The following is a 121,896-nucleotide window of genomic DNA, read 5'->3' on the forward strand; positions in this document are numbered from 1 at the left end:
GGGTCCATTAGAGGGTAAGTATTTTTTTTTCTTCTTTTTTTTTTTGGTTTTACTGTTTATTTTTTGGCCAAATGTATATTAAGCATTAATTGGATCAAGATGCATACATCTTAGCTTGTAGCAAGTTAATTAAGCTAACAACCTCCTCGTCTATCTGCTGGTTTATAATTCTCCACGCCCCCTACCCAGAACCTTGCAGTTGCAGGTCAAGTCGCTGCCCAGAACCTGCAACCTCGATCTCCTCCGACCTCGATCACTGCCCAGAACGGCCTGGGATGCCTCCTGCCTCCGTCTGGCAAGCCTCGAGCCGCCTTCGCCGCCTGAAACGTCGCAGGAGGGTCGACGTCCGCACTTTAGCGAAGTGCGGACATCCGCTTCAGAACCCGCATGTGTATATATATAAAGTTAAGCTAACAACCCCTTCGTCTATCAGCTGGTTTATAATTCTCCACTTTGCTCAAAGTTAGAACTTGGAAATGAAATAGGATAACTACCGTTGCATTTAGAAATGAATTGATATATATCTTTTATTCTTTTTGTAAATATTTTTTACCGAAAACTAGAATAATTTCAATGAACAAAAAAGTTTGTTCAGGTATGTTACTCTCGATGCATTAAATATCACTGACTATTCTATAATTATAATGACTATGACATTTTAGGGTCCATTAGAGGGTAAGTGTTTTTTTTTTCTTCTTCTTTTTTTTGGCCAAATGTATATAAAGCATTAATTGGATCAAGATGCATACATCTTAGCTTGTAGCAAGTTAATTAAGCTAACAACCTCCTCGTCTATCTGCTGGTTTATAATTCTCCATGCCCCCCCCCCCCCCCCCACACACACACACGTTACTGTGTATATTAATTTTAGGGCTAAATACTGTTTACCACCCTGTGGTATGGACCTCACATTAATTCAGTCCCTCGACTTTCAATTTCATCAAAAACACCCCTGCACTATCATTTTCTCGTCCAATAGGTCCCTCCGACTCAATTCCGTTAATTTCAGACGTTAAATGCTGACGTGGCATTTCCAACTCATCAAAAGTGGGGCCCACACGGATGTGAAATTCCCAAAATGTCCCTGAGTCTATCACAGCCCCAAATCCTATTAAGATTGATAACAAGCCTATGAGGTTACATTACTGACAAAACCGATAATGGTTTGGGTAAAAGACTAGGACCAATACAAGATAAAAATTGCAGAAACACGAAATCCAGAAACTTTAGAAGCTTTAGAAGCTCTGAAACCCAGAAACTTTAGAAGCTCTCAAACCAACATAGTCATCACATGATACCGAAACCCAGAACAACCAACATAGTCATCACATCATACTAAAACCCGAAACCTAGAAACTTTAGAAGCTATGAAACAAAACCCAGAAACCCTTTTTCCCCAATTTTGAAATTTTGAAACCCTAATTTCAAACCTTAAACCCGAAACCCAAAACTCTTTAATCCATAAAACCTAAAGATTTGACCACCGTAATGCAAAATCCTAAACCCAAACTCACCGTAATGTGGGATTTCATCTCCATCCTTCGTTTTTCTGGGTATCCAAACATCAAGCACATTGTCGGCCATGTCGAAACCTTCTCCAGCTTTTCAATCGACCTTCTGCTTGTCGATTTTGTGGGCCTTTCAATCGGTTCAGCCTTCTCCTTCTTCACGCATTCGATTTTTTAGGTTTTCAGTTTTTTTCTTTCTGAATCTGGGACTGTATTACGGTTTGTATCGCCTAAACGTAATGGGGAGGATTAATGTGGATCTAGATCCGCGATCTGAGTTAGAATAGGGCAGGGACATTTTGGGAATTTCACATCCGTGTGGGCCCCACTTTTGATGAGTTGGAACTCCACGTCAGCAACTTAACGTCTGAAATTGACGAAATTGAATCGGATGGACCTATTGGACGAGAAAATGATGGTGCGGGGGTGTTTTTGATGAAATTGAAAGTCGAGGAACTGAATTGATGTGAGGTCCATACCACAGGGTGGTAAACAGTATTTAGCCCTTAATTTTATTGACTATTTGTGTCTCTACAAAGAGCTAGGGTTCTTGGCTTAAACTACCACCCCATCTAGTAACCAAAGATGGATCTTCAACAACGATATATGATCGAAGTGGTACCAAATCAAAACCTAGCTATCTCTGCTATCACTCAATCATCACGTAAATCTCGACTTTTTACTAGGTAGACTACGTATATCATTTTTCGTCCTATGTATTTATGCACCACTACTTAGCTTGCGATCGATCAGTACTTCCCAACATTTAATCCCGTCCCCATCTTCCTTTTAATTTCTCTAGTTTCTATCATGAAGGAGAGTTTACTATGTACGTTGTTCATCGATCTTCTGTTGGCGTGAGTCATACTTACCTTATTTATGTAGATATTCTGTAATATTATGTGATCTGTATTATTCTGTAATATATGTAGTATTATTAGATTTACTACTTGCCTTAGGAGTAGTACTTGTCTTATTAGGCACAATTGTAGTTTGTATATAATTCTTCTTGTAAGGTGAATGAAATATCAAAAAAGTAATTCAGCCAAAATTGTCTCTTGTTTCTTGTTATATTTTGACTTGGTATCAGAGCAGAGATCCGATCCTGGACTCTGACTCATTGTCCTTTGATCCTTGACTCTTGTTCTTTGTGCTTGGATTTGTTCGTTGCCCTTTGATCCTTTCATCACCGTTGCCTTCTTATATTTCCAAGTACTTTGTTGTTTTTCCTTCCGCTGCATATTCACCATGGTGAAAGCTCCTTCTTCCCCCGTGTTCTCCTCAAGTCTGACTTGTAACTACTGCAAGAATCCAGGCCACATCAAAACAAACTGTTACAGGTTGGTTGGTTTTCCAGCAGGCTACTTTGATAGGCCACGACCTCAGGACAACAAACCTAAGGGAAAGGCTGCTGGTCGTCTTGGTCAAGACCAAGATTACTATGCGGTGACAAAATCAGATCACACCAACTTGGCTGGTAAGGATACCGCATCCTTAAGTTGCGGTGGTAATGGTAAGATTGGAGTTGCTTTAAAAATTTCTGGCTTTACTGGTGGCAATACTTGGATAATTGATTCTGGAGCATCTGACCATATGACCTATGATCGTAGTTTCTTTCTTTTTCTCAATCCACCCTCTATTTCCTCTGTTGTCAATGCCAATGGTGATTCTTTTCCTGTTTTAGGAATAGGGTCTGTTCGTCTCACCCCTTCTTTGACACTACATGATGTTCTTTATGTCCCTGATCTCTCTCATCATCTTATATCTGTGCCTCAGCTTAATACTCAATCTAGGTGTTCTGTAACATTTTTTCCTTTGTATGTGATTTTTCAGGACCTCCTCACCAGGGAAATAATCGGCAGGGGTTATCTGAGGGGTCGACTATTCCATCTGGATTGCATGTTTGCCGGAATGAAGCCGGAGAAGGCAGCCCAAGCAGCTTTGATTTCGACTGGGGTTACTAATCAAGTTGAAGAATTATGGCTATGGCATCGGAGATTGGGACATCCTTCCTTTAGTGTCATGAAGAAATCTATCCCATCCTTGTTTCTGGGCATTGATGAGTCTAAGTTGCATTGTGAGTCATGTGTCTTAGCTAAAAGTCATCGTACTAGTTATCCTTTGAGTACTACTAGGAGTTCTTTTCCTTTTGAGCTTATTCATTCTGATGTCTGGGGACCTTCCCGTGAGTCAACCTTGTCTGGCAAACATTGGTTTGTTTTGTTTATTGATGATTATACCCGTCTTACTTGGGTCGCTTTGTTGAAACACAAATATGAAGTCTTCTCTGCTTTCCAAGAATTTTTTGCTCTTGTTCAAAATCAATTTGGAGCCAATATTAAAGTCTTTCGTTCTGATAATGGGGGGGAGTTTGTCAATTCTCAGTTTCACCAATTCTTTCATTCTCATGGGATTATTCATCAAACTACTTGCCCTCAAACCCCTGAACAAAATGGGGTGTCAGAAAGAAAGAATCGTCATGTTCTTGACATAGCTCGGTCTCTTCTATTTAGTGCTCATATGCCTAAGTATCTTTGGGGAGATGCAATTCTTACTGCTTGTCATCTCATCAATAGGCTACCTTCCTCTGTTCTCAATGGTCAAACCCCCTATGCTGCCCTTTCAAATCATGTGTCTGTCCCTTCGTTTTCTAATCTCCCTGCTCGTGTCTTTGGGTGTGTTGTGTTTGTCCATGTTCCTAAGAATCAACGGTCCAAACTCGATGTCAGGGCATTAAAGTGTGTATTTGTGGGCTATGGTGTTCATCAGAAGGGCTACAAGTGTTTTCATCCTCCTACACAGAAAGTTTTTGTTACCATGGATGTCACCTTTTATGAGGATGCATGTTATTTTTCTCCCATCAATCCTTCACTTCAGGGGGAGAAACACACTTTTTTGGAAGAGAAGTCTTGTGGGATTAAAATTCAGCCAATTGAAGCCAATGACACTCCTGCAGAAACAGAAAAGGCAATTACTGAATCATCTACCATTCATCATGCAACTGCCGAACAGAGCGTTGCAAGTTCCGAACCAAAAAATACAATTGTCGAATCGTCTACCCTTCAAGAAGAAGCTCCTAATCACTCAGTTTCTCCCTCTCCATCAGTGGTCTCCCCTGTTCAATCTTCATCTGAGAATGCCAGCGAACACGACGTCCAAAATTTAGCAGTTCAAGAAGGCCAAGCTCCTCCACCCCTCTTAGATACAGATAACCCTTGTCAACCAATCCCTGAGGAGCGTCCCAATCTTGAGGTTAGTGGTGTTTCTTCTAACTCTGATAATTGTGATAGTGTGTATGTTTTGCCTCCTAGGTCCACCCGTGGTAAACCACCTCGTCAATATGAGCCAAGTTTAGATGTTAAGTCTAAGTATGCCATAGCTAACTTTGTATCCACCCACCGGTTATCCAAATCCCATGCTTCTTTTGTGAATCAAATATCCTCTGTATGTGTTCCCAGTAAAGTGCAAGATGCTCTCAAGGATCCCAAATGGTCTCAAGCGATGAATGAAGAGATGGAGGCATTGGAGAAGAATAATACTTGGGAGTTGGTGTCACCTCCACAAGGAAAGAGAGTTGTTGGATGTAGATGGGTGTTTACTATCAAACACAATGCAGATGGTTCAGTGAACAGGTATAAGGCGAGACTTGTTGCAAAGGGATATACTCAAACATATGGCGTGGATTATGAGGAGACCTTTGCTCCAGTAGCAAAGATTAATATTGTTCGAGTGTTGATGTCTCTAGCAGCTAATCTAGATTGGCCTTTGCAACAGTTTGATGTAAAGAATGTCTTTCTTCATGGAGAGCTATCTGAAGAAGTCTATATGGATCTACCACCAGGATATGAGGCAAGCACAAGAGGTAGATTTGTGTGTAAGTTAAATAAGTCCTTGTATGGACTCAAACAATCACCACGAGCATGGTTTGGAAGATTCTCTCAAGCTATGCGTCGGTTTGGGTACAAGCAGAGCAACTCTGACCATACATTGTTTCTGAAACGCAGTGAAGGTAAATTAACTGCCTTGATTATTTATGTTGATGATATGATAATTACTGGTGATAATTCAGAGGAGGTTGAAAGATTAAAAGATCTGCTTGCATCAGAGTTTGAGATGAAAGATCTTGGTTCTCTTAAATATTTTTTGGGGATTGAGGTCGCCAGGGGGAGTTCAGGAATTTTCTTGTGCCAGAGAAAATATGTGCTTGATTTGTTGACAGAGACAGGAATGCTAGGGTGTAGACCTGCTGATACACTCCTATTGAGCAAAATCATAAACTGGCTGAGTACCCTAATCAAACTCTTACAGAGAAAGCTCGCTATCAAAGATTAGTTGGCAGATTAATTTATCTCTCACATACTCGGCCAGACATTGCATATGCAGTTAGTGTTGTGAGTCAATTCATGCATAATCCAAGTGAAACTCATATGGAAGCTGTGATCCGTATTCTGAGGTATTTAAAGTCTGCGCCTGGAAAAGGCTTGATGTTTTCAAAGCATAATCATCTGGATGTTAGTGGTTATACAGATGCAGATTGGGCAGGTTGTGTTATAGATAGAAAATCCACTTCTGGTTACTTCACTTTTGTAGGTGGTAATCTTGTTACTTGGAGAAGTAAGAAACAAAAGGTTGTGGCAAGGTCAAGTGCTGAAGCAGAGTATAGAGGTATGGCTCATGGAGTTTGTGAATTACTTTGGTTGAGAAATTTACTTCGTGATTTGGGATTTAAACCCAAACGAGCCATGGATTTGTATTGTGATAATAAGGCAGCGGTGGATATTGCTCACAACCCAGTTCAACATGACAGAACTAAGCATGTTGAGGTTGACAGACATTTCATTAAAGAGAAGCTTGATGCTAAGCTTATCTCTTTTCCGTTTGTCCACTCAGAAGAACAGTTAGCTGATGTTCTCACGAAAGCAGTATCGAGCAAGGCATTTCATGACTCACTTGGCAAGTTGGGCATTCGTGATCTGTATGCGCCAACTTGAGGGGGAGTGTTGGCGTGAGTCATACTTACCTTATTTATGTAGATATTCTGTAATATTATGTGATCTGTATTATTCTGTAATATGTGTAGTATTATTAGATTTACTACTTGCCTTAGGAGTAGTACTTGTCTTATTAGGCACAATTGTAGTTTGTATATAATTCCTTCTTGTAAGGTGAATGAAATATCAAAAAAGTAATTCAGCCAAAATTGTCTCTTGTTTCTTGTTATATTTTGACTTCTTCAGCATCTTAGGTTGTTGGAGATCGAGTTTGATTAGTAGATTTATTATTTTACCTACAGTACAGTTTGTCTTACAAAGACATGCAAGACTTATACAACTAGCAAGTTGTTAATTACTCTGATAAGTTAATTTTACATTTTTGATAATTAAATAAATATTGCAACTCTGAAATAAAATATTCCAAGTTTTAGGTATCTTGGATTGTAGCTAGTATGGCTAACTGATCCCCCCTCTCGTATCAGCTGGTTTATAATTCTCCACGCCCCACAGTAGCTGAAAGCATATGAACTAGCGTCTCTGCAAAGAGCTACGTCTCTCCAGTCCATGCCAATAGCCCAATACACCTCTCACCTCTGCAAAAGATCGATGCTACTACAACCGCAGCAACTCGAACCCCATATAGTACCAAACCAACCCCGGCCAAAGGAGCATGGTGAATTGAAGGGTTTTTTTGCCTACATATTTCAGGTATTTCAAGGTGAATTAGTACCCAAAATATGGGATAAGCCGGAATATATTAACGCATATATGGTAGAAGCTTGGGGTTGGGGTAAAACTCAACTACATACTAACTACTACATCGCCGGCCGGGATGTACGTGGCTTCGACTTCAACCCCATACAATTGAAGATGGAACTTCAGTCATTATAATTGTTGTTAGAACCGTCCATTTATTTGATTCAATTAGATAATTAAACGATTTCCGATTCGATTGATTTTTTACAGAGATGATCTTTAAATGCTAATTTAATATATGGACTGTTGGATTATAAATTTATTACGTACAAGTGAGTTAATCGATAATAAGGCTGAATATGCTTGCTCACCCAGGGGTGAACCTAAAAATTGTTCACATGGTTCGTTCGTTATACCAACCACCGAAGATCCCAAGTTTTTTTTTTTTTTTTTTTTTTTTATATTATGGGAATTTTCTTAGGTATCCGGGTGTTTGCCATACACCCATTTTGTTAAATATTTTGGACCATTGAATTAGTAATATATCCAATGGTCCAAAATATTTAAAATTTAGTAACCTGTTTAGTCCTTAGCCAATTACTATCAAGGTACCCTAGATGACCCCGACATTGAATTAACTTCTCTCTTCGTTTGTTTGCTTGTTTTTTTTTTTTTTTTTTGAAATAAAATTTGGAAAAAATACTGTATTTCTTAATGATCTGCCACTAAAGCTAAGCATAACAATTTTTTTAAGAACTAAGCACCATATAGTAGAAGGAATAGAACCAAAGAGTCATAATAAATCATAGTAAGACATTGTTCATTGATGACAATTTTTCCTATTTGATGCGAAAACCTCTTGCATCTTAGTGTGCATAACTTTTCACATGTTATTCTTGAAATATATGAAAGTGACTAATAGACAAGTGCACTGACTTAGCTATATCTTATTTTCTTCTTCTTAAACTGCCCCATAGCCATCAAGAGGAAACTACAAACGCTGATGTATGATAAGAGTTACTCTATTCAGGTTCTTTAACTCGCCACTTAAGTCCAATAAATTAAAAATTACCGGGCAATCAGCAATACTCCTGAGTCCTGACCATGGTAATTGCAGACCCTACTTTTTGATGGTCCTCCCTTGAAGCTCTTATGATACAAAGCCTTGTAATCTTATTGACATACTTGACTGCCAATTACATCATGGAACGCAATGTGAGAGTCATTTTAACCTTGAAATTAAAGAGAAAATTCCTATACAACAAATAAGAAAATGTCATTAGAATATATTACTTACCTTGGAACGATCCAAGTGAAGAAGCCAGACCACACTCCCCAATTAAAGTTCACAGGAATGCTGTCTTTGATGGCTTTTGTAACATTATACGTGGTAATGATAACAGGATCTTTCTTTGCAAGTTGTTTATTCGGATCCAAGATGACCTCCAATGTCATACACCTATTTTTAAAATTTAAATCCCACAATGATCCTTTACCTGCTCACAACACATTATTTGGTTTCTCAAGTATAAAAATGAACATTCAGGAGCCAAAGTATGATATGTGGCTACTCTAAACTGGGTTTGTAAATCCCAGATGTAAAAAACTAGTTATGAACCCGAAACATGCTTCGAAGCAATACAGTCGATGACACAGCACATATCAGACATGAATGATGACTGTGTTATTGACCAACACAGAATATCAATGCGAGAGAGATTGTGTTATGCCAGTTATGGTTTTCAGCCCTATATACATATAGAGGGTCGGGTCGGGTTATCATCAATCCAGCACCTTACTAAAAAATTTGCAAAGCCCATTTCGTTGGCCTGATAAGTGAATTAAGTATGGCCATATTTGCGATGGCCCAATTTGTTAACCAAATAACCAGTATTCCTATAAGGTAAATAGTCAAAAAGAAATAACTCTGCGTTTTTAATGATTTTACAGATATGTTAGCAATCCCAGATGGTTAGCATTCGCAACCATAACCTAACCTAGTAACCTACGAGGCTACGATAAGATTTTGATGAAGAAAGAGAACCAGAAGTTACGAATTTTTCATTCCACAAAGCCAGAAAAATGACCGGAGCTATGAATTTGTTGATCTCACAAAACCAACATGAGAAACATCACTAAACCAACGTTTAATTCATAATGCTGAATTTACTACAGGTAAAGTGGCTCCAGTAGAAGTAAAAGCAAGTTAAATTCAACTTCCACCAGGAATGACCATCTCCAATCTTGGGGTCTAAATAATTTCGAGATCAGTTTTTTGTGCCCCAATAATCTCTGTTGGTTTAAACCGAAAAGAAGATTCACTAACGTGAAACTAGGAATGGTCATAATCTTGGACATCCATAAAAGCATATAAACATGGTAGAAGAGAAATCAACGAAGAGTACAATATCAGAAAACTAGAACTTGAATTATCAAAAGCAAGTTATTACAAGCAATCAAGTCTCGCCCGGACAGACACATTAACACACCAAAGCCATCAAAACACTGCAAAGACTTTTACAGTTACAACCCGGACGACAAGTAGTGAAGGAAAGGTTTTACTCATCCATGTCGAGGTCCTCATCCATTTCCTCGATCTTCATCTTCTTAACTGCCTGATGAGCATCATCAGTCGGCCTTGGTCCATTCGGAAGTTGTATCAACACATCTGACTTCTGACCGGTGACGGCATTAACAAGCCCTCCATTCTTCTCAACCCGGTAAACCAACTCATTTCCCTTAGGTCCTGCATCTATGTACACAGTTGAGTTCTCATCTATCTCTTCTCTAATCAGCATTCTTGATAGCTCTGTCACCACTCTCTTCTCAAGCCATCTTCTTATAGGTCGAGCACCATAAACCTGAAAATGATAAAAGGTTTAGTATTTCAATGTAGATGCAAAGTAACGTAAATATGGACTCGCGAATTACAGTTCCGAATGAAGCACTAACCGGATCATAACTCTCGTCCAGAATATAATCTAATGCTTTATCAGTCACCCCCAAAGCAACACCCCTCTCAGCAAGCCGGACAGCAACGTCCTTCATTTGTAACCTAGCCACCTTCATCAGTTGGTCACGTGAAAGAGGATCGAAAACAACTACCTCATCTAGCCGATTTAGCAATTCAGGCCTAAAGTGTGTTCTCACCTGTTCCAGTAAAATGTCAGATTAACTCTGCATTAGAAAAAGAAAAGAGAATCTCTAAATATTGTAAACACTTGATCTCGGACCAATACCTCTTGCATAACTCGATCATGAGCAACTTGCATTGAACACTTGCCCAACAAACCAGTTAGGAGATGTTCCGCCCCAAGGTTTGAAGTCATAATGATCACTGTATTCCTAAAATCAACTGTACGACCTTGACCATCAGTTAACCTCCCATCATCTAAAACTTGCAGGAGAGTATTGAAAACTGCAGGGTGTGCTTTCTCCACTTCATCAAACAGTATAACACTATAAGGCCTCCGCCTCACTGCCTCTGTGAGTTGTCCACCTTCTTCATGACCAACATATCTGTAGATTTACAACAGCAGTCAGATTCTACTATACTGATCTAAGAAAATGTAAGAATGATTGCCAAAAAAATTTGCAAGAATGATTAGATAAGCCAGATAAACAAAACTTACCCAGGAGGAGCACCAATCAGACGTGCAACAGAATGTTGCTCCATATACTCAGACATATCAATTCGAACAATTAGATTTTCGTCATCAAAAAGTTGTTCAGCAAGAGCCTTTGCAAGCTCAGTTTTACCAACACCAGTTGGACCCAAGAAAAGGAATGATCCAGTTGGTTGTTGTGGTCTGCCTAACCCAGCTCTTGATCTCAATACGGCTTCTGCAACAGCATCAACTGCCTGGTTTTGGCCCACTACTCTCTTATGCAATCTCTCACCAAGTCCAATTAACCTCTCTTTGTCATCCTGGCCGAGCCTTGTTACTGGTATGCCGGTCCAACGGCTTACAACCTCTGCAATATGTTCTGGTCCAACAGTCTCAGTCAACATCAAGTTCTCTTCTGTGCTTCCTTCAAGCTGGGCAATAGCGGACTCCACTTCCTGAATAGCCCCATAACGCAAATCAGCCGCCCTGGCTAGATCATATCTTCTTTCAGCCTCTGTCAAAGCAAATAAGAGCTCTTCACGCTTTTGCTTAAGCCTTCGAATCTCATCAATCCTTTCCTTCTCTTTTCTATACTTCATCATCAAGGGCTGAAGCTTGTCTCTTAAGTCATCAAGCTCCCTCCGAACCTAACATTATAGAACCAATATAAGAACAATAGAACTACAAAATCAACAAGTATTTCCATCAACACATGCTAGATTCAAACGCTTACCTCTACAAGACGAGCTTTGCTAGCTTTATCCTTTTCTTTTTCAAGCGCATGAAGCTCAACTTCCAGCTGCATCCTCTTTCTCTCAAGGTTGTCAATTTCTTCTGGTTGACTGTCAAGCTGGACTCTCACATTTGCACAAGCTTCATCAACTAGATCAATTGCCTTGTCAGGGAGATGGCGCCCTATAAATTAAGAAGAAAGAAGTAAGTACCAAGAACAGCACTACAAGATCATATTAAACAACTATTTTCACTATATCAGCTAGCTGCAAATTATACCTGTGATGTATCGACTCGATAGTTGTGCAGCGACAACTAAAGCTCTATCCAAAATTCTAACACCATGATGCCCTTCATATCTCTCCTTCAAGCCTCGAAGGATGCTAACAGTGTCTGGAACACTAGGTTCCGCCACATAGACTTGTTGAAACCTTCGCTCAAATGCAGCATCTTTCTCCACATATTTCCTGTACTCTTCAAGAGTCGTTGCCCCAATGCACCGGAGTTGACCTCTAGCGAGCATCGGCTTGAAAAGGTTGGCGGCATCCATAGACCCCTCTGTTCTACCAGCACCAAGAACAAGGTGGATTTCATCGATAAACAGAATCACCTTCCCTTCGGCCTCTTCTACTTCTTTCAAGACAGCCTTCAACCTCTCCTCAAATTCTCCTCTATACTTCGCACCAGCTACTAGAGCACCCATGTCCAATGTGATAAGCCTCACATCTGCCAGATTACTAGGGACATCCCCTCTTACTATCCTCTGAGCCAAACCTTCAACTACTGCTGTTTTCCCAACTCCTGGCTCTCCAATTAGCACCGGGTTATTCTTCGTTCTCCTTGAGAGAATCCGAACCACCCTCCTTATCTCCTCATCTCTACCAATCACTGGGTCAAGCTTCCCGGCCTGCTCAACAAGGTCTCTCCCATAAGTATTCAAAGCTTGGAAATTCGTGTCCCCAGAGGCACTCTCCACCTTCTTCCCCTCTTTACCACGAAGCTTTTGAACTTCCGATTTCACCTTCGCTGTAGCAATGCCAGCTTCTTTCAGCAAGTCCCCAATCTGCGAATCCTCCAGTAGGCCAAGAATCAGCTGATCAACAGCCAAATGTGTATCCCCTCGATCTTTCTGCGCCGACTGCGCTCTCCGAATTGCCTTAATGAGAGTAGTGCTGGCCGGTACTTGATCCGGGGGAGGGGACTGAGACGGGAGCTTCTTCAATGCCTGATTGAAAACTCTCTCCACCGACTTCGGACCCTCTTCACTGCCACTAGCATTGGCAATCGCCTGTCGAAAAATGCCGGCAGGGTCCGAAACCAATGCGGTTGCAAGATGGAGCGGCGTGAGCTGCACATGGCCAGCATCCGATGCCAGTCCATGAGCCCCAGCCAGAGACTCATTTGTCTTGTGAGTAAATTTGTCAGGATTCATTCCCTTCTACCTTTCTATACCTGATCAAAATCAAGCAAAGCGCAATCAAAATTTGCCGAAATCTCAAAGCAACATGCATTTACAAGTCAATCAACTTTCCGGCATATTCATGCAACAGTTCATAAACCACAAGTTCACAAAACAGCAAAACCCGAAAATTCAAGCTTCTCTTCTAGTTCTACTTTCTAATCACATCAAAAAGGAAAGCAATCAAACGAGATAGAGGAGAGATTGGAGTGTACCTTGTAAGCTGAAGAAGACGATCGGAGTTGTTTGGAATTGGATTTTCTTCTTTTGGTTTTGCGAAAACAGAGATTTTGAGTCGTTTCTGATTCTTCTGAATTGGAGAGTGGGGAGTGTGGGAAGGTTATAAGGAGACACGTCTGGCCGACACGTCAGCGTCTCGAAAGTGCTAGAGGAAGCAGGAAGCTCCGGGATTTTTCCGTCTTTTTCGTTCCCATGCTTTTCCTTATCTTTAGGGTTTTTTTCGTAATTTCGATGGGTTGCTTTTGCGGCCCATTGGATGGGCATAATTACTTTCAGGTCTTTTCGATTTGACTGGAAGCTACTGGATCATCCGTTTCGAACTCGAAGCAAAGTCCATTCTTATCCGAACATTCTAGAAGATTAGCGTATTTTATGAAGAGAAACTTATGCCACTAGAGTGACTAGACCAACTAAGGTCCTGTTTGGGATTGTTTCGCTTTTAAAAAAATCAGCTTTTGCTTAAAATTTTAGATTTTATTGTGTTTGGTAAATAAATAAAAAGCAGCTTTAATAACAATAGATTTTAGAAACAGTCCAGAGGTTGCTTTTAGAAGTTGACGTAGATCAAAACACGCTCTGAAATTATTTTATGTACTGACAGCACTTTTAAAAATATTATTTACCAAACGCAAAACTGTTTTAATTCACAGTTGATTATTTTCACAACACAGCAATAACAGTTTTTTTTTCAAAGTCACAGCAATCCCAAACTAGCCCTAAGTAATGGTTGAGATGTAGTTTCATCACTTGCATGGTGAGTTCGTTCATGTCATGTCACACTAGATCAAAAATCCATAACTAAGCGGGAAAATTATGTGTAAACTACGGTCATCAATCGAAAAACTGGAAAACAAAAACCATGAAAACCCTGAATAGTTGGTTATACATATATCGGTAAAATTTACAGCTGCTATCCATGTGAAGCTTTCTGCACCGGGTACCATTACAGTTTGTGAAATGCTGCAGTTTTTCTTTGAGAGAATGACGGGAGAAGAATACAACTTTCTTATGAACCAAATTTACTATCAGGTATCCACATTTCAAGGGGCAAACCAGATGACAAGATGCCGTGTTCACATCCTTTCCCATATAACAAACATATATGAACAAGTAATACGAAAGACTGCATAAATGAATTGTAATGCCACAGCGGACACGGAACATCTCGAAAATGGATATCGTGACCACCTAGAAGATCTGGTATATTTAGATTTGTCTCCATTTCATTGCCAGGATGAAGGCAGGCAGGAACTGCAGGGTAGGGTGGCCAAGTTTTCTGCAAAATATTGTGAGATATTAGTAACTTTGGACATATAACTAGATTGAATATCTAATAGTTTGAACTAGTGCTATATAAACAGCTACAGTAGGGGGAAAATTTTTTGAAACAGTAAAGAGTACCTATAGAGTGAGCAATGACTATCATTTCCCATCTCAAATTACAGAACCAAACTAAAAAACACTGAAAATATATTACTGAAAGAATACTCACACAAACTCATCCAAATGAAGTATACTACTCCTCATCACTGTCGTAAACTACTGCCATTCTACGATGTGTTGTAGTCTTCCTAGGAGGAGAGTCTTCGTCTGACTCAATTTCCTTGCGCTTGAGACCATGTCCAGAGCCCTTAACTTTTTGCTTAGGCCCCTAGAAATATATCAAAGAGAATAGGATTAAAAATACAAGTATCTTATGATAGTTGTTAACTGAGAAGGCAACTATCAACATATTAGCAAGCTACAAAATGGTGAAAATTTAAGTTGCAACTATATCCTCAACAAGAACCAAATCGCTTACTGGACTCTGGCCAAAGGACAAAAATGCACTAGATGCTGATAATTGTAAAAATTCCAAACACTAATAGTAATCTCAATCATCCTAGTAAACCATTCTTTTTCTTTGAATTCACATACCAGAAAACAAAAACAGACTCAATAGAAATCAATGTAAAATGTGATTGAACTTCACGAGCGACAAATATGAACCAATAGCATAGTCCTAGGATAAAAATCATGCTTCTACAGTAACAGAGAAGATATTGTGCACATATTTTAGAGCAAGTACATTCAATAGAAAACTGAATTCTACTTGTTCTCATGACTGACTGTTACGTTTCAGGAGAGAGAGAGCTATGTAATGTAAAGAACAAATTCCTAATCAGAAGCCAAAATTATGGACTGTCAAAGATCAAACTTCAAGTTGCCATATAACTTGAGATAACAAACACCCAGAAACACCTTCTAGATCTGTATCTTATGGTACTGATATAACAGATCCGTATGCTCATATTTATATAATAAGAAAAGTACTTTAATTCAAAAGAAAAGAACCATACCTCAGCCTCCTCCTCTGATGCCTCATTTACTTCTGCCTCTTCTTCATAATCATCTTCTTCCTCGTCTTCATATTCCGGCTCTGGATCTATGGCCCTCTTACGTGGAGGAGACCTCTCATCTTCTTCCCCATCGGTTTCATATTCAGACTCACCTCTCTCACTATCAGATAGATCCAGCTGTTGCCGAGCAGATCTACCAGTTGGAAAGGATGACTTGCGAGGGAATTCTTTAGGTCTCTGTGCCTAAATTCCCAATGGATAAAAGCTTCAGAATAGATATATTACAAGAAAAAAGATATAAAGATCTAGTAGTTTTAGGACCTTCTTAGCATTCATAATGCGTTTCTCTGCTCGAGCTTCTTCCTCCTCAATATGGCGGCGTGAACGACGAGACTCATGATAATCTTCTTCATCATCCTGAACAAAGTGAACACATAAGAGACCTAATTCAGGTCCAAACAGATAGGTTTATAAGCAAAAAAAAAAAAATCGAGTACATGTGATAGGACTAAAAACAAAATTTGCGTTCTTCATGTCATAAAATGAAAAGTTACAGTCTAATCATGGTGAAGGAACTGAAAACCTTGAAGATGAACTATAAAAATACCATACCTCATCTAGAGCCTCCTCCAAGAAACCAGGTGAAAGTTGGCGCCTCCTGTCAACAGTGGGTGTATATTTTCGATTCACCTTCTCCCTCTTCCGGTTAAGAAGTAAATTAGCTCTGATTGTTTGACTTTCAGCCTACACCACCAAACAAAATATTAACATAAATGCTGCACAACTAAATACCAAACACATACAACTAGGCAACACATTACCCTTTCTTTCTCCTCCTTTTCTCTCTCAGGATCGATGTCAGTAACACAGTTCTTAACCTTGTACACTTTTTTATGTCGAGAATCAACCAGAGCAGTCAATAGTCTATGAGAATTTGAGGCCAAGGAAGACGGCATAAACCTCATCTTCTTCATAACCTTTCCTTGTGATTGGAGGATTCCCTGAAAGTACAATGTAATGAGTACTCAGGAACAAGTTCTCTGTAAAGACCAAGTTTTTCTACAACAAAATATAACAACTTCTTGGCAGACAGTTCAAGAATTTCTTCAACCTTTTTGCAGCTTTTCCAGATTTATGATGGAATCTGAGTTCATCAAAAATATATTGATGAATAACGCACAAAAATATTTGGACTTTTACCTTTTCATGCCTGAGAAATAGGTGTGCTTGATCATGTTGTGCCTCTTGCACTGATATATCTAAAACTTCATTTCCAATTAATAATTGCAAACTGCCATCAGACCATCTCACAAAGCGTGCATTACTCTCACACTACAAATACAGGAAATAATCAAACAATAAGGACATGATGTATGACAAATAATAAACATGAAATTTATAAAACATCTGGCACGCTATGTGATAAGAACTTTTTCTGTGAAGAAAGGAGAAACTTTATTATTGGAAAAAAAAAAAAAAAAAGTAAGAAGTAAAAAGGTGGATAAGGAATCCACAGACAAACAGAAAGCCCCGGAAAATCTTAGAGATGAACAAGAAGAAACCCTAAACACACAGGCCAAACAAGCCTCATGAGTCTCTAGCTAACGAATTCAGCAAAATAGAAGAAAGGAAGAGTCCCTAAAGTCAGTAGTGACCCTGCTGCACATAGGGCAGGCCAAAACTCACAGTGATGAAGAATTGACTTTTGACTTTTGCTTCAAGCTGAAAAGAGGAATTTTGAAGACCCAACCAACATTTTGCAAATTGAAAGAAACAAGAAGTTCACCTTGCAAATGGAAAAAAAGAACAAAAGACAGCCAATAACTTGCATAGACTGAAATTCAAACTACATATGTGAAACCATGCGTTGTGACATATGCAATTAAGTGAGCAGAAAATCTATCATATGCATACATGAATAATGTATTCAGAAAGTGCATGTATAGCAGGTTAGACTAATCACTTACAGATAATCTGCCGTCAGAAGTTCTAACTTTCCTCCAGCGCACAATATTGTTTTCCAAACGTATACGTTTCTTAGATCCAGATTCATCTGTCACAAACGTGTCCTCCTCCACATATGTCTTTGGATCAAACTGTTTGCGGTCAATGCCCATGATATTTGAAACTTTGATCATGTTCATCTACAGAAGGATACATTTTAATCACACAATGTTCCACCAAGTCAAGAAACTAAAATGTTCAAGACTAAAACGTTAGCCGAGTCTCATAGGACCAAAATAGTGCCTTATCCCCACGTCAATTGACGCATTCTAGATGCCATTTTCATTTAACGTATGCAAATTAGACTATTATTTAAATTCAAAACAGACTTGGCTTTGTTATTATTAATATTAACGTGATAAGCAATCTTAAACTACACCACCATCAAGATACATAGTCTAACATAAAAGAGATAACATCCATTTAATGTGCTTAAAAGCTGAAATTATTTAAAAGTGATTGCACCATTTATAATCAAAATTCAAACCTTTTCAGGATGAGCAGGAGGTGGACGCAATGGAATCTCTAGCTCCAATGGGGGGCCAACAGGTCTCTCTCTAGGTTTAACCTCCATATTTTCCTCTTCTGACTCATATCTAGGTTCTTCATCCTGCATTTCATCCTCTATTCTTGGACTCTTGTCATAGCTCCCTTCCTCTTCCATAGGGGATCTCTGATGCAGCAAAAACCTCATATCATTAACTGCAAAATTAAAGTTCAAAGCTTTGTGACTTTCATACTCACATTTGAATCATGCTCCATGTCATTCCGATGAGCGTAACGTGTTCGATCCTCTTCTTCTTCTTCTTCTTCAGAGTCATCACCAAATACATCAAGTACAGCGGAATGTGCGTTACGAGTCTGGTCTTTCTCCTCTGCAGGCGATCTACTGTTAACAATTAAAACTCCCCATCAGTCAAACTAACTAGCTGCTTGCTCTAAACAAGTGTACATACAAGAAGCCTACAGTAATTTCTTATTTCAGGATATAAGAATAACAGAATGAATTATGAAAAAAGCTATGCATAACAGCAATAAGACATGGAAAAAGAAATAGTGTCGGTTCAGAGATGTTTCTTCAAATGCACTAAACACCCGTGTGTGTGTGTGAGAGAGAGAGAGAGAGAGAGATTTAGTGATTTACCTTGGACTTCTAGCCTGATTAACCTCATAGTCTTCATTGTCTGGGTAATGGTTTTCCTCAGACCTCTCGGATCCACTTTCAATCGCATTTCGTCTCCGGCTTGTTAACTCTTCTTTCTCATCAGTGTCTGTATTTCCTTCACTTTCTTCTCTTTGGATTTCCACTTCTTGGGATTCCCTTTCACCCTCACTTTCTCCTGGATCAGGATCAGCTTCACGTGGCTCCCCTTCACTCTCTGCTTCCACCTCTCCCTGGCCCTCCACTTCCCCTTCACCCTCAGGCTCCAGCCCTCCTCCTTCGTCCTGAAAACCAAACCATCATCCACACATACATAAGCAAACAACATAGCTGCTTATATTCGACTTTTAACAAGCAAATCACATAGCTCCTCCTTCATCCCAAAAACTCATAATCATCACCTCATATAATATCGATACTCACACACAAATCTAATCACATATTTCATCTCTAAAATCAAACTTTTCCAGACATGATGCATATTATTTCACGAGTAACGACGACTGATCGTTTTAACAGAATCAGAAATTGCTCGGAATCTTATCAAACACTAAATCATATCGAAGTTTCTGTACATAATCTACATTTGCATCTATAAACCCTAAAAGCAACAGTAAACAATCCCGAGCAACAATTCTTCTGCATTCAAACAAAACTCTTAACCTCGCTCAAGCTAAGGTTAGCAGGAGACGAGTCTAGAATCAAAACCTAAGCATGGGAGAATACGAAATTGGGGTTAGAGAATCGTACCGAGGCGTAGTGGGGCTGGGGATTGGACTCGTGCTCGGAGTCGACCTCTTCTTCTTCTTCGGATTGTTCGCCGAAGAGGTTTTGCATCATCTGGTGCCTCTTCTCTTCCCCCATCTCGGAGCTCTCTCGACTTGGCCGCCGGATCTGGCTGAGGCTCTGAAACCTGGTGATTTTGTTCGTCCTGCTTTGTCTGCGTTTAACTTTGATTTCTTATTTCTTTAGGTCTTTCTTTTCTGTGGCCGATAATAATGTTTTTATTAGTAGGGATTTTTTTTTTTTTTTTAAATAACAATGGTAAATTTTTCCCATAAATCCAACTTTCTTCTACTTTTTGACTAAAATCATAAGTAGTCACTCTCAACTTTAATCCTTTCAACAATTGAGTCATTAAATTTTCAAGCTTATCATAACTCACTCTAACTACTTTTAAGCCTTTCGGCATTTTGGTCACTTGATCAAACTTTCCGTGAATGTCGGGTTTATATTAAGTAATAAAAAATTCATCACCGAATTGACATATTAGCAAACTTATGACTCTTAACGCCAAATTCTAAACTCTTAACGGGTTATTAACTTTTATTTACAATATATTTGTCATCGAGCCCCAAAGTTTCCAAGAGATGGAAAATGTTATATTTCTTTTTTATCTCAATTTCAAAAATCAAGAAAAGAAAAAAAATAACAAAATATATGAGAAATGATCTTTTGCCGATGAATATTTCGTCTACGAAAATTGCCCCCTCAATAATTTTATTTTTATTGCGTAATTAAGTGTTCATTGGTTTGGGATTCATTGGCATGGCAACTCTACTTGGTGATTTTATGCAACGGTTGTTCATGGTGCTTCAGAGGGTGTGGGCTCTATGGCTGATATTTTTGCTGCTTGGATGGGTTGCTAGTGTTGGTGGTTTGGTTGCCCCATTTTTATTGGGGATGGTGTTTACTTGTGGAAACTTGTTGTAATACGGTGGCGATTTGTCATGGCAAGGCACTAGTGATAACCGCTTGACGTGACATGGTGCTAAATAGGGTTTTGGTTTCGGTGGTGACTTGTTGTAATAGGGTCTTGGTGGGGACTTGCCGTGGCAGGGCACTAGTGGTAACCACTTGATATGACATGGTGTTAGTATTTGCCGTGAGATTTGACTCTGTGTACGTAATCACCTCGCAAAAGCGAAACATGGTCATTTCAATAGGTACCAAGCCATTGCCAATTTAAAAGCTTAACGACAATGGAAAGTAAAAATATTAGTCGAGAGCATCAGAGCTGTCTCAACAATTTTAACAGAACTTAAAATATTGTACAATATTTTATTATTCACGAAAATATGCTATTCTTGTAGTAATTTCACATCATGTATATTTTCAAAATGGTAAGCACTTCCGGTTTGAGCTAAAAATGTTTCTATACATACATGTTGAAACTTGAGAGTATTTTATTTTTTTCGATGGAGAAAAGAAAACAGCAAAGAGTTAAATACTAGCTCCCCTAATACAATCTAATCCCGAATTATGTAAGTATAAGGCTTGAGCAGCAGAAAGAGGTAGAGATTGGTTCTAATGCTCGTAAGCAATTGCATCGGAAATTTGCTTATTGCCAAATACATCGAAATGATTGAGCCTATGCAATTATGACATTGTTTCTTCCAATATTTTTAGCCGAAGCTAGAATAGGGTATCCCCTAGATTCTTTGAAAACAAAACCTGAATGATCATGTAGAACTAAACCATCAATATTAATTTTAATATAATTTTCAGAAAGGGGGAATCAATTTGAACAATTATCCTTACTTCTTTTTTTCTCGTAGGATGAATTTATTTTTACGATTGTAATTATAGGACATTGAAGCGGAAGTAAATATAATTTTAGTAGGAGAGTCTTTAGTGTCTCGAAAAATTAGATTATTTATTGCAAACCAAACATTATAATTAAGAAGAAGAATTTGTTCTAACATCTCATGTTTATCTTTTTTTTTTGGTTACAACATCTCATGTTTATCTTTTGACTATGAATCAACTATATTGTTTAACCAGGTAATATAAGAATAAAGAATTAGTCCAATCAGATAAGTCGAAGAGAGAAACTTGAGAGTTGAGATGGAGGGAATTCTGTTTGGTTTAGATTTTGAAAAGTTCGAATAAAAAAAGTAAAATCGTAACAAAAATAAGATTTTATTTTTAAAAAAGCCACGTGGCGGAATTTAATTGGTCAAACACCTACCTCTTTCAACAACTCTCTCACAAACCCACGGTACCAAACCGACGGCCGAGACGCCATCCAAAAAGCCACCCCCAGCTTCGGATCCAAACCACCCCAGCTTCGGCACTCGAACCCCAGCCTCGGTCCGAGCCTCAGATTTGTTTCTCTGTTCGTTGAAAATTTCGCACTATTTCGATCACTTTCTTTTCTCTCTCTGCTATCTGAGCTCAAACCCAAACCCCATTCTCTCTCTCTCTCTCTCTCTCTCTCTCTCTCTCCGATTCGAACCCCCACCGCTCCGGTCGGCGACGGACTCCGAAGATCAGTTCCGACCTTCAACGGCGGCCGCGCGGCGTCACTGTGAGTTTGCACTTCCCTTTTGAAAACCCTAATTTTGTATCCAAACACGACACCGTTTCTGATGCAAAATGCAAATCTGCGCTTAAGGTTTGGGACTTTATAGCTGGGCAGCTCCGTCGGAGCTTGTAGAGCTGTAATTGTGGTTGCTCTGGTTTCGATCTTATGTGTTTAAGCTGTAAATGCGGCTTATATGGATGAGAAAAGGAAAGGAATTTAGAGCTGATAGTGTTGAACACTAGGTTAGGGTATTCTATTTGGTAGGGATTAGTTAGTTTAGTGTGGTTTGATTCTTAAATTCGGATGAATTGAATGCTCAAAAATTTCTTTCTTTTTTCGATTTTTCGGTAGCCAATTGGAGCAAATGGTTATTATGTCAGATTTGGGATATTTGGTTTCTTCCAGTTTGATTTAGTATGGAGGCATTGGTTGCTTCCTCTTGGCTTTTGTTCGGGTGCGGCAGCACTCAAGAGTGCAGCGAACCTGTCCACTGTGTATTCCTATTTTGCTTCTATGACAATTACGGATGATTTGTAATACTAAAGTAACTTCTAAGTTATAAATAGTAGCCGAAATTTTATGTCTACAAACATAATGTTGGTTAAACGGATAGGGTAATGCTGGCTATATATCTCGAGTGTGTTATGTCTGGAGAGGACTCATCATATTTTCGTTCATTTTTGTCTTGCTCTGAGGTCGTTGCACAACCTTTTTGTAGTGGCAAGATTAGGTACAGAGATATGGTACCTTCGTGGTACATGTGTATGTATTCTGTTCATTGGTTGTGGTTTCTGGTGCACTACGTTTGTATTGTTTGGGTGAACCCTCAGTATCTGATGGTTCGCTGGGTTTGTAAATAAGTCTTCCATTATTAAATACTGTTTTTATACAAAAAACAAAATGGTCTTTTAGACGGGAAAGAATGACAAACCATCCAGATTTGAAACTGGGAGGGATGGCATTCATACTGTTATATCAAATTTGATAAAACTAAATACTCTTGTATCAAATTAATCTCTTCAGTGAGAGTATCCAAATTATGCGAAAGAAGTTTTTCACTTGGTTCTTTCATTTAATAAAATATAATTCTAGCCGGGCTGTGGTTTGTTTTATAGTTGTGTCTGAAACCACCTCTTATCTTAGGATATCTAATGTCAACCTGATAATCCTTTTATGTAAAGAACCCCTCTATGTTGATAATAGATCCTATTGTGCATGTGTAACGATAATTTAGTTGGATTTAGAGGTGCTATTATATGCCACAAGTATTTATTAAAGACAGCTATGTCATCTGGCTTTGTTGGTTTCCTCTCTACAAGAAAAGCTTTTAGAAAGTATCTCTTGGTATCAACAGAAAATATGTGGTAACAGGGATCACCATTATGGGTGTATTTGATAGCTGTCATTTTGCTTTTTATGTATGACCTACTTGGGATATGCCTAATGTGCTTACATGGTTGTAATCAGGCTAATTTATTTGAACTCAGAACATGGCAGTTGGAGTGACTCTAAAATATACTGGAACAAGGTCTGAATGTGATTCCTTTTTATAGAATTTTATATGCTGTGTGGTCTCCTGGAATGACGAGAATACTGAAGCTCTGAACCCTCCATATTTTTGTCAGGTAGTTTTTCCTCAAAAGAACTTTAGCTGCTGCAATTTTGTGGCTGGATTATCTATGCCTGGAAACGAAGTTGGAGACAGGGTCCACAATTTCTTTGGCCAAGAGAACTTGTCACAGGGTCAGCGTCATCCGCAGGCCACTGACGGGAACTGGCCTGGTCTAAGTAACAATTTGTGGGTTGGGAACCAGAGACAAGTTGGATCTCCTGTTAACTCAAGTTTAAAGAGTTACAATATACAACCAGGTATTAATAACTTTCACTCTAGGCCCCTTTTTTTTTTTTTTTTTTTTTTTTGAGGTGGGAGGGGTGGGGTTTCTATCCTTTCGTCTGTATTACAGAAGTATTTTTTATCCCTTTCAAAAAAAAAAAAGGATTTTTTATTATGTTGTTCGAGGTGCCATTATTTGTTTCTAAACATCTCTATTCCTATATTAGTAGCAGATTCTGAGAGAGGGCATGGGAGTCCGTCTTTGCATGTGCCTCATGGTTTGAATTTTATGCAATCAAATTTGAGGCCGGAGTTTGGCAGAGTTCAGTATCAAAGTCAGCAGCCAACTGCAAATGGCTATATGCATGGGCATCAGATGTTCCAGACAAGGCAGAATGAAGCTAACTTTTTGGGAGTGGATACAGAGTCTGATAAGCAAAATTTAACATCTAGAGGCTTGTCTACACCTGAATCACGAGGAAGTGGTCCTGAACATGCTAAAAAGAATTCAGCGAGATTGGAAACTTCAGAATCTCCTGTTGGTTTTGATTTTTTTGGTGGTCAACAGCAAATGAGTGGTCAGCATCTCAGCATGATGCAGTCTTCGCCAAGGCAACAGCAACCACGTATTAGTGACATGCAGCTACAAAGACAGGCAATGTTCACACAAATGCAAGAATTTCAAAGGCAGCAACAACTTCAACAACTAGAAAGGCAACAGCTGGTTTTGGCAAATCAAGCTTCCTCCATTGCAAAACAGGCTGCTGGTAACCACTCACCAACCCTGATGAATGGTGTCACAATCAACGAGGCATCCAACAATCAATGGCCACCTAATGTTGTGGCAGGCAACACAAACTGGCTGCAGCGTGGTGCTTCCCCTGTTATGCAGGGGGGATCTAGTGGACATGTATTGTCCCATGAACAAGCCCAGGCACTGCGCTTGATGGGCTTTGTCCCTCAACAGGCTGATCAATCTCTATATGGTGTTCCAATTTCTAGCTCAAGTGGAACACCAGGTTCATATCCTCATTTTCAAATGGATAAACCGGCAATGCAGCAGATATCGGTCAGTCGTAATTCATTTCCAGGTAATCAGTATGCTGCATTTTCAGGTCCAGTTAGCATGCAAGAGGGATCTCTGGCTTCTAGACAGGATTTTCAAGGGAAAAGTATGGTTGGGCCTACTGCTGCTCAAAGTTTGAGCAGTGGGTTCAATTTGGAAACATTGCATCGAGTAAATCCCCAACAAAGAAATGAACCCATGGAGGAATTCCAAGGGAGGCAAGAACTAGTTGGATTGTTAGAACCATCACCAGAGAAAGCATTTGGGCAGGTTGCACCCTCACAGGGTGTGGCTACCCTAGATCCAACTGAAGAAAAGATTTTGTTTGGTTCAGATGATAATCTTTGGGATGCCTTTGGGAGGAGCGCCAATGTGGGAATGGGAGGTTCTAGTATGCTGGATGGTGCAGATATTTTTGGTGGACTTTCTTCTGTACAAAGTGGAACATGGAGTGCTCTTATGCAGTCTGCTGTTGCAGAAACTTCTAGTGTTGATGGAGGGATACAGGAAGAGTGGTGTGGTCCTAGTTTTCGAAATCCAGAACCTCCAGTTGGGACTCAGCAGCCCTCAAGTGTCGGTGATACTAACAAACAACAATCTGGTTGGGCTGGTAACAACTTGCATTCATTGTCTGACTTGAATTCTAGACCCTCCTCACACTTTGCTGATGCCAATAGGCCCAGTATCAGTGGTAGTTTTTCTAGTATTCAGGGATTTCAGCAATCAGGATCTAAAACTGTGCATGAAAGAGGAGACGTTTTTCAGACTGATTCTTCTCACAGGTTTATTTCACAGAGTCCTGAACAAGGAAGTAAATGGTTGGATCACAACCCTCCACCACAGCCACCCGCAGACGGTAGTCATGACAACTATGGAACCATTAGTCATTTGTCAGGTAGAGAGATAAATGCAAATAGCATTTCAGGTTCTTGGAACCGTCAAGAAAGAAGTTCTTCGCATAATAATGATAACCAGCCAAACAATATGTCAAATGGGTGGAATTTTACTGAATCTGTGTCAACAGATGGGGGTAATAATCTGAAAAATCATGGGAATCAAATCTTATCAAGATCTGCTGAAGGTGGTGATCTGAAGAGAGGCATGCATGAGGAAATAAGCTGTGCTGCTGGTATGTGGAAGACTGATTCTGCTCCAAACTCAAATGTTGAAGTGGCACATCCAAAATATGCAAGCCCGCAAATCAGTAGAGAGGGTTCAAGTATAAACAACGCTCCTAAATCAAATTCCAGCGCTGGAAGAGCCTACCAAGAAGGCCAGCAACATCTTGCAAACAGTCACGATTTCTGGACACCTGTTGATTCTTTAGTGAACTCTAAAGGAGGAGAGGCTCTGGGAAAAAATCAGCATCATCTGGACAAGAACCACCTGATTTTGGAGTCATCCGGGAACAATTGCTTAGACAAAGGAGTAGTTGAAATGCATGATATGGAGAACAACAATACAAAAGAGAATTCTAGTGATACTTTTTACCATAATGCATATCACCATGCTTCCACTGGGAGTATGAATGAAAATGTCGTCTCAGATGCTGGTGATTCACGTACTTTACCTGGAAGCAAACAACACTCATCTGGCAATGCTGGTCGCAAGCCCTCTGCAACTCGCAAGTTTCAGTATCATCCGATGGGGGATGTTGGTGTTAAAGTGGAACCTTCATCTGGAAGAAAACACGTGACACATTCACAAGCTATGACCCAGCAGGTCTCTCGAGGATTCAAAAGTCATGAACAAGGGAGTTTTGGGCAGTCAAAATTTATGGGTCACACTGATAGAAGTTCTATGGAAATTGAAAAGGTGATTACAGGTTTTTTGAATTTTCAAGAATGGTGCCAAAGTTTAACTTCAGTTTAATTTTCTTAATTCATTTTTCAATTGTTGTTTTATGTCTTCTTATTTGTCTTTTATTGTTCCTTTCCAACTCTTGATTTAATGTATTTTGACATTTTCTTCCCATTTGTTGCATTTACTTGGTTGTCAGTTTAACATAAGAGGTTCGGATGAGCCACCTTCAAAAAGCATGCTTCCAGGTTATGCCCCAAGTACGTCTACTCCCTTTGACAGATCTACTGGTAATAATAACACCTCAAAAAAGGCTGCACAACCATCAAGGTAATTGAATACTAGAATCTTGCTACCTGCTCATATTTTATCTTTGGTATTAGATCAAACTTTTGCACTTAATATGTTAGGTTGTGTTGTTATCATTTTTCTTCTTTATGTTCATGAAAATGCTGGGTATCTGGAATTATATATCCTATAATTCTTCCGCAGCGTTTTTTTCCATTTTTAAACTCTGTAGTGACTAGTTCTGAAGTTTCGGTTCTTTTTAGAGTTGTCTTTACCTGATAGAGCCCAATTTCCAGGTCTATTTTTATGGCATGGTTTTCATTCTGGAATTTGCCATGTCTTTTTATGTACTTCTATATACGAGTTGATTGTAGATCATCTGTGTATCACCTTGTGCTTTCATTCTCTTCAATAGATTGTTTTGACTTTTCAATCCATTGCAGTCAACATATGCTTGAGCTTCTTCACAAGGTGGACCAACCAAGGGAGCATGGTAATGCTACTCACTTCAGCCCTTCTGATCACAACACGTCATCTGAGATGCCTGAAGTGGAAACTTCTGATGGATCTGTAGGTCACATTCAAAGAAATCAATCATCTGTCTCTCAAGGTTTTGGTTTACAGCTGGCTCCTCCATCTCAACGGATTCCACTTGCAGACCATGCCCTGTCTTCTCAGAGTTCCTCACAAGCAGTTCTGGGTTCAGGTCGTGTCCATTCTGAGATGGGAGAAAAAGGTCATACGTGGTTGGCCTCAACAGCATCTGTTCAGTCCTTGCCATCCTCTCATGAAGCATCTCAAGGGGAATTAAGAAATAGTCTCCCTGGTAGCTCAGGGCAAACAGGGAATAAGGCCCTGGCCCCACAATACCATATTCATGGAGGTTTATCTGCATCTTCCGAATATGGTTTTCCTCATTCAAGAAGTCAACGAGAAAATCAGCACATGACTGCTGCAAGTGGCCAAGTAACTGCAAGCCAGTCTGTTAATATACCTTTTGATAGGCTTGCATTTCGTCCGCAACAGTTGGGTGAATCTTTTGAGAGAGCTCAAACTAGTCAATCTCCTCTGACAGATAAATCTGAAAGTGCTTCACAGGATAACCTTACTTCTGCAGAGGCATCACTCGTGAATATTGCTGACCAGTCCCGTTCAAGAGTTGCTGCCCCAAAAATCCCAGAATCAGATGCCGAGCCTTCTGTTACGTCTGGTATGTCCCATCAAGGTGCAGTTCCTAAAGTCTTGACCAATGTGTGGACCAGCGTTCCATTTCAGCAACCTCTAGTAAGTGCTGAACCTTCCAAGGCTTCATCTCAGTTGTTTAAATCCCAGCTTCAAACAAATAATCATTTGGTAAAAAATTTCCATGGTTCACCAAAGCTCAATGAGCAAGATACCCGGGAAAGAGGGAATGGCTTCTCTGCATTTGGTGTATATAGTTCAAACTTGCAAAGCTCTGGTCCAAAAGAGCAGCCATCCAAACAAAACACCGGGCAACAAGTATCACCGGAGAACATTCAGACTGCCCAAAAGACCAATGTATCACAAGGAAAAGAATCCACTGCAAATAATTATATTGAGGCATCTGCTTCAAACTCTGCTGCTACCCAGAGAGATATTGAAGCTTTCGGCCGTTCTTTAAAGCCAAATATCAGTTCCCATCAAAGTTATTCCCTGCTGAACCAAGTACAGGCTATGAAAAGTACAGAGATTGATGGAAGTGATCATAGTGTGAAGAGATTGAGAGGTCCAGATTCTGGTGCAGAGACTCAGCAGGTGAGTCCCCAGGGAGGACCGCAATTATCTTATGGATATAATACTATGTTAAGGGATTCATCAGCTGATCATACCCCAGTACCTTCCGGAGATTCTAAAATGCTGAGCTTTGCATCCAAACTTGGGGATACTCGACTTTCAAATGCATCTGGTCAGGATATGTATGCATTTAGCCGGAAGAATTCTCAGAATTTCTCTAGTGGTAGTAATGCATCTTCTCTTAGAGGTGAACAGTCTCAAGTTAGTCCGCAAATGGCGCCATCCTGGTTTGACCAATATGGAACCTTTAAAAATGGGCAAATATTGCCAATGCATGATACACTTAGAGCCACTTTGAAGTCTATGGAGCAACCTTCCATTGCTGGAAAGCCAGGTGATCTGCATGCTCGTGAACAGATGGAGGAACCCCTTGCTACTTCTGATGCTAGTACTATCCCACAGAGTTCAGCTCTGAAACCTATTTCCAGTGAGCAACTAACATCCCCTCATTTACTGCATCCTGATGCAACTGATGAAAGTTTAACTGTTGAGAGACCAAAGAAGCGTAAAAGTGCTACATCTGAACTTTCACCTTGGCATAAAGAGCTGACCAAGGTTTCCCAAAGGCTTCTAAATATGAGGTGGTTTGCAGGACACTTATAGCAGATGCTCGATTTGTTTTTGTTTTGAATAAAAAAATAACTTGACTTCTATGAACTTTTCTTTAATGCAAGGTTTATTTTTTGCAGAGCGGCAGATGTAGAGTGGGCTCAAGCAACGAACCGACTGGCGGAGAAGGTTTGCCTCTAGTTTGGTCATGTTCTCAAAATTTAACTGTGATATCTTGTAGTTCTTTTGGAGAACTAATTGCTTCATGTTTGTTGACAGGTGGAAGATGAAAGTGAAATGATTGAAGATAGACCACCGATGTTTAGGTCCAAAAAGAGGCTTATCTTGACAACACAGCTTGTGCAACAATTGCTTCGGCCTCCTCCTTCAGCAGTTCTCTCTGCAGATGCAAGCTCTTCCTTTGAGAGTGTAGCTTATTTTGCTTCTAGACTATCACTAGGTGATGCCTGCAGTGCAATCGCCTTCTCTAGAAATGATATTCAGACCCCATCACCTCCTGACCGTGCAAACCAGTAAGAGATGTTTGGAAATTGTTCTTATTTTCCCAGTAAACAAATGTAATGATGGTTTATGGCTTTTGCATTTGTCAGTGCATACTAATGTTAAGTCTTTCAAAATATGATTTCTAGTTTGCCTGAGAAGCTTAAAACACCTGAGAGAGTTCATCGGTACTTCCCAAAAGTTGTGGAAGACTTTGTTGAAAAAGCAAGGAAGCTGGAAAATGATCTGTTGAGGTAGCTTTAATGACCTCTTCCTTTATTCATAATACATTTTCACTAGTTTTGCATCTTGATCACACAGTTGATCTTAGATAATAACTAGTTTCAGCACTATTTGCTTCCTATGTGTGTCTTTTCCACATTCTCGCTCTGGTATAATGCTATTCCATCTACTGATGCAGACTGGACAAGAGAACCTCCATCTTAGACTTGAGAGTGGACAGCCAGGATCTGGAGAAGTTTTCTGTCATCAATCGTTTTGCTAAGTTCCATGGGCGGGCACAAGGTGATGGGGCTGAGGCCTCCTCATCATCCGATATTCCTGCGAATGCTCAAAGAACCTGCCCCCAGAAATATGTTACTGCACTTCCAGTGCCTAGAAATCTGCCAGACAGGGTACAATGTCTTTCACTTTGATCATTAATTGATTATTTTTCCCTCTCGGCCATTTGTCTCCTCAACCCTCTTGAATCTGTGGTACATCTTTCAACTTATTTAATGGGGCATGCTTCACAACAGCAATTACACAAGTGGGGATGTAGAGGAGAAGGATTCTAGAATGTCTCCTTTAAGCAATGGAGACTTCTAGTTCTTTGCAATATGACCATTGATGTCCTCCTTTGAGAAATATAAGATGGTCTCTGTATACTATGAAAGTCTAGAAAGTAACTGCTATGCCCCATCAATTTTTTGGCTTAAGGGGAAGGATAGAACCGCAGACTGGTTACTCCAAATTGTACACTTCTATAATTCAAGTAATCATGTGTGTTCATAATCCTAAGCATGGAAATTCATAATTGAGGTTTTTAGCTCGCGGGATTTATTAGAAGGGGCGTCTCTGTGGTGGTAAGTTCAGGAATTTTCAATCCTGATGCAAGAATTGATAATTTATTTTTTTGGATAAAAGCTTTTGTAAGTTTGCCATAGGAAACTAAGTGATTATGGTCTAACTTCAGTAAGTTTTGTACAAGTTTTAGAAGTTTGTCTGGATTTGAACTCAGTTCTGAAGAAGTTGAAGATGGTTGATACTCTGGAATGTTTCTGAAGGTCCCTACTTTTGGTAATGTTGGAATTTGTACTCATTTTCTTTAGGTTTCCATCTGAATTAGACAATCACTAGGTTGACTATGAGTCTATAGAAGGGATGGCCTATAGGGTAGTCCAGTACGCCGCATCTTTTTTTTTGGAGTCAAGAATACATGATGTTTCTGTAACACCTTGTGATGGGAACAGATAGGTACCCGAGTCTAAAGCACAAGTTTTCTTTGTTTATATGTTAGCTTTTAATATGATAGTGTATACAGTACATACAGTTCTCTTTTTGTTCCACTTTCATGATTGCCCTGTTGGCTTCAGTTTCACCATTTAATAATATGGTTCTGTTTCAATAAAAGTTTTGCGCAGTAGACTTCAGAATATCATGTCTCAAATTGAAAAATGTTTATGCCATCATTTTTGAGAATAATGCAGGCAAATACCTTTTGTTATGAAGCTCTAGTCATGTTCTAGTAGTGTTACAAATTTGCTATTGTACAATTGTAAAAGGCCTCTGGAGGAAACAGTGTGTGTGTGTGTGTGTGAGATTGGAAGGAGGATCATATTTGTCGAAGGCCTTAAAGAGTATTTATAGCTGAGAATTTTTAAGGGACCATATATGTTATTATAGTCATGGAAGATGATTTTCAGTTTTATCCTAGTCTCTAGCCGACTTACGAATAAAGTTGATGAAGAATTTTAGGGTTTTTGAAGCCTTTTAAGGATACAGAGTTGTCTTCTTTGGCTTTGAAGTATGATTTTCCAGATGGTACGAATCCCTTACTGTAGCTAATTCATATTGTTGATGTGCATTGCTTTTGGAGAATAATAAGCAAAAGATAAATGTAAAATTTTGTATGGTTTTAGTTCAACTACTAACAGTGCTTCTCTAGTATTTCCTGTCGGTTGTAGGAGCACCAATTCCAACAGCAATTTCTAACTCGCAATTCTGCACTTTCTATAGGAGAAATGATTCGAATAAAAACTTTATATTTTGCATTCCTTTCCCCATTAAAGACTATAATGTGAATGAAAATTCATGGTAGCATCTCCAGGGCCATTATCAGCTTTGCTTGGACAATTTGGATCCGATATTGACCCAAAGATTGACAGCAATAAATGAGAGATTTATCTCATATGTAATGCTAAATGCTAACCAAAATCTATCGTTCTTTTCGTTTTTACATCAAAATTTGTAACTGAAACAAGACGTCAGAAAGTTTAAAATGAGCTTGAGAGCACCCGGTACGACTTATATGGAGATTTCTTTAAAAGCAAGAGAGTATAAATAAAGTAATTTTGAGAACTCTTCGTAACCACAAGCATGGGGATTCATCAAGCATTGTTGCTCATACCATAACATATTAACCGAAGTTACAAGATAAATACTTCAAGTTGCACTCCCATTTATCAGCAATCCGCTGACCTCTGTAGACACTGTCGCAATCCACTCCGGCCTCTGGGACTCTGGCAAAATCCAGCTTCTAGTATTTTCAAGCATATTTCCCTCTTTACAAGTACAAGGCAGCATACGAGTAATCAGATCTTCAGCCTATCAGAAAAACAAGCACTCTACTACTCAACAACTCTTCCAGCGTGTCTGCTCATGAAAGTCTACAATGTATTTCCTCCCCAACTTCAGCAAATATTTCATCCACCCTATCAGAAAAAGAGAAGAAACAAATGGAACCTTTTGGCATGAAGTCTCACGTACTGAACAAAGAGACGTGACGTAACATGTTTATCAATTACTGAAATTAATATTCTCAGATGGGATTGCAAACCCACTTCATTCTTACCTGTGAGTATCAATGTTCACCTCTATGAGCCATGTTGTTAGATAAACCTGCAATCATAAAAAATTTTGGGTAATGAAATTGATAAGCATAGTACAGGCCTAGATGATGTTTCTATTTGCTTTCTAAACAACTATTGTAATACCAACAACAACAATCCAAGTGAGTTTTAAGATCCATGTTAGTAAGGTTTTCCTCCAATGTCTAGATGTATTCTTTTTGTACTTTTTAAAATTACAATCGCATATAATGACACCCATACCTGCAAAACATCATGATCTGGCTGCTGATTACGTCGAATAGTTGGCTTATCAGATTTCTGACCATGCAATCTTGGATAGACTGGTTTACAAGTTTCCTCAGATAATAAGTTGCACATACTCAAATCACCAAATTCTCCTGGATAAAGCTCTTCAGACCAATGCAAACCGTTAGCCATTGGAACTTTGCAACTAACTGACAGTAAGTCCACCACAAGCAAACGCTGCACAGACCAAAAGCACCAACAAGTATAAAGTAACAAACAAGGAACAGATAAAGAACATGCTAAGATAAATAAAAAATTTCGCAGCCACAGAAACAATAATTTTACCTTCAAATTTAGTTCCAATATAAGCATATGGACAAGCTCCTCCGCCACTTTCTCTGAGATTATTCAAAGATAATAAATTTTGTGAGAAAAATAATCCAAATCATGTGGAACTAATAATAGCTTTAACCTGGTCCAATAGTTACTAACATGAAATTTCATACTAATAATATAGACATTTTCTACTTAAATCACAAGCTTATGACAAATGACATATATAGTTGGCATTTTAAGCAGCATGCAATACAAAGGGAGATTGTTGCGAATCATATAGACCCCTGATATATCCCTTATCTATTACCGCTTTTGTCATTCAGAGAGGATACTCTCAAATTAGTTAAATAAGGTTCATGAAAAGATTTTTCTGCACCTATATGCTCATACAGGTAACCGTTTCCATGATTGCACATAAACCCCACAAAAGCCATTATAGTAATACGTGATTGTTGATTATCCATGAAGGCAAAATCAATCAGTTATTCTAATAAAATATGCATTGTAGAAGATCTATATTGTAGATGTACCGAAGCAAGAGATCGACCAAAATGTGAAGACTGGAATCCCACCACCATCTCCAGGGTCATTATTACATTCGGAATAGCCAGAAAATTGTAAAAGTGGACTATTGCTCGACCCTTTGACAAAGCATCTCATGGATCTACTAGTTTTGACCATATTAGTTACAACAGACACCTGTAGACAACATGAAGAAACAAAGTAAATAAAACTACCAAAAGATCTAGTAAAGAAGAGAAAATCCTAATTAAACTATCATTATAATACAAATATACACCATACATATGTATTAATGCAAATTATTATCTTCAAAACATGTTCATAAAACTACTCAAAATCTCTAATTTTTTCAAGAGAAGAAAATTACAGTAACAAGTCAATTGTCTAGTTGCAGTTCAATTCTAGTTCCTTATATTTGGTGGTTGTGGCGAAGTCCAACACCATAAAGGTCTATTTTGTGGGCAAATTCCAACTATAGTAACGGACCAGATAGTATTAGGATCTCCTCCTTCAAAAAGCACTTGAGAATTTGATATCAAATATTAACTAAGACAAAGCATGAGTTTTCACTCAGTTTCTGACCATATCCAACTTTATTGACCCATAGAGAAAAAACATATGAATAAGGATGTGTTCCACATTCCAAAAGAACTCGAAAAGAACAAATAGAAATTGGTAAGAACGTGTACCATGTCCTTGTATGATGATAAAAGCTTGCTCCGATGAAGTTCCTGAAACGTAATACCACCAAAATAAGAAGATTAACAAGAATTAATTTCTCCTTTAATTCACTGTGCTTATCGCCGAGTGTCATGAACTCATGCACGCTTGATTAATCCATGAACTCATGCAAACTCTCTCACAACTATATTTCAAAAAATTGACCTTCCCATCCAAAACCTTGATAATCCACTCTGACATTTCGGAGACCAGAATAGTTGCCTCATTTTGGATCAATTAAAGTGAGAATAATCTCTTATCATAGTCCAAATTCCAAAATGGCTTTTGGTAACTTCATGAAAGAATCATTTACCCGAAAAAAAAAAAAAAACGACGAAAAGGGTAAAATTCCTATTGGCATCAAATGATTTCCAAATCACAAACAGGAACAAGCATAAACATCATGCACAGACAAAAGTGACAATCAAGACCTCAAATATTTGTAAAGAAATAAATCCAAGTAAAAAAGCTTGCTTGATTATTACCTGCTGCTTAAGCAATTTCTGTGAAGCTTTCTTTAGTATATCCGGCATGTCGCTGAGAACCCCCAACTCCCTTGAAGGCATGTACCTGAAACAATCACCATTTTCAAAAACCAGCGCAACCATAACACACCAACAACAACAAAAAAAAAAAAAAAAAAAAGTTATCTTTGGGAGTAGTACTTGATGGAAACGTAGGAGTTTACGAGCGACGTGGCGGATGCTCTTCCCCTAGAAGAAGCAGACTCCCATTGTTGTCTTAAAGAAGCTAACTTGGACCATTGGTTTCTCAGGTTGCGCTGCGCGGTGGGCCTCCACAGCCGAGCAGACGACGCTGCTAATGGTGATGGGCTTTGGGTCGGAGTCTGGGGATTCGGGTTCGTCGATTTCGGAGTGTAAGGGGTTGCTGGGCTTAGAGCTTCCATTGTTGAAGGCCGAGCAAGTAGATTGGAGGTTGAAGAAGAATATGACAGTGTGAAGGCACGTGAGACGCACGTGGTTTTTATTTTTGATTTTTTTTTTTAGTAAAATGGCCCCTGAAGTTTAGGTCATTCGTCAATTTGGTACTCAACGTTCTAAAATAATTACATCCTAATAATCTCTAACATATTGTTATAGGGAAATGATGGAAAAGGTCACTTTAGAGAGTGAAATGATAATAAGGTCACCTAGTTTCCCACTTGATAAAAAGGTCCATTGTGAATTGTTATTAATATTAATTTAGTCCTTTCAAATAAAAGAGTAATGTTAAAAAAGGTCAGTTTTTAATTATTTGATTCCCATTCTATCCTTAAAGGCAACTCGCTCTCTCTCTGTCTCTCTATATCTTCTCATCCTCCACAGAGAACAGACCTTTAGAAGTGGTTCCCTACCAGAGGACCTCGCCTGCACCGGAGCTTACTCCGATCTAGAATTGGAAGCAGGAGACAGCAAAATGAGCCAAGACGCCAAGAGAAGAGTTCCCAGCACTGTGCCGACGAAGCTGAATTTCGACTACCGGAAACCCTCACCGGCTGTCACCACCTCCACCAGCAAGCACGTTTGTTGTTTTAATCACTGGATTTGATTCGGAAATAGGTTTTTCGCTTAGGGAATTATGGTTTTGTTCAGGCATTTGAGACTCATAGCGTAGAGAAGGACGTGGCGAAAGGAGTTTGACTTGAGGCACGGACCTATTTGGCATTGTATCGTCGGTCGCAATTTCGGTAACTCCTTCAATTTTCAGTTTCATTCTCTGGCCTTTTTTTTTTTTTTTTTTTTTTTTTCTGTCGAGGTGTTTTGGTCAAGATTTAGTATGTGATAGAATTTGAGTGATGGTGAACAAATCTAATGGATAGTGTTGTGCTTTAAGTAGCAATTTTGATGAGAATGGATAATGTTGTTTGAGAAGGAATAGATCTAAGCGTTGATTAATTCCAGGGTTACTGTTTTGTTTGGCAATTACAGTTTTTTAAATTGACAAGCATAATTGAAGTGTTAGGATTTTGTGTGGTTCTGAATCATGAAGTGTTTCGATGAGTAAAGATTGTGTTGAAGACTTGAAGTAAATGTGGAGTGTGTAAATCCTCATTGCTTCATTTGATGATTGCTCAGATTGGTAGAAATGAGAATTTCAAAACATTACTAAAATAGAGAATTGAAATCTTTGCTTCCTGTGTAATAATCCGATATCAGAAACACTATAAAGATGTTGTTTAGTGTAGGCTGACATTTTGCATCCTTGTATTATATAGGGGTGGCAGTCCTTCAATCGAAATGTATATTGTTCCTGAACATGCAAATAATGAGATTTATATGGTATGTTCGTAGTACTTTCTTGACCATCTTACTTTAGCATTGTTAGTTTGGATCTTATTTTGATAGTAAGTGAAGTTATTCTATTCTTGGTGTTTGTGACTTGACTTGCAGATCCAAGGCATGGAACCGAATATGCATTTTACCACTCCCTTTGAACAAGTTGATGCCATGTACAAAGAAGGAGCCCCCTGGTATGTAGTTGATCAGGGCCTGTAGTATCCTACTGCCACAACCTATGGGTAGTACTGTACAGGATATCAGTCTGGAAGATTAGAATATGCATAGACTCCATATTTTTAAATGAAGAGCTTCGGAAGGGGTAAAGGAGATTTTAAAACTAACAATGGTCTTTGCTTGCTGCATTTTCATTTCGATTGGAGTTTGCAGATGTGTTTGTCATTTCCACCATTAGTGGTTTGATGTTATCTTTATGTCCCTACATATTTTTTTCCTTTGTCTAACACCAGTTGGCTTACTTTAATATAAGTTTTCTGTACACAGACATCTAGAAAATGATGGATAACCAAGATTGGACAAAGAAGATAAGGGTTCTTGGGAGTTATATATTGTTGGCATTTAGCCGGTCTCCTTGAGATCCTAATAAATATATTTTGAAGCAATATTTGTGTTAAAAACTTAGTTTATTTTATAATCTATAGAATTGCTTCTGATGTATTTGGTGTATGATCTGGGTAGTTGACATAACCTTAAAAACTTTGTGTTTTCTTTGTTTTATCACATGTATCATATATGCATATGCATGAAAAGCAAGTCAGGCTCGAAATGCCTCTGCTGGAGCTGTGGTTTGAGGCAAATCATGTTTTTGGTTTCAAGTCTTTTAATGCGGGTCTCAATGGTTGTCAAGGTTCTGGCATTGGCTAAAGTTTTCTGATTTTCATATCTGCTTCAATTTATCTTGCAAATACTTTTCTAGTAAGGTTAATGATTGTGCTCCGCTTTGTTTTCAAACCTTTTAGGTAAATGCAGAAAAGGTTGTTTCATTATATCATTCTATAAAGTATGCATTTGAACTAGCAGCACTTCCATTGCTGCTTGCTAAGATCTGTCATGTTTGATTTCATTATCTGATGGTGTTCGATATGGTGATTGGTGGTTGTTTGGCTTTCAATGAGAGTTGGAGTACAAGGATAACGGCTCCACCAACAACGCGGTTATGGATTGAATTCATGGCTTGAGTTACTGAACTAATTTTAGCAACTTTCTATTTAAACAGTCAACTTCCTGACTTCCTTGGGGGAGATTGCTCATGTCCAAATGAAGGCGGGTGCTTAGGTCTGCAAGGGACCCTGGAATGATCCAGAAATTATGAAAGTATGATTTTAGTGGAGTAATGTTACTGTCACAAATATTGATATGAAAGTATGATTTTAGTGGAGTAATGTTACTGTCACAAATATTGATACTTGAGATATCAATACTTTGAACTAATAGGGGGATGTATTACGGGCTTTTATTGCCAAAAAATTTGCACCATTACTCATATCACTTGTATTTTGCAGCTTGTACATATGGGATTATTTATGTTGATGGCATATTCACCCTTATTTCTGTTGAGATTATTGTTCATTTTTGTTGTGGATGGGGGATGATTAACAATGCGAAACTTGTTAGTTGTTATGTGATTTGGCTTCCATGATATAAAGGCCTAAAGTTTACTCCATGATATATAAAGTTGTTGACCAATATTGTAGCTGTAATGTACATATAAATGTACAGACAAGTGAACATGTATATTATAATTTTTTAGTGACATTCTGTGACTTGGCCAGTGACGTGCAATATGACATGGCCAATGATAATGACTTGGTCAATTCAGAAGATGCTTAAAACTTGAATTGCTGTAAAGAGTCTATAAAAATAATGGTTCATTAAGAAAAACTAAACACAAAAGTGACACGATAAAAAGATATAAAAACTAATTGATCTAATAAGCTCGAGTTTACAATTGGCCAGTGACAAAGCTTGTGACATGAACAGTAACTTGGCCAGGAATTGACAGTGACTTGATCAGAAATTGACAGTGACATGCAAGTAACTAAGTACTTGACCATGTCACTGTTAATCACATGTCATCACTAACTAAGTAACTGACCATGTCACTAACCAAGTAACTGTCAGTAGCCAAGTCACAAGTTAATAGCCAAGTCACTGTTAATCACATGTCACTAACTAAGTAACTGACCATGTCACTGACCAAGTAACTGTCAGTAGCCAAGTCACAAGTTAATAGCCAAGTCATTGTCAATCACATGTCACTAACTAAGTAACTGACCATGTCACTAACCAAGTAACTGTCAGTAGTCAAGTCACTGTTAGTCACATGTCACTAACTAAGTAACTGACCATGTCACTGACCAAGTAACTGTCAGTAGCCAAGTCACAAGTTAATAGCCAAGTCACTGTTAATCACATGTCACTAACTAAGTAACTGACCATGTCACTGACCAAGTAACTGTCAGTAGCCAAATCACAAGTTAATAGCCAGGTCACTGTTAATCACATGTCACTAACTAAGTCACTGACCATGTCACTAACCAAGTAACTGTCAGTAGCCAAGTCACAAGTTGATAGCCAAGTCACTGTTAATCACATGTCACTAACTAAGTAACTGACCATGTCACTAACCAAGTAACTGTCAGTAGCCAAGTCACAAGTTAATAGCCAAGTCACTGTTAATCACATGTCACTAACTAAGTAACTGTATAAAACTAGGACTGGACGTCCACTTTGACACGCGAATCACTTACTAACAACGTAATGTTACAGAATTAATGGTGCGTCTCATGGAACTTTTCCATTTTATGCTTCATTTTTCTAATTTTAAGAATCAAGTTTTCCAGACACCAAACAACCAAAAAGAGAGATTCCAACATATAAATCAATAAAGAAAGCAACTACATTTATTGTTTCGACATTTCTCTTTTGAAGTAGAATTTTATCGCCATAATAATAACTGGAAACCTTATCAATCCAAGCAAGTTGACTCACATCAAACAACTACAAACAAATAAATTAGTTCAAGATCAGGGAAACAAAGTATCATTAACAAAATGGCCAAAATTCATTCACTAAAAGTGCCTCTGGCCAAAATTAGATGGAATATTCATGATCAACGCTGAGCAACATGTAATCTTGTTGTCAAGAAGTCAAACTAAAACCAAGAACCAACCTACACATTTCAGCATTGTCCCCTAACTGCTATCTAAACCTAATGCCCAACTTATTTCCGTCCACAGATGAACGAACTGGCCAAGCTGATTAAGCAAATTCCAATCACGTACCCAATACCGCCAACCATCGACCAAAAGTAGCCACAGCCAGAAGACATTCTAGATTTGATTTGGGCTCTCTCTTCTATGTTAAGAACAACACCATCCCATCATTACTTTGAGTTTTCCTCACTTCCTTGTCACAGCTAAGGGCTGCAGAGCTCTCCACACCAGTCCTCTCCACACCAATTGAGCTCAAAATCAAACTTACGGATCTAAAACAATAAACAAACTATTAACATAATAGCAGCACCTCACTGATCAAAATTACTATCCAATAATCAATTATTCACCTAAACAACACCGATCCAACTCATTCCATATTACAAGTCCCAAAATTGAATAAATTCTGAATCTAAAACAAAACTATGCGGATCGGATTGTGCTGCATCTAGATCTAAATTAACACAAAAGAAAGACAATAATAGAGAAGATGATCGGTGACGAAGATGAGCGGTACAAAAGAATCGAGGAATTCAGATATGAGAAAGAAAGAGATTGGAGCTGAAGAAACGCACCGTTTGGAGGGAATCGAATCCCTCCCGTTCCATTCAATCAAACTATGAAATGCTAAGGAGTGGTTTTGGAGGCTCCGGCGTCGGCGACTCGAAGTGGTGCTCCTCATCGGACATGGCATGCTCCAATCTCAGAGAGAGATATTTTTATAAGGGTCGAGACTCCGAATAGATCATGGTTCAGACGGGCATGGGCAACGGGTGAGAGAGAGAGAGAGAGAGAGAGAGAGAGAGAGAGAGAGAGAGAGAGAGAGAGAGAGAGAGAGAGAGAGCTGTCAGTGGCAACTTTGGTAATTAAGTTTAACTCCAGTGGTAGGTTGTTAATAGGTGACCTTAATTATCATAGGGACATTTGTGGTTCCTGAATTATAATAAGGCACATTAAAATGACCTATTTTATCATTGTCCCTATTTTTATTGTCCTCCATTATTAACAACATTAACTCCTGAAATTTGTTAAAGGAATTTTCGTCTTGCCCTTTCTCTCTTTTCGCCTCAAAACTCATTACCGTTTTGATCGAGATAATACATCATTGATCGCTGAATACAAAAAAGACAAACATAAATAGTATTAGTATATGCAAAATGAGAAGTAATTAGAATAACTACTAATTAATTAATCTGAGAGACGGTAAGATGAAAACATCTCTAACTAAAAAGATGAATTAACGGTGTTATTGACGAAAAGCACTAAAAGCATCGGTAATTAACTTTGATGTACCTATGTAATCTGGAATGCTTGTAAATAATGTGTCAAATGACCAAACTTCGAGGACCGTTTGTTATAAAAACTTTTTTTCTTCTTCTGGGAGGTCGGCCGTATTATGCATTAGAGTTACAAGTTTCCAACTATCCAAAACGATTTCGATTTGGATCGAGAGAGAGAGAGAGAGAGAGAGAGAAAGAGAGAGAAGGAAGATGTCATCCACGGCAGCGAACGATCCACGTCAGCCGGCAGCGGCGAAGCCCTACGTGCCGACGGCTCTAGCCCCGGAAGATCTACCAGTCGACTACTCCGGCTTGATCGCCGTCGTCTTCGGCATCGCCGGCGTCATGTTCCGCGTTCGTACTCTCTCTCTCTCTCTCACTCTCTCTCAATTGATAATTCGTTTCGCTTTGAATTCTAAGTCTTCGATTGATTGAATGATTTGCAGTACAAGCTGTGCTCGTGGCTGGCGATCATCTTCTGTGCTCAGTCACTGGTCAACATGAAGAGCATTGAAAACGATCTCAAGCAGATCTCCATGGCCATGATGTTAGTACACTCCCTACTTCTTTACAAATTTGCTCCTGTAAATTTTTTTTTTTGTTTTTTTTTTTTTGAGATTGGAACCTTGAAATAAACTTTTCTGAAGAAGACAACTTTGTTTGATCTATGAGACTATGAAAGTTAGAAATCTCAGCTTTTGCGGAAATTTTTTACTCTACAGGCTCACATTTTTAAATTTATCAATAATTTTGGGTTCATTCTTCCTGAATGGATGTGATATGACTGTGAGTTTGCGAATTTTTGATGTGATTGTGTGTTCAATGTCCAGGTTTGCTATTATGGGATTGGTGACCAACTACTTTGGACCGGCTCGACCAGGTGCACCTATGAAGAGCTCGAATTGATTGGATCGAAGCGATGAGATGTAACAGTATGCAGTTTCGTTTAGTCTGATTACAGTTTTATTTGTCTAGATTCAGAGTGTGGTTTAAGTTTGGTAATAGACTATTTTTATCAATTCTATTTTAAGGAAAAACCTGTGTGGTTCTGCAACTAGATCTCTCTTTTGTGCCTTTCTCATGCTAATGTTGCTTTTCCTCTCAAAGAGAGGGGTTATAGCCGTACTTTGTTGAAAGTAGTTTCAATCGATTATGCCAAACTAATTGATGAGGAGATTTGTGTCATTATCATGAATATTGGAGACATGCCATTGCCAACTGTTCTTATAGTTGTTGTCTGATATTTCATCTGTAAGTGAATATCATCCTTTATATTATAGTAAAATAACTAGCTGTGGCCATCCTTTTACTTATTGGTCCTATGAATAGCTTTTGATCGAAAGAATGTGAAAGATCAAAGGTTTTCATAAAAGATGAATGACCATTATTAATTGTTTAGTTATCTTCATGCAAAGCTGATGTTGGAAGGTTGGCATAACTACCATTTGAAAATGGAAAATGCTTCTTTATAAAATTATTATAAACCCTAAAAAAATGTCAGTTCTTCATAGAGGGTCTTATATTTTAAAGCTGTAGAGAGGAATGAGATACCTAAACAAGTAGGAAAAGTATGTGTGTTGCTCTTTTAAAAGAGTGCTTGGTTAGTTAGTGCTGGCCTCTAGGCCTTGTCGTTGAGCTCATAGTCTCTTCTTCCTCCTCTTGTTCTTCTTCTGCTTCTCCTCGTACATTATCTGGGCCAAAATCATAACATCAAGTGTGTGGGAGAGCTTACAAAGATGGAAGAAGGACAGCTATCCCGCTCTAATCTGGAAAGTTCAGATCAAGAAAATGCTATCCATATGCTGCTTGTTCCATACCCTTTACAAGGACATATTACACCATTCATAAAGTTGGCATACCTAATTTCTGGTCGTGGAATCATGGTCACACTTGTCATAACAGAGTTTGCACATGCACGTATGATGGCTGCAGAGCCAGAATTGGATAATGAGCGGTATAAGGTCAGGTACATCACAGTTCCTGATGGATTGTCAGAAGATGATGCACGGAATGATGAAGGTAAGCTGGCTCAGAGTATATCCAAAGTCATGCCTGGTCATTTGAGAGAAGTGTTAGAGAAGGTCAACATGGAGGGTAATCGGGTGACTTGTGTCATAGCTGATCCAATGTTTGGGTGGGCTTTGGAGATTGCTGAGACGATGAAGGTCAAGTTGGCAATGTTCTGGCCTTCTGCCCCAGGAATTTTGGCCTTGATACTTAACATTCCAAAGCTTATTGAGGATGGGATTATTGACACAAAGGGTAAGGCTGTGTTAGTTATGTTTAATCTTGAACTAGTTTGTTGTCTTATAGACGATTCATAAGAAATAGACAAATGATTTATTGATGGATAGCATATTAACAAATTTTATCTCATAAGAGTGTTGTTTGGTTTATTTTCTGATTTAATTGAAATTGAACTGTGTAGGATCTTCGAAAATTGATGGGAAGGTTCAACTGTCACCAGACCTGCCACCTCTGACTAGTACCGACTTCCTGTGGAATTTTTCAGGAAACCAGTCTGCCGAGGCCATGTTCCAATATTTCTTAGGCATTCAACAAAACATGAAGCGTTCTGCCTGGCTTCTGTGCAACTGGTTTCATGAGCTTAACCCCCTTGTTGGTAATTTAGTCCCACACATGTTTCCAGTGGGCCCATTACTTGCAAATGGAAAACCTGCTGCAAACCTTTGGCCAGAGGACTCGACTTGCTTGAGCTGGCTCGACAAACAACCTGCTAGAGCAGTTATTTATGTTGCATTTGGAAGCATCTCAGTATTCAGCCAGCACCAGATGGATGAGTTAGCATTAGGCCTTGAACTTGTTGGTCGACCATTCTTATGGGTTAAACGGTCAGACCTCATCAAAGGCGGTTCTTCCAAATACCCAAATGGGTATGAAGAGAGAGTGGCGAACCAAGGCAAGATTGTTCAGTGGGCACCCCAAGAAAAGGTGTTGGCTCACCCATCTATTGCTTGTTTCCTGACTCATTGTGGTTGGAACTCGACCATGGATGGCTTACGCATGGGCGTCCCCTTCCTCTGTTGGCCTTACTTTGCCGATCAGTTTTACAACCGGAGTTGCATCTGTAATGGTTATAAAGTTGGTCTGCCCTTAAGCTCAGATGAATATGGAATTATTACAAGGCATGAAATCAGAAGGAAATTGGATAGTTTGGTTGCCGATGATGGTATAAGAGCCAATGCATTAAAGCTCAAAGAAATGGCTGAACAGAGTATCAATGAAGGAGGATCTTCTGTAAGGAATTTGGACAACTTCATTCTACAGATGAAGCAATGAAGGGGGCATCAAGATCACGATCACCTGTTTATGAATAATCAAACATTCAAACCCCATATACTGAGACAGTGTCCAATTTAACCTACTGCTCGGTTCAATAGTATACTAGTACTCATATGGTTTTCTTCTGTTCTGTTTTTTTTTTTTTTCTCTCTCTAATGGAAATTAGTACCCTCATTTACTTAATCTGTTTTGAAAGACAATCTTTGTCCTCGTATTTGTTCAGAAGTTAGCAAATTTTGTCCCCAGTTGGGCGATATTTGTATCCATCTACCACTTTCATCACCCATTATTTTCACATATACATAATCAACCCCTCCTACATTGTTGATTGTACAGCATTTCAAGCAGCCAATATGGATTCCCTGTAATATGTGGCCTTGTACTCGGCAATCTTCATGAACCTCGGCATGCAAAGGTTCGAAGGTGTTTCTGAGGTGGGGCACCAATTGTATGTTATTGCTACATTGTTGATTGTACAGCATTTCAAGCAGCCAATATGGATTCCCTGTAATATGTGGCCTTGTACTCGGCAATCTTCATGAACCTCGGCATGCAAAGGTTCGAAGGTGTTTCTGAGGTGGGGCACCAATTGTATGTTATTGCAGCAATATAAGATCATACAGCAATATCGCAGCTGAAATATTAGGAATACTTAATTTCGTACAGCTCATGATAAGAAAAAAGGAAATATTGAAGCGAAAAAGAATTTCATTTCTCTATCGATAAGAGTTTATTGTAACAATATACCTACAAATGGGGGAATACATGTGTGCGTATGACAAAATTTTGTGGAATAAAAAAGAATAACAAATACTCGCAGCCTTATTCAATGAATGAAATAACTATTGGCCGCCCAAAAATGTAAAGAATAAATAAATGATCAATCCTCAAAAACCAGTGTAATCCATTCCTCTTTGTAATCTTCCCAGCACTACCCATTCTCTTCTTATCTGTAAATGGTACTCGACCATTTTCCAGTGGGTTCTCTTTGGTTTATTGGAGTGACAACTTCCGGAGAAGTAGGTGAGGTAGATCTTGGTGGCAAAGACATTTCCATCTTCATTGTAGATCGGGTTTTCTGATCCGTTCGGTTTCCAAAACCCTAGCCCGTTTCCGACTTCTCGAACATTTCTTTTTCTCTGGGCATGGCTGCTGCAACTGTCATTGTCTTCATGAATAAAGAAGAACCACTCCCTCTCTCCATCAGAGAACGTCACTGCATATATAGTTGAAACAAATAAAAATACTGGTCAGCTAAAAACATATACAACTAATAGTCATTAATACTTGATAATTTGGCGCCGCACTGCTAGATATCCTAAACTATAGGATTGGCGAGCTAATGAACAACTAGGTGGATTTAATCTTAGGTTTTTAAAATAAATTGTTGTCTGCATGTAGTGCCATGGACGCTAAGGACTAGGCAACTTTCGGATCAGTTTCGTACGTTGAAACTCTTCAGTTTATTATAGTTTTTATGAAAAGAGTTAAAAATCAGTAACTAATCTTTCTTGCATGTCTTTGTTAATTACGTCTAAAGCCAATGAAATATATACATGCATACATGTATATATGTGTTCCTCAAAAAAAAAAAAAAAAATCATTTTTCAAAGTTTTTGAGGCCAGGCTAGCTCATGGACTGAGACTGGAGATTAGAAATAATTAAAGTAGGTCAAGGGTTTCATCTCCTTTTGTATCTAATTGAACTCTTGTCGATGGACATATTTTAGGCCAAAAGTTTGAAAAGGTAGAAAGTTAAATATATAGATCAAGGCTCGGATCATCCATCCGCCCTCCTAGATTTACCTGAAAGAAAAACATCGATCTTCTAATAACTCATGGATCTCATGGGCATCAAATGAATCTATATGCAACTTAAAAACACAATTCTAATGCAACACTACATAAAACGAACAATACCATTAGATTGTGAAAAGTGGTGAAATGAGAAGGAGAAGCTATGTAAATCTTATGTAAATTTGACATACCTAGACTCTTTGGATGGTTGCTGTAAAACCGAGTCGCATTGATCTCCTGAATCGCATCAGCAACTGGTACAGCTCTGGAACAAGCTTTGTTCATTAGATAGTGAGTGACCAGCTCTTCATCTGTTGGCATGAACCTAAACCCAACTGGAAGCAAATCAGAGTTCACTACTACTTTCTGGGATTCCATATATGTTACTCTATTCTCTTTCCCTGTTAACACTCGGAAATGAGATGATCGAGGAAATGAGGTTCACTGTGTACGCATATATATTTATATACGAGAGTGGCGTGCGGGTGTTTTTCACATGGAAATTGAATCCTAGTAGGACTTTGATTTATAAAGACAGAACAAAAAGGTCTCTGTTGCTTATCACTGTGATTTTCGCTGTGTCTGTATACCTGGAAGCTGGGGAGATTAGAGTGGTGTTTACTGTTTTGTCTTTGACTCTATAAATTTGAATGGGGATAGATATCTTGAATGAGCTAGCTAGGAAGAGACCTAGTCATGGATCATTATCGATCTATGATCTTGATGAAACCAAGAAACAAAACATCAGAAATTTACGTGTCAGAATGTATTTGTCAAATGTAGGCAAATATATATATTTCTGGCTGGTAATTATTGTAAGGAGTTTGTGCCTTGCGGGAGAAGTGGGGTTATCAGTATATATAGGTTATCTGGTTAATTAGATCGAGGTTATTTGTTATAGGAACATAGGAAAGTGTTTTGTTTTTGTTTGATTTGGTTTTATTTATGTAAATATTTTTTTTGAGACTATTATACGTTTGAAAATTTGGTTATAACTCCGAAAATTATAATTAGCTAGGGTTTATGGTGCTTGTTATTGGCAAATGTATAGAGTGAATACCATGCCTATGCGAATGTAACGTTCTATTATACATTCATGTATGTATTACTTACTAAATATACTTAAAAAAAAAAAAACAAATAACACATACAAAATATACTATAATTTTGTCATTTGATGTTTGTTTTGGTTTTCACGTACAAATTATTTCATTAGACAAGAATGAGGTGTGTGTATACATAATAAAGAAACGAAAAAACAAAGGGAGATTCAAGATAGTTTTCTTAGTGTAAGCTGAGATTTGTAGTTGTGTAGCCGTGTAGGCTCTTGAATATTTGAGCGACAATGTACTAGTGGATGGTATCTGTATTCCCTTACTTGCTTGACCACTGAGTTAGGGTACAAGCATACGAGGTTTATTTGTCTGTGTCATTCTGACTTTATGATTAAATGAAATCTCTATTACTCTGTAAAAAAAAAATTAAAAAAAAAAAAAGCACATGGTGGGTTGGTAGCTCATAAAAAAAGGGTATTTCTAAATATACCCGGCAAATTTCTATGTAGACCCAGCAAGTTTTTTACACCCAATAAAAAAATAGAATTTATAATTATACTCAGCAACTTTTCCAACAATACCCTTAGCAAACCTCACACCCAGCAAAAAAGTCATACCCAACAAATCTCACACCCAACAAAACTTGGATTATCTCCGCATCAATTTTTGATGTTGATTGTTGCAGTGTGCATTTGAATTAGCAAGTCTTAAAGCTCTTAGGTACGTTGACTCGGTAAATCCACTAGACCTTGAAGCAATCTGTTGCAGTAATTTGGAGGAGTTAAATCTTTGCATTCGTCGCGCCATTACTGAAAAATATATCCAGGAACTTATTCTTAGATTTCCATGTCTTTCGGATTTGGCCTTGCGGGTCAGTACTTTCGGATCAATAGATGGTGAGATCAAACTTTCGAGTAACCAACTCAAGTCATTAAGAATAACTGGGTATATCTGCGCAAATAACATCAACATAGATGCTCCAAATCTCATTTCTTACCATAGTCACGGTAAAGAAATTCCACCCTCCTTTGGGCTAAAAAATATATCCAGGAACTTATTCTTAGATTTCCATGTCTTTCGGATTTGGCCTTGCGGGCCAGTACTTTCGGATCAATAGATGGTGAGATCAAACTTTCGAGTAACCAACTCAAGTCATTAAGAATAACTGGGTATATCTGCGCAAATAACATCAACATAGATGCTCCAAATCTCCTTTCTTACCATAGTCACGATAAAGAAATTCCACCCTCCTTTGGGCTGAATTCCGTGAAGCTAGACTTCGTTCACCATAGTTTTCCTGATGTATCGATTCTTCACACCAAATGGTTTCTTAAATTGCGAGAATACCTTGCAAAGTTCTCACCTGCAACAATCAACATCAAAAATTGATGCGGAGATAATCCAAGTTTTGCTGGGTGTGAGATTTGCTGGGTATGAGTTTTGCTAAGGGTATTGTTGGAAAAGTTGCTGAGTACAATTATAAATTCTATTTTTTTATCGGGTGTAAAAAACTTGCTTGGTACATTTAGATAGACCCTAAAAAAATACATTATGCTTTTAAAAATTGACTTTTCCATCACGTTATCTTGCCTAATTGATACAATAATAGCGAGACTTCATTGAATTGCCTAATTGTTGCTTGATTTTTTTTAGTTTCCACAAATATCCCAACACTTCATTGAAAAGATATACAAATTTCAATTTTTCGAAATAAAACAAAGTATGAGAACATACACATGGTGCTCTGGAGAACAATACAATATAAAATACCAAATACCAATAACTGGTATCAAGAAATGTAACAAAGAACCCTTGAACTTTTTGCATACGTTTGTGATGAAGAAACAATATGAAAACAAATCACCAACCAACCATTCTTCAATCCGGTGGAAGGCCCCTATTGGAAATGCAGTCAAAATTAACTTTGATGGTTTGGTTTGTATGAACTCTGCAGCGGGTGGTTTTATTATTAGGAATTCACAAGGCCACCCTCTTGTTGCAGCTTCTAAAAACACAGGAACTGCCTCTATTCATGTGGTTGAAGCAAGAACCCTAAGGGATAGCTTGATTTGTGCAAAGGAAAAAGGTTTCAGCAATCTAGAAGTGGAGGGAGATTTGAAGATTGTTATTGATGCAGTTAATGGAGTCATTCACCCCCCTTGGAGACTACTCAAATTGGTGGAAGATATTCGATGTTTTGCTTCTACTTTCACCATCATTTATTTTCATCATGTTTTTTTTTTTTTTGAAACGGGGTTTGGAACCCAGCCTAGGTGGGAGGCTCATCCCCATGCCTACTAATATTATTAATAGTCAAACTATGATACAACGAGGAGGATGTTAAGCCGAAGCCCTGTGAAATACAACAATGATCCTCTTAAAGAACGCCCCGAATGATAACAGGATTCTCATCTAGCCAAAGTTCATCTAAATAAGCAGTACTAGCAAGGTGTGCCAATCTATTGGCCACTCCATTTGCTTTCCTATACACATGACGGAATTGAAAGAAAGAAAAGCTACTAACATACCTTTTGCAATCTTCCAAAATCCGTCCAATATCAGAAAGGATGACATCTCCCTGAGTCAGGGCATACACAAGAGTAGAACAGTCACTCTCATCATGTTCTTAGGGAAGCAAACTTTGTTGCGGATGCCTTAGCAGATTTAGGTCATCACAGCAGTGATGCCAATTACTGGATTGATAGGGTTCCTTTCCAGGCCTCTAGAGCCTTACTGTTTGACAATGTAAACTCTGATTGTTCCTGAGGTGGTTCTATTTAATTTTTGCTTTTATAAAAAAAAAAAAAATGAAAACAAATGAATCAATTCAAGACCAATAAAACCACGTGAGCTCACAAGCGGGCCGGATGAGACATATTTTGGGCCCGAACCCCAACCTTGTTCCATATGGATCTAACATCCTAGAGCAATGAAAGCCCAGCCGATAATTGTGAAAGAAACAAAGGGCAAATAAGTACTTTCATTCAGAAACCACAATTGGACACCCAAATAAAACCCTAATCGCAAACCTCGCACACACTCCTCTCTCTCTCTCATAGGCACAAGTCGCAGGTGAGCTCCGCCGCAGCACAAGAAGAAGAGTCAGAAGAAGAAAGCAGAAGCGAGAAAAATGGCGACGGCGAACAAAGTGAAAGACGTGTCCCCTCACGAGTTTGTCAAGGCCTACGCCGCTCATCTTAAACGATCCGGCAAGGTCAGTTCTCCCTCTCTCTCTCTGTGTGGCTCTGTTTATATACGTGTTTGTTTGTGTATACCTATGTGTGATTATGAAGTTATTGAATATGTATAAAACGATCTGTGTAGATTTTGAGATTGCTAGCTCATATAGGTTGAAGATTTGATTCCTGTTTTGGTTGTTAATTTTGAGTTTATGAACCAACTGTGTTTCGCTTTTTATTGTTTGGAAAATGAATGGTAGCTTTTTGATATGGCTGCGAGGAAAAAAGTTTGACTCTATTGTAAGTGTTTTTTTTTCAAGTTTGATACGGCTTCAATGATTTTGTATTATCTGTTTATGTGTTTCGTTTCAGATTTTCACTTTTTTGGGTGAAAATAGGTGGGATACAGTGTCTTGTTTATATATATTTATGTATCTTAGTCATGAGCCTCGATCACGATTAGTATTATATGCCGCAGCTAAATTTTTATGATTAACCCTAATACTGTGGCATCAGTACTGGCTTCAGTTTCTTTGTTTACAGAACAGTCTTACTTTATCCTGTTCTCTCAGAATGCAGTGCAGTACTGAGCTGGTGACTTATTATTAATGTGTTTGTTTCCGTCTGCTATTGTTGGTGTATTAGTTGGTCTATGTAGGTTTCTTTCCTTAGATGGCATATTGTCTACTTCTCTTAAAACAATAACAAATTTACTTAAGTTCCATAATGTTATGTCTTTCATTTATCTGAAGAGTTTGAAAAGTGTGTGAACTTTTGTTTTCTTTTTATATACGAGTCATGAGTCATGAGTCGGGACTGCTAGTAGACTAGCAGTATGATCTCCCACTGCCAAAAACTTAATGATTACTTATACTGCCTACATTTAGTTTGCGAGCTGTGATTGCCACTTTGTTGATGATGATTTATGTTCTTTATTGTAATAGATTGAGCTTCCTGAATGGACGGATATCGTGAAGACTGCTACATTTAAGGAGCTGGCTCCTTATGACCCTGATTGGTATTATATCAGAGCTGGTATGTAGGATTCCTCTTCCCTCTCTGCAAATCACACACACAAATCATCTCACAATTATTGGTGTGATAGAACTGTGCTATGCTTTTTTCATCTTAAAATCGCTTCACTTTGCAGCATCTATGGCAAGGAAAATCTACTTGAGGGGTGGTCTTGGTGTTGGTGCCTTCCGTAGGATCTATGGAGGAAGCAAGAGGAACGGCAGCCGCCCACCGCACTTCTGTAAGAGCAGTGGCGGTATTGCTCGTCACATTCTTCAGCAATTGGAGAAGCTGAAGATTGTTGACATTGACCCCAAAGGGTATGTTTCTTTCACATAACATAACTCTAGTATCGTGTATACATTTTGGCAATAGCTATTCTCTGGACAAGTTGATTTTTGAAAGTTGTCCTGTAATTCTTGGATATTAAACGATCTGTATTCTTTACAGTGGAAGGAAAATCACACCCAGTGGCCAGCGGGATTTGGACCAAGTTGCTGGACGGATCGTTGTTGCAATATGAGACATCAACTTAAAGGCATGGTTATGCGAAATGATCTAGAAACTATTTGCATTTAAGATTGAGAGAGACAGATATGGGAAGGTTTTTGATTGTTTTATGTTGACTGTCACTTTTATGAATGAGTATCCTTGGTTATTATTTTTTATTTTAATGTGGTAGAGTACTATGGCCTTCCTAACTGAAGTTTTGTTTATGAGAACCTATTCCTACTGTCTACAGCGAGTGCTTGATTGTTTTCTATGGTTTCATATTGATTGTTTTCTATGGTTTCATATTGAGTGTAAGCTCATCCTCTCGCATTTAAATTGCAGCCAGAGAAAAATAAACAGACCAAGGATGAAATTCAGTGGAACTGATATCAATTCTACTCTACGGAGTTGCATTATATTTTCTTGTTTCACAACCAATTTTCATCTTTGATACAACCAAAATGTTTTGGGAGTTGTATGGAGAAATTTTAATGTGGTAAATCCACAAACTTTCTGGTCACATGCCTTGCTTGTCCTTATGGCCCTCGCGCATTAGCTTGTATCGGTTTTCTCGGGTTTTCTCACTGTCGCACATTAGCTTAGGTCGGTTTTCTCACTTTTGGATCCACTGTTACTTTCTCGTCACATGCCTTGCTTGTGTTGGAAAAACCCTATGGCCCTCGCGCATTAGCTTATATCGGTTTTCTCACTTTTGGGAACTTGTGCAATTACTGTTCCCATAGGTCATAAACAAACAAGTCTAATAAGACTAAATTTCATGCGAATCCCATTTTTGGTACTTGAATTTTGGTTAACAATAAGAATCTCTAAATCTATCACCAAAGGTTTTTTTTGAAATATGTTTCAAGCACATTGTGTTTGATGGAAGGGGATGCGATTTGAACTTGGAGACTTGTTAAAGAGCAGTGCTTTAACTATTATCAATTTTTCATTTAATCTTTTCGCGCTTGAATTAATGAAAAAGAAATATTCTATGGTTTTGTTTTTTTTTTGACTTTGTCAAGGGAAACCCAAAAGCTTCCTAGGCCTAAGATAAATCCCTTCGGGGCATGTGAAATGCTCTAACTGAACTGTGCATTGCAGCACAGTGCCTGACTACTTTGACAGCTTCAAGGTTCGAACCTAGGTTGGGGAGCACACCCAACTAGGCAAGAACCACTAGGTCACTTGCAGTGGTTTAAATCAATTGTACTTTAAATTTCAAATGAGCAGTCATTGTTTTTATGATTTCGTCTTAGAGCCTCGCCTGTTTGGACCAATATTTAATGGGCTTAATGAGAATTAGCCTACAGGACACGTTGCGAAATTAGAATGGAAATTATTTTTAAAAGTAAAGAAGAAAAGAAGTGCATTTTCATGGGATGTCGGCCTAAATAGTAAAACAAACAGCCACATCGCAGTACCGGGACCCACAAACAGTTCCCTACGGACACCTCTCTCTCAGTCGGCCACGCGGGACCTGAAACGAATGAAATAGATTCGTATCTCTTTTACCCTTACGCGCCCTCTCTAGAACACCCACCACCTTCCGCCATTTAGAATCTTAAAATCAAAAACTAATTTAATTAAATCATCCCCAACCTCCATTTAAAAAAAAAAAAAAAAAAAAAAAAAAAAACGAAAGCCTGGATTTGAGTTTTGCTTCGATTCCTACACTCTTTAGCTCTCTCTCTCTCTGGGCGATCGAAGCTAGGGTTTCCTCTCATCGCGATCCATCTCCTTCTTTTTTTTTGGTTACAAAGGAGGCCTGAAACAAAAGGCCGCGATCCATCTCCTTCGTCGTCACTGTAAGTTCTGATTTTTCAATATTATTAATCAATTTTCGTTTCAAATTTTGAAATTTGCACATGCTGGAATGTATCTACGTGCTTCTTACTTGCTTTGTTGCCTGCGAAAACTCGAGTCGAGTGTGAAGGTGTTGCAAAATTGATCTTTGAGTATTGATAAGCTTGTCAATTTTGTGAGCTTCCACCCTGCAAAATTGGATTTTGATGTGTATAATGCTGCCATTGTTTTTACATTGCCTCTGAATTTTGCAAGTTATTGATTGTTTTCTCTTTCGAATAGGTTCAAGCGTTGTTCGACCTGAACAGTGTAGTCAGCTGATGAATCGACAAGTGTAACGAAATTGAAGCTGTATACACACACACATTTATAAGTTTGATCCTTGTGTTACGGATTATGCATGTAGAATAAGGAGGTAGTCACTGAGGATGGATGACGATGGAGATATTGATATGTTTTTCTCCAATTGGAACAACAAGAATCCAACTGATCGCCTCTTTGTTGTCTCTTGCTTTGTTGCTGCCCTAGTTGGAATTCTGACCATAGCCTATTCTGCCTTCCAATGGAGGAGAAACATCAATCTAAGTTGGATGAAAGCCATAGCCAGGTCAAAGAAAAATCCAAAAGCACGTCACAAAGTTCCCGTGGCTCCTCATACTTGGGTTTTAGAATCTGTATCTCGTGGAAAGAACTTTAATTGCTGTGTGTGTTTTAATACCACAGGCCCTTCTCAAACCCTCGGCCCTCTGGCAGCTTCAGACAGTTTTCTGCACCGTTGCAGTATTTGTGATGCAGCGGCTCATCTAAGTTGCTCCTCTACTGCACAAAAGGACTGCAAGTGTGTATCTATGATTGGTTATGAGCGTGTAATGCACCAATGGGCTGTCCGTTGGACAGAGGTAACGGACCAACCCGATGAGACTTCTTTCTGTAGCTACTGTGAAGAGCCCTGTAGTGGTTCCTTTCTTAGTGGATCCCCAATATGGTGCTGCTTGTGGTGTCAACGACTGGTACATGTTGATTGCCACAGTAGCATGTCCAATGAAACAGGTGATGTATGTGATTTAGGTCCGTTCAGAAGGTTGATTCTATCTCCCCTTCATGTTAAGGAGTTGAACCAGAATCCATCAGGTGGGTTTTTGAGCTCAATTACTCATGGAGCCAATGAGATAGCATCTACAGTACGTGCAAGTATTAGGAGTCAGAGCAAGAAGTACAAGCATGGAAATGCAATCTCTACTGGGACCGGAAATAGTGGTAGTACTGGTGATATGTCTACTGAAAGCACAGCTGATACCAATCAAGCTGTTAATGTTTCTCATGAAATGGAGGAAAATTGTAATGGTACCGTGGATGTGGATTTGCAGCACCAAGATGCTGATGTAGATAACAAATTGGATTCTAAGCCCAGTTTCCAAAAGAGCTCGTCTATGACTAAGAAGGATGAGTCTTTACGGATGAAACAAAGATATGAGTTGACTGATTTATCGTCAGATGCAAGACCCTTGTTGGTTTTCATCAACAAGAAGAGTGGAGCTCAGCGTGGGAATTCACTGAGGCAACGTTTGAATATTCTTCTCAACCCCGTCCAGGTTTGATTTCTCTACCGTGGACTTCCTTAGCTTAATTAAATAAAGATTATGACCTGCCAGCCTATTCAATGTGGAAGGAAACTGTAAACAAGTATTTTTTTTTTAACTGCTGAGTGCTTACATTTATCAATATGAGATATGGAGCTATCTATTAAATTGAGTTATATGGAGATTGGTAAACCCTTGTTCTCTTCACAGATTTTATATTTTACTGTTTTACTGTCTGATTCTTGCATGTTCTGTCTGTTACATGTAGGTATTTGAACTGAGTTCAGCACAGGGACCAGAGGTGGGTCTGTACTTATTCAGAAAGGTGCCACACTTCAGAGTTCTTGTTTGCGGGGGAGATGGTACTGTTGGTTGGGTTCTGGATGCCATTGAGAAGCAAAATTTCGTCTCTCCTCCTCCAGTTGCTATTCTTCCTGCCGGAACGGGGAATGATCTGGCTAGAGTTTTATCGTGGGGAGGTGGTTTGGGTGCAGTGGAGAGACAAGGAGGCCTTTGCACTGTTCTGCACCACATAGAGCATGCCGCTGTAACCATTCTTGACCGGTGGAAGGTGGCAATTTTAAATCAACAGGGAAAGCAACTTCAACCGCCAAAATTTATGAACAATTATCTTGGTAAGTTATCATATTAACTTTGCTATCTGGTTAATAAGTGGTATGAATAATTTTCTTTGGTTGGATTTGTCTGGCAATTTGTTTTTGTGGTATATATTTATTGATTTGTGTTCTGGCTCAACTCAGTTCTCAGTTAAACACACAGAATAGTTTTGCGAAGTCTCGGCTTGGCTTTACATCTTAACACCTCTTATCTTTCGTACATACTGAATATAAATTGAGTCGCAACCCCAAACTTGTCAATCTACTGGACTTAATTTTGGGGTAATCTAAACTCGCCCATCTGATGTAAACAGTACTACTATTCTGTGAGTTTGGCTTAATGTGTTTCTGGTTTTGGCTTAGTATGTTTTTGGTTGGGATTCAACAACATATAATTCCTACTACCTGCATTTGCATTATTATTACTTCAATATTCCATTATCATCATCATCATCATGATGTGCCTTCCCACTGATAACCAGCTCTGGCAATCTTCATTTGCAGGAATTGGATGTGATGCCAAGGTTGCTCTGGACATTCATAATCTTCGTGAGGAGAACCCGGAGAAGTTTTATAATCAGGTAATGTGAAGCCTTTACCCAAATGGAGTTATAGTTGTTTAAGATCAAACTTCTCCCACTCTAAGGAACGGAGGCTAGTGTATGTGATTGTAACTTGTGAAAAAGGAAGAAATTAAAATCAATATCATGCACAACCTGTGTGGATCACATTTTAAATCTATTCTTTTTGTTGTTGCTAGTTTTATTTGATTTCAAACAATTCCTCCTTCAGATATTGACCTATTTTCAATTGTGATATACCTGCAGTTCATGAATAAAGTTCTTTATGCAAGAGAAGGGGCCAAGGGTATAATGGATAGAACATTTGTAGATTTTCCTTGGCAAGTTCGAGTTGAAGTAGATGGTGTTGAGATAGAGGTCCCTGAGGTGAGTGTGGATATCACATGCTGATTACTAATTCAGAAATCAGTACTGCATTTCTTAAGATCTGAATGTCTGGATATAGGGTGATTGGCAAGTTTTGAGATTCTACTTGCTGGACAGTTTCTAAGATATAGACAAATTTGCAGGATGCAGAAGGTGTACTTGTTGCTAATATTGGAAGCTACATGGGTGGCGTAGATTTGTGGCAAAATGAAGATGAAACATATGATAATTTTGATCCGCAATCCATGCATGACAAAATACTTGAGGTTGTGAGCATATCTGGAACATGGCACCTTGGGAAACTACAGGTATTGTTATGCATGTACTTGCATCTGAATTGATGTTTTACAAGTTTGGTTGTCCTGAATTAGGATATGAAATTTCTTAGGGTGGTTGGTGGTCTAGCATAAATAATTGTTGGGCTATTTCAAGTATCTAGTTATATGCGACAGTGCACAAGTTTTGAATATTCAACTCAAGCTTGAACTATGGAATTGGAGATGTATTTGGAAATGTTTCTGAACTTTTGTTTTGTGTGGGAACAGGTTGGGCTTTCTCGTGCTCGAAGACTTGCGCAGGGCCAGTCAATTAAGATACAGCTTTGTGCGGCATTTCCTGTTCAGATTGATGGGGAGCCTTGGTTTCAGCAACCTTGTACATTGTCTATATCCCATCATGGCCAGGTCCTCAATCTTCCTGCATTTTCTTGCTTTTATGTACACTTCTACGAACCATATATACTGATAAAGCTGTAATTTTCAGTGTCAATAACCTTAAACTCCTGTGCAGGCATTCATGTTGAAGAGGGCTGCTGAGGAGCCACTTGGTCATGCAGCTGCCATTATCACCGATGTCCTTGAGAATGCTGAAACGACCCATGTAATCAACGCTTCACAGAAGCGAGCTCTTCTTCAAGAAATGGCACTCAGACTGACATAGAAGTGTTACATAGGTACTTAAATTAGTAATCGAAGTTTTGGTTGTATCTCCTTTTCTTTTTAGAAATATTCACATATTGTATACCACCACCACATGTATCTTCTTTTTTTGTGATCTACCGGAAAGTGCGATTGTATATGAAACTTGTTCACCATTAATGAGAAGAGAGAATTTGGCAAAGTTTTACCTTCAAGTAAGATTGTCATGCTTTGTTTCTTTAATTTTCGCTTTAGTTTTTCCGGACGCTGGAACAGGAACTTGGGGGTACGACCATTTTGATTGAAAAGGCATATATTACAAGGCTAATGATTCCAGTTGAGGTTGATGTAAAATTGCATGAATATTGAAATATGGGAGAAGCTGAGTGCTCCACTCCTCTTCTTCACACTTGCTCTGTTTCTGGCTCTTTAGAAGGGCTTTTGTCAAAAGTCCTTTCACTCTCTCTCTCCCCCCCCCAAGCGCGCGCACACACACACACACACAAAATGTCCATAATAAGCTGATATCCGAGTAGATTTTAATATGCTATACATCACTGGAAACTCCAACAGCTTGAACTAACAGCTCATATGTTGGGTAGGGGACCTTAACATTCATTTGTTACTTTGCTTATTCCTCACAAGACCTTGCTTCACTTTGTTCCATGCTCTTGATACAAACCCCTTTGTAGGCTCTGGTGGGCTCGACTTTCTGTGACAGGTTGTTGAACAAGACACCTGTGAGCACAAAATTCTCTTTGGCGTCTTGACGCTTTCTTTGCGCATCCGATCTAAACTTTCTCTGTACAAGGGTGAATTGAAGCAGTACATGTAGAGAGGTGATCGAGTGGATGCTTTCGAACCTTGAATTGCTCTATTAAGTTGTTGAGTCACGGCTCGAAGCTCAAACGAGTCGTATAGTGTGCTGCCATTGTGCCTGGAACTTACGGGGCTTATAGTAAGCGCACGGGTTTGATGAGCGAATGTTGTGGTACGGCTTCTCTGTGTCCCATCTTCCTCGATTGGGATTTCTAGAAAAGTAGCAAGCTTTATTTGTTTTGAAGCCATTTTCCTTGAGAGAACTAAGGATGGCTTTTTGGTTGTTTACTAGATGTATTTGTAGATGTTTATTAGCGGATGAAAGTTTACCTTGTAAGTAACGTTGGTTTAGTACAGGTTAACAAGATCTTGCATTGTGTTATACGTCTTCGATGAGCATGTTCGCACATGGAGCTATCAATGTGACTAATTAAGGCAGTGTTTGGACATAATTGTCATCGAGTGCAACCGATGAGAAACATATATAACACTATAGGATGTTTTGAAAGTGAAATGTGACCGAGAAGTTATATTTTACCTCAACATGAGCGTTTTAACAAGCCAAGTTCTTGAGTTAAGGTTGTGTTAGACATAATAGTCATCAATTACAACCAATAAGAAACATGTATTACTTGTCTTGTCCTAATTTTTTTTCGAAAGTGAAATGTGACCAAGAAGTTATATTTTACCTCAAGTTCTAACAAGCCAAATTCTGATGAAGTACTAAAGTTGATAAAATGACTTTGGGGAATCACTGATATGTTCCGAAAAAGATGAGGGTTTAAACTTAATTTTCATCTGTCAAAACACAAGTGTCTGATTTTATAATTAACTTTTAATAAGTAAATAAAATCTAGACAATTTGCTTAGTGGTGTAGCTTAGTAAGGATATGATTATAATTAACCATATGCTTGCACATGCTAATCTTGAATTAAGCCTATATCTGCAGAAGACAAAAGTTCTAAATCATCTCATTCTGTAAATTTCAAAATTAAGTGGTATTACATCCAAATAAACAAAACCCTTTGAAATTGACTTCTGGCAAATAATAAATCAAAGTTTTTGAAAGGATGCATCATGCATGTTAGTGTCATCACTTTGCTGTAATCTTATAAACTAAGCAAGTATTAAAGATGCATATGGCTTAGATCTACTTTCTTTCTTTAAAACTACTCCTTTTTCTCTGTCTTCTTTAAATCTACTTTCAAGTTGTAATATATATCGTACTTGGTCTTTTCAGAATCTTGATATCTCTTAATTGCTCATTTCATTGTTCCTTACGCTATCAGCAAAGGAAAAAGGAATTGCTATAGCTTCTTTTTAAGTTTTACAGGATATATAAATCACATTGCTTTTGCTGGCATTAGTCAAGTGTTGGATCAGAAATGAGTGCCATTATTTATACCAAGTTACATAATGGCAAGAAAAAGCATAACTACCCATTAGAAAACCCCAACTTCAATGACTCATAAACCTCAACTTTCATCTAGTCTAACAGTCATTCGTGCTCAAAGTTCGGAGCTGAGATCGAATAGCTGGGACTTGAAGCATCTGATCTGAACACCAGAAATGAACTTGCATTAATGTATCAGCAACACGAGCATCAAATGCACAATAAAACTAAAGTTTTATGATTCTCCGTAGTGTGACATGTTATAGAATTTTTCACCATAAGAAAAACCCGAAATATAGCATATTCTTTAGTATCTCATCGAGTTCTATAGGCAAATTCAAGTTTATTATGTAAATGGCCTAATTCTTTATTAGCTTTCGTTTTTACTGAAACAAATGCAATACCTTTTATGCAGGATTCATTAATACCAGAAAACATCTCACATCTCATAAACATACTCAGAAACAAATTTGCACCCCATATCTAATAATTAATGGTTTGCATTTCAGTCAAGGAACTCATTCCAAGGTCAAAAAACTACCACATTTATGACCATTCTGGTACTTTGTATACACTCTGTTGCCACCACCCTCATTTTGGTCCACTACACTACATTTACCAAAACAAAGAATTTGGGGTCCAATGAATATTGACGAACTTAATTGGCATATATGAAATCATAAGGAAAGGAAAGTAATCTGGTACATATGGGTAAGTGGGTAACAATATGTGATTGCATAAATTTGATGCCTCTATAACAAAGGCTCTTGCTTTTCCATATAATATGATCCTTTTGTAGTTTACTTCACGCTTTGCCACAGCTTTCACTTTGTTTGTTTCCATTGTGCTGATTTGTGGCCATTTTCTCAGGTATGCACACGTTAATCTCATTGATTTGGTTTCTTTCTAATCAGTGATTATTAAGTCTCCCGTTTCTTCGATTAAAATTGCGAAATTCTATATATCTTCCATCTTACTCAATCATGCATTCTCTGAACCCCACCTCACCAATCACCTGTTTCTGCGCTTTGAAGCTTCCCAGTTTTTACTGGGAATAGTGGTAAAAAAACGTGGGCGATTATTAGTTACAATCCCATAAACACCAACTTGCTATTCACTCTTGTAATGATAGTTGGCATGGGCGTTTCACGCGTTGAGGTCCAGCTTTTACTCACTTTGATCAGCCATTGCCCACTGGAATATGATCTATGGGTTTTTGTTGTCGGAAAAAATTGATAAAAAAAACCGTGTTGTTGTGCAAAAACTCGTTTTGGGTACTCTTGGAATTTGAACTTTTGGATGATACGTACGTGGTCTGGTTTCAGGTTTTATTTTTTTTTTACTGGGAGAAAATTAAAAGTGGGCGGCTTAAGTTTTCCCTTGTTTGTTACTGAATGGTGGTGCTTGGAAACGTGTTGAACGGTCCAGCCCCATTTTTGTAATAGAGACCTGACTTTGCTTTAGTTTGTGAAAGGTTACAGGTGTTACATCTTGCAACTTTGCTTTTGGGTATTTAAGAACCCTCCTGCTCTTTGCTTTTTCCTGTAGTACCTGGTGTCTCTTCTATTCTGAGCATTACAAGCTTCCAAAGGTTACAGGGAGATATTTAAGGTACGTACTTGGGTTCAAAGCCAACACTAGCTGTTTCTGGTGTGAATTCTGTTCCTTTTTGTTGTTGCCGTTCAATTTGGTTTGGTAGTGCCAGATTTAAAGGGTCAGATCTTTTCATTTTCAGTACCAGTAGAAATGCATTACTAGTCAAAATTAGGCAGCTTTTTTTCTAATGGAAAAGGGACGGCAAGCAAGCAAATGGGGTTGACTCTAAATTATAGACTAGCGTAAATTTAGGTGGTTGAATTTTTGGTTATAAATTGCTTCTTGATTGTGTTGTGTTATACAGCAAAGTTTTCATTCCCCTTTTACAGATTTTGCTACCTTTTCAGGTTTCTAAAAACAATGGTGAAGATCTGCTGCATTGGAGCTGGCTATGTCGGTGGACCAACCATGGCAGTGATTGCCCTCAAGTGTCCGGCAATTGAAGTAGCCGTAGTTGATATTTCAGTGTCAAGAATTGCGGCCTGGAACAGCGAGCAGCTCCCAATTTACGAGCCGGGGCTTGAGGAGATTGTGAAGCAGTGCAGGGGGAAGAACCTGTTCTTCAGCACAGCTGTGGAGAAGCATGTTGCTGAGGCAGACATTATCTTCGTTTCGGTTAATACACCGACGAAGACTAGAGGCCTGGGAGCTGGCAAGGCTGCTGACTTGACCTACTGGGAGAGTGCAGCAAGGATGATAGCAGATGTGTCCAAGTCCAACAAGATTGTGGTGGAGAAGTCGACGGTTCCAGTGAAGACTGCGGAAGCAATTGAGAAGATTTTGACTCATAACAGCAAGGGGATCGAGTACCAGATTCTGTCCAACCCGGAGTTTCTTGCCGAGGGGACAGCAATTGAGGATCTATTCAAACCCGACCGAGTTCTGATAGGAGGGAGGGAAACCGCTGGAGGACAGAAGGCAGTCCAGGCATTGAAAGAAGTATATGCTAATTGGGTACCTGAGGACAGAATCATCACAACTAATCTATGGTCAGCTGAGCTTTCGAAGCTCGCTGCCAATGCCTTCTTGGCGCAGAGGATCTCCTCTGTTAATGCTATGTCAGCACTGTGTGAGGCTACTGGAGCAGATGTCTCACAGGTTGCTCATGCTGTGGGGAAAGACACCAGAATTGGACCCAAGTTTCTTAATGCTAGTGTTGGTTTTGGAGGGTCTTGTTTCCAGAAGGACATTCTCAACCTGGTGTATATCTGTGAGTGCAATGGACTACCTGAAGTAGCAAACTACTGGAAACAGGTGATCAGGGTGAATGACTACCAGAAGAATCGATTTGTTAACCGAGTTGTGTCTTCCATGTTCAACACAGTTTCAGGCAAGAAGATTGCCATTCTTGGGTTTGCATTCAAGAAAGACACAGGTGACACAAGGGAGACACCTGCCATTGATGTTTGCAAGGGTCTGCTGGGAGATAAGGCACAGTTGAGCATATATGACCTGCAGGTAACTGAGGAGCAGATCCAGAGGGATCTGTCGATGAACAAATTCGATTGGGACCATCCGATTCATCTGCAGCCAGCTAGCTCGATTGAAATGAAGCAAGTCAGTGTTGTGTGTGATGCTTATGAGGCAACCAAAGGAGCTCATGGGATCTGCATTCTTACTGAGTGGGATGAGTTCAAGACTCTCGATTACAAGAAGATTTACGACAACATGCAGAAGCCTGCATTTGTGTTTGATGGAAGGAATGTTGTTAATGTCGGAGAGCTGAGGAAGATTGGATTCATTGTCTACTCAATTGGAAAGCCTTTGGACTCATGGCTCAAGGACATGCCTGCAGTGGCATAAGGTGGAGTTTTCTCTTGAAAAAGCTACACAGATCTCTCTTATTCTTTGAATTTTTGTTTTATTTTTCATTTTCAGCTTCTGTTCTTGCATTTGAATATGTATAAGTAGTCATGTTTCTCACATTCAAGCTTCAAATTTATATAAAATAAGGAAAATATTGCTGTTCAGTACTGGATGCTGGTTGAGTAAAGGAATTATATGAATTGCTTCTATAATTAGAGCAGACTAAACACCTTCCGGTTCAGCCTTATCTTGCCGGTATTGATAAGCTAAGCTTTCATTTGGATCAGCTGAGCGGGGGTTGTGTTCGTGGCTTTTCGTTGTAGTTTTCCTTTTCTTGTATCAAAAAAATAAAAAAAGATAAGCTAGGCTTAGAAGAACTGGGAATGCCAATAATAATTAGTTGTTTTTGTGTTTAGGTCTTTTCGGCCTCCTATCAGTCCTATGTAAAAAAAAAAAAAAAATACCGTCATTCATTTTTATAATAAACCAAATCATACAACTATATACAGTTGAAGCCATTCTGCCACCGAGTCTCTCCGGCCATGCCGGAGATGAGGAGGAGGAGGGTGGGGCAAACTTAGCTTCTGATTTGGTTGTGATTGTGTTTTCAGTTACCACTTGTATTGTTCTTGAACACTCTAATGGCATGGGGATGTTGTCCACAATAAACCTATAACCCCAATAAATATCTAGTATGAGATCACCCAATAAATATGACGTTATATATTATTCAAACGATCAATTACAACCTTGATTAATTTGTCATATCTCTTACGGAGATGAGATCCGTCCGTGTGAATAGGACCTATATAACAAAAATATAAAGAACTCTTATAAAAAACACAAACTCGGAACGTAACGTTTCACGAGACAGAAACGGCTTTTGTAAAACCAGAACTCTCCTTCCAGAGGCGGAGGAGGAAGAAGCTGCCGGAGGGTCTGCATTTTAGGTATATCTCTTCATGTTAAAACTAGTTTCATGTTAAATTCTTTGTAACAACGTATAGTTTTTTTTTTTTTGGAAAGGTGAGACCTTTATCTTTCACTCCTGGGTTTACTGTTGACCCAAGATATTTTAGAGAATTTCGCACAGGCGGGTCGGACTCTCAAGTGGGTTTGGACTCCATCGGATAAAATTAACTAGGCCCACAGCCCGTTCTGTCCTCTAATTGGCACAGGTTTCGTTTTGGTAAGATGATGATGATAAATATGATAATGATGCTCAATTTTAGTGAAATTGTTCATTCTCACAAAAAAAAAAGGGTAAAATTGTTAGCTCGGATGCATCTGTACGTATTATGAGCTCTCTAAATCCTAAAAATGAAGTTCAGTAACAAAAGCGATCGCTAATAAGGTTGAAGTTATATTTACATGTTTAATAAAAAAAAAGGTTAATATTTACATGGCATCATGGAGTATTGTCTAATATAATGGAACAGTTTAAAACTTCTTTTCCCTTTCTGTGCTCTCCCTCTTCATTATCCACCTAATTACTGGGGTTGGAACTGGAGTGATACAAGAAGGCAAGAAATGAAGAACAGCTCTCAGATATATTCTTGAGGGAGATGAGATGGGTAAAGATGGAAACGACTAGTACTATTATTCAGCCTAGCTGATAATGCATGGCTCATTTGGTTGATCCAAAAAGATGAGTCTCAGGCTCTCGGCTCTCCTGCGTGAATGAGGAGAGTTAGAACTGTGTTATGGTTCTGTTTATGATTCCCCTTTTGTGGGTTCTATTTACCTTTTCATCTCTCAATACTCAAAACGGTGCGTTTTTGTGACCAATTATCGGAGAATTGAGCGCACTATTATGTAGTAGTGGGAAAACAATTTTGTGGTATAACAATCATATCAATCTGCTAATTAACCATTCTTCCATGACTAAAAGTCTGTCAATCAGAACAAAGATTCTATAACAGATACGTTTAAACGGATGCATCAATTTGATTTCAGATCGCTATGATCTGAGCATTTAGCCACTTGTCGTCAACAAACATTGTAGATTAAAAACTATTATGAATGAGTTCTTATTCCAAAGTTCCAAACCAACAAGATTACAATCTCCACTAAATGGAGCAAACACCATAATCATCATCAGAAAGTGGTGTATGCAACATATTGTGGAAAGTCCTTATCATAGGTTTAAATGAACAGAGCTAAATGCCAATTTGAAGATTTTGCACCACTTACCACCCACTTTCCATTCATATATAGTTCAACCCTACCACGGCCATGATGACCATGATCTCTACCAAAACAATGGCTTTCCTAGGGTTAGAGTTGGGGGTTGGGGTTTCCAAGGAAATTTGCCGTCGAAATCAATTTCTTTACGCCAGAAAACATGTAGCAGATACTGAGCACACATATGATATGATATAGGCTTTTGATCTTTAGGTAGACTGAGAACAAGATCTAATAGAGTTTCTGTGCAAATATTAGTATGCAATTAATGTAAAAAAAAAACTATAAGAAAGTACAATCACAAATTCTAGACAGTGCAACTCACATGTAGTCGGGGTTTCGGATCAACTTTATGGCGTAGCTCTTCTCACCACCAGGCACAGGAAACGTCCGAAGAGGCCACCAATGTGGTCGAGCTCCATAGCCTTGTCCAATACTTCTGCCTCTGTCAAGTCGAAGCACTACTCCTCCTTCCAGTATCTGCTCTCGTACACATTCTGCTTTACCTTGCACTCCACCAGGTGCAGCAGCGTCGTCCCCCTCGCCCAAGGCCCGGTCGGGTCGTTTGAAATAGAGAAAAAATGAAACTAAAAGTTCCTCGGTGCTCTGAATCTCTTCCGATGAAAAATATAACGTAGTTTATAGGCACTCCTTGTGGATTGGGCTTGAATTTAGAAAAAGTATAGAGTGGCCCAATAAAAAATAGGCCCAAAACTCGCACTTCTTTGAGTTTATTTTCCTACTATAGCCATCGCCAGTTCGCCACTCTTCTTCTCCGTGCTGGCGCTGTAACCGTTCTTCTCAAAACGACGCCGAATTGTTCAACTCCGGCCGGTGACAGCCGTCTCGGAACTAACCTCCCAGCCACCGCATTCTCTACACATTCCCGGTTTTTCTCACGTGCGACGACGCCCTCCGCTTTCTGTTAACGAAACCATTCTCTCTTCCCCAGCGGAACTAAACCCTAGAAATTTCTGTGTCGCTCAGGTGAGCTACGGTTATGGAAGTTAGGGTTTTAATTTTTGATTTCGATTTACGACAATACGCAGAATATTATTTGCTCTAATTATAATTATGCTGAAAACTTGAAATTGATGAGTGCAGTGAAAATGGGGAGCGAGAGCAATTTGAAGACGTGGGTTTCCGATAAGCTGATGACATTGCTCGGTTATTCTCAGCCGGCTGTTGTTCAGTACATTATTGGATTAAGTTAGTTTCATCCTGCTCTTACCTTACTGTTTGAATTTGCATTTATCAGTTTATATATGATGAACTTAGGGTTTTAGAGCTAAGGGGAAGCATTTTATAAAATTGAATTTTTTTTCATTTTGTTTGTAGCTAAACAAGCAAAGTCTCCAGCTGATGTGGTGGAGAAGCTTTTAGATTCGGGGTGGTCCTCCTCGTCTGATACACGTAAATTTGCTGAAGAAATATTCTCCAGAGTGCCCCACAAATCATCCGGACCGAATGTGAGTTCTTTATACGAAAATTAGTTAGTGTAGTGATTTAATAGTTTTTTTCGCTCTGTTTTTGTCCATTTAGGAAATCGTGTGATTTTTTGTGTATTATTAGGTTTATCAGAAACAAGAGAGGGAGGCTGCAATGCTGGTGAGAAAGCAGAAGACATATGCTCTATTGGATGCAGATGATGACGATGATGATGGTGATAAGTCTTCTGTTCCAGTAGTTTCCGAGTCCAGGAAAAGTGATTCCCATAAGAAACGGTTCAGGAGGAAGGCCTCGAGTCAGGACGATGAAGATGATGAGGTTGAACCTTTTAATTTTTCAAATGATAATATTTTGTTTTTGTTTCTCTTGGTAATTGTTGGTTTAACTTGGTGCAATGCTGCAGGTGATTGTACACCAGGAAGAAGTGAGGCGGGTTAAAAGACGAACTTCCCCAGATGAAGATGATGGTTCAGAGGTTTGTGCTTGTATTTTTGTCAATAATATTTTCTTCACTCTTTCCATCGAAATAAGAGTTATTATGATGGAACTGGGGATACAAGATTGAATGAATTGATACAATGCTCAATACTTGTCTAGACTTTCACATAGTGGTCTGATTGGTTGGTTTACATTGTTGTTGCTGCATAAGCTCTTGTTATGTCTAAGCCACACTCTCACACACAAAAATGTATGTATATTTCTGAGCCTCAATCTACTGAGGTTCAACTTTACATTCATTTCTCTGGTATAGGTTTCTCCTTTTATTTCTTTACTAGTAACATGCACTCCTTTTATGATCTATGCAGTCCGAAGAAGAAAGATTGCGTGATCAAAGAGAGCGGGAGCAATTAGAGCGCAATATAAGGGAGAGGGACACAGCAGCTACACGAAAGGTAAAATTTAGCTCTGAAGAGTTTTGGTTTGTCCCGAGCAAGTTGAAGTTAATTGAAAGCTGCATCTTCAAATCATTCATTGACATTATGCAAAATTTTGAGCTGGGTCTAATCCCTTAAATGGAATTTAAATATTCTTTTGAGCAACTTTTAGATTGAGCTATGACTTCTTGTAATTGCTTATTAGTTATTACTAAGAACAATTACATGCTTGTGCATAACATTGCTTCTGTATTTCTTGTTACTAAGACCCTTTATTCCTTTGACAGTTAACAGAGAGAAAGTTATCAAAAAAAGAGGAAGGTACTACAATTTTAGACAGTATAATTACATTCATATTTCGCAGTTAGTTCTTAAGCAGTTGCACATACATGTGCCAACGCTCTTACATTTGGATATGGTTATAATATATATTGCCTAATCCTGATGCATTTTACTGGACAACAGAGGAGGCTATTCGGAGAAACAAGGCTTCAGAGCGAAATGAAACTGAAGATTTAAGGTTTGTCATTATCAATACGTCATGAATGGTTTACTTTCAGGACCTGCAATATCATTTTTCGGTCATTCTTATCGGTAGAGTTTTATTCTCACTGGTAGAATTGTATACCTTTGATGGGCAATAGAAACCTCAAGTACTACCAAGGAGGGTTAGTAGGAATGTCAGGCCCGTGGTTTGCTCCCTTGTGGTTTGTGGTTCAAACCACCTGACAGTACCTCCACAGCTATTTGCTAGAGTGTCCTGTCTCCTAAAGATTGTAGGGCTCAGCATGAGGCCTCAGTTTCAATCTTGGGTCCACGAACTGTTTTGGAGGATTTCCGGGTACCAAAAAAATAAAAATAAAAATAAAGAACTAGAAAACTTCAAAAACTTGTTTTGTAATAGTTAAGCTACATTAAATATTTTTCTGTCTGATGTTTTGTATTGTTATTGCTATATAACTGGCTGTTCTATTTAGCAAAAAAGAAAAAAGGGTTCTTCCTTTTCTGTGTGCACGATGCAACAAATTCTTTAGTTTATAGTTCTCCTCCAGCCTGCATACTTTGGATGAAAAATTGAGTTTATATCAGTGCTTTGGCAGTCTCCTTATGGGGTGGCACTTTGCCTTTGGTAACATCGTGTCAATAAAAAGTGCATCGTAGACTCTGGGATTTACATATAAAATGGTCTTGTTTGTAGATGGTTTAAGTAGACAGACTTTCCAGTTAAACTTCTGTTTTTCAAATTTAGTATTTATTATCTTGAAGCCACTTATTGTTTGTAAGGATCTGTACCTCTTTCTTTTTGGTATTTAAAAGAAAAACATTTGGTTATAATTCAATACCTACGTTTGTTTGTTTTTTTTTTTTTTTTTTTTTTGGTTAAATAGCTTTATACCTATGTTCCCTGCAACGCCAAGCAAAGTTCTTATTTTATTTGTTGAATTAGCAATTGGTTATAATATTTTAATGTCTTCAATTGTCTCTGATGCAGACTAGTTTCAAGACAAGAATATTTAAAGAAAAGACAGCAGAAGAAACTGGAGGAAATCAGGTTTGAAAAAGATATCCTTTTGCTCTAACCAAAAGATAGCAAGCCTGCCAAAAAAAAAAAAAAACTTGTATTTCAATTGTTTAAAACATATAATAGCATGGTCAGTTTTGCTTTTCTTCCTCCACCCCCCCCCCCCCCCCCCCCCCCTCTCCTCCTCCTCCCCCCTTAAATTCCATTTTTGGCATGTATTGCAGAGATGAAATAGAAGATGAGCAATACTTATTTGAGCACGTGAAGCTCACTGAATTGGAACGTCGTGAATTAAGGTAAATTGAACGTTCCCTTCTAATTGCTTTGCTGATAACATCTATGTTCTTTGAATTCTTCTGTAAAAGTTGATATCTCTTCAAAATTATCAGACTGCTATTAGGGTAATGAGCATTGGTTTGCTAACATCTTGATGTTGTACATTTATAGGCTGTACAATATCACTTGGTATATTGGGAAAATACAATTGCATTTATACTGGTTACTTTGCTATGAACAGACTTCACATATTACTTTGCCACCAGTTATTTAGCTATACTCTATATGTCTATTATTTTTGTGGGTGATGGTTGTTTTATTGTTATTAAAAATTGTGGCTGTGTCCTTCTTCACGGCTATCACAATTGAGTACTGCTTGTGCTCTACCTTGTTGTTGAACATTAATTATGTGTGAGACATGTGTTAAAATATTCAAATGCTAAGGTACTATTTATTTTAGATGTCCTGACAACGTGTTGTGAGACTTGCATTATATTTTCTTGTGTAATGCTTGACAGAAACCGAGTTAAAAAAGAATTCACAGATTTTATCTTTATGCAGTTACAAGAAGCAAATACTTGAGGCTGTAACGAAGCGGGCAGTTGAGGACGAGAATCAAAATGAGGTAATGATAAGTTTTTGATATGTATCGGAGTGAATGAGTGGTTAAAATGCATTGGCATATCTTGTGACTTGTGAGTCCAGTTGTTCTCCTTACGTATCAATTGTTATCATCTAATCATGTGCTATACCCTTCATTCTTTTTCGACAACAGTACAGGATTCCTGATGCCTATGATGTGGAGGGGGGTGTCAATCAGGAGAAGAGATTTTCTGTGGCCATGCAACGCTACAGGTGTTTATTTAGTATATGTTCACAATTACTGCAATGTTCCCCCTCATATACTACACTGTCTTATATGAATCAATAACTGAAAGATCTTGTTCTGTCTTGTTTAACCTTTTTTTACATATTGTTTTTTGTAGGGACCTGGCTGGGGATAAAATGAATCCATTTGCAGAACAGGAAGCTTGGGAGGATCACCAAATTGGTAAGTTCTATGTGCAGTTTTTGCATATTCTTTTGTGCATCTGCTCACAAAACTTTTAGACAGATTCAGAATTTTTTAATTCTGTGGTCATCATCTTGCAGGAAAGGCAACACTGCAGTATGGTTCAAAAAATAAAAAGCGATCTGATGAGTATCAGTAAGTGTACAATTTCTTCTTCCTCTTACTTGAAATGCACCATCTGTAGTTGCATCTATTAATAAGTGAGCTGAAATAACTGCAGAGACTTTCTAATAGCTTTTTCTCTGATTGTTTGTGCATGTGTATTCTAAGTTTTATAACTGATCTTTTTTTATGTTTAGATATGTATTTGAGGACCAGATTGATTTCATCAAGGCATCAGTAATGGATGGTGACCAGGTATATCTACGGACATTATCAATTGTGACTTCACACCTTTATCTGGTAGACGAATCTCATTTTCTCTATTTTTCTCAATGCAGTTTGAGGATGGGCAACCGGCGGATTTACTTGAGTCGAGAGCGAAATCAGAGTTGGAGAAGCTCCAGGTTGCGAACCAATTCCTTTTATTTATCTGTTTCTTTACTCTCTATTTTTGGCTCTTTGCCTAGATGTTTCATTCTTTTGTTATGACCGTTTTGCATGTTTCACTCGTACAGGAGGACAGAAAAACATTACCCATATACTCCTATCGTGATGAGTTGCTCAAAGCTGTTGATAACCATCAGGTACCATTAGATTTTCTGTTACAAATTTATGTCTTTGACTAGGAATGAGTTTCTTTAAGCACGCTGCAGTTAGTGATATATCTTGCACCAAATATGTACATTACATTCGTAGTGTCTGTTAACCATCTCAGTCCGTGGCATTTAACTATCATTATCATTGTTAACAAAAGTGTCTTTTAAACATTGTTTATTCTATGATATGCCCTCGGCTCGTGTCTTTGTAGGTTCTTGTTATTGTTGGTGAAACCGGTTCTGGGAAAACTACGCAAATACCCCAGTATCTTCACGAGGCCGGATACACAAAACGTGGAAAGGTGTAAGCTTTGTCTTTTACATTTTTTCCCTCTATGTGATGGAAATCTGTCAGTGTTTTTGGTGTCTTCTTATTGTGAACATTTTGCTTTCAGATGAAAATATAGTTGAAATAGACAGTTGAATGGATAGTCCTTTGTCATACACTTTTTGCCCAATCTATTTTATCGTGTTGCTAATAAAAGGAAGACTTTTGATTTTTGTTTTTTATTATGCAACGTTGTACAAGTATCTTGATCATAGTGCCGGAAAGTGTACTGATCTATTAACTTTCAAAGTAGCTGAAAGTTTTAGTATGTTGCGACGTATAAAGTTTTTCTTACGGATACAACCTAGGCATTTTAAAATTTTGTGGACTTGTGATTAAAATATTAAAACTTTCTGAGGGTAGTTTGGGTTATAATCTGTTTCTCTTTTCTTACAGATTGGGTGCACACAGCCACGACGAGTTGCTGCTATGAGTGTTGCTGCAAGGGTTTCTCAAGAAATGGGTGTGAAACTTGGGCATGAGGTATGATCTTTGAGGCTCATTATGCTAAGAAGTTAATAACCTATGATAAGAAAACAGTAATGCATGCATCTCTCTTATTTTCAGTTCTCATGGTATGACTAATTCATGTTTATCCGGTTTGTTTTCTGTATTGAGAAATGCACCTAAAGATAGTGGGTTCTTTTCATGCCATATGCAGGTAGGTTATTCCATTCGTTTCGAGGATTGCACATCGGAAAAGACGGTTTTGAAATATATGACAGATGGGATGTTGTTGCGAGAATTCCTTGGTGAACCAGATCTGGCAGGCTACAGGTAAGTCAGTCTGTCACATTTATGGTGGATACTTGGATTGTTTGCATTGGTTAATTTTGTGTCTGCAATTTTCAGTGTGGTTATGGTGGATGAGGCCCATGAGAGAACACTTTCAACTGATATTCTATTTGGATTAGTAAAGGTAAGCACTAAGCAGTAACTCTTTCCTCTTTACAAGTTATTTCATAGAGAATATTGAGGGACCAATCAGCATTCCCAAAATATGAAAAGTGGCATTCATGCACTTTTCGTGGGGGATGGACGAGAACTGGTTTATTGATCTTGATCACATATTTAGCCTTTTCGGCTGCTTAAATATCAATTAAAGGGTTTGCTTCTTCTTCATGGAAACTTCAAGCATATATTTGGAAAATTCATCTTATGGTTTCCTTCTGGAAATTGCTAATTATAAAACTCACTGGACCTACCCTCTAATGTTCGTATCGAAGCACTTTATAAACTGATAAATATATTCTGTGTCTCTGATTATCTGATGGTCAGTGCCTTTTGCATTAGGATATTGCTCGATTTCGACCTGATCTTAAATTACTTATCTCAAGTGCAACACTTGATGCTGAGAAGTTCAGTGATTATTTTGATTCTGCTCCAATTTTCAAAATTCCGGGGAGGCGTTATCCTGTTGAAATAAATTACACTAAAGCACCAGAAGCTGATTACTTGGATGCAGCAATTGTTACTGCACTGCAAATCCATGTGACAGAAGCATCTGGAGATATATTAGTGTTCCTGACAGGTCAAGAAGAAATTGAAACAGCGGAAGAAATATTGAAGCACAGAACAAGGGGCTTAGGGACAAAAATTGCCGAGCTTATTATTTGTCCCATATATGCAAACCTACCTACTGAGCTACAATCCAAAATTTTTGAGCCCACACCTGAAGGGGCAAGGAAAGTTGTCCTTGCGACAAATATAGCTGAAACTTCACTAACTATTGATGGGATCAAATATGTTATTGACCCAGGGTTTTGCAAGATGAAGTCATATAATCCAAGGACTGGGATGGAGTCGTTGCTGGTCGCTCCCATCTCAAAGGCATCAGCCAATCAGAGGGCAGGTCGATCTGGGAGAACGGGTCCTGGAAAGTGCTACCGGCTATATACTATGTTCAATTACCAAACTGAGTTAGAAGATAACACGGTACCAGAAATTCAGAGGACTAACCTTGCAAATGTTGTGCTCATGCTGAAAAGCCTTGGTATCCATGACCTATTACATTTTGATTTTATGGACCCGCCACCATCAGAGGCATTACTGAAAGCCTTGGAACTGTTATTTGCACTAAGTGCATTAAATAAAGTGGGTGAGTTGACTAAAGTTGGTAGACGGATGGCCGAGTTTCCTCTTGATCCTATGCTATCTAAGATGATAGTTGCTTCTGATAAGTACAAGTGTTCAGATGAGATCATTTCCATTGCTTCCATGCTTTCCATTGGTAATTCAATATTTTACCGTCCAAAGGACAAACAAGTCCATGCTGACAATGCACGGTTGAATTTTCACACTGGGAATGTGGGAGATCACATCGCATTGCTCAAGGTTTGGTTCTATTTCATTTTTTAAATAAATTTTATGCTCTTAGTGAACATGTCATGATTTTGGGATTTTGGGTATGGGCAAATGGTAAACCTTTATATTTTAAGTTGTTTGATGAATTGGATACAGTCATTATGGTTCTCATTAAAAACTGTACTCAACTTCTTAAATAATGTCTCACCTATTTAGAATGGTCAATGACCCAGGTTTTTTTTCCTTTCTTTTTTTTTCTTTTTTTTTCAGGTTTTTAATTCATGGAAAGAGACCAATTTCTCAACACAATGGTGTTACGAGAATTATATACAGGTACATATGATATTCCAAAGTTGCTCATTCTGGTAATCTTGACCTTTTCATTAATACATGGGTGCTATTTTTAGATAGTTGTTTCCTTGTTAGATATTGGTCAATATGCTGCACTGACTATATCAATTGATACGTGCCACATATGGACTCTTGATTAACAGTGCTCTTACAATAAAACAGGTCAGGAGTATGAAGCGCGCTAGAGATATTAGAGACCAGCTCGAGGGACTCTTGGAGAGGGTCGAGATTGAGCAGGTCTCAAATCCTGATTTTGAAGTTATAAAGAAGGCCATTACATCTGGTAATTTACTGTTACTGTTAGCCATACTTTAATTTAAACTTTTATCCATTATCTGAAATGTAATGTCTGTTATTTCTTTTAGGCTTTTTCCCTCATTCCGCAAGACTGCAAAAGAGTGGATCTTATAGAACAGTCAAACATCCGCAGACTGTCCACATACACCCCAGCTCAGGGCTTTCTCAGGTAAGGGATAATAGCATTGTCCTGGTTTCTACTTCCCATATGAGTCTTTAGTCTTTTTGGATCATGATATAAATTGATCTCAGTCATGCACTCGTGCTATGTATTGAATATGGATTTATATGCAAGCCTGACACCATAGAATTAGTGTGCTTGTGTGCACATGTACACAATACCGATTACAAAAATGCAGTCATGTTTAGTACTTGGATCATCGCCTGATTATTTACTTTTTGGTTGTTCAGGTGCTTCCAAGATGGGTTATATACCATGAGTTGGTGCTTACAACCAAGGAATATATGAGACAGGTATCTGTTCCGTTGTACTTTCTATTTTGCATTGGTCTTTCTTGCATGTTATCTGCATTATGGCTAAAGCCTTGAAATTATATTGCAGGTAACGGAACTGAAGCCAGAGTGGTTGGTGGAAATAGCTCCGCATTATTACCAGCTAAAGGATGTTGAAGATTGTATGATTTCTTCTCTATGAATCCTATAACTACTTTGATTTTTATATTATGAATTCCTTGTATCATTTGATTGTGTGAAATGCTGAAATGCTATTTATAAATTGCAGCGGTGTCAAAGAAAATGCCTCGTGGAGAAGGGCGCGCATCATAGGATTGGAACTTACGACAAAAATTGTATATAGGAATTGTGGATCGGTATGGTAGAGCGAAAGAAGCCTGCAAATACGTTTATGTATACATGAACTACATAATTAAGTAGAGTTGTCACCCTTAAGACTTGGGGATTTTGCAAAAGAATCTGAGTTCATCACTTTTAGAGTAGGGTTTAGTTCGAGATAGGGTCGTTACCATATCATATGTACACACTCAAGGACTGCTAAATACTTTATTAATCCTCGACTAGCAGGGGGTACTGTTCTTGGAATGAAATTGAGCTCGGCTATTGTACAGTGATTTTCAACCTAAAGCTGTTCAGTTTTACTTGTGTTTTCAAGATGGTATATAGCCTTGCTTTTTGTCAAGTGCTCCTTTTGAACTGGCCTTGGTTTGAATTATCAGTTTGGCCCGAAACTCGGACTCTGTCGAATCTCCAATTGCGACCTTTGACTCGAGTCTAAAACCTTGAGTTCCTGAACCCTGAATCCTAATCCAAGGACATGGTGTTTAGCCCATGGACTTAAATTCTCACTTCTTCTTTCTTTGTTTGTTTTTTTTTTTGTTAAATCAAAGTAGGTGTTGATCCATTAAATAATAGAGAGGGGCATATAATACATAGTGACCGCCCATATTGGACTCGTCATAATCGAGTTACTGCCTAGAGATTTGTAAAAATCTAGAATCTTAAGTAAAGACGTCTGACAGTAATGTAAAACAAGTAACCTCGACACTATCAGGAAATGAACCAGATCATACCATTTTATGCATCAAGCTTCTAGAATCTCTTTAGGTAGAGGAGGTATCTCCGAAAGCACGATTAACAAGCAATTTGAGACCAAAATATAAAAGATTAAGAAGCAATTAAGATATATATTTATGACTGAAAAGAAAACGATTACAAGGTAAAAACAAAACGGGGTGTCCCAACTGATCTAAACGAAACGCTGGACACACAGAAAGGGGTAAGCAGTAGAACCGTATCTTCAGATTATCACAACTATAGGCTAAAGAAACTAGATGATCACTACAAAATTTGTTTCACCAAAAATATGTCTGAAGATGATATGATGAACTTTGTCCACCAAATCTCTGATATGTTGAATCAAAATCTTGATACACCAGGGAACATTTCACAGAGCAACGATCCATTGCCTTCCACAATCAATGATATGGTTGAATTTGATGCGAAAGAGAAGAATGTTGGAATAAAAAATAAAATAAAAAGGCGCCCTTTCCAGAAAAAAAACGCGGTTTTGGTTTTGGTCTCGGTCCCGGTCCCGGTCCCTAATAATAGAAATAGGAGAGTCGTTGAAAATGACGCTGTGCTTCTTCTCCATAACCGGGAGCGCCCTCAGACCTTGACCCCCATCTAAACCCCTCTCTCTCTCTCTCTGCATAACATCAAATCTCATTGTCTCTCGAAGCTTCGAATCTTGTTCGTTGTGCAGAGAGAGATTGAAGAAGAAGACGACGAGAGGCGCTCTCTTCAATTTCTCTTATCGGCTGCAATCGGACAATTATAGGATCAATTTGTTGGTGACGGAATGGGTTGCACGTCGAGCAAAAGCGTGGACTCGAAGACGAGCAGGACGGCGCGGTGGCGATCCACCGGCATTGTTGGTCTCCGGGACTCTAAATTGAAGGCAATTCCTCTCTCTCTCTCTCTCTAATCGTTCGTATTTGTATTTGGTTGTATTTATGGGATGGATTTGAATTAGCGGAAGGGGAAGGGAAAGGTGGGGTATTAAATGTTGGGGAGGCTAGAGGTGCAAGGTTGCTGGTAAAATTTTAATGGAGTTTGGTATATATTGGTGGTTGGTGGAGTTAATTTTTTTCTTTTTTTCTTTTCTAGTTACAAAATTAGAGTAAAATATTGTGATGAAATTAGTTTTTATTGCTGTTTTGATTGAATATGGTCTGCTTCAGATTCAATTGAAGTCGAAAGAGAGCTCGATTTTGTTGTTATATTCAGTTAAATGAGTGATTAATTGGGTGCAGCTATGTAAACTTGAACCTTTTGAATTAGCGGACTAACAGTTACTGCACATTTGTGATAGATATACTGTACTGTATTGTAGAAATGCATGGATAAACCCGTAGCCTCTGGTTTTTGTATGCTCAACTTTTCTAGATACTAAACATGAGCATTGCAGGCAGCAGGTTGGTGGTATTGCTTTGAATATGTTGGTTGTTTATATTGTCTGTGTACATATTCTTTGTTCTTTACTTACCGGTTAACTTTTTCTGGAGCAGACATTTCCAGATGAAGTTCTTGATCTGGAGAGATCCGTACGCACTATTGATCTAACGCGCAATAAAATTGGTAATCTATTTTTCTCTGTGGGTTGTGAGTTTGGTGGGGAGGTTTACTCTGTACGGCACATGATTTTCCATTGAATTATCTCTGAAAAAATGTTTCAGTGAAATAAATTTTAACTTTAGAGGTTTTCATCAGGCTTTGGTTTTCAAACTTTAATATTATATTATAAAATCTAAAACGATGAAGCCATAACAGCTTAGTATTTATTTTACTCCTGTTTTTCTGCATGCAGTTGATATTCCTATGGATATTGGCAAGTTAGTAAACCTGCAACGACTGGTAAGAAATCATGTACTTCACTTTTGTACCTGTACTTCCCTAAGTTCATGTTGTACAAACAATTTTATCATAAACAATCTGCTATGGTATCAAACTGGATTGACAGCAATTGATTATGGTTCACATGAGCCATATTTTCTGAATATTTAACAGTTCAAATTTGAGTTGCTCTATCTTTCAGGTCTTAGCTGAAAACCTCATTGATCGACTACCAATGCATGTGTCAAAATTAGAATCTCTAAAACTTATGACACTTGATGCAAATCGAATCACTTCCTTGCCTGATGAATGTAATTCTCTTCTCTAAGTAAGATAATGCCATGTCAAATTTAGTACCTTCAACTTCATGGTTATGTCTGCAGATATCATGAGGTCTGTTACTTCCGTAGACTTGTATCATAGGTTCAAACTGACTAGTTGTATGCTCTGTATGGCTAGTGGGACAGCTGGTGAGGCTTGAGCGGTTATCCATCTCTAAAAATTCTCTATCATACTTGCCTGAGACTATTGGAAGCTTGCGCAATGTACGTGCTTTGTCCTTTTCATTTTTATGGAATTTGCAACTATTGTTTCCTACGAAAATCCAGGATCTTATATGGATTTTTGATGCAGTTACTGCTGTTAAATGTATCAAACAACAAGTTAAAGTCTCTTCCAGAATCAGTTGGGAGTTGCTTCTCTCTAGAAGAATTACAAGCAGATGGTGTGTTTAAATTTTTTGCTATTATTCTCTCAAATGATGTTGGTTTTATATGCTGATGAATTGTTAATTTGTTAAGTTTTGAATAGTAGGTTGATATCTAGGGTCTCAACTTATCCCTTTCTGCATACACGGAACTGCATAGTCAGAATTTGATATAGTGCTCTTTCCTATAACCTTCTAAACTCTGATTGTGTTTGCTTCAATTATTTTATTCAGAATTGATCGTCTTGTTTTTCTAATATGGTTCTATGGCTGAATTTTTTATATATTTTATTTATTTTATTTTAGGACTCACAACTATCATGATTTCGGTTGCTTCAGATAATTCAATTGAAGATCTTCCTGAATCCGTCTGCAATCTTGTTCACTTAAAGTCACTTTGCTTGGACAATAATAATGTGAAGCAGGTATGATTTTTATAGATCACACATTTCATCTGCATATTAGGCTGAAAAGTGGAACTATTCAATGGACTTTTGGTCTCCACGTGTTGTATTCCATCTGTTCCCATTTTCATTGGGTGGTTATGTAGAGTTTTGTTATGTGATGTTGTGTGATGGCTAAATTGAGACATGGCTCCCAGCAAGAAAACCTTTTACCGGTCGTACTAATAATAGAAATACATTTGGATTTGATATGCCTTGCCTTGTATATTAGTGGTTGGAAAATATAACTGCCAGAGTTTACTACTGACCATTTACCCTGCAATTTGAATTGCCTGAGTGGCCAAGCCTTGGTTGACTGATGACTCTCTTGTTGTATAGATACCTACCAATCTATTGAAAGACTGTAAAGCTCTGCAGAATATTTCCTTGCATGGAAATCCTATATCAATGGATCAGTTTCAGCAAGTATGTCACATGTTTCTTTTGTGGTGTTTTACTTCTGCTCCCCCGCCCCCGCCCCCCTCTCTTTTTTCAGCAATACTTATTTGTGTATTTATGAACATTTACCTCTGATACAAATACAGATGGAAGGATTCCAAGAGTTTGAAGCAAGGAGGAAGAAGAAGTTCGACAAACAGATTGACTCAAATGTAATGATCAGTTCCAAAGGCCTTGATGAGGGTGTTGATCATTGAGAATCTGGCTCTGACATTTGGAAACAGTAAGTCTGCACCACACTCACTAGTCTTTGCACCAACAGTTTTAACCACCAAACTGTCTGTATTTTCATGAGGGTCGCGCTGACGCTAGACTGCCTTTTGTTCCTCTTGCTTTTGTGTGATTGACCTGATAACTTTTACGTCTGCTGAACTGATTGGATGACAGAAGTCAAGTTGTCGAGGCCATTTATATGTGAAAGCTGGGTTTGTTTCGTGGATGCTGTAAATTCATATAAGCTTTTGCTGTAGCTTGGGACGACGACATTGCTATTTATGACTGTCACATGCAAAATAAAAAGACATTGAGCACTTGTACTGTTTTCTTCAATACTTGCCCCTTATTGGCAAGCATGTATAGAAAGGGTGGGAACTTATTCAAAGATGTAACTTAATTTTTTGGCAAGCATCTATAATTCTATTGGTACAGAGAAAAGTGATTGAATACAATGAAATTATTGAATGGTAGAGACTGAAAACTGTGAACTCAAAATATGGAGCTGAAATTTCGAGGCGTACTACATATCAATCTTAACCAAGGTGAATAATAATATCTTCTCTCTTTCCCGAAATAATTACTATTTAGTCCATTTTGGCCTTAGTTTCAGTCTAGCTCGGCTTCGGTGTAGATGTCAATTGATGAGGTTAAATGCATATGGTTGAAAAATTCGTCAAATTGAGATCTCTCAATTCATCGACATGAGAACCAGTTTTTAAAAATTTGAATTATTTCTCGAGAGAGGCCATATTAATATTCTCTTTGTTTTTCCAATGTGATAAGGTGTTCCGAATCTTATCAAGGAATATACAATAAAAAATAAAAAAAAAGTAAAAGATTCTATATAAAACGGCAAGGATCTTCTAGAAAGGCTATATCGTCATGTACCGTAACGTCATAATCTGATTCTGATGGTAACAACGAAAGATGTTAGAATCACGTTCTCAATTTCTATCCACATTAATAATAATCAAATATGGAAACCGGAAAAAGGAAACAGACAAAATCGGAGGGCGCCTAGTAGTCCCCGGGCCCACTTTCCTCTACCAAAACGCCACGTGTCAGCTCTCATAAGCTCCAATGAATCACCACGCGACCCTTCATATACCTCTCATTTCTTTTCTCAAAGTCCTACTCTCTCTCTCTCTCTTTCTACGTCCTAATCTCTAAGAAGGGCATTTTCCGTAATTACCAACCAAATACGTGTCCCTTTTCGCTGTTTCCGTTCTCGGATAACCACTTAACAAAAAAAGACACGCCTAACCCTACTTTGCCCCCTTTACGTTTAATCGCCGCCCCCCTTTTCGATACCGATCAATTTTCCGCCCGATTCGTCTTGATCTTCCCTCTTAATCCCCAAATTGAGCCCAGATCTGATCAATTCGTGTTCTTCCCAACCGATTGATCCCAGTTTCGACCCCCGCCGTTTCCCAGATCGGATTGTAGGGTTAGGGTTTCAGGAGATCGGAGATCTTCGTCTCTGTTCGTAGATCTAGGCTTCGATTTGGTGGGTCTGCAATTTTGTTTTGATTTTCGCTTTGGATTTTGTAAATTTGTTGAGGAAATTGTTGTTTGGGATTCTGGGCTTGTTTGGTTTATAGATCTGTTATGCCTTGATGGTGTTCTATGATAGATCAGGTGCAATTTTCGTAGATCTAGGGTTAGGGTTTTCAGAAAATTGGGGCCTTTGTTTATTTTGTTGAATTAAGCTGGGTAAAATTCAGAATTTATTCGAATAAACACCTTCCTTGTGCTTCTAGTTTCCAATTTTGTGATCAGCTTCATATCTTTTTGACTTTTTTTTATATTTTTTTGTTGACGTATGAATTTCTATGTTCTAAAATGATTAAAAATTAATTTAAAAATAATAATTTAGGAAATTAAAATTAATTGCTCCATACACACATAGATATGGGAGATAGCAAACGTGTTCTTTAGCTCAATTGACTCCCTTCTCCAAGGAGTCTTGGCAATAAAAACGCAACCTTTTATTTTACCAAATTGCCCTGTAATTTTAACCTTGTTGTTTCTCTAAATGTAAGTGGCCCCACAATTTCTTCGAATAAAATGCTAATCATGATCACACACAATCTGAACCCTGTCATAACAATAATTGTCAGCGATTTGATAGTACATATGGTTTCATTAAATAACATAGATAGATACTTGCTTGTAAAGGTTCAAGCTTTAAGACTAGTTTATCGAAATAGTACATGATAGTTTGGTTTAGGGAAGTTTGTGGATTACTCTGTTTCGTATGGAAGTACTTAGTTTACCCGCTTAAGTTCTTACATGCTTCTAAGATGTATTGAAATATTGATGAAAGCTTCCTGCTTTATTACTAATACATATATGAATGTTGTTTGATTCCAGGTGTAAGATGGTATTGAAATGTTATAGCCTTTTGTCTTTTACATCTTCTATAACCTTCTGTTATCGTTGCCCTGCAGATTAATATGGTACAAAAACGTCCTCTTGATGACGAGCAAATATTTGTTTCTTTCAAGCACCCAAGACAAGTGGGACATAGTAAAGAGCTAGTTTCTTTTTCAGAATCTGTTTTTGCTGGAGATGTATCCAAGCCGCAGACTTCAGGTGAGGGATTATAGTCTCTGTTAATATGTGAGCTTGTAAAAGAGGGTTCTTCTGTGTTTTTGCTTGTGCGTGCAAGTGTTTAAGCGTGTCTTTAAAGACTTGGAAGATATTGTTTTTCTTTCTTTTTCCCAGTCATGTGTCATCATATGCTCTTATTGAGTAGGAACTAAAGAGGCTTGTTCATGTAAACTTTTATCGGAACAGATTCTAGATATGGAATTTACGTGGGTTATTGAGAAGACGATGAATTTTAATTTGCAAACTTAAAAGTGTCATATTTTCCGAGTTTTGTTATAACCTCTTATGGTCATAAAAAGCTTAATCAGCCTTTTTTTTATTTTGGTTATATAATTAGCTACTGAGATAAGTTCTGATGTTTGATTGGTAGAGGATGGATCGGAAAGATGCAACACTGGAGGTGAAGAGAAGCTTTCTGGTGATGTCTTTACTAGTCTTCCGAAAGTTGGGGAGGACATTAATGCCAGTGCACCTGGCAGCTTTACTATTTCCTCATGGACCACCAGCACAACTCGCGAAGAAGATTCTTTTCCCCAAGCACCATTTCATGGATTTTATTTCCCAGAGTACTTCAATCCAGAGCGCCCAATAAGGACTTTGGCTTCCGAGGATATTTATTCTTTTCTTTTGGATCACCCCCCGAGGAAGTCGGCTTCCATTGGACCAGAGCATCAAGCTGTTATTCCACAATGGGGCGCACATGGAACTAATAATACTGCAAGTTATTTAGATACGTTTCAAGCAGTTGTTGACTCTGACCTTGAGAATGATAAACGACTGATGGGCACTTGTGTTATTCCAATGCCTGATTCTGAATTTTCAACTGACCGTGAATGCATAGTTGGAAATGGTAGAACTGATTGCAGCTGTGAAGATAAGGCTTCCGTCAGATGTGTCAGGCAGCACATTCTGGAAGCAAGAGAGAAACTTATAAAGGACATTGGGACAGAGAGATTTGTGGAGCTAGGATTTTGTGACATGGGAGAGCAAGTGGCTGAGAAATGGAGTGACGAGGAGGAAAAATTATTCCACCAGGTTGTCTTCTCAAATCCAGCATCATCGGACAAGAATTTCTGGGACAATCTTTCAGCGGTCTTCCCCTCGCGAACAAAAAAGGAGATCGTCGGTTACTATTTCAATGTCTTTATGTTGAGGAAAAGAGCTCGGCAGAACAGATATGACCCGGTAAACATAGACAGTGACAATGATGAATGGGAGGGGAGTAATGTTCATGGTGACAATGAACCTGGGGTGACAGAGGATGATGACTCGGTTGTTGACTCTCCTGGATATCAAAATGATCCTGGGTATAACAGAAGTTGGGGTGGTGATACGCAAGAGTATGATGAGGATGTTGTGGATGATACTTGTGATAACGTAAATGTAGATATTTATGGTGGAAGCATTAAGCAGATTTCAGATAGATGCCCCGGGAATTTGGTTAACAATGGTGGTTCCAGTCCCATAGTTCAGTTTCAGAAAGACATTGCTTGGGATGAAAAGGGAGATCAGGAGGTCCAAGACGATTCATGCACTTCCTTTGAGGCAGGGGCTACCTCGCAAGATAATCAGCTGAGGTCTGAAAATGGAGATCATTGGGAAGTTGGTTGTTTCAACGGGACTAGCAAGCTAGGTGACCATGAATATGTTTTGGAGCCTTGTGATGCTAAAGTTTGGGACGCTGGGTATTCTACGTGCCGAAAAAATAAGGTTGACTTTTTACCAACTTGCAATATGATTGAAGAGGTTTTTGGAAAAGATTCTTGGAATAACTACAAAGCAAGGGATGGTAAGAACTTGAGTTAGTGTTGCGTGTCCTTATCAAGATGGTTGGAAAGCAGCATTGAGGTGTTCATATTCCGTGAACCGTCCGAAAGTTTTTCCTCATAATTTTTTTTTTTTTTTTAATATTTTAGGTTAGTTGAGTTTTTCTTTTATGTACATTTCATTCGGTGGGAGAAGGAAGCCTAGCATTCCTGTGACATAGTGTATTAGAAGGTGAATCGTCTTCATATGTTTAGGACTTCCTTTTTTAATTTTCTTAGCTAGTGAGGAATTGGAAAGTTCCCCTCATACATTCATAAAGAGATCCAGAATTGTCATCTCTGTATGGTTACTGAAGATATACTGATATTGTAAGCTCAACTCTGTACGGCGATTCTGTGATGTAGTTTTGTATTATTTTCATAATGAGAAATTATTACATAAGATTTTTGTGTTGAATTATTATTGAAAAGATTACATGTTTTACAGATTAGGGAATTGTGATTTGTGAAGATAAAAAGCACCATCTTAAAGCAATGGTAAAGAGCAGAGTATTAGATCTTACTGTTTCAGTCAAAAAGATTGATGACTTCTGAGGTCATATTGCAGCATCACAGTGCTGCATTTCTTTTAAAGCAGTTTCTTTCAACTATTATTTGAAAGGTATACCACACCATTTCTATTGCAAGCTGACTCATGGGGACTTTTGGTCTATTTATCAGTTGACTGAAAGCTATTACACAAATGTTCTTAAGGATAAATTCACTTAACCCTTGTGTCTTTATGAAGTTGATTGTAATTTCAGCGATAAAGAGCATTTATCTTTGGAGCGAGGCCAGAATTTGAACCCGTCTTCCTTGTAAGTTGTAACTGAAGAAATATCAGAAAAATGGGTTTTGCAGAAAAAAGCCTGATATGAGCTATGAGCATTTGGTTTGCTAAAATTATGTGGAAAAGTAACAACAAAGCTAAAATGTCCTATATGAGCTAATCTTTGATTCCATCACCCACATGGCTTTGGATAAGGAATATGCAACTATGCAGAATAGACTTGCTTGGTTAGTGAACTAAAGGCATGCAACAAACAAACAATGTTAAAGTGTAGAGACTGACAGTGCTAGGAGGAGGAGGTAGCCAAACCCCCAACCCAACCTCCTCCAACCAAAAGACTATGCTAGGTAAACCATGGATGCCACACAATATGACCATATGTATATGCTACTTTATTTCTCAAAGGGAAATTACTGGTCACACCCTATACTTTTAGGGTGTCAACAGTTCAGTTCTTACTATCCTAATTTTAACAAATTACTCCTTAGACATTTAAATTTCACACAATGTGGTCCAAAATGACTACTTTATCCCCCCTCTCTCTCCTCTCCTAAAAACAAAGAGAGAAGCCAGCACATCTTACTCCCTTCAATTGAATCAAATTCATCGAAACTCAATTTGATCAAACAACAGCAAAACCCCCAAAATTCAAACCAACTTGAAAGCCCTAAATTGACCGGCGTCATGCACATTTAGCTGGTCGTCGGTAGAAGACACCGACGAGGTCCCACTGGAAACAGAGCTGGACGTAGATCCCAACCCAATCCCCTGATCATTTCACACTCCCTACGGCGACGACACCGACGACCGTGGCAGCGGATATCCCTTGGAGCCGCCATCAGAATTGAAACCCTAGAACCCGGATGACGTCCCGCTTATAACCGTCCCCAAATCCTTACTAACTCTCGACGAGCCACGCGACATCAGCTCATCAAAGCTTTTGTATCTCTTGGTCTTGATTGGCAGCTACTTGACGGCGGTGATGACGTTGCCGTTGCTGCAAGGGTTGAGTGACTTCTCTGGCGGGTCAGTTTTGGTCTTGCTTGACTGTGAGTGAAGGAACGGCGAGGCCGCCGTAGATGGACGCCGTCGTCCAGTCCCCGAAGCCTAGCTCTGCCACCAACTCCGGGTACGAGATCTCCATCCCCAACCGCCGTCAAGTCCTCATTCGGTGAAGACAGTGGTGAACTCAGCGTCTTCGAGGCGACGGAGATGATGGTGACTCGCTCAGTCGACTCTGTAGGGGAAGAGAGAGAGCGATGCAGAAAACATAATTTAAAAAAAAGAATAAAAAAAAAAGAAAGTGAGGGGTAAAATAGTCATTTTGAACCTATTGTGTGAAAACTAGAGAGAATAAGGACTAAATTGTTTAATTTAAAAAGCGAGGGACTGAACTGCTTTTAAGATAAAAATACAGGGTGTGACCAGTAATTTCTCATTTCTCAAATATATACTTGCAATTCTCTTTTTGAAGCTCATTGACTCGTTTGAGTGTCCCCTAAGCATTGCTGGTGGTGAGTGCTTGCTCACTAACACATGCACCATTATTACTCGTATGAAGAAAACACATGCATCTTGATGATTAGACTATATACATATAGGAGGTAGTGGATTTGTAGTTGCTTCATAATACTCACAAATACACTCATAGACACTATCATGTAAATTAGATTCAAAAAAAACATACTAGCAAAAAGTCTGGTAAAGGCAGAAGTCCCATTCATTCAAGATAGATACTTTTCTCTAGGTCCACTCAATTCTGGTTCTTTTCTCACTGTGAAGCTAATGAAGTTGTTGCTTAGTTCTCATTCACAGTAACAGCATTCAAGTAAAATATGCCCCAACCACCGCTAGATTATGATGTAATTAAAGTTTCATAGTACGCTTATAATTCATGCAACTTCATAATCATTTCATATTCTTTGATCATTTCTATAAATTTCTGCAAAAGGGTATGCTTATAAACAAGCAGCTAAAATTCATATATATTCAATATTCTGAAGTTATCTCTGGGATGTTCGGAGTTCCTGTCAACAAAGTGGGTATAGTTCAACAACTAGTGGGCAATTTGGCATAAACAAGCCTTCTAAGATCAATAAAATCATGGTGTGGCTGCCAAAAAGGCATTGCATTCTAATCACCTATACCATTCCCACTTCACTTTTTCCTGCCCTATATCATATCTAAAGCCTTCAAAAGTCATTCTAGTGAATATCTTCCAACCACATAGCCACAACTCCCAAGTGTCGTGTTTAAATTAGTAGGTGGGTTTAGTCCAAGTTTCTTGATTAGAGTAAGTTTGACTATGGAAATCTTTGAAAATTAGATGTTCAACACTATAAAACTTGATGAGTGATGAAAAACCAACTTAAAGTGAGAAGAACATATGGATAGTTTGATAAATATGAGAAGTGGATATACAGAGTAGAACAAGCTAAGATCGATGTATCCAAAAATGAAAGTAACTCAATGTTTCTCCCATAATGGTTTTTAGATTTGGTCTTGAATTGATGGTATGGAAGCTTGAGGAAAGCATAAAGCCAAAGTGGGCATCTTCTTATCCCAAGTGACTCTTATACATAATACAAGGTATGGCATGAAACAAGGAGTGGCCTGTGGCCATTCTTTCATTTGAAGGAGTCTAATAGTCGGTTTCAGCATCACTTTTTGAGGGCCATCTCTCTTGACTCCCAAGTCAAGTTTTCTGTGGGATACCATGCATTAATATCTCACTTACATATATACTTGCGTGTACGTAGTGTGTATATATATATAAACGTAATGCACAAATGTAGAGTATGCGTCCGGAAACTAGATCTCCATTTTTTTCGACTACTAGACATTGTAATTCGATGATTGAAATTATTTATTCGTCAGAAGAGTTATCTAAATTATGCGTAATATAAAACGGATAAAATTGAAACAATAAAATAATAGTATAATAACATTTAATTAGATGTCATGCATTATATCATCCGAGCGTGAATTTAATGGATACATTGCAGTTCTTAATGGCTAATTAATCATTACATAATTGGGACAACCATAGCAGTGTGCAGTACATATGCTAGGCCTAGTTTTTATAAGTAGATGCACATGTTCTTTAAGCAAAGAAGAATATTTTTACAGAAAGCTACCCGTGAGATGTCTATAACATTTAATCCATATAATGACATCTAATGAATCAATTATAAAACAAGAGACTAAGCAGAAAAGATGTGTTATCACGTACAGATGACAGAAGTTAATTACAGCTAAACATTGTACTAAAGAGCCGGCAAAAAGGGCAAAACGGAAGGGGATTTTGCAGTCGAGTGTGATTAGTTGTCGCTAATAAGACATTAACGTTGCGATTAGGGCAACGAGAGCCGGCTTAATTATGAATTATTAGGCCGGCATTGTTAGTGCTTCGCCATGCTTGCTGCCCAATTTCTGACTTTGTTGTAGGGCTGCACCCACAACTCTAGACATGCAGCATGTAGTAGTACTGGTTACTAATTTCTTAACAAATTAATCTGCTTGTCTCATGGGGTTACTAATTCTTAAACTAATCAGAAACATACTTTGTGTTAATTAACTATTAAAACTATATCATCCCCTACCTAAGTTAGTTCTGTTTCATTAGAGCCTTTTTCCTGAAGAAAGTCAATACAGTGGATCTACTAGCTAGGGTGGTGTTATATATTATCACTGTTCCAATAAATTCTCAATTCTTTTACATTGTGACAGTACTAGCTATAGTACTAAAAAATCGAATTCGGAAAGCGTTATTCGCTATCTTGATTTTTTTTTTTTTTTTTGTTTAACTACAAAGTATTCTCTATAAGCTATTTGACCTCTGCAGTAATATATTTTGTTCAAAATTAGTGGCTTGTGAGTAGGACATTATTCATCTTTACCTAATCAGGAGATTCATAATTCCACAAGGAATACTGGATAACTACCTGGTTTGTTATTCTGCCAGTTACTCACAAATATATGAAACTTCTTTTTACTTTCAAAACATTTTTTTATAAACTTCAACTCCTGTATATATTGTTAGGTTGAAAAACCCCTTCTGGGCCCAAGGGGATTGACTGATTGAGTGCTTGAGGCTTCCTGACTTCACAATCTGTATGAGGTGATATAAAATTTCATAATTTATTTCAAAAGATAACTTTCCAAAAGAAAGAAATGTGAACATTGACATTATTAGATAGATCATGGTTAACAATGCTCTTTTGCTTTTCTTCCTATGTATTTCAAAGGTTACCAAACAAAACATCAACATAATTTACTCCACCCAGGATGAGGTTGATCATTTTGGCTCTTGGTGTAAACTGTAAAGTTGGTTTTTTATAGCGCCCTTTAGGGATTATAGTAATTAAATTATGGAGATGATCAAAAAGCATAGAATATATATGGTGAAAAGCTAGCTAGCAACATTACTGAATACACAAGTATTGTAATGTATTCCTTGATATAGCTGTACTAACTACTAATACTATATTGCAGCTTTAGCTAGGCTACTGTATCATCTCACAGGTACAAATGCTCCCAAATACCTTATTCCCCAATATTTGTTTATTTATGTATCTTTTGGTCATAAAGTAACCTTATCTCCCAAGTGATCACTAACAGGGTGGAGAGACCCCAAATTTGTTTTGAAGCAATTTACTTGGCTACTCTAAAATTGGAAGAATCCTCTATACGACGTTTGGACCAACAGATTAATTTGTCCGACTATCCAGTAAAAAATCACCATGTGTATTAGTTAATTTTATCGCATGACAATGCCGTTTCACCGAAGACTTTCTCCTTAAACTATTAATCATCCTCACATAAACCGACTAAACAGTGGTAATGTAGAATGCTATGCTTTGGTTGAAACCGAAGTAACTGGTATTACTTTGACAATAAATGAATCATAACAATTATTTTAATGAGAGCTTTGAAGAAAAAGAAGGAGAATAACAGCCGGAGAGTGGAACCTTTTCACTTGCTCTTTGCTTAATAGCAAGACAAAGGAAGGAATAGTTATAAGGAAGAAGAGGCAGTCAGTTTTTTGAGCTTTTTCTAAGCAAAGTGAGTGAGTTGGGTTCTTCTTCTTCTTCTTCGTTTTTCTGAGAGGATTATTGGCCATTGGATTTGGTTTTGGCGTAGGATTCTCAGTTGAGTACACGTGCATCTCTGCTATCTTTACCTCTCACACTCACCACTTTTATTATCTTTGCTTCCATGCATGGATTTCTCCTCCTCCAAATATAGTCAAGCTCACAATAGTTAGTGAGAGAGAGAAAGAAACGCTCGCTCACTCACTCCCTCACTCTTTTCTCTCTTCTTGATTTGGCTTCTTCATCCCACATCACTAGTAACAATGACCTCATGATTTCTTCGAATTACACTTCTTTTTCTCCATATTTCAACTACCCAATTAAGATGCTGAGCTCTCTCTTTTTCTACTAAATTGTGAACCAGAAAGCTACTAGCTATTTCACTAGCAATCTGGTGAATCATAGATTCATTGGTTTTTCTATTTTCTTTCACTCCAAGTTTGAGCTTATCTCCTTGATTTTCTGATCTGAGCTGTGTCAGTTTTCTTTTGGGGTGTTCTGTTTCATTAGCATTTGGCTTGTCTTAGTGTGATGAGATCGAGAATCCCCAGATTTCACCAAGTTCTGTAATCAGATTTGAAGTCTCTGGTTTGTTATCTGTATTTCCTATTTGTTGAATTAAATTATAAGTTTGTAGTTCAATGGAAGAAGATCAAGAATTCAAGCATTTTTGCAAGTTGTGTAGCAAGAGCTTCCCCTGTGGAAGATCTCTGGGTGGTCACATGAGGTCTCACTTGATCGACAACAATTCGACAGAGGATCAAAAATTCATCAACAGCAGAGTTAAGGTCTCCTCTCTCAGCAATTACACTGAGACAGGTTTCGAAACTGGTCCTCAAGCAGGTTATGGCCTCAGGGAAAACCCCAAGAAAACTTGGAGAATTGCAGGTTCAAGTGAGGAAACTTCAGTTGACAACAAGCTATGCAGAGAATGTGGGAAAGGGTTTCAGTCATGGAAAGCTCTGATCGCTCATATGAAGTGTCACTCAAACTCGACTACTAATAGCTTTGAGAACGAACAAGATTCTTGGACTAGCAGTAAGGCCGTGGACAGCCAATCTGAAAATGAAACTACTAATACTACTAGGAGAAGAACTACCACATCCAGGAGAAGAAGAACAAGGTACATAGCAACAACTACTACAACCTCTTCTTCTAATTTCTCTATTGTAAACAATAATGCTTCTTCATCTGTTACTGAGATTGAGCAAGAGCAACAGGAAGAGGTTGCTTGGTGTTTGATGATGCTCTCAAGAGATGTGGGTCACTGGGGTGGCTTGAAAATTGTTGCTGATCTTGATCACAGTATCTCTGATAACAATTCAGGGTTTTCGGATGCTCCATCATCCCTCAAGATGAATCAGGTTTCCGAAATCAAGGAAGCTACTCTTGAGACTTTTAAACTGAAGAAACTAAAGAAAAAGATGTTAGATCATGAGGAAGTTTCTGTTGGTGGGTTTTCCAAGAGTGACAAAACTAAGAAGAATTTGATACTCAAGAAAACTGAGTTAGCTGAAGCTCAATTGGGTTCTAACAAGTTCAATTCAAGCAACAAGAGAAAGCTTCAAGATACTTATGATCATTCTTCAAAAAGGAGTAAGTATGAGTGTGGTACTTGCAACAAGGTTTTTAGGTCATACCAAGCTCTAGGAGGCCATAGAGCTAGTCACAAAAAGATCAAAGGATGCTTTGCTTCTAAGATTGAGAGCAGTGAACACACCACTGAGTTTGACACAGACCTCTCCCCTGATCATCCCATTGCATCAGATCACAGTAAGCTCAGTAATGTCATTGATCATCAAGATGATGTTGTAAAAGCTGAGAGCATCAGTACAAAGAGTAAGGGGCATTCTTGTCCAATTTGCCTAAAGGTTTTCCCCACTGGTCAAGCATTGGGTGGTCACAAGAGATCACACTTGATTGGTGGTTCAGCTGACAGTAAGAGCAGCCAAAGCACTATAGTGATTCCCAAACCAGCAACTCCTGAAGTTAGAGAGTTTCTTGATCTCAACCTTCCTGCTCCTGTTGAAGAAGAGATTAGTACCAGCCATGCTGCTGCTGCTGCACAATCCTTTAAGCCATGGTGGGTAGGAACCAGCCATAAGCCTTATGAGGCTCTTGTTTCATAGGTCAGTCTCCCTATTCATGCCAACACTCATTTACAAGTTGGTGCATTAATATATATCTCAAATGCTCAACTTGTTAAGGGCAGAATAGAGAAACTCCTACTTCATACTTCTGTAATGGTTTCCAATAAAGATTCGAGGATGTACATATACATATTTCTCGATATCAATTCATTAATTCTTTCAAGATTTCAAAATTTGCTGAGGCCTAGCTGCTCATTGCTTTCAAACTGCTAAGCCTCATCAAATTTTTTCATATCCCATTTTCTATGCCCTTTAGCTTTACCATATTTTTTTTGTTTCACCTCCAAACTTCAACATTGTAATTCATGGACTTCATATTCTGGAATAAGATAGAATTGTACTTCTTTTATGTTGAAAAGGAATCTGTTTGGGGTAAATGAGTGAGGTGTTGAAAAATTGGGATAGATAGCTAGCTCAAGGTGGTTGTTTAGTCACCTACCAATAATACCATTAAACATGACAACCCATCTCACTTGTTTATTTCCTTTCTCAAACTTAGTAGTACTGCCAAGTGATGCTCATACTTGTCTATGCCAAGATCTATGCTTAATAGAAAATGATGGCTCCTTTATAAAAGAGAGAAATTGGACCACTACAAATCTACATACATACAAAGTATAAGTGATCACTTAAGCACGCCAACTTTGCTAGTCTCAAATTAACTCCAAATGGGGCTTACTATATTTTAGGAGGAGTAAAGCCGCTACTAACTCCGGTGTTTCTTTCAATGTTAGAATTCTTCCAAACTTGCTTTGCGGATCCGAGCTTCAAACTGAGATTGAAGTTGCTAACATTAGTAGCTGTGGAGGTGTACTCAAAAGAGGTCGACAGCCAACCACGTATATTAATCTATATGAAAAAAGAGAAGACGAGAGTTGAATTCTTAAACATATGTGACTATTTGTGATACACATTTATTCAAATAAGTCCAACTCTTTCCATTATTTCTTCAATACAATAGAGCCTGTACTGATGCCCGACCAATGATCTGTGCCATTTTGGGTTTTTATTAGTTTGAATTTTAATGGAGGATTTAAGCTCAAGGGCTTTTGTTTGGCAATAGTACGGGGAATGGAGTCAGAACTCAGAAGTGATTGGTTTCTTCACTTTCTTCCACTTGCTCTCTTATTGCTGGCAGTTGGCAATTAATGCTTTGTTTAGCAGCTCATAATGAAACAATGCTTTGCAATTGCATATGGTTTAATGGTTAGGCTCTCTAGTCTTTTAAGTGACATAGGGTAAATTGATACGTCTTTGCAATTGCATATGGTTAGTCTCTCAGGTTCTAAGTGGCATAGGGCAATTTGATGTATCACAAGTAAGGACTTGGCAGCGAGGTGAACATGAGATGAGAGATCGATGTGCTTGAGATTATCAGTTTTTTTTTTTTTTTTTCATATGAATCATATGAGGATTTTTTTTTCAAATTTGTTTTATTTAGACAAGTTGGACAATGATACACATATTATATCCAACTTACATGTGAGATTAAGTCTCATGAACCAGACTTAGTGAGCTTTTTTTCCAATCTAAGCAAGCTCTTCGTCACAACATTTGGAGTAAAATACCCATAAGAAAATAAAAAAGAATCATATTATTAACTTCTTCTTTTTTACGAAACAATAGACTTTATTCATGAAATACGATTAAGATCGTACAAAAGGGCATTCGATTAAAAAATTCAGAGTCTGCTAGCCTATAGGCTACCTTATTAGCTTGCATATTGACATAAACTAAAGAAACTAAAGTACAAGCTTGCACCATCTCTTTGATGTCTATATTATTAACCACAACAAAAGAGTTAATTAAATCTTAAAGCTTGAGTTTAAGGTGAAGTTTCCTCTAGGAGATGTTGAGCTTTAAGTATACTACAATTTTATTCATATGGTTTTCTCCAACATTCCAATCAGACTCCAAATCTTTAAAATGATATCATACATTTCATTTTTCCTACCTAGCTATACTATCTTTTCCAACATTTCGTTCCCTTAAGCTTAATCTATTACATGAATGCAGAAAAGATGATGAGTCATGAGAAATTAACATCAAAGAATCAACAAAATTACTGAGGCAAATGTATAATACTTGTGAGAAAATTAATTTCATCCAATACCTATTGGTACATGAAATTCATGATTTCTTCTAGTAATTATATACTTTAGCGTGTATAATTTTTCCTCAATGCATTTGAGTTTTCAAAAGTGGTGCTGCCTATCTTGAGTAACTGTGTTGCTCAACAATGTATTCACTAGTTTTATATTCTGCTCAAAAAAAAAAAAAAAAAAAAAAAAATCTCTCTATGTGGATTTCAAACCCAAGCCCAATTCTATCCCGGTTCTTGTTGCAAGCTTGAACCCAACTTCTAAGCCCAGATCCACAGCCAGAACAACATTCCAAAGATAGTGTTTGGGTGAGCGGGAACTTTCTTATCGTCGTCCACTTCTCCAGTATTTTTGTAAGACACAGTGATAGACGACGCGTCGTACGCATCCTGCTATAAAACCTTCCTCAGTCAGTCGGTCACTCACTCACTCAGTCTCTCTCTCTCTCTCTCATGCCCACAAACCCTAACTGTCATGCGACGATCAGCTTCTTGATCTTTTCCGCTTGAAGTGATTATCTCCATATTTCTGAGGTAAAATCAGCTTCTTCTTCTTCTTCTTCTTTGGTTTTGATCTCGTGCAATTTACACTATTTTCATGGCTATATATTGGATCGACAAACTAATAAAGCATGAATGCATGTGTGAAATTGTCTGTGTGTTGTTCGTTTCAAGTCCTTGATTCGCTTTACATTTCCCTAATTCCGTTTGCTGAATTGATTCGGTTGAAATTTCTGAAGTTGTAGCACTTTTTGGTTTTTCAAGTTCTAGTTAGTAACTCTAGCTGTTTGTTGCTGTCGATGAAAATTAGGGATTCTTTATCATCTTTTTGATTTTCGGTACTTATTACACTGAAGAGTTGTAATTAGGTACTTAAATCAGTTGTTGTATATATGTCAAAATCATTTGTAAAAGGTGTCTACTATGTTTACCGTTTCTAACAGAAAGACCAGCTCTCCCCTTAGTCTAAATAGCTAGATAATCTCCCAGCCAATGGGCAAGCTAGTTCTTTAGCAAAATAAGTAGTCTTTCAAGCAAGCTATGGATAAGAGGGATAGGTCAAAGGTAAAGGACCTAAGCTATTTTATTTGAGATTTTAAGCCAGTTCAATTCCTTTTCCCATTGATCCTCTTGCAGAAGAAAAGCTAAACCCATCTAGCTCTAGTAGTAAGCGCATCGAGTGAGCGAGCAAACCCAATCCAAGACTCTTAGAAAGAGTACCATCCAAGTGAAACAAAAACAGAATCGAAATTACTAGGGACTAGACTCTTGGAAAGACTTTGCATTTTAGTTGTGACTTGTGAACAAAGAACGGATGGCTCCTTCTTTTCTATATGACTGCATTCATGATCTTTTTTGCCTACCCACCCGCACAAGGGAATTATTTGGACACCACTGGCCAGCATATTCGATCAATGACTTCCTTTTTTTTTTTTTTTTTAATGAACTGAAAATTCCAGGAGCAAAGGAAGGCACCCAAGTCTCCTTCAAAAATGGAGGTGGAGTTGGACTCAATTAGCAACTTACCAAGAGAGATTGTTGAAAAGATTTTGGCACGTTTGCCGATCAAGGAGGCAGTGAGGACAAGTATTTTATCGACCAAGTGGAGGTACAAACCAGCCATGCTTCAAAATCTAAAGTTTGATGAGCAATGTGTATCGACTCAGAACCATATCACCTTTGCTAATATTGTTGATCAAGTACTCTTACTTCACATTGGCCCCATACACAAGTTTGAGCTTTCTCATCGGGATTTTTTAGCCAGTGCTGATATTGATAGATGGGTTCTTCATCTATCAAGAAGCTGTGTCAAATGTTTGAAACTTGTAATCTGGAAGGGGCATCGCTACAAGTTGCCTTCAAGTTTCTTTTCTTGTCAAGACATAATTCATTTGCGGTTACATAATTGTATTCTAAAGCCTCCATCAACTTTCAGAGGCTTCAAGAGTTTGGAGCATCTTGACATTCGGCATGTTACGTTGGCCCAACATGCCTTTGAAGATTTTATTGTTTGTTGTCCTGTGCTTAAGAGACTGATTTTGAAATACTGTGATGGTTTCACAAATCTCTGCATCGATGCACCAAATCTCAAATTGCTTGATATAGATGGTAGTTTTGAGGATGTTAGTCTTCAGAATACCTTACATCTTGAACATGTTGACATCCGTTTGGAATTCAAAGTCAGATGGGTTGTGGGCGGTTCATCCAATTTGGTCAAGTTTTTCGTTCACCTACCTAATATTCGTGACCTTCAAATTTCAGGTTACGTTTTAAAGGTATTGGTTTATGTGGTTTCATATTTCATTAAATGATCATTTTTCAGGGCCATGGGGATATGCATATTTGTTGAGTTTGGTTTTTGCTGCAGTTTTTGGCTGTTGGTCCCTTGCTACGAAAGCTGCCTCAACCAATACTATTTCTGAACGATCTTTATATGGACGTAAACTTCACTGATCTGGAGGAGATTACAACTGCTCTATGCCTTGTAAGAAGCTCCCCTGCTCTACGAAAACTAGAGATTGTGGTGAGTTTAACTCTCTTAATGAATGTAATTATTCTATGTTTTTGACCAACTGAAACTTAGAATTTTTCCAGAAAATTGTAGTTCAGAGAGCTGTTTTGTCAAAAGTTCAAGATACTGATGCTATTGACCTTATTTTAGGTCAACCATATTGATTATCATCATGTTGTGGGAGAAGTGAACTCCTGGTTTGAAAATTTAGGCGAAAACTCAGATTGTCAACTCACTGAACTTCGACGTATAGAAATTGTTGCCATCTCTGATGCCAAAGCTGAACTAGATTTGATCAAATTGCTGCTGTTAAGTTCACCTGTACTGGAGTGCATGACTCTTAAGCCTTTTTCTGTGGATGGCTCTTTGGAACTGTTAAAACAGGTGGTCCGGTTTAGGCGTGCCTCGGTTCAGGCTGAGATAATCTTCTTGGACCCTTGATAGATCTACTCAAACTTGAAATGCATAGCATACCATTTTACTGCTCAAGAACTAGAATGAGGAATGGCACAGATGGGGGCTTGATGCCAGAATGCAGACTTTATATGAAGGAAGAGGAACAAACCTGTTGATGATTTCTATTTTTCCAAATGGTAGTCTTATCGCATTATCGAGTCTACAATTGATGCTGCAAAGGTTTCTTTCCAACCATTAGTGGGAAATATTGTTCAGTTTTTTTTTTTTTTTTTCTTCATAAAACCGGGTGTTTTGGTATGTAATATATAATTTGGAGAACATGATTGCTGGTCTGATGTCTCATGTATTTTTCCGCAATCTAAATTTATTCATAAACCTTCACTAATGAAGATCCAACTTTACTCTCGATACAAAGAAACTATTTTTTTTTTTTTTTTTGATTTGTCAATCACACGGTGTCCTCAAAGGCTTCCTAGGCCCAGAGACTAATCCGTGCTCGGGAGATCTTGTCAGAACTCTTCCTCCCCCCTGGCCACCAAGAATATATTGGGATTTAACTCCAATAAGCATCGGCGGGATTCGAACCCGGGTGTGGGGGTTCCACACCTGGAGACTCTTACCAACTCGACCACCTGTGGTGGTTATACAAAGAAACTTAGTGACCCTTGCCCAACCGCAACTGACATCAGTCTTGAATGGTGTAACGTTCCGATGCAACTCTCAACTGAGATTTTGTACTCCCAAAAATGACGCACTTGGTTGCCGCCGCTCCTTAGTGGTCGCTCATCTAGAGGGTGCAAATTTGTAATTTCAAAAATCAAAGTAAGCCCAATTCTTTTTGCGCAGTTAAAAACCAAGCCCAACGGTATTCCGGGTCTTGTTGCAAAGTCTGAACCCAAATCCAGCCCACATCTACACTTCGTGAAACACCAGAACAAGAGCCTTCTCTCTCTCTCTCAGAGACTCTGCAAATTCATTCCCCACCATAACTAACCAAACCCTAACGCAGATTCCAGCTTCTCTTTCAATTTCACACCCCCCAAATGTTCAATTCTTCACAATATCCCGCCAATTTCACATATCAATATCCCAACACCACCTTCGACCCCAACACTCAATTCTCCTATTTTCCTCCGGTAGCGTCCGATCACCCACCCGGAGTCGACCCGGGTCCCAATTCAGGCCCATACCCATTGACCCATGTTGGCCTCCAAAGTCACCTGCCATTTGGTGAAGACCCAAATGCTCCTTCACATGGTTGGCTTGTCAATCAAGCTGTCCCCATCTCATATGACGCTGTAAGCGCTTCTTCGACTCTTTTTCTTTTCGATCAATGTAATATATGCATGGATTTTGCAATTTGAAAGTCTCTCTTTTTTTTTTTTTTTGTGTGTGTGGGTGGTTTGCAGTCAATCAAATCTTTGAATGAGAGCTTGTTAGTGCCCACAAATGCAAATCCTTCGTGGAATAGCAATTGGACAGACCAACCTAATGGTATGCGGTTCGTGTGTATGATATCTCTAGTCTTGTTTGTAACTTTGTAATAGCAAAGAAATGTGATTGGCAATGACAAATGACTCCACTGCTGCAGCGTTTCCAGGAACGTCCAGTGGTATAGACAATGCCAGTCTGCCTAGCGAAATGAGCGGCGCGGGCGGGCAAGTGATGTATGGGAGTACAAGTGCAGTTGCTGGTGAGGAGTTGGGAACAAAGAGAAGGAAGGTTGACGCAGCGGTTGGTTTTGTGAAGACTTGCGAAATGTGCAATGTCACTACCCATAGCCCAGACGTTTACAAGAAGCATTTGGCTGGGAAAAGGCACGCTGCTCAGGTGAATTAAAGGATTTTAACTAGTTTTTCGTTTTATATTCTGCTGCCTTTTTTTTACAGATTTAAACATGTTTCCGTGGTGGTATGCATTTGCTTTGTTTTCTGTAAGACTATGATGGAGGATTAAGTCTAAAAGTTAAAACAACTTAGATAGTTTCTGTCTCTGCTATTGACATTTTACTGCTAGAGCTCAAGTTTTTAATGTATGTGCTAACCCTATGCTTTAGATTATCAAATATGTGCTTCTCAACTATTTTCATCATATATTATTGACTGTTACTGTTTTCATTTACGTTGTCATATTAGGCTAACTTAATGCATCGAAGGGCTGGGTTGAATTCTGCTCCCGCAATCCAATCTAAGTCCAATGGCATTTGGAAGAAAGACCCAAATAAAGTCAAGCTTGTTCAGTGTGTATGGTGTGAATTTTGCAAGATCTACTGTAACAGCCAGGACGTCTATGTCAAACACATAGCTGGAAGGAAACATCAGAGGAACTTGGATCAACTCGAAAAGTTGAACAACAAAGGTACTGCCCCAACCACAAATGTTCCATCAGGTGCAAGAAATCCACAAATTGGTCCCATGGAAAAGACTTCCCAGTCAAAGGCTCCTTCACAAGAGGATTTGGAGACGAAAAAGCAGAAGGTTATAAGAGGAGGAGCAGCAGCTGGGGAAGTTAGAACGTGCAATATTTGCAATGTAGTGTGCAACAGCCAGATAGCTTTCAGTTTTCATCTTTCTGGTCAGAAGCATGCTGCAATGGTGGCAAAACAAGCATTAGAAGCAGGTTCTGGTGGTGTCTAATTGCTTCGGACAATGGTGACATTGAGTTTAGCATCCCTTACCGTCGAAGTTGCATGCATCTATTTGGGGTATGTAGATTGGTACCCTTCACCAATTAATTGACATGATGTAACCCAAGGCTATCATCTTGAAAGTGTAAATATTGAAGATGACCCCCTTGGCCTTATTGTTTAAGGTCCCTGGCATTTGGGCTTTAGCTTATACGTCGTAAACTAGCGTGAGGTGGAAGCTAGTGTTGGCCTGTTGGGTGAAGAACACTAAGAATGACTTTACGGTCCGACCTAAGAATCCAGATTGAATAAAGGATATGAAAGTTGAAAGATCTTCTCCAGTCTGTAAAATTCTTTCTTTCGTCCCTAGTAGATTATGCAATAACTTGTAGTTGTAAATTTTTGTCACTTAGCGAGTGCCGAGTGGTGATGAAGGGACTCATGGTCATTTTAGACTTGATTTGGATGGTTGAAATTAGAACACTGTATGACATCATATATTTTGGAGGATGGAATTCACACTCTTTTATTATTCGATTCACTCCCCTATATTTTTAGTTCTTAATTATGACAGTGACCAGCGGCTAGAAAAACATTTTTGATTCTATTAATACGAGACAATCATTTTGGGGTATGTAGACCGGTACCCTTCACCAATTGGATGACATGATGAATGTGTAAATATTGAAGATAACCCCCTTGGCCTTATTGTTTTTGGACATCATACATATGAAAATTAAGACATCTGAAGGAATACACAGTATCAACTAATGTATGTATATACGTAACGCTGTAAAAGATAGAAAGCATCATCTCTTGGGAAACTTCAAAGCCTAAGCCTGAACTTACAGCTACTGCTTTGAATTCTAATATCGTTTTTCTCTGAAAGACCGTCAACCAACAACCTGTGCCTGACTACAAACTTGATCTTTGGGAGCTTGAAGCTGCCAAGCTTAATCCTTACGGGTTGCCGAATCCTGAGAGTGAGCGGAATGTTGCCAGTTTGTTGCTGCTGATGTAGGAGTGTGGTGAGCAGGACCTTTGAATCTTGAGTGTGTCCACTGAGTGGTACTACAAGTTGAGTCGTGTTGCGGTGACCCTGGTAGAATTTAGGCAAACCTCCTTCACAAAGCTTAGTGCTTGTGTACCACAAACTTATGCGGCTCCCGCCTTCATAGTCTATGCCGATCTTTTTGTTGGGGTTCCGGGCAGTGATGCTCACATTGAATGTAGCACTGAAGCTCTGATCATAGTTGAGACTGAACTGCGTTATCTGCAGTTTGCTCACCGTGTATTTGGGAAGCTTTGGTCGGAACACAAGGTATAAAATTCCACCGGTGATCGCAACCACAATCACTTGCAGCAAGAGCAGGCAGATAGTCCAACACAGGCACTTACGAAAACAACTTCTTTTCTTATTGGGTGGTGTCGAGTACTGCATCACAGGGATGCTACGTCCTTGGAATGGAGAATAATTCTGCCTGGCCTCCATCTCCCTGCCCGTTGTATCGCCTGTATCCGATTTAGAAGCTCCCCTTGGTACCAAGGGTGCCTCTGGGGCGTGCTGTAGTACAGCTTTAACATCTTGGACTGGATCGATGAAGTACTAGCAGGTGCGTACTCCCCTCCCCTTGGCTTTAGTGTTGAGGTCTGTGGCTTTCGGACTCAACACTAAAGCAACTTTTGGGTGAAGAACACGAGAGTCGCTGTCTATAATTTTGGAATGACTTTACGATCCGACCTAGGTATCCCGATAGAATTAAGGACATGAAATTAGACGTTCTCCAGTCTGTAAAATTCTGTTTGTTGGTCAAAAATTAAGCAGTTACTTGTGGTCGTAAATTTTTGTTGCTTAGCGAGTGGTGATGAAGAAACATTGTCACTTTAGATATAGTTTCGATGTGTGACATCATATATTTTTAGTTCTTGGTTACGACACTGACCAGTGGACAGAAAAAAAGAAAGAAAAAACCATTTTCATTTCCATTAACATAAGACATCATTTTTCTTTCACCAAATAAACACAAAAGTAAATAAACAAACGTGAGAATTTGTACTAAACACACATGTACGACATACCCACAGAATCTGATAGTGTGTAAGTCGTAAGCAACTGATCACTGATCAATTGATCATTAAATTCCGTGTTACATGTGTGTATATATGGTAGAATATCCGAATAAACATAGGAATAGTTGTTCAACTATATTACAAGAAATGACTATAACAGCTAGCTGCTTATGGATTGGATAATGGATAATACAGCTATATATCCACTTGTCGACCCGACCAGAACGTTTTGCCAGTTGAGCGCCCAACTCAAAACAACTCCACGAGGGACCCACTCCCAAAGCAAAGTTATGATGAATTTTTGAAACAACCAATTCTTGAAAAATTCGAATTCTTTCCAATCAAATTTCCCAAACCCAACCTTCGATTCACTTCCAGAGAACCCTAAACCCAGATCGCGGGTAAGAATTGTTATTCTTCTGGGTCATCCTCTCTCAGTCCTCCTTTAGTTTCTGCTATTTTCAAATGGGTTTTGGATAGTGTATCCTTGAATATGCTCAAGTTTTGTACTTGGGTCATTATCACATCAGAAAAATGTAATACCCAGTTGGTTAATGAGTTTACTTTGGTTATGATTTTTCTTTATTCCATATGGTGTAGTGATTGCTAATTGAGAATTTAATGCATTTTTATGGTTTATGTTGGAAATTAATTTCAGTCTCGGAAATCATTCATGTCGAACAGCAGCGGGGGCGGCAATAGTGACAGCTCGTTCGATATTGAGGAGCTCCTGCAGATTGGGACAAGATGCAGAGAGGTCTTGTTTCTGCTCTTCAGAGTTAAAAAAAAAAAATGTTGGTTATGTTGTGCATCAAAATTATGAATAATTATATCCAACCAAGCAGCTTGAGACAGTAATTATTGCAAATTTACCAATGCACTCCCTTTTCGTCGTGTTAGTCTGATGTATTGGATTGTTCGGTATTATGGCTTAAGAGAAGAATTTGGATTGTGTGTTCCTAAAACTAAAGGCTACTTGAGTTTTGTACTGTTCCACAGGATTTTGATTTGATAATGTCTTTTCTGCACTATGTGTTTTCAGTTGCTGCTGGCTTACTTTGTTACGTCGTTTAATATCATGAAGGTTTCTGCCTTATTTATGTGTTTCTTGAATTTGTATGCAGCTTAAGAAAGAAAAGGACATGTTGAAAGAATCACAATCCCAAAGCTTCGGGCTAATCAGGGTAAAGTTTATATCCAGGATCTGTTGTCTTTTCATACAGTATAATACACTTGTCTACAATGCGCATGTTAATAGGGAGACCAGTACCTTATTCACTCTGTTGACTCTTCTCTTTCTCTTCCTCCTTACTTAAAGAGTTTCTCATCCAAAATATCGGCCTTTTTATAGTTTGAACTGTCCACAGTGATGAAGAAATATATTTATGCAAAAAATATCAATAAATTTTGAAGAAGTTATATTCTCCGGCAGAGTATCTGATTTGAGATTTTGTTCGTTCAGAGTTTGGATGTACATATGAAGTCATTATCCGAATTCCGCACAGAAGACAAGAAACAAATTCAAATGTTAGAGAAAGAACTCAAGAACTGCTCTCAAGAAATAGGTAGTTGTTCATCTAATTTGACTTTCTTTCTGGACAATATTTGGCTTTAGTGTAAACCATGCATTCTATTTTGTAATGATCACCCATTGTATATATTATGAAATTTGTAATTTGTAGTTCATCTTTAGTGGATCTGTTTACTAGGTATGTTAAAGTATTAAAACTCTTATTATGATCCTTTTGAATTAACCCATCAAATCATTGATCACAGATTACCTTCAGGATCAATTAAATGCAAGGGACACAGAAGTGACCTTTCTTGAAGATCATGTACATAGCCTTGAGTTGAAATTAGCAGACACAGAGAATTTACAGGTGACAGTTGACAGGTTAAGAGATGAGCTGAAGAAGTCCTATTCAGAGTGCTTGTTCTTAATGCAAGAACTGGAAAGCAAAGAAGTGGAGTTACAGAATTCAAATTTGTGCATAGAGAAACTAGAGGAGTCAGTTTCATCCATGTCATTAGAGTCTCAGTGTGAAATTGAGAGTATGAAGCTTGATATATTAGCGTTGGAGCAGAGTTGCCTTGAAGCTAAGAAAGTCCAGGAAGAAACTGTTCGAGAAAAAACTAGGATGAATGAGTTAATTCAAGAACTTGAGGTTCAATGTCAGGATGCACGGAAAACTGCTGATTGCTTAGATATGGAAAATAAGGAACTAAGGGAGAAGCTTGATGCCTCAGGGACAAATACTAGGATCTTTTGTCAGAGGGTTGAAAAATTGCTGGAAGAGGATAGATTTGAATTCAAGTCAGAGTCTTTGTTAAGTGAGCTAGAGGGAAGGCACACATTTTCAATAGATATGAGGTATGCTGCTACTTAATATTAATATCAGTCTTCACTGAGTAACATATGAACTTTCAGTCCATCAAATATTTATTTAATTTTGTCAGGACTGGGTGAATGAGAGGAAGATTTTGTTTTTGACTGCTCCTTACTCATGCTCCTGCCTTTATTTGATAGTTTCTCAATCTTAATCTTTTATATCCCCATGTATGATGTTGTGTCATCTGTTTTTGGAAAAGATAATTTTATTGCTACAAGGGAATAGTTATCAGTAGGATGTTTTATTGGTTCCTAATTGTTTCTGATCACTTGTATGATGTAGTATAATGACTTAATTAATCTTTGAGATGTGTTATACATTTTTTCCTTAACATATCTTTTACTTTTTTATGGTATTTCTGAAGCACTTGTGGAGAAGTCTTGGAGTCACTTTTTTCCAAATTGGCAATGGTACTGGCACCAGATGCCGATTTGATAGTGAAGATGAAGGAGATGTCACACCAGATACATGAATATGAACTTCTTGTGAAGCAACTAAAGGTATGATATGAATACCCATGGGATAGACTGATAATTACTATCTTTCGTCTAATACAAAATATGTCTGAACACTCTCGGATACAGCTTTCCACTAATGCTATCAAAAATGCATAGGTCAAGGTTTCAAGCGAGAGTTCTTGAGTAGGTTATTGTCTTTTCAGAGTTTTGACGTTTTGTTAGTTGATTCTAACTTCAATGTTACATTACTTATGGTTCTTAGGAAGAACTGAGAGAAGAAAAGTTAAAGGCAAAAGAAGAAGCTGAGGATCTGGCTCAAGAAATGGCTGAGCTCAGATACCAACTTACAGGCTTGCTTGAAGACGAGTGTAAGCGTCGTGCTTACATTGAACAAGCATCTCTGCAAAGAATTGCTGAGTTAGAAGCGCAGGTATATGATGTTTGTATTTGCAGTTTTCCGTTACCTGTATGACACTAAACTTCTGAAATGTATAATCTTGATTCTGTGGTAAGGTTCAAAAAGCACGGACAAAATCCTTCGCTGGTCTCCTGAGTCTCGATGAACCATAGTGGTGGATGGTCAACAGTTGCGAGATTTAATTGACAGAGGCCATAAGGTTCGTTTTAATTGCCCTTAATTATGATTACTGCTGCTCCATCCCTTCTACCTGATTGATCTTAGTGTCATGCTTGCACTAATAGTCGCATATTTGCTTTTTATGTTTTGGAATATGAATATTATGCTGATTGTTGTGACTTGTTGAAACTACAGGCGTGCTATATGACAATTTCAGATTTGAGTGATTTAGTGAAGGTGCTTGGAATTTTGGAAAGACAGTTGGCTTTCATTCAACCTGGCATCTCTTTCGGCTATGAGTGCAGACAAATCCCGGGATGAAAAACTGACACTAATGACACAGGTCAGTCTCCCAATGGAACACAACTTGAGACTGAGGTGAAACCTATTTTTGTCGAGGATCTCCAACAGGGTGCATGGTAGCTGGGCTTTGATGAAACCCATTCAGGGAAAAAAAAAAAAAAAAAGACTTCCAATGATAGGCATACAATTTTGAAAGATTGAGAATGCTACATTGATCCACTGGAGCCCTTGTAAGTTTATCCTCATTGTAATGTGACAATCTGTTGTACATATTTTGAAGTTGATTTATGGTGGTGAGAAAGCAATTTGTGATCATTGTTTATGTGAGTTACCCATTTGATAGGCAGCAACTAGCATTTGAAAACCCAGGGTTCGCTCTCGTAAGAAGCTTAGAGGTATCCAGATTTGCATAGCTACACACAACCAGGAAGTACTCTCAGACATATTGTTTAGATATCCAAAATTCATATTGATAATAAATTTTTATATAAATAAAAAACAAATAAAAACACTACAATTATGGAGCTTCAGCTTCTCATCGCAATGGAGGTCCTTCTAGTCTGATGTAGTCATACATGACTCCTACGAACATATTTCCGCCTCTTGTCTGAGTAAGATAGAGTGTGTTGTTTCCTTCATGCAGTTGAGACCTTGGTACATTAACATCGAACAACCAATATAAACCATGAATTCCATGTCTTGCTATAGCATTGTCCTCTCCTATCCGCCCTGTAGAGAAAAGAGGTGCCTTGCTTTCATTGTTAAATCGAACCTCCAACTCTGCATAGTTGGCGGAGGCCAATGCCAATCGGAGCTTATAATCTCCAGGAGCTGTCATATTAGTAAGCTTAAATTGTATCTGCCATGTGGTTCCGACCAAGACGTTTCCTGTATTCCTAGTCACATGAGCATAAAACCAATCATGACGATAATCGCTAACACCAACAGTGTAGACTAGATCATGGTCAGGGTATAACTCTCCATAACGTCCCCAGATCCCATATTGCCTGAACTTGTCCGAGGCATCCGAGTGATTATTGTTATCAAGTTTGTTCATGAGAGTTGGATATGGATCCGGTATGTAAAACTCAGCAGCACTTCGATCAGGGATGCCGATTTCCCATAATGTAGGACCAATTCTTGGAGGCGAATAAGTAAGCTTATCCAACTCGAATCGACTTCCTGGTTTAATACTAATCTCGGCCTCATATTTGTAATCTCCAAGAATCCCGGGAACCCATGCATACAAATTATAGTTCCCAGGTCGAACATGTTTGATGACAAAGTCGCCTTTTGCATCCGCTCGAGTCCAAAACTGGTATCCCTTGCTTTCTGTTTGCCATGATCCCACTTCTCCAGGTGCGGCCAATCCCACATAAGCCGAGCTTGCCGGAACAAGGCTGGTGCTGTTAATGTACCTATCATTTACTTGTAAATTTCCAAAAACTGATCCTCGTTGCTCCGAAACAGGAAAATCTGGGCATCGAGTAAAATTGTAAGGCCAGCTTCTCACCTCTTCATGCATCTGTTGCTTAGCGTCGTGCCAAAGTGTAGTAGTGGGATCCCTGGTTGGACCAGCTAGATTAAGATACACATACACAGGTCCATAAACCTTTTTCCATGCTTCACCTTGTTTGAATTTCAAACAAAGTTGTTCTGTAGCGTAATGACTACTAGAGAACACACACATTGTCGTCGGCCCGACGTGGGAGGTGAGGTCCTGCTTCGGAGGTCCACCAGCACGAAACTCAGTACTTGGTGTGATCAACCAAAATCCCACAGATGACTTGGTACTAATCCAGCCATGGACTTTGCCATTTTTGTCATCACTTGAGTACTGGTACTTGTCATCCACTTCGCCATGAAAGAGAGGATTGCTTGTTGCATTGTTTAAAAGCTTAGCTTCAGGATAGGCAAGTTGCTGACCTAGGTTTCGGTCGTCAGCTGTTGGCATGAACCTTCTTCTAGTATCCGACACCGCCATGTAGTTAAATTGATCTTGGTTAAGCTTGAAAGTTAGTCGAACGTCATTTATGGCCAGCTCCGGCCACCCTTCATCTCGCTGGAAGATGACGTATGCATAGAACCCCGAACGACCACGCTGCATTATGTACCTTTTGTTGACAGTCAAGGGGATCATCGAGTCATTAGAGAAGGAAGGATTGTACGTACTGATGAAAGAAACTTCAACTTGGTCTTCCCTCTCCGTAATGACTTTAAATTCTTTTCCGTCAAATCCGTGAAGCTGACCCCTCCACATCACATCCCAGTACGCTGTTTGCGTGGTCTTGTTTTTGAGTAAGTTATCAATTACATGATATTTGATTCCAGTAATTTGTCCACCAGGATTAGAAAATGTGAGTTGCACAAGGCCATTATCCAACACAACCTGTTTAGGAGGATATGTGATCTTCACCGCATCGTCCCGATCTTGTGTTTTGGGGATATTACTTGTCCTGTTCAGCGGTCCCAATCTTGTGTTGTTGTTGTAGTTTCCAGCATCAACCGAGAGACAGTGGAGACCAAGTATCACCAAGGTTGTCCAAAGAAGCCAACCCCCGCGCTGCCTCATGCTCTTTACAATCCTTAAAGCAGTAGTATCTTGCAATAACAAAAACTTTTAACTCTTAAATTGAGATTTTCTGTAATTTGATTGTTCTCCAACTTGGAGGTATTCATAGTGAATTGATATGAACAATTTAAGAAATAATAAGCTGGAACTGGGAAACATAACCCCAGTGGGAATGTAGAAAAGTAAGCTGGAACAATTAGGAAAGTAGCTGAACTAGAGTTTACATTTATTTGGGGTTTAAACTGGAAGGGGGATCGAAATATAATCCCGATTACGAATATAGACAAAAGCATGCTGGAGTTGGGAAATTAAGATCCGGTTGGGAAACCTGGAAGAGAATTTACCTAATCCAAGAAGGAAAAAAAAAAAAAAACCCTAATTCAACTGGGACTTGATCCAGTTGACTGGGTAATGTACATAAAATTTCGACTCCGACGTACCTACATTTTCTATTTTAATGAAAGAACCAGGAATGGTTAATGTCTTTGTTCAACAATGCTGACCAATATTATTGAACAGATTAGCCATGAATAGCTATATAGCCCTCCCAAACATGAACTTGAGCTCTATGTTACAAACTCTAGAGCGAAATGTAAAAGAAAGTTGCTCAAAGGCATAAGATGCTTAACCAGGAATGCCTATGATACTTATACCTATTAGCTATCAACCTGCTAGCTAATTAACTAAACGTTTAAATATGATCTTTATCAATATATTCCAACTAGTTGATCACATATGTCAACGAGATTTATATAGCACTACAATATTCTTCATCATTCATTAAATAAACAGCATAAGCAAGTTAGCTATGATCATATATATGATGGAATTGCATGCCCAAATTTAGGTGTATTACAGTCTTGTTCGCAAGATGATGCTTGTGATGGTGATGGTTTTGTTAATTAAGTTTCTGCAAGTTGTGAAGGAAACCCATGATTTTTAATTTTTATCCCCCTGTCTTTCATTTCACATCAGCAACTTACATCTTGCCCTTCATTCTTCTGAAGACTATGAAAAAGATATCTATTCATAAAAGATAGAATGCAGTATTACCAACATTAGAATTTCTCTTTTTACATGAATATGCTTCGAAAGTTCATATAATTAATGGATGTTTTAGTACGTAACTAGTTAGTTGAAAAGGGAAAAGGGAGAAACAGAGATCAAAATGCACCAGGATCTGTTCTTCTATCAACCGGCCGGTGACTTTTTGTACGTATTCTTTGATTATTGTGTGTGTGTTAGAACCAAAAAAAAAATCATTAAACGCAGCTATTTCCAAAGTTTACGTTAAGACAAGTGGTGTCTAGCTCTAATAAGGTAGGTAAATTACCAATGCGAAACTGACTACCTTGTATTGAAGTTTATTCGATCAATCAATGGCACAATTCTTCTGTATGCACGTACTAGAGGTAGGCTTCCCGCATAATGTACCTCTGATCGATCTGCTTCATCATTTTTGGAAAGCTTCCTCTCTTAGCTTTCTGGCTTTTAGGATCATACAGAAACAAACTCTTTTATCATCGATCATCTATTATAAGGAACGAAGACAGATCAACTTAACTTATGAACCAGTTTGATTTAGTTGCATTTTGATTTATTTTGAGTGTGTTCTTATGATGCCATTTGTTCTTGGTTTGATTATGTCCTTTTAATTGTCATAATGCCCTTGTTTCGTTGTCCTCTCGCTCATTTTAGACTTGAATTCTCATATGAGGATGAGAGGATAACAATGCTGACTTTTCTCATTATTAATTAGGAGTCAATGATTTGGTGACACCGGATTTTGTTCATTCTCTTTATAGTAGATATAGGTTGGGACTTCTTAATTTAGATTTTGATAGTGTTGAACTGTTGATTTCTTATTTTGTATGAGAGGTTTTGATGTTGTCCCATCGAAGAGTTTATTTTCTCTTTATAGTAGATATAGGTTGGGACTTCCAAATTTAGATTTCGATATTGTTGGTTTCTTATTTTGTATGAGAGGTTTCGATATTTGTCCCCTTCTTATTATTATGAGGTATAATAATAATAAATAAATATAAAAAGAGCCAGTGATGTTTTTCTCCTTCTGTTGAAGTTCTTAATTAAAATATTTCAGTACAAAATAAAAAAAAATTAGGACTTGGCCGGGAGCCAATAACATTGGAATTTTCCTCTTCCTTATGGAATTGGAATGGAATAGATTGACAAAATTGTAAAAACATAGCGAATGGAACAGCATAACCTGCCTTATTGGCTCCATTTCTTGCTTGGATTATTTTCAGAAGGCGTTTTCTTTGCTTGCACCAAATGTGTGGAACATGATGATACGATTTTTTTTTTTTTTTTTTTGAAATGGGGTTTGGAACCCGGCCTAGCTGGGAGACTCATCCCCATGCATGTTAATATTATTAATAGTCAAACTAGGATACAACGGGGAGAACGTTAAGCCGAAGCCCCGTGAAATACAACAATGATCCTCATAGAGAACATCCCGAATGATAACAGGACTCTCATCTAGCCAAAGTTCATCTAAATAAGCAGTACTAGCAAGGTGTGCCAATCTATTAGCCACATCATTTACTTCCCTATACACATGACGGAATTGGAAGAAAGAAAAGCTACTAATACCTTTTGCAATCTTCCAAAATCCGTCCAATATCAGAAAGGATGACATCTCCCCGAGTCAGGGCATACACAAGTGTAGAACAGTCACTTTCAACTTCAACCTCCAACCAACCTTGATGTATTGCCAGCAACAAACCTGCTCTCAAAGCTTCAGCTTCCATGTGTAAGGCCGAAGACGCAGAGGGGACATGACGCGCAAGAGCAGCCACACATGTGCCCAGTTCGTCACGCCACACATGATACGATCTTATTTGACCAAAGTTACAAGACTCATATGATAATCCGATTTGTAGGGTTTAGCATTAAACAAGGATAAAGAAGGGAAGGTCCTACTTGTATGGCTATGAAAATGACTTAGTAGTTTATGCAAATCCAATATCATTATATGAACCCCAATTTGCCAAGGGATACCATAAAAAAACTAGTAGTTGATTCTCTTGGCAAAACAACAAAGTACAGACAATTCCCCTACTTTCTATTCCCAGAATTAAAAATGATGGAGGATAAAAATAATTTGACTCATTCAGCTTTATCCCTAACCTTCAAGTCTTCAACCATACTTAATTTTGTGATTATTTATTTTTTTATTAGTACTGCAAAGATGGTCAAAAATAATTTTCTACCAATGCATTTGGGCAAATTTCATTGGCGATGTATTTATACATATTATCCTTTTCTTTTTTTCCCAATATTTTCAATCTTAGTGAAATTACTTATAAAGGCCGTATGGTAGATATACACTCGTATTTCGTATTTCTAAATTCGCAGGAGAATTTTTGCAAGGTCATCTTATATTTCTTCCTCAGTCGAAAGGAGTTTGACTTTTCACTTGGACTGAGAATAGACTACCGAAGGTAATGAGATTTGTAATCAAATCTCTTTCGCTACGTAATCAAATATTAAAAACGAGAGTACTTATCTATCTTTTAACGTAAACGAGAGTACTTATTCACACTTTTTAACAAAGAAGAATTTCAATTCTAACTCAGTTTCTGACCCTCATTCAACACTTTCATCAACTTCACAAGGGCAATAAAAAGTAAAAAAATTTAAGATCCTTTCTTCATAAGAAACTACAAGGAAGGAAACAACAAAAACTTCAACGCCGTGTGATTATTTTCTCAAAACCGTCTTTGTTTTCTTGAAAATTATAAGATACACGGTGGGACACCCAATCACGTAAATCAAATATCACCAACAACGGCACTTTCTGACCAGTTTCACGCTCTCAAAGGACGACTTCGTTTTAGTGCCTCCGTGTTTTGCCGAGTCTTCCTTTGAATCCATCTCTTTCCCACTTCTCTCTCTTCTCTCTCTGTATAAAGATCTGGGCTTTTCTCTGAAGCCTCTATCTTTTTTCCCACATTGGATGCGATTTCAGGTATCAAAATCGGTTCTTTCTGTTGATTCTCTTCGATTCTGTAACTGGGTTTTGATTATTACGTCTTGTTTTCACTTGGGTCTTCTCAAGTTTTGATCTTTTTCTTGTTATTATCATGGGGTCAACTGCTCCTAGTGTTTTCTTGTGCGTTAAAGAGGACCCAAATTTGTGGATGGGTTTCTGGGTTTGTTTATTCATGTTCTTTGTTTGGTTGATGAGGATTAGAAAAGGGTATTCTTGATTCTGTTGTTTGTGTGTTGTGGTGGGGTTTGTTAAGTAATGGAGAAGGTAAAGTCAACCCAAGTCAGAGGTTTGGTTTTCTGGAATACCCAATTGATGGAAATAGAATAGAATAGATTCTTTTCTCTGTTTGATTGTGGGTTTGTTGTGTGCTTGATTTTGGTTAGATATGATTGATGCTGTTGTTCTTGGTATGAGTTTTGGGTTTATTTCAACTGTTATGCTCCATTGGAATTTTCCACTAATTTGTGCTGCTTGATTGTGAGCCTTTCAGTTTTGATGCTCTGGGGGTCGGGGTCCTTGAAAGTTGTTCTTGTGCTATAGTGCTTATGTTAGGTTTTTTCTTGAAGGTTTTACACAGATTGCTTAATGCGCCCTTTTGTGTTTCTCACATATTGTTCTTGTTTGCTCTTCCAGGATTGCTGTTGATCTCTGTACAGATTTTTGAAGTACCCTATTTTTTAGTTCATTAAGATCCCAGATCTTGACCCCGTCAACAGTGTAACAAATTGTGCATATTTGCCATCGAAAATGTTTGGTTTAAAGAAGTCCCCGTTAAAGGCTGCTAAGCGTAACTCAGTTGACCCTCTATATCCTGCTTCCTCTGGCTCAAACCCGTTTGACGATGAGCCTGCACAAGTTAGACAGAATGAGAAGCATGCACTAGTTGGACAGAATGATAAGCAGGCACTATTTGGACAGGATACTAGCACCAATCCTTTTGATGATGATCAAGGAAAAGAGAATACTTCTTTGTATTCATACAAGAGTACTTACTCCGAGAGAAACAAGTATAAGAATGACTTCCGCAATTCAGGAGGCGTTGAAAATCAATCGGTGCAAGAGTTGGAAAGTTATGCAGTGTATAAGGCTGAGGAGACTACAAACTCAGTCCACAGCTGCCTGAGGATTGCTGAAGATATACGTGAGGATGCTACCAAGACTCTGGTCATGTTGCATCACCAGGGTGACCAAATCACCAGGACCCACTTTGTTGCTGCTGACATTGAACAGGATCTCAGTCGGGTATGGCGTTTTGTAATAAATTAAAACTGTCAACTTTAAGAATCTAAGTCCATATGAAACGATAACACTTGAAAGTATCATGTTCCCAGTATTAACAGGGTTATAAATTTGATATCTACCTATGGAGATGATGTTGTTTTGTAGAAAATAAGGAGTGGGTGATATTTAGAAGATTGTTTCTTATGTGCATTGCCTGTTTGTTTTATGCATATACATACATTCCTTGACAAGCCACTTTTTCTGTCGAGGTTATTTAAAGTGATCCTTATGTAGTCATATGTTTTCAAGACCCCCCTTATGCATTACAATAGCTTTCCATCACTCTTCTCTTAGCCAAGAAATATACTTCTTTCGGTGTTGTGCTCTTTCAATAAACGGTTTTACAGTTGTTTTTTGTATATATGATGATATGGAGTGAAACTAACCGTTTCATACTGTTTATTTCAGGGTGAAAAGCTTCTGGGGAGTCTCGGGGGCATCTTCTCTAAGACTTGGAAGCCAAAGAAGGGTCGCACAATAACTGGCCCTGTCATCACACCAGGTTAATTTGCTGCCCTTTCTGTCCATGACTCACCTGCTCTTTGTTGTTCCTGAAAAAGAAATATCATTTTGAAAAAGTATGGGTTTCTGTCTTTCATTTTTTCTTTGTCTTGCGCTTACATTTTGAAGTACTTGCTATATGCAGATGCTGCAATCAAAAAGAGCAGCCAGTTGGAGAGGGAAAAGCTGGGACTGACTCCACCCAAGGGATTGTCACATTCACGAACACCACTTCCTGAACCCACCAATGCCCTTCAGAAAGTTGAGGTTTGTAGTTCTTATGACTGATAGTACATAATTTAAGGTGATGTTAACGGATCATTGATGGATATATGGACTGCTTTTTACCCTTGTGGTCAAATTTCCTGGTTCTCCAACTCTCTTTCTACTCCCTGTTTAAAAGAATTACTTGTGGTTTATTTCCTTTTCCAAATGTATTGATCATTTGATCTCATATTCCTAATTGGCTTAACAGGTAGAGAAGGCGAAACAAGATGAAGGACTGTCAGATTTAAGTAATCTGTTGGGAGAGCTGAAGGATATGGCCATTGACATGGGGTCTGAAATCGATAGGTGGGTTATGATGATTCAGTACTGCAGTGTTTTAGCATAATTTTATTGTGTCTATCTCAACTTGTTTACTGAGTCTTATTTTGGGCATTATAGAAGTATATCCAACTAATTACTCCCCATGATAATTTCAGGCATAACAAAGCTATAGGTCATATGGATGCTGATGTTGATGAGCTCCACTACCGTGTTAGAGGTGCTACTCAACGTGGTCGTCGCTTGCTTGGAAAGTAGAATGCAGGATGGTCCTGGCCAGGCTTGATGGATGTATGCTGGTCCAATACTCTGTCTGCCCTCCATTTTTTTTTTTTTTTACCAGTTATGGATTCTGGTCTCACTCATGTATCTGGATTTCGTATACAACTTTTGACTTCATTGATTGATAAAAGATACTTCGCTGTTAACAGGAATGTATTGTCATTTACGGATCAGAATGTTGTTAGAGATATATGATCATTGATTGGTGAATTTGTTAGTAAATACTAAATATACCTTGTAAGTATTTGCAAATTCACAGCTTACTGCTTCATAGTAATGTCGGTTGTTAGCTTTAGCCGGAAATGACAGAAAAGAGAAATTCAATCATACTTGTTCATGGTGCATAAATACAACAAACCTGATGATAATCACAAATTCACAAGCAAAATGAAGGGTGTTTTTCTCTCTGCAGTCCCTGATGCTTTTGTATCAGTATGGCTAAATTACTGGCTTGTTCAGAATATATGCAAAATCGATCTCTTTTAGAACACCAATACTTTGACTTAGTAAGCAAAGCAATTAAGTTAGTCAAGTTACGGTTTATTCTCAATTCAATTCATCATTTTTATACTAGTACGCGGCAAGTCACATGGATCACAGAAACAAGAAAAGTGAAAATCGAAGAGCAGTTCCTCTGAAAAAAATTGCATGTTCTTCTTCTCAGTTGATGGTTTTGACTTTGGAGGTCCATGATGCTTGTGAGAGCTTGTACACGACTGACTGTCGTTTTGCGACCTCCAATTGGGCCTTGCCGTCCGAATAGGCCCAAGAGAGATGGGAGGGCTTGGAGAAGGACTTGTTGTGATGGAAGGCATCGACGGCGCGGCGCTTGATGTACTCAGTACTCTCTGATGTTTGTAGGAGCACTGTAGCATAACTGCCTCGCTGTACGGGGAGACGACCCCGCCATTTCGATTCTTTCTCGGACATAACAAACGACGCTAGATAAATATTACTTATTTCAATTCAACAATGTGTAATGTTGGTTTTGATTAGTTGTAAGGAGTAACCATTAGCAGCTAATAGCAATTCTTTTGTTTACCTAGAAGGAAACTGAATTCATTGACCTCAATGAAAGATTACAAACTTGTCTCTAAAAAGAGATGACCCAGCACCATCTGGCAGCCTACAGCAAGTCAACAAGTAAATTGTAAAGAAGAGTATAAACTTTTTTATTGTTGTATGACGGACTGTATCTTCTTTTATTTTAGTTCCTGACACAATCGCACTAATCAATAAAAGCCAACAAGAGAGTTTAAAGGCACAGAATTTAAGGCAAACTTTGAGCGATATATATATGTGTGACTTTGTCAATCCTATGGTAACGTTGGACCTGTATGCCTATATCTTCTCACTACTCACGCTAAGACGTGCATTATACTGACAGCGAATATCTGTCAACGTGCAACGGAACAAACAAAAGAACAGGTAGATTTCGAGCCCTTTTGTGAAAAAACCCTACAGAAACCTGGATTTCATTTGTCATTAAAATTTTGAACCATAGGTTGGTTACTGTGCAATCCATCTCTCCTAGTTTCTTCTCATCTGATCTCTCGGTCTCAGTTACCAAAGAAAAATATATCATTTAGTCTTTTACCGAAATTTGAGACAATTTGGAAAAACTACAGTAGTACAATACTAATTTCACCCTTAGCCAAGAACAAAGTACAAATTTTACAGCTGCATGGATAACTAATGAACACAGTTGCAGAGACAAAGCATATACATATGGAAAGTTCATTTATATATTACACGTACAGCACTCATGCACTTGCAAACTGGGATGGTATTACTGGTTATCAATAGGTAGATTTAGCCAGCTAAGGTTCCTTCAGCAGTTCAGCAGGCGGGAATCATGGGATATCGATGGTCATCGAACTAGGTTGATGAAGATCCAAGATAATTTCCGAACAAGACAATGCGATATTAAACGTTTTCTTTTGTCCGGTGACTCCAGTCTGGATCCTCGGGTTGGTGAATCTAAAAGTGTCCCCATCTCAACTGTATAGTCTCTTCGACAACTGACCAAGCGAATGCGACCTTGGTTTGGTTTGGCGAAGAAACATTGAAATTTATGGGTTGGAGTTCCTAGTAATACTAAATATATTATCCGGTGCACATGTTTCAGCATTTAAATTAAACGAATTAAATTATTAAAACGTGTAATAAGAACAAATCGTTGTCAGACAATAAGTACGTCGCCGGCCGGTCCGAAATTATTTTTTAAAGCCTATTAAAACTTGAAGATCAAATGTTCAAGATGAAATACAAACTTAAACTGTCTGCTGAACTTGGTGGCCGGGGAAAGAGTGATCTGAGTGATCGATTGTTGAATGTGACTCGGAACTTTTGGTTAACAACTTAACATGTTGCTTAGTGGAGTGGATGAGAGCTTCACCTTCTGAAGTCAGTGATTAGCTATTGTCTACCTGAAGTCAGGTTCTGCTAATTGCATTGGTCATGTTTTTAGAGAAATAAATACAATTGTAGATGCCTTAGCAAGATGTTGAGATTGGGGTCATCTACATGAAATGGAGCAACCTCCTCCACAAGTCAGTAATGTCATTTTAGATGCTTTGTCTCACATATCCTCATAAACAATTGGTGATTACATATTTCTGGACGTGCATTTGAATTCATGAATTCAATTCCTCGTGGTAAACACATTCTCGTGCAATTCCTTGCAGGCACTTTGATATCTCACAAAGATACCAAATATGATGTATCTCACAAAGTTTCCCTTCAGAATCTATGTAAAATTCAACGCTCACGTTGCCAACCATGCAAACCAATGAAATTAGGGTTTATTACGAATTAGTTCAGCATTTGGGGTTGTCTAGAGTACTTGGATGTTTATCATATACTCATTTACATCTAATTGAACCAAAATTACAATTTAGTTGAACCAAATTTACAACATTAACAACAAAGTTATCACATTTGTTTTACACATTTACATATAATTGAACCAAGTTACTACATCGACAACAATTTATTCATAAACTTGTAAAAATATCGTAGGTGGAGTAATTACCTGTAATATATAGAACTAAAATTACCCAAAAAATAACTCTATTTATCACAATGACAACAAAATTGTTGTCAGATTTGTAAATGAGTGTATCACACATACATGTACAGTAGAATTTCCCATTTTTTTTCTTCAATAATTCAGCATTTTTTTTTAAACTGAGAAATCTCTAAGAATAACAGAAAATAGAAAGTGAAAATCAAAGAGCTAGAACTCTGAAACGGCAAATTGTTCTTCTTCTCAGTCGACGTTGGTTTTGAGGTCCATGATGCTTGCGAGCTTGGGGCATAGAGCTCAACACAATTTACATTGCCATTTGTAATGTAATGATGACAATTTACCGGGATCTTTACATGATTATCATTGCAATATGATTCAAATCATTCAATTACTTATATATATATATATATATATATATATATATATATTTTCTTGTCAGAGAAGCAAAACATAATGATCTTCACTTCTTCTCTAAAAGTTCATCTATTAAAGTCAAATCTTTCATTTCCATCAATAACCAAATGCAAAGCAGCGAATAGCAATTGAAACACCAAGAAACAGAACTTGAGGCCTCCCACGATCCAACACAAATTGATAAACCCACGTATTCTAAAAAATTAAAGATAAAACAAAACTTATAATATAAGAAATATAAAAACAAGAGTTTAGCCAACATCAAACCCAGAGGGAACATAATTTAAGACAAATTTTGACTCTTTGAGTGATATGTGGCTTTGCAGCTATCTCTCTTTCTGCCAAATTCAGCACTCTAGATCTCGAGTATCCTACAGAAAGCTGGATTTCTTTTGTTATTGAATTTAATTTGAATTACACATTACTCTACTCATAGATATATATATATATATATATATATATATATATATATATATATATATCTATATCTCTCCGAGTTGCTGCTCATCTGATCAGGGTCTCAGTTACCAAAGAAAAATATATTATTGGCTGCAGAGTTAAGCACGAAACAGTCTTTACCGAAAGTTGAGACATTTTGGAAAGAAAATACAATAGTACAATACATAATTTACTCTTAGCCAAGAAATAAAATACAAATTTTACAGCTGCATATATGGATAGCTAATAGACATGAACACAGTTGCACAGGAAAAGCAATAATAACACAATAAAAGCTAGCTTACCCTAGCTAGCAAGCTAGCAGATGGAAGTAGTAGAGCATATATATACATATATATGGAATGTGCAATTATTGCACGTACAGAACTCATGCACTTGCAAACTGGGATAGTAGGAGTGGTTACCAATAGGTGGGTTTAGCTAGCTAGCTAGGGTTTCTTCTGCAGATGGGAGCGATGGTGATGGAACTAGGTTGATGAAGATCCAAGATAGTTTCTGAACAAGACAATTCGATAGTGTGTACCTGCATCTTCATTTACCTCCGGCCAGAAATGAATCAGGTCACCAACTTTGGCTCCTCGGTATTTGACGAAATCTCCCCATTCTCTGGACTGGAAAACTAGTTTGGTATGTGGACCTCTTCTTCTTCGAGATAAACGGAACTGATAAACGTGGCCCAAATCGTCCAACACCCTGATAGGAATGTCGCGTTCTGGTTCTGCAGGAGGCATCACTGAAGCAATAGCTTTCGGCACTGCGAGTCTCTCACTCACATCAGATTGCGTCAGCTTTTTCACAGGGTAGCCGCTCTGGTACTCGTACTCCATTGATCCAAAGATCGACAAGGGCAGGGAAGAGAGGGAGAGAGAGAGAGAGAGAGTATTTTCAGTTTAAGAAGGTGAGATCAATTGGTAAGAGGGTGCTGTGGTTTATATAGACAACTTGAGGAGAAGGCATATGGGTCGGAGGCCAAGGAAGCTACATATCTAAGAAGACATTTGCACTGCAGGAGCGTTTTCGATTGTCTCCTTGGACACAGTATTCGGTGAAGACCATGGAAGACCTTGAGCAACTTGTCTCCTACTCTCACAGTTCCTTCAATCTGTTTGTTTGTTAATTTGTTTGCTTTTTTTTTTTCTGTCTGGTTTTCCGTAAGTTTTGTTTTGTCGTCTTTATCTAAGACAATTGCTTCTTTTATCTCTACATAAGAAATTGATATGGATAGGTAAAAAACTAAACAAATATGAGAAAAAATTTATATTTTTTCTCAGAGAGGAACTCAACAGAAGTTATATGTAAGCATTTTGTGTAGGTAACTGTATAGGCATTTGACCAACTTTTCAAAGTGAAAAAACAGAATAACACTACTTCCACAACTCAGACTTTCTCATTTTGGTTCAGTTTACTCGTATAAAGAAAAATTTTATTTGTATTGAAATAAGCAGTGATTCATTCGACCGAACCTTCGGCCACCATTCACATATAACAAACAGAGGCTCACCCAACTACGTTGCAAGTAGCTCAGATTTTCTCATATATCGCAGATTCGCAGTATAACCAGAGTTCGATTGCTTTTTGCTTTCTCCAATGCCAAAATAAATTATTAAATCTCCGAAATCACGAGGCTTTAAGTATCCCACTTGAGCTAGGTAGGGATTGCTCATTGATAAGTTACTACTGTCTCTTCCTTGATAAATGGAATGGAATATTATTGATCGATCAACTAATTAGTTTATTTCACATTGAATATACAACCTTATATAAAGATTCTTGTATCACCTTACAATTGTTTTTTGTTTTCACAATATCCAATGCCCAGATATTGTTGTTTTCTCCCTTTGGAGGGTTTGCACCTGGGTGGCTGATAGTGGGTTTGCATTCTATTTAGGGTTTTGTTAAACACTCATTATTGGGTATTGTTTGTAATACTCAATTTCACCGCTGTACCAATTAATAAAACTACTTGTCCAGCAAAAAAAAGAAAAAATTCTACTTGTCCAGCATATACATGTGTGTGCGTCGTCACCGCTGTGTGTGCTCAGCTTTACTCCATGCAAAACCCTACACATAAAAGTCAATCCCCGCTGTTAGAAAATACAACGCTGAACTAAGAGATGACAGAGAAGAACAGAAAGCAAATACAAACAAAGGGAACTGCGAAAAATGCTGATTTGATATATAGGTTCACACAACGACAAAGCAACGCTCTTCTCCAAAAACAAAAAAGACAAAACAAAACAAAGCAACGCATACATAAGCCAGCTGTGGAGAGTAACGCTCCGGACTTTTAGGGCTGACCTCATACAGAATCCCTACAGTATATATGTGGATAAAAAATAAAATAAAAACTTTCGCGGTTGGATCAAATCTTTATTAAACGTTTTCTCTGGTCCGGTCCGGATCCTCAGTTTGGTGAATCTAAGTATATGG

The 121,896-nt window shown here is 38.3% G+C and overlaps 20 protein-coding genes, 1 long non-coding RNA gene and 1 pseudogene across 29 annotated transcripts; 15 read left to right on the top strand and 7 right to left on the bottom strand.

Annotated features, from left to right (window-relative positions):
- Positions 1-8,189: 8,189 nt before the first annotated feature.
- On the bottom strand, positions 8,190-8,868 carry LOC133745051 (probable ribonuclease P/MRP protein subunit POP5; annotated as a pseudogene).
- Positions 8,869-9,607: 739 nt separating this feature from the next.
- On the bottom strand, positions 9,608-13,367 carry LOC133742450 (chaperone protein ClpB1). The gene is made up of 7 exons (XM_062170106.1): positions 13,213-13,367; positions 11,818-12,990; positions 11,540-11,721; positions 10,831-11,453; positions 10,438-10,717; positions 10,151-10,348; positions 9,608-10,059 (listed from the first exon to the last, which is right to left on the bottom strand). The coding sequence occupies exons 2-7, from the start codon at positions 12,968-12,970 to the stop codon at positions 9,757-9,759; spliced, it is 2,739 nt and encodes a 912-aa protein (XP_062026090.1). The 5' UTR covers positions 12,971-12,990; positions 13,213-13,367; the 3' UTR covers positions 9,608-9,756.
- Positions 13,368-14,097: 730 nt separating this feature from the next.
- LOC133743971 (protein LEO1 homolog) lies at positions 14,098-19,729 on the bottom strand. Of its 2 annotated transcripts, none has more exons than XM_062172060.1 (12): positions 19,493-19,729; positions 18,725-19,026; positions 18,325-18,466; positions 18,068-18,253; positions 17,544-17,720; positions 16,777-16,908; positions 16,398-16,577; positions 16,189-16,320; positions 15,898-15,993; positions 15,577-15,819; positions 14,730-14,888; positions 14,098-14,513 (listed from the first exon to the last, which is right to left on the bottom strand). In XM_062172060.1, the coding sequence occupies exons 1-11, from the start codon at positions 19,604-19,606 to the stop codon at positions 14,754-14,756; spliced, it is 1,839 nt and encodes a 612-aa protein (XP_062028044.1). In that variant the 5' UTR covers positions 19,607-19,729; the 3' UTR covers positions 14,098-14,513; positions 14,730-14,753. The 2 variants fall into 2 exon arrangements, with proteins under 2 accessions (XP_062028044.1, XP_062028043.1); XM_062172059.1 differs by having other exon boundaries at positions 18,325-18,469.
- Positions 19,730-21,777: 2,048 nt separating this feature from the next.
- LOC133744155 (uncharacterized) lies at positions 21,778-31,413 on the top strand. Its single transcript, XM_062172299.1, has 10 exons — positions 21,778-22,052; positions 23,517-23,577; positions 23,675-23,918; positions 24,111-26,764; positions 26,949-27,079; positions 27,481-29,433; positions 29,542-29,590; positions 29,681-29,934; positions 30,052-30,156; positions 30,324-31,413. Exons 3-10 carry the CDS (start codon positions 23,729-23,731, stop codon positions 30,556-30,558), a joined length of 5,571 nt encoding a protein of 1,856 aa, XP_062028283.1. The 5' UTR covers positions 21,778-22,052; positions 23,517-23,577; positions 23,675-23,728; the 3' UTR covers positions 30,559-31,413.
- An 869-nt stretch (positions 31,414-32,282) lies between these two features.
- LOC133744078 (uncharacterized) lies at positions 32,283-35,754 on the bottom strand. Its single transcript, XM_062172212.1, has 8 exons — positions 35,463-35,754; positions 35,283-35,367; positions 34,767-34,808; positions 34,086-34,254; positions 33,565-33,617; positions 33,235-33,456; positions 32,976-33,022; positions 32,283-32,835 (listed from the first exon to the last, which is right to left on the bottom strand). Exons 1-8 carry the CDS (start codon positions 35,702-35,704, stop codon positions 32,781-32,783), a joined length of 915 nt encoding a protein of 304 aa, XP_062028196.1. The 5' UTR covers positions 35,705-35,754; the 3' UTR covers positions 32,283-32,780.
- A 389-nt stretch (positions 35,755-36,143) lies between these two features.
- LOC133741732 (uncharacterized) lies at positions 36,144-38,676 on the top strand. The gene is made up of 3 exons (XR_009862084.1): positions 36,144-36,484; positions 37,013-37,076; positions 37,188-38,676. It is a non-coding gene; the product is annotated as an uncharacterized LOC133741732 (long non-coding RNA).
- Positions 38,677-41,712: 3,036 nt separating this feature from the next.
- On the top strand, positions 41,713-42,793 carry LOC133743885 (protein Asterix). Its single transcript, XM_062171953.1, has 3 exons — positions 41,713-41,943; positions 42,036-42,136; positions 42,420-42,793. Exons 1-3 carry the CDS (start codon positions 41,800-41,802, stop codon positions 42,493-42,495), a joined length of 321 nt encoding a protein of 106 aa, XP_062027937.1. The 5' UTR covers positions 41,713-41,799; the 3' UTR covers positions 42,496-42,793.
- Positions 42,794-42,936: 143 nt separating this feature from the next.
- LOC133743883 (UDP-glycosyltransferase 83A1-like) lies at positions 42,937-45,156 on the top strand. The gene is made up of 2 exons (XM_062171951.1): positions 42,937-43,851; positions 44,018-45,156. Exons 1-2 carry the CDS (start codon positions 43,326-43,328, stop codon positions 44,887-44,889), a joined length of 1,398 nt encoding a protein of 465 aa, XP_062027935.1. The 5' UTR covers positions 42,937-43,325; the 3' UTR covers positions 44,890-45,156.
- A 151-nt stretch (positions 45,157-45,307) lies between these two features.
- On the bottom strand, positions 45,308-47,161 carry LOC133743884 (NAC transcription factor 56-like). Its single transcript, XM_062171952.1, has 2 exons — positions 46,881-47,161; positions 45,308-46,108 (listed from the first exon to the last, which is right to left on the bottom strand). The coding sequence occupies exons 1-2, from the start codon at positions 47,065-47,067 to the stop codon at positions 45,780-45,782; spliced, it is 516 nt and encodes a 171-aa protein (XP_062027936.1). The 5' UTR covers positions 47,068-47,161; the 3' UTR covers positions 45,308-45,779.
- Positions 47,162-50,779: 3,618 nt separating this feature from the next.
- LOC133743561 (small ribosomal subunit protein eS19x) lies at positions 50,780-52,674 on the top strand. The gene is made up of 4 exons (XM_062171535.1): positions 50,780-50,958; positions 51,868-51,958; positions 52,074-52,257; positions 52,388-52,674. The coding sequence occupies exons 1-4, from the start codon at positions 50,875-50,877 to the stop codon at positions 52,458-52,460; spliced, it is 432 nt and encodes a 143-aa protein (XP_062027519.1). The 5' UTR covers positions 50,780-50,874; the 3' UTR covers positions 52,461-52,674.
- Positions 52,675-54,038: 1,364 nt separating this feature from the next.
- Positions 54,039-58,511, top strand: LOC133743357 (diacylglycerol kinase 1). Its single transcript, XM_062171254.1, has 8 exons — positions 54,039-54,237; positions 54,518-55,827; positions 56,084-56,450; positions 56,937-57,013; positions 57,260-57,379; positions 57,523-57,687; positions 57,925-58,062; positions 58,169-58,511. Exons 2-8 carry the CDS (start codon positions 54,664-54,666, stop codon positions 58,316-58,318), a joined length of 2,181 nt encoding a protein of 726 aa, XP_062027238.1. The 5' UTR covers positions 54,039-54,237; positions 54,518-54,663; the 3' UTR covers positions 58,319-58,511.
- Positions 58,512-61,962: 3,451 nt separating this feature from the next.
- Positions 61,963-64,075, top strand: LOC133744129 (UDP-glucose 6-dehydrogenase 4). 2 transcript variants are annotated; one of them, XM_062172268.1, is made up of 2 exons: positions 61,963-62,120; positions 62,453-64,075. In XM_062172268.1, the coding sequence occupies exon 2, from the start codon at positions 62,466-62,468 to the stop codon at positions 63,906-63,908; it is 1,443 nt and encodes a 480-aa protein (XP_062028252.1). In that variant the 5' UTR covers positions 61,963-62,120; positions 62,453-62,465; the 3' UTR covers positions 63,909-64,075. The 2 variants fall into 2 exon arrangements, with proteins under 2 accessions (XP_062028252.1, XP_062028253.1); XM_062172269.1 differs by lacking the exon at positions 61,963-62,120 and adding an exon at positions 62,149-62,357.
- Positions 64,076-66,845: 2,770 nt separating this feature from the next.
- On the top strand, positions 66,846-76,380 carry LOC133743073 (pre-mRNA-splicing factor ATP-dependent RNA helicase DEAH1-like). Its single transcript, XM_062170816.1, has 28 exons — positions 66,846-67,082; positions 67,200-67,304; positions 67,434-67,564; positions 67,668-67,862; positions 67,948-68,019; positions 68,351-68,437; positions 68,707-68,740; positions 68,885-68,939; positions 69,912-69,971; positions 70,166-70,237; positions 70,779-70,842; positions 70,993-71,072; positions 71,204-71,268; positions 71,370-71,424; positions 71,589-71,646; positions 71,730-71,795; positions 71,907-71,975; positions 72,200-72,289; positions 72,712-72,798; positions 72,977-73,092; positions 73,168-73,234; positions 73,609-74,649; positions 74,890-74,952; positions 75,133-75,253; positions 75,336-75,436; positions 75,679-75,741; positions 75,830-75,902; positions 76,010-76,380. Exons 2-28 carry the CDS (start codon positions 67,205-67,207, stop codon positions 76,051-76,053), a joined length of 3,129 nt encoding a protein of 1,042 aa, XP_062026800.1. The 5' UTR covers positions 66,846-67,082; positions 67,200-67,204; the 3' UTR covers positions 76,054-76,380.
- A 634-nt stretch (positions 76,381-77,014) lies between these two features.
- LOC133745794 (plant intracellular Ras-group-related LRR protein 7) lies at positions 77,015-80,925 on the top strand. 4 transcript variants are annotated; one of them, XM_062173929.1, is made up of 10 exons: positions 77,015-77,701; positions 78,312-78,381; positions 78,611-78,657; positions 78,839-78,947; positions 79,096-79,181; positions 79,270-79,360; positions 79,649-79,767; positions 80,125-80,211; positions 80,331-80,467; positions 80,635-80,925. In XM_062173929.1, exons 1-9 carry the CDS (start codon positions 77,603-77,605, stop codon positions 80,439-80,441), a joined length of 819 nt encoding a protein of 272 aa, XP_062029913.1. In that variant the 5' UTR covers positions 77,015-77,602; the 3' UTR covers positions 80,442-80,467; positions 80,635-80,925. The 4 variants fall into 4 exon arrangements, with proteins under 4 accessions (XP_062029913.1, XP_062029912.1, XP_062029914.1 ...); XM_062173928.1 differs by having other exon boundaries at positions 77,028-77,701; positions 80,632-80,925; XM_062173930.1 differs by having other exon boundaries at positions 77,255-77,701; positions 79,682-79,767; positions 80,632-80,925.
- A 659-nt stretch (positions 80,926-81,584) lies between these two features.
- Positions 81,585-85,296, top strand: LOC133743203 (uncharacterized). Its single transcript, XM_062171057.1, has 3 exons — positions 81,585-81,967; positions 82,911-83,055; positions 83,444-85,296. The coding sequence occupies exons 2-3, from the start codon at positions 82,917-82,919 to the stop codon at positions 84,877-84,879; spliced, it is 1,575 nt and encodes a 524-aa protein (XP_062027041.1). The 5' UTR covers positions 81,585-81,967; positions 82,911-82,916; the 3' UTR covers positions 84,880-85,296.
- A 5,333-nt stretch (positions 85,297-90,629) lies between these two features.
- On the top strand, positions 90,630-93,897 carry LOC133745672 (zinc finger protein ZAT9-like). The gene is made up of 2 exons (XM_062173787.1): positions 90,630-92,890; positions 93,646-93,897. Exon 1 carries the CDS (start codon positions 91,403-91,405, stop codon positions 92,888-92,890), a length of 1,488 nt encoding a protein of 495 aa, XP_062029771.1. The 5' UTR covers positions 90,630-91,402; the 3' UTR covers positions 93,646-93,897.
- Positions 93,898-95,414: 1,517 nt separating this feature from the next.
- LOC133743704 (F-box/FBD/LRR-repeat protein At1g13570-like) lies at positions 95,415-98,261 on the top strand. The gene is made up of 4 exons (XM_062171736.1): positions 95,415-95,546; positions 96,473-97,288; positions 97,381-97,536; positions 97,675-98,261. The coding sequence occupies exons 2-4, from the start codon at positions 96,506-96,508 to the stop codon at positions 97,963-97,965; spliced, it is 1,230 nt and encodes a 409-aa protein (XP_062027720.1). The 5' UTR covers positions 95,415-95,546; positions 96,473-96,505; the 3' UTR covers positions 97,966-98,261.
- Positions 98,262-98,832: 571 nt separating this feature from the next.
- Positions 98,833-101,108, top strand: LOC133746556 (uncharacterized). Its single transcript, XM_062174723.1, has 4 exons — positions 98,833-99,239; positions 99,351-99,435; positions 99,533-99,771; positions 100,077-101,108. Exons 1-4 carry the CDS (start codon positions 98,985-98,987, stop codon positions 100,575-100,577), a joined length of 1,080 nt encoding a protein of 359 aa, XP_062030707.1. The 5' UTR covers positions 98,833-98,984; the 3' UTR covers positions 100,578-101,108.
- Positions 101,109-101,318: 210 nt separating this feature from the next.
- On the bottom strand, positions 101,319-102,257 carry LOC133746557 (NDR1/HIN1-like protein 6). Its single transcript, XM_062174724.1, has one exon. It carries the CDS (start codon positions 102,057-102,059, stop codon positions 101,394-101,396), a length of 666 nt encoding a protein of 221 aa, XP_062030708.1. The 5' UTR covers positions 102,060-102,257; the 3' UTR covers positions 101,319-101,393.
- A 603-nt stretch (positions 102,258-102,860) lies between these two features.
- LOC133745792 (uncharacterized) lies at positions 102,861-106,680 on the top strand. Of its 2 annotated transcripts, none has more exons than XM_062173923.1 (9): positions 102,861-103,038; positions 103,296-103,394; positions 103,762-103,821; positions 104,100-104,202; positions 104,414-105,008; positions 105,392-105,527; positions 105,748-105,915; positions 105,999-106,102; positions 106,258-106,680. In XM_062173923.1, exons 2-8 carry the CDS (start codon positions 103,311-103,313, stop codon positions 106,053-106,055), a joined length of 1,203 nt encoding a protein of 400 aa, XP_062029907.1. In that variant the 5' UTR covers positions 102,861-103,038; positions 103,296-103,310; the 3' UTR covers positions 106,056-106,102; positions 106,258-106,680. The 2 variants fall into 2 exon arrangements, with proteins under 2 accessions (XP_062029907.1, XP_062029908.1); XM_062173924.1 differs by having other exon boundaries at positions 103,032-103,173.
- LOC133745791 (probable rhamnogalacturonate lyase B) lies at positions 106,675-110,558 on the bottom strand. Of its 3 annotated transcripts, XM_062173921.1 has the most exons (3): positions 110,289-110,558; positions 106,881-108,966; positions 106,675-106,778 (listed from the first exon to the last, which is right to left on the bottom strand). In XM_062173921.1, exon 2 carries the CDS (start codon positions 108,935-108,937, stop codon positions 106,901-106,903), a length of 2,037 nt encoding a protein of 678 aa, XP_062029905.1. In that variant the 5' UTR covers positions 108,938-108,966; positions 110,289-110,558; the 3' UTR covers positions 106,675-106,778; positions 106,881-106,900. The 3 variants fall into 3 exon arrangements, with proteins under 3 accessions (XP_062029905.1, XP_062029904.1, XP_062029906.1); XM_062173920.1 differs by lacking the exon at positions 106,675-106,778 and having other exon boundaries at positions 106,809-108,966; XM_062173922.1 differs by lacking the exon at positions 106,675-106,778 and having other exon boundaries at positions 106,809-108,982.
- A 2,176-nt stretch (positions 110,559-112,734) lies between these two features.
- LOC133745376 (SNAP25 homologous protein SNAP33-like) lies at positions 112,735-115,818 on the top strand. The gene is made up of 6 exons (XM_062173435.1): positions 112,735-112,928; positions 113,586-114,194; positions 114,642-114,735; positions 114,880-115,001; positions 115,210-115,307; positions 115,439-115,818. The coding sequence occupies exons 2-6, from the start codon at positions 113,700-113,702 to the stop codon at positions 115,536-115,538; spliced, it is 909 nt and encodes a 302-aa protein (XP_062029419.1). The 5' UTR covers positions 112,735-112,928; positions 113,586-113,699; the 3' UTR covers positions 115,539-115,818.
- The last annotated feature ends 6,078 nt before the right edge of the window (positions 115,819-121,896 follow it).

Source organism: Rosa rugosa, chromosome 4, assembly GCF_958449725.1.
Source record: "Rosa rugosa chromosome 4, drRosRugo1.1, whole genome shotgun sequence".
Lineage (NCBI taxonomy): Eukaryota > Viridiplantae > Streptophyta > Magnoliopsida > Rosales > Rosaceae > Rosa > Rosa rugosa.

Excerpts from the sequence above, each read along its gene's own strand:
- LOC133742450 (XM_062170106.1), bottom strand. The coding sequence starts at position 12,970 with ATGAATCCTGACAAATTTACTCACAAGACAAATGAGTCTCTGGCTGGG. Across the intron at positions 11,722-11,817 it reads ATCGAGTCGATACATCACAG|GGCGCCATCTCCCTGACAAG; the intron begins GTATAATTTGCA and ends CTTAATTTATAG. Across the intron at positions 11,454-11,539 it reads GCAAAGCTCGTCTTGTAGAG|GTTCGGAGGGAGCTTGATGA; the intron begins GTAAGCGTTTGA and ends CTATAATGTTAG.
- LOC133743971 (XM_062172059.1), bottom strand. The coding sequence starts at position 19,606 with ATGGGGGAAGAGAAGAGGCACCAGATGATGCAAAACCTCTTCGGCGAA. Across the intron at positions 19,027-19,492 it reads CCCAGCCCCACTACGCCTCG|GACGAAGGAGGAGGGCTGGA; the intron begins GTACGATTCTCT and ends TTTGGTTTTCAG. Across the intron at positions 16,321-16,397 it reads AAAAGGAGGAGAAAGAAAGG|GCTGAAAGTCAAACAATCAG; the intron begins GTAATGTGTTGC and ends TTGGTGGTGTAG.
- LOC133744155 (XM_062172299.1), top strand. The coding sequence starts at position 23,729 with ATGCCTGGAAACGAAGTTGGAGACAGGGTCCACAATTTCTTTGGCCAA. Across the intron at positions 26,765-26,948 it reads GTTCTATGGAAATTGAAAAG|TTTAACATAAGAGGTTCGGA; the intron begins GTGATTACAGGT and ends CTTGGTTGTCAG. Across the intron at positions 29,434-29,541 it reads CAAAGGCTTCTAAATATGAG|AGCGGCAGATGTAGAGTGGG; the intron begins GTGGTTTGCAGG and ends TATTTTTTGCAG.
- LOC133744078 (XM_062172212.1), bottom strand. The coding sequence starts at position 35,704 with ATGGAAGCTCTAAGCCCAGCAACCCCTTACACTCCGAAATCGACGAAC. Across the intron at positions 33,457-33,564 it reads TATTGGAACTAAATTTGAAG|CGTTTGCTTGTGGTGGACTT; the intron begins GTAAAATTATTG and ends TGGTCTGTGCAG. Across the intron at positions 32,836-32,975 it reads GTGAACATTGATACTCACAG|GGTGGATGAAATATTTGCTG; the intron begins GTAAGAATGAAG and ends TTTTTCTGATAG.
- LOC133743885 (XM_062171953.1), top strand. The coding sequence starts at position 41,800 with ATGTCATCCACGGCAGCGAACGATCCACGTCAGCCGGCAGCGGCGAAG. Across the intron at positions 41,944-42,035 it reads TCGCCGGCGTCATGTTCCGC|TACAAGCTGTGCTCGTGGCT; the intron begins GTTCGTACTCTC and ends AATGATTTGCAG. Across the intron at positions 42,137-42,419 it reads CAGATCTCCATGGCCATGAT|GTTTGCTATTATGGGATTGG; the intron begins GTTAGTACACTC and ends TTCAATGTCCAG.
- LOC133743883 (XM_062171951.1), top strand. The coding sequence starts at position 43,326 with ATGGAAGAAGGACAGCTATCCCGCTCTAATCTGGAAAGTTCAGATCAA. Across the intron at positions 43,852-44,017 it reads TGGGATTATTGACACAAAGG|GATCTTCGAAAATTGATGGG; the intron begins GTAAGGCTGTGT and ends TGAACTGTGTAG.
- LOC133743884 (XM_062171952.1), bottom strand. The coding sequence starts at position 47,067 with ATGGAATCCCAGAAAGTAGTAGTGAACTCTGATTTGCTTCCAGTTGGG. Across the intron at positions 46,109-46,880 it reads CAACCATCCAAAGAGTCTAG|TGACGTTCTCTGATGGAGAG; the intron begins GTATGTCAAATT and ends CTATATATGCAG.
- LOC133743561 (XM_062171535.1), top strand. The coding sequence starts at position 50,875 with ATGGCGACGGCGAACAAAGTGAAAGACGTGTCCCCTCACGAGTTTGTC. Across the intron at positions 50,959-51,867 it reads ATCTTAAACGATCCGGCAAG|ATTGAGCTTCCTGAATGGAC; the intron begins GTCAGTTCTCCC and ends TTATTGTAATAG. Across the intron at positions 51,959-52,073 it reads TTGGTATTATATCAGAGCTG|CATCTATGGCAAGGAAAATC; the intron begins GTATGTAGGATT and ends TTCACTTTGCAG.
- LOC133743357 (XM_062171254.1), top strand. The coding sequence starts at position 54,664 with ATGGATGACGATGGAGATATTGATATGTTTTTCTCCAATTGGAACAAC. Across the intron at positions 55,828-56,083 it reads TTCTTCTCAACCCCGTCCAG|GTATTTGAACTGAGTTCAGC; the intron begins GTTTGATTTCTC and ends TGTTACATGTAG. Across the intron at positions 57,014-57,259 it reads CGGAGAAGTTTTATAATCAG|TTCATGAATAAAGTTCTTTA; the intron begins GTAATGTGAAGC and ends ATATACCTGCAG.
- LOC133744129 (XM_062172268.1), top strand. The coding sequence starts at position 62,466 with ATGGTGAAGATCTGCTGCATTGGAGCTGGCTATGTCGGTGGACCAACC.
- LOC133743073 (XM_062170816.1), top strand. The coding sequence starts at position 67,205 with ATGGGGAGCGAGAGCAATTTGAAGACGTGGGTTTCCGATAAGCTGATG. Across the intron at positions 68,020-68,350 it reads ATGAAGATGATGGTTCAGAG|TCCGAAGAAGAAAGATTGCG; the intron begins GTTTGTGCTTGT and ends TGATCTATGCAG. Across the intron at positions 68,438-68,706 it reads ACACAGCAGCTACACGAAAG|TTAACAGAGAGAAAGTTATC; the intron begins GTAAAATTTAGC and ends TTCCTTTGACAG.
- LOC133745794 (XM_062173929.1), top strand. The coding sequence starts at position 77,603 with ATGGGTTGCACGTCGAGCAAAAGCGTGGACTCGAAGACGAGCAGGACG. Across the intron at positions 77,702-78,311 it reads TCCGGGACTCTAAATTGAAG|ACATTTCCAGATGAAGTTCT; the intron begins GCAATTCCTCTC and ends TTTCTGGAGCAG. Across the intron at positions 79,768-80,124 it reads ACAATAATAATGTGAAGCAG|ATACCTACCAATCTATTGAA; the intron begins GTATGATTTTTA and ends CTTGTTGTATAG.
- LOC133743203 (XM_062171057.1), top strand. The coding sequence starts at position 82,917 with ATGGTACAAAAACGTCCTCTTGATGACGAGCAAATATTTGTTTCTTTC. Across the intron at positions 83,056-83,443 it reads ATCCAAGCCGCAGACTTCAG|AGGATGGATCGGAAAGATGC; the intron begins GTGAGGGATTAT and ends TTTGATTGGTAG.
- LOC133745672 (XM_062173787.1), top strand. The coding sequence starts at position 91,403 with ATGGAAGAAGATCAAGAATTCAAGCATTTTTGCAAGTTGTGTAGCAAG.
- LOC133743704 (XM_062171736.1), top strand. The coding sequence starts at position 96,506 with ATGGAGGTGGAGTTGGACTCAATTAGCAACTTACCAAGAGAGATTGTT. Across the intron at positions 97,289-97,380 it reads TTTCAGGTTACGTTTTAAAG|TTTTTGGCTGTTGGTCCCTT; the intron begins GTATTGGTTTAT and ends TTTTTGCTGCAG. Across the intron at positions 97,537-97,674 it reads TACGAAAACTAGAGATTGTG|GTCAACCATATTGATTATCA; the intron begins GTGAGTTTAACT and ends ACCTTATTTTAG.
- LOC133746556 (XM_062174723.1), top strand. The coding sequence starts at position 98,985 with ATGTTCAATTCTTCACAATATCCCGCCAATTTCACATATCAATATCCC. Across the intron at positions 99,240-99,350 it reads TCCCCATCTCATATGACGCT|TCAATCAAATCTTTGAATGA; the intron begins GTAAGCGCTTCT and ends GGTGGTTTGCAG. Across the intron at positions 99,436-99,532 it reads TTGGACAGACCAACCTAATG|CGTTTCCAGGAACGTCCAGT; the intron begins GTATGCGGTTCG and ends CCACTGCTGCAG.
- LOC133746557 (XM_062174724.1), bottom strand. The coding sequence starts at position 102,059 with ATGGAGGCCAGGCAGAATTATTCTCCATTCCAAGGACGTAGCATCCCT.
- LOC133745792 (XM_062173923.1), top strand. The coding sequence starts at position 103,311 with ATGTCGAACAGCAGCGGGGGCGGCAATAGTGACAGCTCGTTCGATATT. Across the intron at positions 103,395-103,761 it reads TTGGGACAAGATGCAGAGAG|CTTAAGAAAGAAAAGGACAT; the intron begins GTCTTGTTTCTG and ends ATTTGTATGCAG. Across the intron at positions 103,822-104,099 it reads AAAGCTTCGGGCTAATCAGG|AGTTTGGATGTACATATGAA; the intron begins GTAAAGTTTATA and ends TTGTTCGTTCAG.
- LOC133745791 (XM_062173921.1), bottom strand. The coding sequence starts at position 108,937 with ATGAGGCAGCGCGGGGGTTGGCTTCTTTGGACAACCTTGGTGATACTT.
- LOC133745376 (XM_062173435.1), top strand. The coding sequence starts at position 113,700 with ATGTTTGGTTTAAAGAAGTCCCCGTTAAAGGCTGCTAAGCGTAACTCA. Across the intron at positions 114,195-114,641 it reads TTGAACAGGATCTCAGTCGG|GGTGAAAAGCTTCTGGGGAG; the intron begins GTATGGCGTTTT and ends TGTTTATTTCAG. Across the intron at positions 114,736-114,879 it reads TGGCCCTGTCATCACACCAG|ATGCTGCAATCAAAAAGAGC; the intron begins GTTAATTTGCTG and ends TGCTATATGCAG.